Raw genomic sequence first — 107,524 nt, forward strand, 5'->3', positions numbered from 1 at the left:
TTTAGGAGGTACCGTTTTGTGGTGACTTGAACTTTCATTCCTCCCACACCATGGACAACAAGGGTTATGGCTTCACTTCTAAGGTTCAAACGATCAGCTGCATCATGAGTTATATAGTTTGTATCCGATGCCAGGTCGATCAAAGTCCCAACTTTTTGTCCTGCATTGGCCGTGACCTCTAAGAGCATCATGATGACTGGCCACTCCACTATTCCATTCTCTGCTAGAAGACTGGGTTGGTTGGACACAAGAGAGGTTCTGGCTATAGTGTTGCAAAAGGCATTGCAACACTTCTCTGCAAGTTCAGGTGAGAGACTTTTAATGAACTCTTCTTGGGCTTGGGTATAACGCTCTCTTGTGTCACCTCCCACTTTGCTGTTATTGGACCTCTGGACGACATTCCCTTTGCATGTACCAGCTCTCGGGCAGAGGTAATAGTGGTGTTCTGTAACACGCTGTTCTATGCAGTCTGGCCTCCTGCACAGAAACTCTGATTTACAATAGTCACCTTCCTTGTGAATCTCCAGGCATCTTTTGCAGGCTCCCAGCTTCCTGACAGCATCTCTTTTCTCTGACAGCTTAAGTGTGCGAAACTTTTGGCAGAAATATAGCCTTTTCTTATGCTTGCAGTCTCCGCAGACCACACATCCTTGAGCCTGGTCGCTTAGTTGGGTGGAGGTTCTGGTTCGAGCTTGCCGAGGTTCAGATTTCGGTTTTGGTTCCTCCTCTCTCAGTTGGTCCAGCTTCTCATAGATGGCTTCTTGACCTTGAAGAAACTTGTGGAGGTAGTCAAATCGCTTGTCTTCTTCAGCTTCATCACCTTTGCCAGCTACATGAAGAAGCCATTCCTTCTTCAGGCCATCAGGAAGTTTACTCTCTATTGTCTTTGTTACAAGAGGGTTCTTTATAGCACCGGTCTTGCCAAGCTCGTTCAGATCGACCAGGGCTTTTTCTACAGATTGGATGAGCTCAATAATCCTCCTGGGCTGGTTACCTTTAACTGCTTGGAGTCTTTGGAGCTCTTCTACTATCTCAAGGGCTATAGTTGTCTTATTTCCAAAGCGGTTCTCCAAGACCCGGAAAACCTCCTCAGCAGTTGTGTAAGTTGTAAGGTGAAGGTCTCGTATGGTCTTCTCATCCACACTGTCGAGAAGTTGGAACTTTTTAACCTCTCTGGATCCAGTAGGTTCTCCCTGCATCTGGAGCGCTTCCCAGTCTTTTTTCCACCGGTGAAACTCTCGGCGGATGCCAGAAAACTTTGGGAGTTCAGCAGGCTTTAATTTAATTGCTGGTGTGGCCACAGAACTGTTTGAAGTAGTACTCAATCTGCTGGTTTCTCCTCTAATGTGTGCCCCTGTAAAGTCTGCTTGTCTTATTGTGAGATTTGGCAGGATAGTTTCAAGGTCTTTGATACGACTCTGGAAATGTTGTTGCTCTGCTGGGGGGGCCCAGCACTTCCAATGTTTATGCACCTCCTTCGCAGCCTTCACAAGTTTCTCTAGTTGTCCGATCATGAAGAGATATGCATCTGGGTTTTTACTTGGGTCCACAGCTCCCACGTTTTCTGCTTGCGACTCTGCTGTTGTAATTGCTTGTGTCAGTTCATATTCCCCGAAATTGGCCTACAATGTCTTTTGTATGAGGTCCTTTAGCTCTTGCAGTTTTTTCTCACACTCTTTGGCTGTTTTGACCAAGTCAGACTTCTGCTGCTCGCTCAACTCCTCTGCATCAGAGTTTTCTTCAATACATTGCCCCTCTACATCATCGTTGGCTTCCAGGACTCTGCCAGCTTCTGCAGTGAGCTTCCTAAAATTGTCTCTGAGCTCCTCTTCTGACATCATTGTATGCATTCGTAGCACATTATTGGCCAGACGGGAAAACTGACGCGTCGCTGATGTCCTTGCGGTCTTTAGCTGCTCCACCAGTAATGAATCAGCCATTTCAATCACAGCAGCAGGCGGGAACAGTCTTTACTTGTCTCTCTGGACACGTGTGGTCACTTTTCTGGTCCTTTTCCAGTCTTGAGCCACGGTTTTTCACTGACAAGTTTTGATCTCTTTCTTGTGCAATTCCCCACTTGAAAAGGACAGTCCCTCCACATGAAGATTTTAACTGGATTTCACTCAATAAACAGCCATGGAATCAGTTGTTTGTCTTTTATTTACCATTCTTTGGTTGGCAGTAAACAGGTGAAAAACCTCAAAAAAGAGATGACAAATACTATTTGAGTTGACAGCCCAATGAAATACAAACTTATCCACATTCACCCCAGATAAACACATTTCTGCTACCATAAAACACAAGGTTTCCACTTTTAAGCAAATGTTTCCCAAAATAGAAACCCACCATTTTTAATCAAATGAGCAGAATCTGTATATTTATCTAAATTTGCATTTTAGCCAAATACATTCAAAATATTTTTAGTAGTAAAAAATTACATTTATTTTCTAATCAGTAGTTTTAAACAGACAAATCTTTCATTTTTTAGACAAAGATTTTTTAGACTATACATTTGTTACTGAATTAAGAACTTGGTTTACTAAGATTTCTACAAAGTTTAAATTACTTTTAACCATTTCAAACAAGTTCTTTGTCAACAATGAATTTGGCTCTTCTTACTTTTCCTTTATACCCCACAAACAACATTTGAAGTTATAAATACCACTGCAAAAGTCCTATCAAAGTTAGGAGTTAAGAGTCTGTGTTTTCCAGAGTATCATTAGCAGTGCACTGCTTAAGTCAGTCTAGCCAAGCATGGCTAATATGGCGCTTACCGGCTGTCTTTCACAGTTTTGTGGAGGGCTTGGACTTGCACAGTCACCTTGATCACAAAGATGAAGTTTCCTTGGTCTTGTGGTGTTATAAATGCTCCTTTCACTGCGGTCTAAAGACAACAGCAGAGCCAGGTGCTGGCACGCCCAGATTGCCTGGAAGATTTGTTCCACCTGGTTCACCACTGATTGAAGGAGGAGGAGTTTCACCACTGAGGAGCTCCCAGGCAGTTTGTCAGCACAGTCACTGTGGGAGGGTCTTTTTGTAGCCATTTCCTAGTGATAGCCTTTTTACTGGCTGCCAGTAGGACCTTCAAGAGGTACTTGTCTCTATTGTGTAAGTGTCCAGGTATTTCACCCAAGTACAAAGAAATTAATGTTTGTTCTATGTCAAATCCCATTATTTTTCCAATGTTAGATCTTATTTCTCCCCAATAAGTTTCGATTGCGGGGCAGGACCTAAAGATATGAGAGTGGTCTGCCCTCAATAGACCGCATTCTCTCCAACAAGGGTGTGGTGAGCCAGTCTGTTTTGATTTCAGTTTAGGTGTTATGAAGAAACGTATAACATTCTTCCAACAGAATTCTCTCTGTGATCTTGAGTTGGTGGAGCTTTGTTGAGTCTCTAATATGTTCAACCATGTTTCATCAGTTATTTCAATGTTACGTTCCTCCTCCCATTTCTTTTTAATGTAGTTTGTAGAATGTTTCTTTGAGGATTGAATACCCAAGTAGAGATTTGAAATCGTTTTTTTGTTACTCCCCAAGTTGTATGCGTTAGTGAATACTTGGATTAATTTTGGAGGTGCTCGAGGGTCAGTCACTTTTATCTCCCTTAAGAAATAGTCTCGGACTTGTAGGTATCTGTAAAAATCTTGTTTATCCAAGCCATGTTTTTTACTTAGGTCCTGGAAGTTATCTAAGTCCCCATTTCCTTATAATTGTACTGAATGATGTGATGCCTTTCTGCGTCCACTGTTTAAATCTGCTGTCCAGGGTTGCAGGGATGAAGCTGGGGTCGTATGCGGGCCAACTCAGCGGTTTGACCTCTCTGTCTAAGTGATTTTGCTCAACTACCTTAAACCATGTCTTCAGAGAGAAATTAATCCACTGATTTTGTCTATTGTATATTTGTTTTACCATGTCCTTATTTCCCAAAACTGACTGTATGGGTATCTCTGTCAAAGTAGTCTCGATGTCTTTCCATTTGGATTCGTATTCTGAATTGCACCAACAAACCAGAGGTCTCAATTGGGCTGACACATAATAATCTTTTAGGTTTGGTAAGGCCATACCCCCACAGTTTTTTGGTAATTGTAATGTTGTATATCTAGTTCTTGGTCTCTTACTGTTCCAGATAAACCTTGATATCAGTTTATCCCATTCCCTAAACTGTTTAGGTGGGATTTCTATGGGCAGTGATTGGAACAAATACAGTAATATTGTTGTTTCAGGAACCTGAGCTTTTTCTCTACTTCTCTATAAATCTGGTCAATTTCCTGTTTTACCTTTTGAATCTCTCGTAATATAAGAGGGTCATTGTATTGACTATGAGATCGTTCTAAGTTTCTTAGGGTTTCCTGTAATTTCAGCAGATTCTGTGCTTTAATCTTTTTCTTGAGAGACGATGTGGCTATGATCTTTCCTCTAATAACCGCCTTAGCTGCATCCCACAATGTAGCAGGAGATACTTCCCCATCATCGTTATTCTCCAGATAGATGTTCAATTCTGTCTTTATTGATTACTTGAATGCTGGATCATTCAGCATGCTTGTATTAAGTCTCCATATAGTATTTCTTGGTTTGCTATCAAGGTGTAGAGTGAGGTAAACTCCATTATGATCTGATAAGTCGCTCTGCCCGATCCTACAATCCTTAAGCCTGTGTCTATCTGCACTGTACATAAAAAAGTAGTCTAACCTGGAGTATTCAGTGTGGCGGGCTGAGTAAAAAGTATATTCCTTGTCGGTCTTGTGGGTGTCACGCCATACATCGAGCAGTCCTAGATCCTGCAGTCTCCTATTGATCTTTTTGGCAACTAGGCTCATTTTCCTATTTTGATTTGTGCTGTCCAATTTTGAGTTTAGAATTGTGTTAAAATCCCCTCCACAGATAAGAGTGCCAGTGGTTTCTGTGACAATTAAATCAAACACCTTCCCGTAGAAGACCATGTCACTCCTTGGCGGTGCGTATACATTAAATAATGTAACTTCCTTGTTATCCAGTTTACATTTAACAAGTATAAATCTACCCTCCTTGTCTTTTATTTCTGACATAAGCTCAAAATTAACTGAATTTGGGATCAAGATTGCAACCCCTTCTACCCATTTTGTAAGAAGGGAAAAAAGTGTTCCTATATCCCATTTTCTTGAGTTTCTCGTGTTCAGGTGTGGATAAGTGAGTTTCCTGCCAGAATAGTATGTCAACTCTCTCCCATTTCATATTTGCTATTACCTTACTTCTCTTGATGGCACTCCCCAGTCCGTTTACATTGAGACTTATGACCTTAAATTCCCGATGATGCATCGATATAAATAAAAAAACTGTGCACCATGACTGCCTGCTTATCATGAACCTAAAAATGAACGAAAAATCAAGAACGATAATAAAGTAAACCAAAGTGGGAAAATACTTTGGTATTTGGACTCCCATGTCAGAGGACTGTCTCTTGCCTCTGGGGTTTGAGGAGATGAGCCTGTCCGCAGGATGGGCCCCTCGCTCAGATATGAAAATGCGTGACGTAGTCACAAACAAGACCTGGTGGAACCGAAAATAATAAGGGCGCCTATTTCGTCGCTTATACACATCGGTTAATTACAAGTTAGTACTATATCGGTCATGCCTATATCGGTCACTGTATATATGTTATTACCGTGACGCTACTTAGTGTGTTCATAAAGAACACATGCTTTTGGCTACTCACCCTTGTTCAGCATTGGGGGAAAATAGGGGAGATATTTTATCTATTGCAATGTCAACCGTAACAACCCAAAGTCTTAACAGCTGCGGTAACTATTAATTCTGTTAAATCCGATTCAGTGTCTTCCATCTTCCCGTTGGAAATGCCTGAGTCTCTCTCGGATGTGAACGTCCTCTCGCCGAGATGGTTTCCCTCTTTCTCCATGACCCTGCTTGTCGACAACGATCCATGGGAGAGCCTGCTCGAGTCTTTCCGCTGGTGATGTCGCCTTTCTCCTGGCGGTATACTCCACTGGGAAGCCCCTTGACTTCAGGTCCTCAGCCTTCTGCATGCTCGTATGTAACCGGGCCATTTTTCAGAAATACCCGCATTTTTGCCGGGTATGGTGTTTGGAAGCGAATACCCTTCTCTTTAAGTGCTTTCTTAATGGGGGTGTATTCTTTCCTTCTTTTCAGTATCTCTCCCGCATAGTCATGATCAAAGAACACTCGTTGGCCTTGGAAGTTAACAGGTTTTTTCCAGGTAGCATGTAAAACTTTCTCTTTGACTGTGAATTTTAGGAACCGTATTACTATGGATCTTGGTGGGGCGCCGCTGGGGGGTTTTGAGGCCAGAGCTCGGTGTGCTCTCTCGATTCCCAGGTCAGTGTCGTCGTCAAGTATGTCCTTGAATAGACCCTCCACGAAGTTGGGCATAGAGTCTTTTTCTGCGCCCTCTACTACGTTATAAAGTCTAATGTTGTTTCGACGTGAGAAACCTTCGAGTTCTGTCACTTTTGCCTGTAGTGCGTGTTGGCTTTTCAGTGACTGTTCAAGTATTTCCTTGACTGCGAAGTTCCATGTGTCCGTTTCCCCAATGCGCTGTTATGGGTCCCCCATTCTTGTAGATATGCTGTGAAGTTCTCATTTGTTTTCTTCCAGTTTCTGGTTAATGTCCTTCTTGAACTAATTTAGTTATTTTCTTATATCTTCTCGAAGTTCCCCTCGTAAGCCTGTGAACGCCTCGCGCAATTCCTCCTTCATCACCTCACGAAATGAGGGTTCTTTTGCTGCTGCTATCTTATTTGCGCTAGCATTAGCCATTTCGGGTTTATCGACGATTATATCTTCTGCTGTCTTGTTACGGGCTGTTGTTGTAGCTCCGCGACCTTTTCCTATTTTCGCCTTTTCCAAGTTATTATAATGCTCAGACTAAATACTTGTATTTGGGGGGGGGAAATACCCATCCGATGTGCAGTACGAAAAACTAGGCAGCCATTTCCTAAGTTGCGTCACCGGAAGCCCCCACAGTATTGTTTCTTATCGATGGCGGTTAAGATATAGTTTAGGACCTTGAGCGTGGCTGAGGTGCACCCATGACCAGCTCTGAAACCAGATTGCATAGTGGAGAAGGTACGGTGGGATTCGAAATGGTCGGTAATCTGTTTGTTGACTTGGCTTTCGAAGACCTTAGAAAGGCAGGGTAGGATAGATATAGGTCTGTAGCAGTTTGTGTCATGAGTGTCCCCCCCTTTGAAGAGGGGGATGACCGCAGCTGCTTTCCAATCTTTGGGAATCTCAGACGACACGAAAGAGAGGTTGAAACAGGCTAGTAATAGGGGTGGCAACAATTTCAGCAGATAATTTTAGAAAGAAAGGGTCCAGATTATCTAGCCCGGCTGATTTGTAGGGGTCCAGATTTTGCAGCTCTTTCAGAACATCAGCTGACTGGATTTGGGAGAAGGAGAAATGGGGAAGGCTTGGGCGAGTAGCTGTGGGGGGTGCAGTGCTGTTGACCGGGGTAGGGGTAGCCAGGTGGAAAGCATGGCCAGCCGTAGAAAAATGCTTATTGAAATTCTCAATTATAGTGGATTTATCGGTGGTGACAGTGTTTCCTATCTTCACGTACCTGTGTGAGAGTGGATTCTCGGCCCTCACTAGCATGAAAACAAAATACAGGCACAGACTGTGTGTGGAAAATGATTTAAGACATACTCTCTCCAATACAACCCATCATTGCAGTTATGTGCATCCTTTCATTCACACCGTTCTCATTAACCTGTGGTGAGTTATTCACAATTTTGGATGAACAAATAAGGTTTTATATGTAAGATGGCTAAATAAAGGACACAATAATGTATTATTATTTGTGCCCTGGTCCTATAAGAGCTCTTTGTCACTTCCCATGAGCCGGGTTGTGACAAACTCACACTCATTCTTATGTTTAATGAATGTATTGTATAGTGTGTGTGTGTCAGGCTTACAATGATGGCAAAAACATTTGAGAGCGCACTGACCCTGGTGCTAGAGGGGGTACGCAGCTGGAGATTGAATGTTTGAAGGGGTGCTGGACTTTAAAACGTTTGGGAGCCATTAAGTAGCATATTAAGGTAGCCTATTAAGTAAAAAACTGGAGCTGAGGAAAACGATAACAGAAACAAAAGCAAGCTGACCTAATTGTATGTTAGGCACATCTCATGAGATAATGTCCATATAACGTTTTTTATTAACTGAATCAATTCAGAGAAAATTAAACATAGGCTTTAGCATGCAATATATTGATTAATATGTAGACTACATACAGTGCACATTTTGCACCTAGTTGACCTAATATATGCATCAGATTTGATTTAAATATCCCGCCCTGCGACGCTTGCCACGCGAGGCAGTAAAGCAAGCACACACACACACACCGAGCTAGCGTTTCCCACTCTGTTCGGTCAGTATTGTCAGTGCGACCAAGAGCTGACAACCAGCAAGTATTCTCGTCAGTAAATTTAAATATATCTTTGATGAACAGAAAACGAATTTAATCGTGCGTCGGAACTATCATTCTGCCATTTACAAAGACCAAATAATAGTTTCAAAACCAGTTTAATTATCGCTATGTAGGTGTCTCGGTTGGAGTACTAGGAACGGCAGCACGTTGATCTGTGATCCAAGATGAGTGGGACCAACGCGGCTTCTGGAGCGGCGCCTTGCCGTTTTGCTCACTACTTTGTGATATGCGGAATAGACACCGAAACTGGGCTGGAACCGGACGAATTAGCCGGTAAGATTACTTTCTTATTTTTTATGAACCTTTTCTCTATGAGGTAACTATGCAAAAACAACGATTTTTTCTAAAAACGATCTATTTGATTTTAAACTAATACACTTGAATCTTAGTGACACTGTCAATGCATATAATTTATTTGGAACATATTTTACAGTCTGAAGGTAATACATTATGTGCTATATTTAAAGACAACAACATAAAGACAATACAGTTGCAGCCTGATATCACCTTGTTTACATTCTTGTAGTGTCTGGTAAACTGGGTTAAAGGTATTGGGGACATTTCTTCACATGTTTGTCAGACCTGTTTTTGTGGACTAAAAGAGAGAGCGAGAAAGCAATGGCTATAATGTCATTATTTCAATGGTAAAACGCCAACACTTCTTATGACGCTGGTGTTTCAGTGAAGGATGCAAAAGTGGAGGCTTTTAGGATGTTTTTGTTTACAAAGGCTGCTACTGAGGAAAGTCATTGTTATTTCAGTAATAAAACAGTTAAAACCCCATGAACCCTTCCTCAGTTAAGAAGAAATTATATTATATCTCTGCATATATTTTAGGTTCAATCAGCGTTGGACTCAGGTCCTCTCTCTGTTTGTGTTTGGCGAGGCTGTGTGTTTGTTCAGTGCAATAGCAAGCTCTAAGTACTCTCTGTTAACCATGCAGGTCCCGTATTGATTTCAGGGTCACCCCTCCAGTTTTGCATCAGTGACTGAACAAAGTGCACAGCCCCCTAAAAACAAAAGCAGAGGCCCTCCATCGATCGCCAGCCTCCACTTGGCTATGTTCAGGGGCCAACTGAGCTGCGTTCAGTCACTCGAACACTGCCAAATAGCAATATTCTGGTGTTGCTGCATGTTTTTAATTAGTTTGCATCCTGTTCATATTGAATTACCTGGCAGATTCAGACTCGTATTCTCCTGTTGAGTTAAAATATTTCCTCTGTGACATAGTCCTTCTATAGAAAGGGAGCTTTCTTTGACATTGAGTGCTTTGCACATGGTTCTGTTGGATAAGTAGAAAATGTTCCTGTATGGTCACGTCATGCTGTTGTTGCATATGATATCACATGTCTCCATGGCTGAGTCTATGTAACTAGAAGTTCAGAATTACTTAACGGTCTGTGTGTGTTCACAGAACAGCTTTACCTCAAGTGAGTGAGCTGTGATTGCTTCTGATTTGAATCCTTTGTCCTTCGGAACAGCTCTTCTAGTACTTTCCAAGCACAAGACTTTAGAATGGGAGGATTCAGGATTCCTTTAGTTGCATGTTTAATCAGACACATTTAGCCTCTCTATGGGGGCCAGGATTTTGGGACAATCAGAGTGCTGAGCGGGGTGATATTTTGGGGCTAATATTTTGATTCTGTGAGGATTCATTTGCACTGGGGTGAGGAGGCATCATGAATGATATGACACAGGCAGTTCAACAGCTATCGGGTTATGACACTGGGATGTTCTTGTCTGTGTTCCTGTCTCGTCTCTAGAAATGTGTGTGTGTGTTGTCTCTGTGACTAAATTCATGTTGCTGTTTCTCTTTATTTGCTTGTGGTTAAGTCTGCACCAGAACCATTTGTTGCCAGTGTGTGTTGATCTCAGGCTGTGGCGCGTCGTTGATCCTCAGATGTGACACTGCTGAGCATCCACCACACTGAGCCCATATGCCTCCCTGTCTGCTGCCCTCACACTGATCACCCAACCCTCTGATCATCTGGCTGTGTGTCTGTGTGAAACTGGGGCACAAGTTAACAGTCGGAGGAGTTGAGCCATCAGCCGTTAGGAAAGGACAGGGTGAGAGAAAGAGATGGCGTGTTGGAGTGATTCTTTAGTAGAGTGGCCAGAGTGGTAATGTCTGTGTTGCTGTTGATTTAGATCATTCAGAGACTGTATCTCTGGTGTGATGATTAACAAAGCTTTGTGGGCCAGAGTTTAAGTTTCGTTAGGGGATTTGATGAATCTGTCTCCAGACATGATTAGATAGTTGAGACGGCACCACCTGTCAAAATCATAACTCTACTGTTCTTAATCCTACATACTACTACTCAGCAAAGTCTCTCAGGAAGTACTATACCTATACTTGGGCATTATGATACAGTATGTCTATGGGTCTCTGATTTGTGTGTGTGGTTTTGGCGTATGGTAGTCTGCCGCAGCATTTTCTCCATTGATCTTTGAGTGCTTTATAGTGGGCTATTCTGGACGTCCGTTAACATAGCATTGTTTATCCACAGACACGGTGGGAAAAGTTCTAGTAGAATCCATTACAGGAGCCATTTGTAGACCATTATCTCCTCCCCCTCTCACTCAGCATCCAATCTCCCCAGGGCTTTGTCATCTGCCCCAGTGAGCAACTGAACATCCAAACTGACATTCATTTACAATTCAGATCAAGCTGCTCGTCGCCCACTGCTCTCCTCCCCCACGACTCTCCTCAGATTGCCATGATGGATATCATTGACATCAACATGTCGCCACTCGCTGTGAGCTTCTTCTTTATTAGCTATCGCTATAGCAGCCCAAGCCTGGCTTGTATCCTGTTTTACAGTGGCTGGTTTGGTCCAGGCTGGTTTCCGTCTGATCCACATTAGGTTCAGGCCTGGCCTTGCTTATTTTGAGCTGTTAATGTGGCTCTGACTCCCATCCTTCCAAACCACTCCCATTCCCTTTGTGTGGCAGTAGGCCTGTTTCCCCAGGCCCATTGTTCTAGGCGCTAGGGCCAGACTTCCTGTGGATTTGACCGGCATTCCCGCCTGCATGTGTGGCTGCTGGGGGGGGGGGGACACTGTCCCAGTGGATGCCATCTCTCTCCCTATTTCTTCATTCAGTGAGCATGGTAGTACCACACTTTTCGTTGGCTTTGACCTCAATGTTTGTCCTCAGCGATGAAACATTTCCAAACTAGAGGAGAGTTGAAGTGTGTGTCACTCCTATTAAAGGGATAGTTCGGGATTTTGGCAATGAAGCCAAAAAGCTACTATCCCCGAGTCAGATGAACTCATGGATACCATTTTTATGTCTCTGTATCCAATATGAAGGAAGTTAATAGGTAGCATTGGCTCGCGAAACTAACTAGCTTTAGCGCAACGACTGGAAGTCTAAGGGAACAGCTAGCATGCTACAAGTTCATCTGACTCTTGGGAGGTAGATAAAAGGCTTCATTGCCAAAATCCTTTTCGTATCACTTTAATTGTGGCACTATAATAGAAGTCTTACTCACTGACTGTATCAGAGTCTTGAAGTGGTTTATATATATCCTGGCTGGTGAATAGAGCGACAGAAATGGTTCCACTAACAGAGGCCCGCCACCAATGTGTTGTTCGTTCCCTGTATTCTAGGACCAGCTGCATTGTGTGTGTGTGTGTGTGTGTGTGTGTGTGTGTGTGTGTGTGTGTGTGTGTGTGTGTGTGTGTGTGTGTGTGTGTGTGTGTGTGTGTGTGTGTGTGTGTGTGTGTGTGTGTGTGTGTGTGTGTGTGTGTGTGTGTGTAGCTGAAAAGTGAGAAAGGGTGTGTGCTATTCTGGGAGTTGAGGTTGGCACACCAGCTGTACAGGGAAAGTTACTAGGTCAGTGTTCTATCCTCGTGAGACTCCCCTCTCCTCACCTCACACCCCTCACTCTAACCCCCCACTGATGGGAAAGGCATGCACGAAGCATCCATAAATATAAAATGAAGGAGTCTTACTGACAAACACACTTAAGATGCAGCCTGTACCAGTGAACAACAGATGTTAAGCTTTCAGTAAGCAATGATGCTATGTACTCCATCAGGTGAGAATTTACCTTTTTAGTCGATCCTGTCTCTTCGGAAAGGGGAGAGTCTCCATCGGCTCCAGTGGTCCCAGACCTCCCCTTTCTCCCCTCTTTTATCCCCGTCCATTCATCCATCATCCCCGTCTCCCTCTTTCATACCGCAGACTCCTCACACCGGTCTTTAATCCTAACCGGCACATTTGATAATGCCTGATTAAGGTTGGGTTAGTGAAATCGTGCGTGTAATTCAACCCCATCCATAAACTGTATTGGCTAATACATGCGCATATTTTCTATGTCTCTAGAACTCTATACGTGTCCCTGGAGTGCAAGAGTGTACACGTGTAGGCTACAAGTGTACTTGTGTTTCTGGTGATATGACCTACACGTTGATAACGGAATGTAGGCCTGTAGGGACTACCTAAACAAGCCCAGTGAAGGAGCCTCACAAAGGGATTTGAAGGGCTTTACTGCTGGCCTTTGGGTACCTGTCCTCCAGGGGCCAGTCAAAGTCAGCACAATGCAGCCCTTGGCTAATGCTAATACAACACTGAAATATGCTAATGATGACACGGGCCAGCGCTGATGCACACCATTGTTGACATATGCTAATGACCATGTAGGAATCTGTTAACCTAAACCATAGGCTAACACTTATGCTAGTTGATATTAATAGGTAAACATTGTGGCTAACACCTTCAGTTCTCTGGTGATGTGACCAAGGAGGTTTCTCTAGACAAAGGAGAGGGGAAGCTAAATGTCCTCCAAAGCAGAGTACTCTTTTAATGGTCACACACTGAATTCTCCTTTCTTCCGACTCTCTCTCTGATTTTTTTTTCTCTCTTCCGCTCTTGCTCTCGTGCTCCCCCTCTCTCTCTCCCTCCCTCTCCCCTTTCTCGCTCTCTCTCTCTTCACTGTGTAGTGATTTCCTCCATCTCTCTATGCCATCGTCTCCTGTGTGTAATAGTGTGATCTGTAGTCAGGCCAGTTAGCTAGGCAGCAGGCAGGGCTATCTATCTGTAGTCAGCCCTGCCTGCTGCCTAGCTAACTGGCCTATCTATCTGTAGTCAGGCCAGTTAGCTAGGCAGTAGGCAGGGCTATCTATCTGTAGTCAGGCCAGTTAGCTAAGCAGTAGGCAGGGCTATCTATCTGTGTGCTGTGTTAAGCCTGTTAGTTTAATCCATTCAGACAGCTCCTCCAGGCTACACTGAGCAGTGCTCCACGCTTTAACAATCTCTCTAATCTAACGCAGGCCTCCACACACAAACGCGCACGCACATGCAACCACAGCCTCTGCACTCTGCTTCCCTGAACGTTTGACCCTTTTAGACATAAGGGTTACTCAACTCCACTACCACAGAGTCACCCTGTCTGCTTGTTTTTAGTCTTCACCAAGGAGGTCAGGTGATTCACCTCTATTACCTAGTGATAATACTAGTAGTAACTTAGTAATAACATTTCTGCCAAAAACCTGTGAAAATGGCCAGACACTGAAGTTGACGCAGACTGGAATTCAATGAAAAAAAACCGATTTGTTTGTTAGGTATAACGTAGGCTACTCTGTCCTTACAGTGTAGTCTAGCAAGAAGCTTGTTAGATCAATGTCAGGGACACTGTCATCACCATTATCCCCATCGATCACTGTCGACCTGTCAAGTGTTTTAAGTTAAAGATCAAGATCAGAGGTTAAGAGTTGGAACCGACCCACCTGATCATGATGGATACCCAGCCTCAGGGAGGAGTGGGCGAGAGGTGGGGCTGCTGTTGCTGGGAGCCTGTTGCCACGGTAGCACCGTCGGTCCCCCAAACCCCCCTCCAAACACACAAATACCCCCGACCTGTCTCAAAACGAGCAGTTGATCACTGAGGGCTGTGCGCCCCATTTCACACACCCCTCCCCCGTGTGACCCTTGACCCGGTCTCCAATATGGTCCCTCTATCCCTAGGCTCGGCAGCAGCAGATGTGGGAGAATGGGGTGTAGTGGGTGAGGGGGAAAGGAAAAGGGATACCTAGTCAATCACAACTGAATGCATTCAACGAAAATGTCTTCCGCATTTAACCCAACTGGGACAGGGAGTTGTTGTTTTGGTAAGGCCAACCAGAGGCTTAACGTTATTTATACTGGTGGCCTGTTGGAGAAATCACATTTCTGTGGTTATAGGCTTCTAGCAGATTCTCTTACAGCTTTTGTCGATTTGATTGTTCTGAAGCTAAATTTACTCTCGTGCTGCTTTTCTGTCACATTTTCTCCCACTGTCTTTTTCTTCTATAATAGAATGACTCGCGGTCCAGAATAGGCACCAGGTAGAAATCGAAATGGTTATAGTGAGGTAATGTGTCCTTGGTTCTTTTTGAAGTGCCAACTTTTGTCTATTACGGACCATGTTTTAGTAGAGTTTTGTAGTGTTCCAAATAGCTCAGCTGTTTGTATGATCTGGCCTTTATTCATCCTGTGGTAAAAAACACCATTTGTTACATCTCTGAAAGTCAAACAACCTGTTTGTGAGGCGCTCAGTATATGGAAATGTCACAATCTGACATTTCACTCTCTCTGTTTCTGTCAGTTATGCTACTGTCTATGTGGAAACAGTACTGGCAGAGAAGCCCATTGACTAGTGTTGGGTTCTGAGAATATGAAATATACTTACTCATGTCACTGAGGGGGAGAGGGTAATGTGTAACGTTTACATTATGGCAGGATATGTTATTGTTAGCCATCAGGGATCTTATGGGAGGAGTCCTCTGGGAGGAGAAGAGACACAGTCTGGTACCAATCACCATGACAGCCTTGAGTTGGGGAGGAGTGAGCACTTTGGGGCAGAGGTCAGGTCAGATGAAGTGAGGAAGAACAGATATCACTAAGGTTCGGTTTAGCAACAGAGATGCTTTGGCTGTTCAGATGTGTAGGCGGAAACTCGGCCTAGGAGAAAGGGTTAAATATCAGTGCTTGTGTGGAAATGTTTTTGTCTAACGCAGCTGTATTGATCCTCTGGGAAGAATAAACTTGGTTAAGCTTTCATAGGTTCTAATTTTCCGAGTAAAAACACTAACACTAGGAACAGAATTATCTGCCAAAATAGAAGTGATAGCTACAGGAATGTGCTGAAAATCACTGTAATACTGTAGCTCTACACTTTTTTTAGGTGACGAGAGCGGAGACTAGTGGAATAACTATACATCATGAAGGTAGCCTCCACAATCCTCATTTGACGTTCAAATGACTGGAGTGTTGTGTGATACTCTTTCTTTGGTGGAAAAAACGTAGATGTAGTTAAAAATCACTATGGCTGCGATTTTCTATGAATATGTCCCTTCTGGAGGGTATTGAAGCTGGACTTGAATAGACGCTGTAGATTGCCACTGTTATATTGTCAATTTCAAGAAGACTTCCTGTGGTTTTCTACAACGAGTCAGTCTGCACACTCTGCTCAACTATGAGAATCCTGATGTATATTACATACAAGTCCATGTCAGTTAAGCCACAATATATGACAATCAGTGGTAGCCTACCCTTGCCTGACTCCTCATTCTTCCTCTGTTCTGTTGTTCGCAACAGACTTTAGTCTGAATCTGACACATTTAAAGTTGTTTGGGTGACGTGGTTTGTGGTGAAAACAAAGTGGTCAACGATTGGATCGTCTATAACCAATCAAAGCCAATTATGTACTTCGAAAGCGCCGCTTCACCCACGTGTGTTCTGGCTCTGGCCCAACCCATTGTTTTCTGGGACCAATCAGACGGCCCGAATGTGTTCGTATTTGAGCGTGGCATAGCGTTTGAACGGAGCAAGGAGTCTGGGTAGCCAGGCAAAGCCTATCCGGTACATGTAGGCTCCTGAGTGGCGCAGCGGTCAAAGGCACTAGAGACGACGTCACTACAGACCCTGGTTCGATCCCGGGCTGTATCACGACCGGCCGTGATCGGGAGTCCCATAGGGCGGCACACAATTGTCCCAGCGTCGTCCGGGTTAGGGGAAAGTTTGGCCGGGGTAGGCCGTCATTGTAAATAAGAATTTGTTCTTAACTGACTTCCCTAGTTAAATAAAATAAAAAATACTGTAACATAATGGTTTTCCATTCCCATAGAATGTATTGTTTGTGTCGTCATCATGGTCAGTTGCCAGGTTTAGTATAAAGTCTTCCATGAACTCTCTGACTTCCTCCTATTGGCTGACTTCTCCATCCCAACAATAGCATGTCCAACAATAGAACCACAACATATATTTAAGGCTCATTATACAACACAATTCATACAAAACATATGCTGCTTGTTCAGGTAGCCTAGTGGTTAGAGTGTTGGGCCAGTAACCGAAAAGTTGCTGGATCGAATCCCCGAGCTGACAAAGTAAAAATCTGTCGTTCTGCCCCTGAACAAGGCAGTTAACCCACTGTTTCCCCCCGGCGCCGACGACGTGGATGTCGATTTAAGGCCCCCGCAACTCTCTGATTCAGAGGGGTTGGGTTAAATGCGGAAGACACAATTCAGGTGAATGCATTCAGTTGTACAACTGACTAGCTATCCCCCATTGCCAAATATGCTGGTTTCAAACAATTAATTTATATTCCTCTATCCATTCCTTTCTCGCCTCCCCCTCAGTCTCTCTGTCAATACAAGGGGCAACAAGTGTTGTTGTTGCTGTGTGTACCCTGGAGAATGGATAGTGGTTATACCCAGTGATGAAATAGCACACAGACCGCAGAACCCTGGCTGTACTATGTCCTGTTTGTTTTGCCTCTGCTCTGGAGTGGGCTGAGCCAGAGAGGGCACTGTCAGTGTCACTGAAAGACATTTCAAAGAGACCAGGCTTCTGTTGAAATGGCTGACTGGGATTGAGAAAAAGGGCACGGGATAAAGAGAGGGAGAGAGGCAATACAGAGAAATAATGAGAGGGAGAAGGATGGAGAGAAAGAATGAGAGGGTTACACACAGGGAGGTGGGGACCCAGGGAGACAGGGAAGAGAGTCATCTCTTGGGATAATCAAATGATGAAGAAGAGGGAGAGAGAGAATTTATGAAGGGCAAGAGAGGGATAGGAATGTAGAAGAAGAATGATGCTTCTGGATGAAAGCGAGGGGAAAGTCCCTGTCAGATGAAGAGCTGTGTGTGGTTTAGTGCACGCTGGTTCATTTCCATCCATCACAGGATGATAATACTACACCGCCCAGCGTCCCTAGCAACACGGGTCACACCGTCAGCAGAACAGCACCCAGCCTCCTCCTCCTACTCATAGTAACGTTGTGCTGTTATATCCGAGGTGCCGGCTGTAAATCTCTTTGCGTAACTAACACCCGATAGCCATCTCCCATGACAGATTACAGCACAGGGCAGTGGTAGGCTACAGGGCTGCAGGCGGTGCCTAGCAACAGGACTATCGCCGCGGCGTCCAGTGTGAGGCCATGCTACTGGACAGTCAGGGATTATTCATGTTGTGTAAATCAGAACATTGAAGAGCTGAAATGTATTAATTACATCATTCCTGTGTGCCAGCCAGACCAGTTGATGAATGAGAAGAGAAGCATGTTTTTATAGAGATTGCTATGAGCACAGACATGCAATATCTGTGAGCTTGGTGTAGCAGATGTGGTTTTTAGAGCCCTTTTCTCATCTGTGAATCTGTCCAACAAGCATTTTTATGTAACGTCAACATGTATGAATCTCTATTTTAATATCGGTTTCAATGTGCTTAGTTAGATTATGGATGTTTGGATACATTTGTGAATATATTTGAAGAGCTCCAATGCAACCGACAGTAATGTTGATTCAACGACTTGATAGAGGCTAAAGCTGAGTCACATTGGCTGTCCAGTCCAGAAGGAAAGCTACAACTTCCAAGGCCCTCGGAACATTCCAGAACATCTAGTTGCCATGACAACCCCGGAATATGTATCTAATTGGTTCACAGTATGGTCAATCTGCTAGGGATTAATTGGAAGGCATTCTCTGTTGTGGCTGCTGGGAAACGATCTTTCAACGTGTGTGCGTGTGTTTGTCTTTCTGGGGATGCTTAGCTGGCCGGTAATGTCGACTTTGTTCTTTGACCGAGCTCCAACTCATCCAGCGACCTGTGCCCTGTGATAAGCCTGCTGGGTAAACAATACGTGACCGCAATCAGATAGGACACATTGATCTCTCTCTGTTTCTCTTTCCCTCTCCTTGTCTTGCACAGGACAGACGCGCGCACGCACACACTGTGGCTGTCGCTACATCCCCAGGCTGTCCCTACATGTCTCATGTTGACAGAGAGACTAGCAGAGGCTGAGGGCTCTTCAGTGGCCTACAGATACACCGCCATGATACAGACATGTAATAAGTAGCTCCGGGGGGCGGTGTCACTGCGGCCATAAAGCCTGAAAGACTGTGGGTAGTCATTGGCTAGGACTGTCTCTTCTCCGTCACACGCTGATGATTCATACAGAGCGGCGTTTATGGAAAAGGATGGGGCAGATAGGGACAATGGGCTGGCAATGCAGGACTAGAGCTAACAGAGAACCCCGTCTGTTCTAGCCATTCTGTTTCTATGTACAACATACATTATACTTCTCCTGTCTGCTCCATTGAAATATCATTCATTTAATGGTCTGCTCATTAAAGCAGACCATTAAATGGGGGAGCGAGAGAATGAGGCAGGTAGAGTGCACAAGAGGGCAAGGGCAAAGCGGGAAATATTGAAGGAGCATCTAGGCTTGTGATGAAAATGAACATTGAGGAATAGCTTTTTGTTTTGATTATGTCTTCGTGTAAGCCCCAGTCTTGTTTTGGTATATCCTGTAGTAAACAGTCCGTCAGTAGCAGTGTCTGGTAGCACAGATTAACCTCAGTCACTGGGGTCTATTTTTACTCACGTTGGTTGTGTCTCAAATGGCACCCTATTCCCTAAATAGTGCACTACTTTTGACCAGGGCCCATATGACTTTGGTCAAAAGTAGTGCACTTTATTGGAAATAGTGTCATTTGCGAAGTAGACGTTCACACTGCTGGAGGACTGTGATTGTATGGCGCCTAAGCTCTTTTCCGTAACAGTCACACTCAGCAGTGTTAGGTTCTAGAGTAAATAACTCACGGACACTAGAGAAGCGTAAGCAAGTAAAATTCTCCCCGAAGGGTCAATACAGCTGTAATTCAGACATAGACATGGCTTCCCTCGTGGTGGTATTCATACCCCACTTTGGGTGGAGTCTTCTCCTTATCGTTAAACATTGCATCATTCTTGCTAAGCAGGGAACTAAGTGACATGATCCTTGAACTGTTTCTCCCCTTATCAGTGCTGTCACATGCTTTTCCTGCACGCAGCCCCTCCCAAGCTTAATTATGGGCCCAAACGTGTCTCATGTGTAGCTAATGTTCCTATACTTCTGAGTATAACAATGATCCAAGTTGAACCCCCAAAGCCAATTCCTCCTTTGGTCGTCTTTCCTTCCAGTTCTCTGCTGCCAATGACTGGAACGAACTGCAAAAATCTCTGAAGCTGGAAACACTTATCTCCCTCACTAGCTTTAAGCACCAGCTGTCAGAGCAGCTCACAGATTACTGCACCTGTACATAGTTCATCTATAATTTAGCCCAAACAACTACCTCTTCCCCATACTGTATTTATTTATTTTGCTCCTTTGCACCCCATTATTTCTACTTTGCACATTCGTCCACTGCAAATCTACCATTCCAGTGTTTTACTTGCTATATTGTATTTACCTCACCACCATGGCCTTTTTTTCCCTTTACCTCCCTTATCTCACCTCATTTGCTCACATTGTATATAGACTTATTTTTCTACTGTATTATTGACTGTATGTTTTGTTTATTCCATGTGTAACTGTGTTGTTGTATGTGTCGAATTGCTATGCTTTATCTTGGCCAGATCGCAGTTGCAAAGTAGAACTTGTTCTCAACTGGCCTACCTGGTTAAATAAAGGTGAAATTAAAAAATAAAAACCCAGACTCCATCAGCAGATAGGGGGGGAAAAAGCTCCAATGGCGTGACAGTATAGATTAGTTTGGTGTGGAGGAGTTGGAGTGGAGTTTATAATGAGAACGCTTCCATTGAGAAGAGGAAAGTAGGAGGGAGGGGTTGGCTGTGGTCAGATATTTTTCTCCTGCTTCTTAGGCCTATTACAAGATGAAACACATTTCTATGTCTATTTACCATGAATTGCGAGACTTTAGAATGATTCGTTTTTTTCCCGATCTGAAAAATATACTGGACAAAACCTGACAGACATTCTCAGTTGATTCATTCTGAGTTCAGCTGCTATAGGCTCTCCAAACCACCTGCTCTCCGTTGAGAGGGAATTGGCTAGAGTCTGTAATACTGTTAAAATGAGAATGGATTGGCGTGCCGAGATTGTGAATGGCAGTAGTAGCTACTTGATATGTGGATGGGCAAGTAATCTCCTTCCAGCTGTTAAACATTTATCAGGGCACACACCAATGTCATTGTGTGTTTTCCTGGATGAAACACAGAGCGTAAATCTCTGTTCTCTGAAAGCCTCATTTCCCCACCAGGAAAATAAGTTATTTTGTTGTACCTCGCTCTGCTCTTGTTTGCTTTATTTGAGTCGGTCTGTTGGCCACACTGACTGAGGTTGTTGCAAAAGGCACTTGGCGTTAGATACCCTGGCTGCGTCTGTGATGATAAAGACAGTAAACGTCAGACTGGCTAAAAGCAATCTGTCCATGTTCTTTGTAGTCAAACTAGTTTATGTGCGTTTTCTGTTTTGTTTCTTTGTGGGCCATGTTTTTGTCTTGTTACATGAAGGTTACATGAAGATGCATGTTACAGTAGATCATAGCAAAGGGCTGTACTGAACTATTCAAAGTGAACATAGATTATTCCCATACATTAAGGTTAGGGGTGGTACTGTCTGTTATCCTTTGATAGTATTCATTCTAGTGCTTGTGTAACATGGATCAAGTCAACCCTCAACACTAACCACTACACCAAATTATATTACACAACTTATTGACCGACGTTGGTTCAATTACTTGAACTCCAGTTAGTTCAGGTTTTTCTGGGCCCAAGGTGCCGTTTTCTCTAGAGAGAAATCAAATAATTTATGAGAGAGTGGGACGCTGAGCTGAAGGGAGTTGTAGTTTTCATTTAAGCAAATATTCAGTCTAGTTCAGCGCAGAAACGTGGTGATTAACTACTATGACCATAATCCATTGCGTCTGTTTTTTTTCTGGCTCTGACAGAGATGGATACACTTGTACGCCTGCTACATTAGGTTAAATACACACAGACCGCACGAGAGAGGAAAGGAAACCACACATCGACGAGAGAGAGGGATAGAGACAGTTCGTGAAAGTATGCCTTGTTGATAAACTATTAAAATGATGGTCGGACAACTCTGCAGCATACTTAGGCAGGCTAGCCCAGCTAAATAGGATGACTGAAGACAGTGCAGTATGGGGAGAACAGAGAACGGTGTCTGGCTGTTTGTAGCTACTGCCTGAGCACGAGATGATCATATGCAAAATAATCAAGTCCCTAAAAAAAACTGAAGTATTTTATTTCATAGGAAATTTTATTTAACTAGGCAAGTCGGTTAACAACAAATTCTTATTTACAATGACAGCCTACCCCGGCCAAACCCGGATGACGTTGGGCCAATTGTGTACCGCCCTATGGGACACCCAATCATGGCCAGGGTCTGTAGTGACACCTCAAGCACTGAGATGCAGTGCCTTAGACTGCTGCGCCACTCGGTAGCAAATGCATTTGAACTGAAATCGACAACCGTGATTATTTTTTAAATAATCGAATCGAAACCGAACTGACCTCAAAAAACAATCAATGGAGGCTAGAAGAAAAAAGTGGAAAGTTGCATTCTGTCAGCTAGGCTGGATTCTGTGCTAGAATTAAGGATAATGGCTACCTGACGGGCTCAGTTTCCCATTGAACTCGCCATCTTTCTTCTCGAATCCGCAGGACATAAAACAATATAGAGGGAAGATGGAGACATGACATGTAGTATTTTAGTGTACACTTTTCATATTCATTCGAAAGATTTCTCACAAAAGCAAGCGTATCTCTGAAATTATTAAAAAAATATATATATTTATTTGAAATGTCAACGGAGCACATACCAATCGTTTTATTTTCATAGCTTTTTACATTTAATTCAGCTCGTCATGCTAATTTAGCTTTTTGTGACCCGCGGAAACAACTTTAAAGACGACGACCATAAAATGTAAAATCCTCAAAAGTTGTTGACGAGTAACCTGCACTGCTATATCAACAGAGCTCGGTGCTTATTATCGGATGTATTAGGTTACGAAATCCAATTTTATTTTGACATAAGATTAATTATATATTAGAGCGACCCCACTGAACATTTCAGAACCCAAATAATCATTTCTTTTTTTCTTTTTTAACAAAGTGAAACTTCATCACCAAAGCGCGTCCGACCAAGTATGGTGTGAAAACATGTAGAGAGTGATAGCAGGAAACTTGTAATGGAGACAGATGGACTGTTGTACGAGATCTGATGGGGCCTTGGTGAACGCAGAGCTCCACGCCATGGTGATTGATGAAAGGTGTCAGTGGCGTTATGATGGGGGAAGTCCAGCTGTATTATCTTACAGCTCTATCTGGTGTGAAGGATGGTGATGGTGGCTTGTTGTGCTGGCTCGTGGAGGATGGTGATGGTGGCTTGTTGTGCTGGCTCGTGGAGGATGGTGATGGTGGCTTGTTGTGCTGGCTCATGGAGGATGGTGATGGTGGCTTGTTGTGCTGGCTCGTGGAGGATGGTGATGGTGGCTTGTTGTGCTGGCTCGTGGAGGATGGTGATGGTGGCTTGTTGTGCTGGCTCGTGGAGGATGGTGATGGTGGCTTGTTGTGCTGGCTCGTGGAGGATGATATGCTGAATTACAACTGGTTCCGGTTCTAATTTCTGAAAGCCTTGAAGTCCATCTCCATCCACCATTGTTTCGTCTCTTTTCTCTTTTTTGTCTCTCAGCTTTCCTTCGTCTTATCCATCTGTAGTCAAGTTGTACGGTGGATGTTGTCTTTATACTCCACTGTTGAGGCCTCCATCTGTGAGAGCAGCTCTATGTAAAGTGGCATGCTATTTCAGCCTGTTGCAGGATGTTGCAATCCGTGCCAACCGATGAACACAGATTGGTCATTTGCATGTTGGCTTACAGAGAGAGACACACACACACACACACACACACACACACACACACACACACACACACACACACACACACACACACACACACACACACACACACACACACACACACACACAGTTGTTCAGGTGTCGTTAGGGCTCAGTGATCTGTTTGGTATGAAGCCATCTGTAGCCGTAAGCATCACCAGATAGTTGTGGACTGTTGACATTAAACAAGGGATTCTTTGTCTGTTTTTATAAACATTTAGACGGTGAATAAATGATTTGCCCTTTCCTACCCTACCCACCACCCACACACTTGTCTATCTCTTTCTTTCTCTCTCTTGCTCTCTGTCCTGTACACTCTCTTGCCTGGCTTCAAGTGAGCACTCAGCTTTGTTGGCCTGAGCTTGTGCACTACAGATCTCACTCTCTCACGCACTTCTACCCTTTGTCACTCTCTGTAATAAAAGTGACCCTTCTCTCTCTTCTTTGTTGTGAAATTACCTTAGCATTGTCTGTTGGTTGTCAATCAACTCACGTGTCCACTCGTTTCAACACACAGGTACCCCTCTCTCCGATGTGGCCATGGGGCTTCTAATGGGGCGACGCAATTAACATGTGTTTATAGGGTTGAAACGGGATGATGTAACCTCACTTCAACCAGGGCCAATAGTCTCTTCAGAGCATTGGGATGCTAAACAGGTTGCCGTGGTAACCAAAGGCTTTTAAGCAAGTCATATTATGCCGTAGGGGTAGATGGGTTGTTCGGTAGAGAGAGACCCCACCCCCTCCACCACTATAGTCCCATTCTCACTCTGCTTAGGCCTAATTATATTTAGATCATTTACGTTGGCTGTCAGTGGTTGGCGTTTTGGAAGCATCGAGGCAGCAACATATTTGACCCTTTATGCACAGCCACACACACAAAACACATATTTTTCAATGCACAAGTATAGTAATTTTAAGAAATGGTTTCCTTTCTTCAGAGCCCTCACTGAGAGACTATGCACAGCTCTTAGAGACAAATGGATCAAAGATGGCCGCCGCTGGCCTTCAATGTGCCTGTTTGTGTGATCTCTGCCCTTGTAGGGCTGAGGGGCTCTTACGAGGCTATAGAGGGCTCTTACATGGCCGTGCTGCGTGGATGTGTGTACAGCACTGTGGGGAGGAACTAGTCTACAGAAGGCTCCGTAACACCACCGTAATTAGTCTGAGGGCCAACCAAGCCAAAGCCTTATCTGTGGATATCAAAGGAGACGGAGAGAGATTCAGATGTTTAGTTCCTCTCTCTCTTTTATGCTCTCCCGCGCTCTCTCTCGGTCTTCCTCCCCTTATCTCCATCTCTAACTGATGACAGTTCCCTCTCCTCAAGTGCCGAGGGCCAATTTGTTCCTTGTCCTTTCATCTCCCTCAGGAATTGAAATGTGCTGCCAGTGGCATTTTTACCACCGTTATTTTTTTTTATTTTGTTCATGATCACTTTATTTAAATAATCTACCATGTGATTACTGGTGTAGAAATATCGCTAACCTTGACATCTGAATCGAAACCTCCTTTACGCCATTATACTGTGTTTACATTTTTTTTTTTGCCAGAAAGACTGTTTATTTTGTAAGAATGGCATTGCTAGGCTTTTCTTTCAAAAGATAAAGATAAACCTAAGGGACGGGAAATGTTCATATGGGATGTGGCTAGTTATTTTGGGGTTGTGAAAACGTCAGACAGGCAGAGTTTTCCCCTGGAGGTTTGAGAGCTGGCACTTCTCCCTAGTGTACACTACACTGAACTCTACAGCTGTTTTCTCTCTTCTTTATCTCTTTCTTTCACTCACTCTCCTTTATTCTCCCTACATCTATCCCTGTCTTTGATGTTTTCATACACTCACTCCCTCACTCTGGTCTCCTTTGCTCTGTGCTCATCCTCTAAGGCTCACACACTCCCTCACTCTGGTCTCCTTTGCTCTGTGCTCATCCTCTAAGGCTCACTCACTCCTTTTTTCTTTCTTCACATTCCATCTACCATTTCTCTCACTTGCTCTCTGTATTTTTCAGTCTAACAATCCCACCCTCCCTCTTCAGTGTTCTCTGCTGGCAGGCTCTCCTCTCTTTGTCTTTCACCAGGAGGCTGGGTCAGTCAGGCTGTATACTACTGCAGCTGGCTTTACCCCTGTGGAAATACACATTTGGACGAGCCTACATTAACTTTTTATATAACCCTGCGTGATCCTACTGAACCCAGATGACTCTTCTAGAGGAACACCTGGCCACCTGAATACACCTCTGTACCACACAGCTTGGTGGACACTGAGTCAGCTCAGACCAGTCACCAGTCATCGTTCTCATCACTTTGTTATTGCAATGCTACCATGAAAACAGCTGTTAGTACTGCCCTCATTCAAGTGCTTAATTATAAGTTGCTCCTGCCCTCAAAACATAATTTTGACAGGTAACTACTAGCCGGCCTACTAGTTCTCCACAGGCAGGTTTGTTCCCCCCTTTCATCAGGTACCACTTCCAGGATGGGCTGACGTTTTCTGTCTCCTGCTTCATGTTCACTCCCCAGTGCACCTCTGACAAACTCCCTTCTGAGCACTGCCTGTGTGTTAAACCCCTCCTGCAGTGTCTTTTATTTATATCCTTTTATCACTCCGGAAACAGCCTGTACCGCCCCTCGCACGGTGTTACAGCCGACAGCACGCACGCACACCTCCTGCACAGCATGCTGGGAAATCCCAGTTGCATATACCTGCCACCTGGGGCAAGAGTCACATGTCTGTCATTATTCAAAATAGTCTCGGACCTTTGTTTTATAAGGGAAGAAACGGTGTCTGAAACTGTAAACTGAAACTGTCTGAAACTGTGCTGTCACCACCATGAGTTACAATGGTGTAGCTGTGGAGTATCAACTTTAAGGTTTCTCTGTTCGGTATCTCCCTTAAAGTAGTGCTGGAATTCACAGGGACCTCACAATACCATATTATCACAATAACTTTGCCAATACGAGATGTATTGCGATTCTCACGTTTCTGTATGTATTGCGATTCGATCTTGTGATTTTAGCTTTAAACATATTGCTCACCATGTCTGCTGCACAGAGCCTTGAGAAAACGAGTTTTGATCTGTCATGGAAATAAGTGCTGAAAATATATTTAATATTATTTTGAAAAGAAGATGGAGAACAAATTAGTTTTGGTGCAGCTACAGCAAACTAGAGCAAAATAGTATTGCGACATTGTCAAAACGATCCGAAATATCGTCAAAAATAATATACCGATTATGTAACTATCAATTATTATATATATATTTTTTTCTCCAATACTTTAAAGCGCCATCTTTCTCTCTCCTAAACAAACGGGGATGATGATGCCGTTGTGTCATGGGGAAAGAATGTTGGACAGGTTCCACTGTGGTGAACCCAGCTTAGCAGGGATAAAAGATCTGTTGCAGAAGCTTTTTCCCCCTCCTAAATCCCACATCACAAACATGTCATTTTTCCCTCTGTTTTGTTCAGATCCATCAGTTATTACAGGGTGTGGAAATGCATCTTATGTTGATTAATGGGTTGTTATGTCCTTTGTTTTGTGATAATTGTTATTCCTATAGTGTGAAGTGTTTTTTTTTTAAAGCTGCACCTGTACTCACTCCCTTCCTCAGCTACACCTCCACATATAGCATAGGGATCAGCAACTCCTTCTAATTGGCCTATCTTAGGATCACGTTACAGTGAGTCATTAAGCTGGGATAACTCAACCTGGCTCAACGAAGGACCCTTGGGAGAGGGGTGCATGCGCCTGAATAAAAATGAGTCATCCATACACCTCCTCTTTTCCCCTTCCTTTCTTTTCTCTCGCCTTCTCCTCACCCTCCTCCCACTAACCCAGGCTCACATTACTCTTTCCCTCTGTTTTACCCCTGTCCTCCCGCTCTCGTCTCTCCTCCTCATGGAGAGAGGGGACAAAGCAGTGGCTGAGGGAATGACAGTGGTGACATCACCGTGCCAGTGTTCTATCCCTTTACTTGAGCCAATAGAGTGCTGAATAAGGCCATCAGAGCCAGGCTAATCTGGGCTGTGACACATGACCATTGTGACAACACACACATACACACAGGCTGCCACTGGCGAACAGAAAGCAGATGCACACTCACACCAACGTATTCATGCACACACTGGTCTTCTGTCTCACACACACACATTCGGCCCTGCACATCAAAGCGCCTCATGTAAAGATAATTCATGATAATTAAGAGATTACAAGGTGGCGACCCTGCCCCCTACCTATTTATCTTGTTGCCAGGAGACAGATGCTGTGCTGCTATATATAATTGGCCCGTCAGCGTCCGGGTTTGGCTGGTGTAGGCAGTCATTGTAAATAATAAGTTGTTCTTAACTGACTTGCCTAGTTACATTTTTATTTGTTATTTTTATTTCACCTTTTATTTAACCAGGTAGGCCAGTTGAGAACAAGTTCTCATTTACAACTGCGACCTGGCCAAGATAAAGCAAAGCAGTGCGACCCAAACAACAGAGTTACACATGGAATAAACAAACATACAGCCAATAATACAATAGAAAAAGTATATATACTGTGTGTGCAAATGAGGTAGGATAAGGGAGGTAAGGCAATAAATTGGCCATAGTGGCGAGATAATTACAATATAGCAAATAAACATTGGAGTGATAGATGTGCAGAAGATGAGTGTGCAAGTAGAGATCCTGGGGTGCAAAGGAGCAAAATAAATAACAGTTTAGTTGAGGTAGTTGGATGGGCTATGTACAGGTGCAGTGATCTGCTCTAAAAGCTGATGTTTAAAGTTAGAGAGGGAGATATGAGTCTCCAGCTTCAGTGATTTTTGCCATTCGTTCCAGTCATTGGCAGCAGAGAACTGGAAGGAAAGGCGGCCAAAGGAGGAGTTGGCTTTGGGGGTGACCAGTGAAATATACATGCTGGAGTGCATGCTATGGGTGGGTGCTGCTATGGTGACCAGTGAGCTGAGATAAGGCGGGGCTTTACCAAGCAAAGACTTATATGACCTGGAGCCAGTGGGTTTGGCGACGAATATGAAGCGAGGGCCAGCCAACGAGAGCATACAGGTCGCAGTGGTGGGTAGTATATGGGGCTTTGGTGACAGAACGGATGGCACTGTGATAGACTGCATCCAATTTGCTGAGTAGAGTGTTGGAGGCTATTTTGTAAATGACATCGCAGAAGTCAAGGATCGGTAGGATAGTCAGTTTTACGAGGGTATGTTTGGCAGCATGAGTGAAGGATGCTTTGTTGCGAAATAGGATGCTGATTCTAGATTTAATTTTGGATTGGAGATGTTTGATGTGAGTCTGGAAGGAGAGTTTTACAGTCTAACCAGACACCTAGGTATTTGTAGTTGTCCACATATTCAGAAGTCAGAACCGTCCAGAGTGGTGATGCTGGACGGGCAGCGATCGGCAAAGGTTAAAAATATATATACATGTTATCTATTTTTTTTTATTTTCTTTCTGCTGTCACTGTGGCACTGCCAGTCTTGGTTGGGTGGGCTTGTAAGTAAGCATTTCCTGGTAAGGTCTACACCGGTTGTATTCGGCGCATGTGACAAATACAATTTGATTTGATTTCAGCACTGTAGCACACTATGGCCAGTCTTGGTTGGGTGGGTTCAGCGCTCTGGGTGGTGTGGTTGGAGGCTATGGGGGAAGAGTTGTGTGTGTATTGTACATGATTGTGTTGGAGAAAGTTTGGCAGCATTCACCTGGCATTGTGTCTCTGTATGTGTGTGACTGTGTGTGTCCTGACTAGGCCCTGTGCCCAGCCTGAGCAGGTGCTGGTCTGGTGCGTACTGGAATGTGTTCAGAAGGCCAATGGGGACAGGGCCAGCACTGCAGGAGGCAGCAAAGCTAACTTTAACACTGAGCTACTGTTCCTAGCTGGGGAAGTAAAGTATTAGCCAAATAATGAAATGTTAATAGCTTTAATATTCCCATTTTATTAGAGTCTTGCAATTATATTAGTCTTAAATCATGACTTAAAGCTTATTTTTTTCCTTTTACAACCTGTACATTTCTCTATAATTATCATATTTTGTCCTCAGAATTCTTTGTTCCTACTTTGTAATTTCACAGGCTTCATTCATTGATGATAGTGGCATAATGTATTCAGGAGACACTCTGATATGGAGAAGCTTTTTGAAGTTAGTCTAGAAGCCCATGGGATTGTCTGCCATGACGGGCCCTACTGCAGAATGCCACATCTATCCATTCATAGTGCTGGCGCCCGTCTCTGTCAGAGCTGGGAGACGATCAGGACAGACGGTGTTGTCAACCATCCACAAAGCTACGATCCCACAGAGCTGATTCAACCCAATGACACACCCATGCATGCATATACAGACATTAGCGCACACACACACACACACACACACACACTATGGCTACAGCCACATCCGACTGACGCCAACTCTGTCATGGCAACAAAGCCTCTCAATCATTCTCTGTGGCTGCCATCTCCAGCTGCATGTATTGTCTACTATAGTCTCCCTCAGTATAGCACGTATGAACACCCTGCAGCCCAGCCTGCTGAATACAACGCATGCATTATACATCGCCGTCTGGAGCTACACTGTGTGTGTGTGTGTGTGTGTGTGTGTGTGTGTGTGTGTGTGTGTGTGTGTGTGTGTGTGTGTGTGTGTGTGTGTGTGTGTGTGTGTGTGTGTGTGTGTGTGTGTGTGTGTGTGTGTGTGTGTGTGTGTGTGTGTGTGTGTGTGTGTGTGTGTGTGTGTGTGTGTGTGTGTGTGTGCGTAGTGATGAGTGTGTGTGTGTGTCTGCGTAGTGATGAGTGTTTGAGACTTTCTGATTGTATAGATGAGCTGATTGCTGCTGTAATTGGCCAGTGTTGTGTGTGCTGATGCTGAAGGGGGAGATGGGGTCTAACACGTGGGTGTGTGTCTTTCTCTGGGGGGATTTTAGCTGTAAAAAGTGGTGCATTAATTGGTCTCTGCTTTCAATCATCACACAGTCAACTGGAGCTACAGAGGACTAGCTTGGGAATGGTGGGTGGGGTTTAGTTTATGGATGGAAATAATTACGGCAAATTCTAATGTCATGGAGGGAGAATGTGAGCGGTTGGGAGAGACGGAGAGAGGGAGAATGGCTTTTGCTGCCTTTGATAGGCCATGAAATGAATGAGCACACTGGATAGAATAACATTACTTCATACCCTGTCAATAGAATTCAGCTCATCACAATTACCGCTAGATAGATGAGAAAATGACACTTTCAGAAATGCCTGAAATAAGGGAGGCTACTTGTCTTGTGTTTTTAAAGGTGTTGTCACTTATGAGATTGTAATCTGTGTGTGCTCCTCTGCGCTGCTCCATCCAAGTCCTTGATCTGTGGTCGGCTCACTTTGTCTGTTCGGTGTTCTGGTCTGGCTCAGACTAGGGCTGTCACGGTAACCGTATTACCGCCGCACCAGCAGTCACGAGTCATGACCACAGTCAAATTCCCTGTGACCGTTGGTCACGGTAATCCCAATCTAAAACTGCACTAATGAATGGCGCTGATGGGTAGCCTACCAAACTGGCTAACGGCCCTCGTTAATGGCCTGGTACCAAGAGCTCTAGTGTCCCTATAATCATCCTCTAAACACTTCATGATTGAATTTGAATAATCTAAATGGTCTGAAGGAGGACAAATGGTGATGGGAGTTTGAGGTCCCGTACCAAAAGGCGAAGAGCAAGCAGCTGTAGGCTATTAGGGTGTAGAGGGCCCGTGCGGGGGGGGGGGGGGGGTGTGAGTAACACACAGGATGGAGGGAGAGACAGCAACTACTGTTAACTCGCACTAGACTAACTTCTTGCTAGTTATTTATCATCCCATCTGGTTATGAATCATGCCGAGAGAAGCTAGCTAACGAGGCTAATTGAGGCGAGCCATAACGACTTCTCACCATCCTACAGTTATCCTACACATAACCACTCCATTCAGATTATAGTGTAAATAGCAGCCTACCTGTTGGCTTCTGGTCGTTGTTGCTTTTCTTTCTCATTTCACTTTTAATTCTGTCATTTTCCATTGATTTAGACATCTCCTAATCTACACAAGCAGGGCAGCAATGCAATTCTCTCTCCACTGGAAGCGCAGCGATCAGAGCGCATGCCTTTATTAGTGATTTATTAGTCACATCATGCAGTACTTGTGTTTTTCTAAGTGATTTCTAAGCCATTCCCAAGTTTATAGGCCTATCACAACTAAATAAATCATTGATTTTATTGTGATGGTGAACGCTATATTAAATGGATTTTATTGTGATGGTGAACGCTATATTAAATGGATTTTATTGTGATGGTGAACGCTATATTAAATGGATTTTATTGTGATGGTGAACGCTATATTAAATGGATTTTATTGTGATGGTGAACGCTATATTAAATGGATTTATTGTGATGGTGAACGCTATATTAAATGGATTTTATTGTGATGGTGAACGCTATATTAAATGGATTTTATTGTGATGGTGAACGCTATATTAAATGGATTTTATTGTGATGGTGAACGCTATATTAAATGGATTTTATTGTGATGGTGAACGCTATATTAAATGGATTTTATTGTGATGGTGAACGCTATATTAAATGGATTTTATTGTGATGGTGAACGCTATATTAAATGGATTTTATTGTGATGGTGAACGCTATATTAAATGGATTTATTGTGATGGTGAACGCTATATTAAATGGATTTATTGTGATGGTGAACGCTATATTAAATGGATTTATTGTGATGGTGAACGCTATATTAAATGGATTTATTGTGATGGTGAACGCTATATTAAATGGATTTATTGTGATGGTGAACGCTATATTAAATGGATTTATTGTGATGGTGAACGCTATATTAAATGGATTTATTGTGATGGTGAACGCTATATTAAATGGATTTATTGTGATGGTGAACGCTATATTAAATGGATTTATTGTGATGGTGAACGCTATATTAAATGGATTTATTGTGATGGTGAACGCTATATTAAATGGATTTATTGTGATGGTGAACGCTATATTAAATGGATTTATTGTGATGGTGAACGCTATATTAAATGGATTTATTGTGATGGTGAACGCTATATTAAATGGATTTATTGTGATGGTGAACGCTATATTAAATGGATTTATTGTGATGGTGAACGCTATATTAAATGGATTTATTGTGATGGTGAACGCTATATTAAATGGATTTATTGTGATGGTGAACGCTATATTAAATGGATTTATTGTGATGGTGAACGCTATATTAAATGGATTTATTGTGATGGTGAACGCTATATTAAATGGATTTATTGTGATGGTGAACGCTATATTAAATGGATTTATTGTGATGGTGAACGCTATATTAAATGGATTTATTGTGATGGTGAACGCTATATTAAATGGATTTTATTGTGATGGTGAACGCTATATTAAATGGATTTTATTGTGATGGTGAACGCTATATTAAATGGATTTTATTGTGATGGTGAACGCTATATTAAATGGATTTATTGTGATGGTGAACGCTATATTAAATGGATTTATTGTGATGGTGAACGCTATATTAAATGGATTTATTGTGATGGTGAACGCTATATTAAATGGATTTATTGTGATGGTGAACGCTATATTAAATGGATTTATTGTGATGGTGAACGCTATATTAAATGGATTTATTGTGATGGTGAACGCTATATTAAATGGATTTATTGTGATGGTGAACGCTATATTAAATGGATTTATTGTGATGGTGAACGCTATATTAAATGGATTTATTGTGATGGTGAACGCTATATTAAATGGATTTATTGTGATGGTGAACGCTATATTAAATGGATTTATTGTGATGGTGAACGCTATATTAAATGGATTTATTGTGATGGTGAACGCTATATTAAATGGATTTATTGTGATGGTGAACGCTATATTAAATGGATTTATTGTGATGGTGAACGCTATATTAAATGGATTTATTGTGATGGTGAACGCTATATTAAATGGATTTATTGTGATGGTGAACGCTATATTAAATGGATTTATTGTGATGGTGAACGCTATATTAAATGGATTTATTGTGATGGTGAACGCTATATTAAATGGATTTATTGTGATGGTGAACGCTATATTAAATGGATTTATTGTGATGGTGAACGCTATATTAAATGGATTTATTGTGATGGTGAACGCTATATTAAATGGATTTATTGTGATGGTGAACGCTATATTAAATGGATTTATTGTGATGGTGAACGCTATATTAAATGGATTTATTGTGATGGTGAACGCTATATTAAATGGATTTATTGTGATGGTGAACGCTATATTAAATGGATTTATTGTGATGGTGAACGCTATATTAAATGGATTTATTGTGATGGTGAACGCTATATTAAATGGATTTATTGTGATGGTGAACGCTATATTAAATGGATTTATTGTGATGGTGAACGCTATATTAAATGGATTTATTGTGATGGTGAACGCTATATTAAATGGATTTTATTGTGATGGTGAACGCTATATTAAATGGATTTTATTGTGATGGTGAACGCTATATTAAATGGATTTTATTGTGATGGTGAACGCTATATTAAATGGATTTATTGTGATGGTGAACGCTATATTAAATGGATTTATTGTGATGGTGAACGCTATATTAAATGGATTTATTGTGATGGTGAACGCTATATTAAATGGATTTATTGTGATGGTGAACGCTATATTAAATGGATTTATTGTGATGGTGAACGCTATATTAAATGGATTTATTGTGATGGTGAACGCTATATTAAATGTATTTATTGTGATGGTGAACGCTATATTAAATGGATTTATTGTGATGGTGAACGCTATATTAAATGGATTTATTGTGATGGTGAACGCTATATTAAATGGATTTATTGTGATGGTGAACGCTATATTAAATGGATTTATTGTGATGGTGAACGCTATATTAAATGGATTTATTGTGATGGTGAACGCTATATTAAATGGATTTATTGTGATGGTGAACGCTATATTAAATGGATTTATTGTGATGGTGAACGCTATATTAAATGGATTTATTGTGATGGTGAACGCTATATTAAATGGATTTATTGTGATGGTGAACGCTATATTAAATGGATTTATTGTGATGGTGAACGCTATATTAAATGGATTTATTGTGATGGTGAACGCTATATTAAATGGATTTATTGTGATGGTGAACGCTATATTAAATGGATTTATTGTGATGGTGAACGCTATATTAAATGGATTTATTGTGATGGTGAACGCTATATTAAATGGATTTATTGTGATGGTGAACGCTATATTAAATGGATTTTATTGTGATGGTGAACGCTATATTAAATGGATTTTATTGTGATGGTGAACGCTATATTAAATGGATTTTATTGTGATGGTGAACGCTATATTAAATGGATTTTATTGTGATGGTGAACGCTATATTAAATGGATTTATTGTGATGGTGAACGCTATATTAAATGGATTTATTGTGATGGTGAACGCTATATTAAATGGATTTATTGTGATGGTGAACGCTATATTAAATGGATTTATTGTGATGGTGAACGCTATATTAAATGGATTTATTGTGATGGTGAACGCTATATTAAATGGATTTTATTGTGATGGTGAACGCTATATTAAATGGATTTTATTGTGATGGTGAACGCTATATTAAATGGATTTTATTGTGATGGTGAACGCTATATTAAATGGATTTATTGTGATGGTGAACGCTATATTAAATGGATTTATTGTGATGGTGAACGCTATATTAAATGGATTTATTGTGATGGTGAACGCTATATTAAATGGATTTATTGTGATGGTGAACGCTATATTAAATGGATTTATTGTGATGGTGAACGCTATATTAAATGGATTTTATTGTGATGGTGAACGCTATATTAAATGGATTTTATTGTGATGGTGAACGCTATATTAAATGGATTTTATTGTGATGGTGAACGCTATATTAAATGGATTTTATTGTGATGGTGAACGCTATATTAAATGGATTTTATTGTGATGGTGAACGCTATATTAAATGGATTTTATTGTGATGGTGAACGCTATATTAAATGGATTTTATTGTGATGGTGAACGCTATATTAAATGGATTTTATTGTGATGGTGAACGCTATATTAAATGATTTTATTGTGATGGTGAACGCTATATTAAATGGATTTATTGTGATGGTGAACGCTATATTAAATGGATTTATTGTGATGGTGAACGCTATATTAAATGGATTTATTGTGATGGTGAACGCTATATTAAATGGATTTATTGTGATGGTGAACGCTATATTAAATGGATTTATTGTGATGGTGAACGCTATATTAAATGGATTTATTGTGATGGTGAACGCTATATTAAATGGATTTATTGTGATGGTGAACGCTATATTAAATGGATTTATTGTGATGGTGAACGCTATATTAAATGGATTTATTGTGATGGTGAACGCTATATTAAATGGATGTATTGTGATGGTGAACGCTATATTAAATGGATGTATTGTGATGGTGAACGCTATATTAAATGGATGTATTGTGATGGTGAACGCTATATTAAATGGATGTATTGTGATGGTGAACGCTATATTAAATGGATGTATTGTGATGGGGAACGCTATATTAAATGGATGTATTGTGATGGTGAACGCTATATTAAATGGATGTATTGTGATGGTGAACGCTATATTAAATGGATGTATTGTGATGGTGAACGCTATATTAAATGGATGTATTGTGATGGTGAACGCTATATTAAATGGATGTATTGTGATGGTGAACGCTATATTAAATGGATGTATTGTGATGGTGAACGCTATATTAAATGGATGTATTGTGATGGTGAACGCTATATTAAATGGATGTATTGTGATGGTGAACGCTATATTAAATGGATGTATTGTGATGGTGAACGCTATATTAAATGGATGTATTGTGATGGTGAACGCTATATTAAATGGATGTATTGTGATGGTGAACGCTATATTAAATGGATTTATTGTGATGGTGAACGCTATATTAAATGGATTTATTGTGATGGTGAACGCTATATTAAATGGATTTATTGTGATGGTGAACGCTATATTAAATGGATTTATTGTGATGGTGAACGCTATATTAAATGGATTTATTGTGATGGTGAACGCTATATTAAATGGATTTATTGTGATGGTGAACGCTATATTAAATGGATTTATTGTGATGGTGAACGCTATATTAAATGGATTTATTGTGATGGTGAACGCTATATTAAATGGATTTATTGTGATGGTGAACGCTATATTAAATGGATTTATTGTGATGGTGAACGCTATATTAAATGGATTTATTGTGATGGTGAACGCTATATTAAATGGATTTATTGTGATGGTGAACGCTATATTAAATGGATTTATTGTGATGGTGAACGCTATATTAAATGGATTTATTGTGATGGTGAACGCTATATTAAATGGATTTATTGTGATGGTGAACGCTATATTAAATGGATTTATTGTGATGGTGAACGCTATATTAAATGGATTTATTGTGATGGTGAACGCTATATTAAATGGATTTATTGTGATGGTGAACGCTATATTAAATGGATTTTATTGTGATGGTGAACGCTATATTAAATGGATTTTATTGTGATGGTGAACGCTATATTAAATGGATTTTATTGTGATGGTGAACGCTATATTAAATGGATTTTATTGTGATGGTGAACGCTATATTAAATGGATTTTATTGTGATGGTGAACGCTATATTAAATGGATTTTATTGTGATGGTGAACGCTATATTAAATGGATTTATTGTGATGGTGAACGCTATATTAAATGGATTTATTGTGATGGTGAACGCTATATTAAATGGATTTATTGTGATGGTGAACGCTATATTAAATGGATTTATTGTGATGGTGAACGCTATATTAAATGGATTTATTGTGATGGTGAACGCTATATTAAATGGATTTATTGTGATGGTGAACGCTATATTAAATGGATTTATTGTGATGGTGAACGCTATATTAAATGGATTTATTTGACTTTTTAAAATGACGATGTTCCAAAGGCACAACAGACATGTTTATGTTAAGAAACGGTCAATTACTGTGAGCCCTAGGTCAGGCTGCTTGGACCACTGTCTGTCATTTCCCCAAATAACAAATATCGTACACACACAGAGTAGGAGACTTGGTTTTAACAACCAGCGCCAGGGCGTTGGTTTTGGCTTGAGTTGACTGGTCAGAACTGTCTGGATGTAGGATTTCAATGTATTGTCCCAGGTCTCTCTTTTGTACTCCTGAATTATACATCTACAGTGAGGGAAAAAAGTATTTGATCCCCTGCTGATTTTGTACGTTTGCCCACTGACAAAGAAATGATCAGTCTATAATTTTAATGGTAGGTTTATTTGAACAGTGAGAGACAGAATAACAACAAAAATATCCAGAAAAACGCATGTCAAAAATGTTATAAATTGATTTGCATTTTAATGAGGGAAATAAGTATTTGACCCCCTCTCAATGAGAAAGATTTCTGGCTCCCAGGTGTCTTTCATACAGGTAACGAGCTGAGATTAGGAGCACACTCTTAAAGGGAGTGCTCCTAATCTCAGTTTCTTACCTGTATAAAAGACACCTGTCCACAGAAGCAATCAATCAATCAGATTCCAAACTCTCCACCATGTCCAAGACCAAAGAGCTCTCCAAGGATGTCAGGGACAAGATTGTAGATCTACACAAGGCTGGAATGGGCTACAAGGCCATTGCCAAGCAGCTTGGTGAGAAGGTGACAACAGTTGGTGCGATTATTCGCAAATGGAAGAAACACAAAACAACTGTCAAACTCCCTTGGCCTAGGGCTCCATGCAAGAACTCACCTCGTGGAGTTGCAATGATCATGAGAATGGTGAGGAATCTGCCCAGAACTAAACAGGAGGATCTTGTCAATGATCTCAAGGCAGCTGGGACCATAGTCACCAAGAAAACAATTGGTAACACACTACGCCGTGAAGGACTGAAATCCTGCAGCGCCCGCAAGGTCCCCCTGCTCAAGAAAGCTCATATACATACCCGTCTGAAGTTTGCCAATGAACATCTGAATGATTCAGAGCACAACTGGGTGAACGTGTTGTGGTCAGACGAGACCAAAGTGGAGTTCTTTGGCATCAACTCAACTTGCCGTGTTTGGAGGAGGAGGAATGCTGCCTATGACCCCAAGAAACCATCCCCACCGTCAAACATGGAGGTGGAAACATTATGCTTTGGGGGTGTTTTTCTGCTAAGGGGACAGGACAACTTCACCGCATCAAAGGGACGATGGACGGGGCCATGTACCGTCAAATCTTGGGTGAAAACCTCCTTCCCTCAGCCAGGGCATTGAAAATGGGTCGTGGATGGGTATTCCAGCATGACAATGACCCAAAACACACGGCCAAGGCAACAAAGGAGTGGCTCAAGAAAAAGCACATTAAGGTCCTGGAGTGGCCTAGCCAGTCTCCAGACCTTAATCCCATAGAAAATCTGTGGAGGGAGCTGAAGGTTCGAGTTGCCAAACGTCAGCCTCGAAATCTTAATGACTTGAAGAAGATCTGCAAAGAGGAGTGGGACAAAATCCCTCCTGAGATGTGTGCAAACCTGGTGGCCAACTACAAGAAACATCTGACCTCTGTGATTGCCAACAAGGGTTTTGCCACCAAGTACTAAGTCATGTTTTGCAGAGGGGTCAAATACTTATTTCCCTCATTAAAATGCAAATCAATTTATAACATTTTTGACATGCGTTTTTCTGGATTTTTTTGTTGATATTCTGTCTCTCACTGTTCAAATAAACATACCATTAAAATTACAGACTGATCATTTCATTGTCAGTGGGCAAACGAACAAAATCAGCAGGGGATCAAATACTTTTTTCCCTCACTGTATGCATCTCTGTTACACATTCCATTATAGTAGATTATCATGATTGTATTTTAAAATACCTGCGCATCTCCCATTGTTGTGTGCTATACAGAGACAAAGCACAGGCTGTCCCTAGGAATGTTGCGGAACATCCACTGTCCTTATCTCCCCCCTTTGACCTCCCACCTCTGAACTTCAGTGGACCTGTCACACTGACAGCAGGGGGAACACCATGATGAATCTCGTGTTTTTTCCCCTTCTTATCGCTCAAAGGTCATACTGTCTCTTATTATCCTCCCCCTTTCCTACTGTTGTGTGTAAAGATGAGAAATTGCTATCTTTTTCATTGCTCATCCTTTCTTAAAGGCCATTTCTCTATCTCCACTAGCTCAGGATGCACTTCATTAAACAGTAGCAATCTTCCTCCTCAGCTGGTTACTCTTTGAGGTAGCAGGTTCCAACAGACACACACACACACACACACACACACCTTTACGGTTATTGTTTTACGGGCCTTGTGCTGTGATATAATGGTCTCCCAGGCAAAATCGCCTAGTTTTATGGACCATAGTGAGATCTGATGAACACTGCCCAACCCTGGATCCGAGAGGTTGATGAACTGCCTGACATTAAAGAGATGGACAGCTATAGACTGCCAACCACTACAGTATAATAGCCAGTACGATCACTTTCAGTGACTCCATGTAACATAAAGGTATAGTGGAAAACAAGGTGGCACAACAGGAAAAACACTGGTGAACAGGTGTGATTCAATCAGCACTGTCCTTTGTGTCTGAGAGAGTGGAAGGACAAAGGGGAGCGTGAGAGAAAGAACAAGAAGCAGAGGGAGGGGATGAAGGGGGAGATATGAGAGAGAAGTCTCGCTATTGCTCGACTGAGGTGGAGTATATCATGATAAGCTGTAGACCACACTACCTACCGAGAGAGTTCTCATCTGTATTCTTCGTAGCGGTTTACATGCCACCTCAGTCTGAGATTGGCACTAAGATCGCATTGAATGAGCTGTATTCCGCCATAAGCAAACAAGAAAACGCTCACCCAGAAGTGGCGCTCCTAGTAGCTGGGGACTTTAATCCAGGGATTTTTTAAATCAGTTTTACCAAATTTCTATCAGCATGTTAAATGTGCAACCAGAGGGAAAAGAACTCTGGACCACCTTTACTCCACACACAGAGATGCATACAAAGCTCGCCCTCCATTTGGCAACAATTCCACAATTCTATCCTCCTGATTCCTGCTTACAACCGAAAATTAAAGCAGGAAGCACCAGTGACAAGATGAATAAAAAAGTGGTCAGATGAAGCAGATGCTAAGCTACAGGACTGTTTTGCTAGCTCAGACTGGAATATGTTCCGGGATTCTTCCGATGGCATTGAGGAGTTTACCACATCAGCCACTGACTTTATCAATAAGTGCATCGATGACGTCTTCCCCACAGTGACCGTACGTACATATCCCAACCAGAAGCCATGGATTACAGGCAGCATCCGCACTGAGCTAAAGGGTAGAGCTGCCGCTTTCAAGGAGCGGGACTCTGACCCGGAAGTTTATAAGAAATCCCGCTATGCCCTCCGACGAACCATCAAACAGGCAAAGCGTCAATACAGGACTAAGATCAAGTCGTACTACACTGGCTCTGACGCTCATCGGATGTGGCAGGGCTTGCAAACCATTATAGACTACAAAGGGAAGCACAGCCGAGAGCTGCCCAGTGACACGAGCATACCAGGCAGTTGAGTTGAACTATTTTTATGCTCGCTTCGAGGCAAATAACACTGAAACATGCATGAGAGCACCAGCTGTATCAGATGACTGTGTGATCACGCTCTCCGCAGCCGATGTGAGTAAGACCTTTAAACAGGTCAACATTCACAAGGCCGCAGGGACAGACGGATTACCAGGACGTGTACTGCGAGCATGCGCTGACCAACTAGCAAGTGTCTTCACTGACATTTTCAACCTCTCCCTGTCTGAGTCTGTAATACCAACATGTTTTAAGCAGACTATCATAGTGCCTGTACCCAAGAACACTAAGTTAACCTGCCTAAATGACTACCAACCCGTAGCACTCACGTCTGTAGCCATGAAATGCTTTGTAAGGCTGGTCATGGCTCACATCAACACCATCATCCCAGAAACCCTAGACCCACTCCAATTTGCATACCGCCCAAACAGATGCACAGATTATGCAATCTCTATTGCACTCCACACTGCCCTTTCCCACCTGGACAAAAGGAACACCTATGTGAGAATGCTATTCATTGACTACAGCTCAGTGATCAACACCATAGTGCCCTCAAAGCTCATCAATAATCTAAGTAACCTGGGACTAAACACCTCCCTCTGCAACTGGATCCTGATCCTCAACACGGGCCCCTCAGGGGTGCATGCTCAGTCCCCTCCTATACTCCTTGTTCGCTCATGACTGCACTGCCAGGCACAACTCCAACACCATCATTAAATTTGCTGATGACACAACAGTGGTAGGCCTGATCCCCGACAACATCGAGCCAGCCTATAGGGAGGAGGTCAGAGACCTGACCGTGTGGTGCCAGGACAACAACCTCTCCCTCAAAGTGATCAAGACAAAGGAGATGATTGTGGACTACAGGAAAAAGAGGAACGAGCATGCCCCCATTTCTCATCGACGGGGCTGCAGTGGAGCAGGTTGAGAGCTTCAAGTTCCTTGGTGTCCACATCACCAACAAACTAACATGCTCCATGCACACCAAGACAGTCGTGAAGCGGGCACAACGAAACCTATTCCCCCTCAAGAGACTGAAAAGATTTGTCATGGGTCCTCAGATCCTCAAAAGGTTCTACAGCTGCACCATCAAGAGCATCCTGACTGGTTGCATCACTGCCTGGTATGGCAACTGTTTGGCCTCCGACCGCAAGGCACTACAGAGGAAAGTGCGAACGGCCCAATATATCACTGGGGCCAAGCTTCCTGCCATCCAAGACCTCTATACCAGGCGGTGTCAGGGGATGACCCTAAAAATTGTCAGACTCCAGCCACCCTAGTCATAGACTGTTCTTTCTGCTACCACATGGCAAGCGGTACCGGAGCGCCACGTCTAGGTCCAAGACGCATCTAAACAGCTTCTACCCCCAAGCCATAAGACCCCTGAACATTTTGTCAAATGGCTACCCAGACTACTTGCATTGCCGCCCCCCCCCCCCCCCCCACCCCACCCCACCCGCGTCCACAACACTCTCTGTCATCTATGCATAGTCACTTTATTTAACTCTACCTACATGTACATACTACCTCAACTAACCGGTGCCCCCGCACATTGACTCTGTACCAACACCCCCATGTATATAGTTATTTTTACTGCTGTTCTTTCATTAGTTGTTACTTTTATCTCTTATTCTTATTTTTTTGAGAAGGCACTTGTTTTCGGCGCATGTGACTAATACAATTAGATTTGATGAGAGGGGGGATATGAGAGAGAGGGCTCAGTTTATTGGTAGCATACACAGTTTTGCTATCGCGGGTGCAGCGAAATGCTTATGTCTCTAGTCCAACAGTGTAGCAATATCTAGCGATACAGGAACTATACACACAAAATGTTAAAAAATTCATAGAAATTTCTGTTTTGGAATGAGCAGCCAGTTTGGTGGTGTGCTGAGATGGTGTTCCTCAGAGGTAATATAGTCTTGGTGTTCTACCGTCTATCTAGGCTGCTGTTCTTCACTTTAAATGGGATTGCTCTGGTGGTGCTAACTGCTTTCCCTATTCTAGGGGTTCACAAGGCAACCAGACACTGTCTGGACTATGGGAGAGGGGGGGGGATCTCCCTGCTCCCCTGCCTCTCCCCTGCCTCTGACTTTGAAGAGGAAAATTAAAAGAGGGAATTAAACTTTGAAAACATGTAGTTGATGTGAAGTCCGTATTAATCTGCATGCTGTGTCTAATCCTGTTAGCTGTGGTCACGGTTCCACTTCTCACGTGAAGCAACAGGACACACACAAACACACAATGTATCTGCCAGCGTATTTGTGCAGATGTGTGTGCTAGGGCTGTCCCGACTAAAATAAATCTTGGTCGACTGAAAGTCGTCTGTTCTTTTGACCAATCGATTGGTTGACATTTTTTAAACGTGTATTTTTCCATATATGTAGACAACCTATGTGTTTTTAATAAAATCAACTGTATGCATTGAGCTTCTGTGATGAAATAAGACAAATACCTTGAGGGCGCCAGAGATCTAGATAGCCAGAAGAAAAAAACCTTAACCTGACCCAACTATTCTCTTGCTCCTGCCATTACTCTCCTGAAGTTGCCGGAAATAGGCTACACGAGGAGTCGGCAACATTTCTCATGTGGAACGCCAATTTATCTTACCATCTCTACCGATCTGCATGCCAGTTATGGTTTTTATATGCAAATTTTCATGAAACTGTTTCATTTTAATTTATAATAACGTCTTCGTACCTCAATCATTGTCATGTGGTTAGTCAAAATTCTATCCAAATCTAAATGAAAATGATACAAACCTAAATAAATAGTAACTTCTATTGCCATTGCCAACTATGTAAAAATAGTCTACCTAAAGCCAACAAATAAAAACATTGCAGCCTGCAGGTAGAAAATATCCTCATAAAAATAAATATCCTATAAATCGAATTCGCTACATGTGGCCTGCCTGCAACGAACTTCAAACATTGCATCAACTATTAACTCGGGCCCAGCCTGTACGCTATTTGATCAAGGGATAAGAAGCAGTGCTTGATTTGGGCAGGAGCTCACCTGAGCTGAGTACCGGCACCTCTAATTTTCTACTGCTTGAGCTCCTGTTCCTCCTATAGAATATTAGTTACAAGTATTGTCCAGCTCCTGCACCTATATATTATCAGTACCAGCAATCAAAATGAGCACCGGAACCGATTTCATTCCAAGTCAAGCACTGATGAGAAGTCATAAGGTAGGCCTAATTTAGGACGTTTCCATTGGATCAGAGCATGACATGTTTCCCTTCCACACTGAGTGGTTATCAAAAGAGGGAGAGTTGGAAAGATTTTTCAAATACATTGAAGAACTATTGTCATTCTCAATGGATGTAAAAGCAGACTTTGTTTGCTTGCTATTTTGATGTGAAGAAAACATTACTTTGAGAAGTTCCACAGCTCATTAGTGGTGGTGCGTTAAAATCAAAAAAAACGATCAGATCCTCAAATGGGCACATTTCTATGCGTACATTTGCGCGCAGGCCAGGTAGCCTATAGGCCTACTTCTATGCGTTCGCATCCTTACTCAACATTGACAGGAGCGCTTTGACAAGGCCATTCCAAGACATTTAAATGTTTACCTTCAAACCACTTGTGTTGCTTTAGCAGTATGCTTAGGGTCATTGTCCTGCTGGAAGGTAAACCTCCGTCCCAGTCTCAAATCTCTGCAAGACTGAAACAGGTTTCCCTCAAGAATTTCCCTGTATTTAGCGCCATCCATCATTCCTTCAATTCTGACCAGTTTCCCCAGTCCCTGCCGATGAAAAACATTCCCACAGCATGATGCTGCCACCACCATGCTTCACTGTGGGGATGGCGTTCTCGGGGTGATGAGAGGTTTTGGGTTTGCGCCACACGTAGCATTTTCCTTGATGACCAAAAAGCTCAATTTTAGTCTCATCTGGCCAGAGTACCTTCTTCCATATGTTTCGGGAGTCTCCCTCATGCCTTTTGGCGAACACCAAACATGTTTGCTTATTTTTTCTTTAAGCAATGGCTTTTTTCTGGGCACTCTTCTGTGAAGCCCAGCTCTGTGGAGTGTACGACTTAAAGTGGTCCTATGGACAGATACTCCAATCTCCACTGTGGAGCTTTGCAGCTCCTTCAGGGTTATCTTTGATCTCTTTGTTGCCTCTCTGATTAATGCCCTCCTTGCCTGGTCCATGAGTTTTGGTGGGCGGCCCTCTCTTGGCAGGTATGTTGTGGTGCCAAATTCTTTCCATTTCTTAATAATGGAATTAATGGTGCTCCGTGGGATGTTCAAAGTTTCTGATAAAAAAAATTATAACCCAACCCTGATCTGTACGTATCCACAACTTTGTCCCTGACCTGTTTGGAGAGCTCCTTGGTCTTCATGGTGCCGCTTGCTTGGTGGTGCCCCTTGCTTAGTGGTGTTGCAGACTCTGGGGCCTTTCAGAACAGGTGTATTGGTGCACCTGAGATCATGTGACACTTAGATTGCACACAGGTGGACTTTATTTAACTAATTATGTGACTTCTAAAGGTAATTGGTTGCACCCAATCTTATTTAGGGGCTTCATAGCAAAGGGGGTGAATACTTCTGCAAGGCACTGTACACACAGATCCACACTCACAGAAACGTACACACAGAGATCCACCCTCGCATGCATACACACTTGCAGAAACGTGCACACACACAAAATTGATCTGTTGTCCCAAATACAAAGCTAGTCGTGAGTGATTGTAATTTGAAATTGCATGAGGATCAATGTGCAGCAGTATTAAGCTGATTAGCCATCGGGCTGGAATGGGTTGCAGGGTCCTAATGGAATTCTACTGGGAGACCAGGCTCAATGAAAACCAAGGCTAAATCAATACACACTGGTCTGAAATGATACCACTCATTATTGGTGCCATAAACACTAATACAATATACCGGACCAACTCATTCCAATGGTAGGACTGAATGATCTGACTACAATATCCTGTAAAGCACCAATACAACATCAGCTTTAAGCACAAAAGGAACAATACAGTATATATCATCAGCCATTGTAATTGTGTATTGAGTGGTGGTGGCCTGGACGTAATGATGCTGAATAATAGGGTTTAATACTACATTCATTCTCTCTGCAGAGGAGTGTTTCCACCAGTTGGAGGCAAAGTCACTTGGAGAGTATGGACCACGCTTTGGCTAACTCCTCACACAATCATGGACGATGCATCGCTATAAAGCAACATAGCACACACTAGGGCTGATCCCGATTAGTTGACTGGTCGATTGTTTTGTCGTTAGGCTGTTGGTCGACCGAGATTGTTTGTCGAGCAGTAACAAACAAATAAATAAATAAATATATATGCGCCCATCTCAGTGAACTAATCCATTGCGGAGGCCTAGAAAAAGACAACTTATGTTTGATCCAAACATGCAGCGCCTCCAGAGGCCAAATGGAGCTCATCGCCATCCGCCTCCCAAATGGTGTAACAATACGGAGCGCTATGCATAGCTCCGCATTGACACGATTTGTTGACGGTTGGAGGGGGTGGTACATCCTGTATGAACACAAACACACTTCCTTCACAACAGGTCTGCACTGCTCTGCGAAGCGCAAGAAGTATGAATGCCCTGACTTCTGCTGAGGCCATATCACTGTAAATGCTGCATGGCCAATGCAGATGTCTGGAATGACCATGCGCCCAGATGCACAATGCACTTCTCTCTCCAGAATGCACTCTCCTGCCAATTTGTGCATATTCATTGTTTCATAACTTCATTGTGTGAATTGTTTGCGTTTGATTGTTGGCGTATATCACTTCCCCATTACATATCACCAGTAATATGTGTATTAAATTACATACCATTTCTAATCTACAATGTTTGTTAGTTTGATTATGATCATTTATTTTAATGCATTCAATATTATTATTGCAGTCTTCCCGTTCTCAATGTCGGAGTGGACACATTATTTGCAGAGTGCAAATTTGCTACACTTTGTTTATTTCATTCCATTTACGAGTTGACAATTTAGTCATTGTCTTTGTGTTTGCAGCGCTCCTGTCAATGTTGAGTAAGGATGTGAACGCATAGAAGTAGGCCTATAGGCTACCTGGCCTGCACGCAAATGTACGCATAGAAATGTGCCCATTTGAGGATCTGATCGTTTTTTCTGATTTTAACGCACCACCACTAATGAGCTGTGGAACTTCTCAAAGTAATGTTTTCTTCACATCAAAATAGCAAGCAAACAAAGTCTGCTTTTACATCCATTGAGAATGACAATAGTTCCTCAATGTATTTGAAAAATCTTTCCAACTCTCCCTCTTTTGATAACCACTCAGTGTGGAAGGGAAACATGTCATGCTCTGATCCAATGGAAACGTCCTAAATTAGGCCTACCTTATGACTTCCCATCGAACTTGAAGGAGCTGGAGCAGTTTTGCCTTGAAGAATGCGCAAAAATCCCAGTGGCTAGATGTGCCAAGCTTATAGAGACATACCCCAAAAGACTTGCAGCTGTAATTGCTGCAAAAGGTGGCTCTACAAAGTATTGACTTTGGGGGGGGGTGAGTAGTTATGCACGCTCAAGTTCAGTTTGTCATTTCTTGTTTGTTTCACAAGAAAAATTATTTTACATCTTGAAAGTGGTAGGCATGTTGTGTAAATCTTATAATACAAACCCCCCAAAAATACATTTTAATTCCAGGTTGTAAGGCAACAAAATAGGAAAAATGGCAAGGGGGTGAATACTTTCGCAAGCCATTGTATGTGTGTTTACGTTTCTGTGAGTGTGGATCTCTGTGTGTGTTCGCTACCGTTCAAAAGTTTGGGATCACTTAGAAATGTCCTTGTTTTTGAAAGAAAAGCACTTTTTTTCATCCATTTTTAAAATAACATCAATTGATCAGAAATACAGTGTAGACATTGTTAATGTTGTAAATGACTATTGTAGCTGGAAACGGCAGATATTTTTTGAAATATCTACATAGGCGTACAGAGGCCTGTTATCAACAACCATCACTCCTGTATTCCAATGGCATGTTGTGTTAGCTAGTCCATTACTGTGAGTGTGGATCTCTGTGTGTGTACATTACTGTGAGTGTGGATCTGTGTGTGTGTGTGTACATTACTGTGTGTGTGTACATTACTGTGTGTGTGTACATTACTGTGAGTGTGGAGCTCTGTGTATGCGTGTACATTTCTGTGAGTGTGGATCTGTGTGTGTGTATGTTTCTGTGAGTGTGCATGCATGAGCCCTGTATCAGGTAATACCAGACAGTGTGGTGCTGGCAAGATGAATTGCCGTGAGAACAGGGAGATAAGAGAGCTGCCTTGTAGCTCCACTGGTCTACACACTGCATCTGTAATGGAGAGACTGTCCTGGACAGAGAGAGCGAGAGAGAGATGCAGTGATATAGATTGCGAGATAAGGCAGGGGTTGGCATTGGGCCTCACGTGTTGCACAGGACGTTGTGCAGACAGCTGTGTGTGTGTGTGGGTGGGTGTGTGTGTGTTTCTCACAGTGTGTTTGTGTGCCCATTATGACTCTTATCTTCTCTTATCCCAGTTCATCAGGGTCATTCAATATAAACCATCTTCCAGTTCAGTTACAACAGACATATCAAAACAACAGATTTGAAGCTGTTTACAAAGCAGATTCATGCCAGTTTATTCCGTAAATAGAGACTGGGATAAAGAATGTGTCCGCAGCAGAGAAGGACAAGGACATAGAGGGGGAGAGGGAAGGGAGAGCTTGCAGCCTACAAATAGGATGAGTGCTATGGCATTATATAACATAGATATAGAGGTGTTGGGTTGGTGTGTGCCTGCCTGTATGCGTACATGCTGTAGTGTGGGTGTGTGTGTGTGATCTCCATGTGAGTGTTGCAGAGTCAGGGTTGGAGTAATGGTAATGACTTGACAGAGCCCTGTGCTGCTGTATGGTTCAGAAAGTGCTAACCTCATTGTCTATCCCCCCACCCCCCCCACCCAGCCAGTGGACGCATTATGCTGCTGTATTGCTGTGCTATAATAAAAGTCTGGCAGAGAGCGAGAAGCTGTGTCATACTCACCATAATGACCCTTCAGTCTCCTCTGCTTGTGTGTTTGTAGAGCTCGGTTTTCAGGGAAGATCCCTTAAGTGAGAGACCACACAACACACACACACACACACTGGTGGCTCTGCTCTGATCGTTCACCTGGTTAGACATGAGAGACAGTCAGAGCTCTGTGGCTTAGTCAGTCAGTCGTCTGGGAGCGGTTTAGTGACTTAGCTAGGGCCTTTAATCGACAAACCAATGACTCGGCTCGGAACAGGAGAGGCTGGGCTGTGCAGTGTGCATGCATGATTTAGGCATGTTTGTGTGAGCGAGTGTTTGATAGTGTGAGATTCAAGATGACGTTTCTGGTGTGGGAGTGAATGCACACTGAGTATACCAAACAGGAACACCTTCCTAATATTGAGTTGGTCCCCCCCTTTGCCCTCAGAACAGCCTCAATTCGTCGGGGCATGGACTCTACAAGGTTCCCGAAAGTGTTCCACAGGGATGCTGGCCCTGCTGACTCCAATCTTTCCCACAGTTGTGTCCAAGTTGACTGGATGTCCTTAAGGTGGTGGACCATGAAAAAACGTGAAATCCAGCAGCGTTGCCGTTCTTGACACAAAACCGATACGCCTGGCACCTACTACCATACCCTGTTCAAAGGCACTTAAATATTTTGTCTGGCCCATTCACCCTCTGAATGGCACACATACACAATCCATGTCACAATTGTATTGAGGCTTAAAAATCCTTCATTAACCTGTCTCCTCCCCTTCATCTACAGTGATGGAAGTGGATTTAACAAGTGACATCAATAAGGGATCATAGGTTTCACCTGGTCAGTCTGTCATGGATTGTTCTTGATGTTTTGTACACTCGGTGTATCACTGGAATTTATTCAGGGAATATACAGGAAACAGAATTTATCGTGGTGTTTGGTTGAAGCTGTGAGTGCTGCTACACAGCAGGCATTGGGCTGATGGATACTAAAGGTGTTTGCTGGTCTGGGGTTTGTGCAGGCTGCTTCTGCTTTGATGATGCCAGGGAATGTCATCCTAAAGACACGGTCCAGTCTGCTGCTCACTAACTAGCCATAAGCCACTGCACCCTCTGCGCCATCTTATGTCACAGTCGCTGAAACATGCTAATGCATTTTCTCTCTGTCCCCAATACTCACCGGCCTCTCCAGCGTATCTCTTCTCCTTCACTACCACTGATACATATAAGATCTGGATAGATTGATCATGTATTGCTTATACCTATCAAATGTTGTCTGATCAGTGGTCGTGAAGGAAAGGAAGCTGTTTGAGACTATTGGGACTTGCCAGGTTTTTTTGCCACAATGCCATGTTCTGTTTTGATGTGTCCGACTACGTTTCATGTTCATGCTTGTCTCATTCATCATGCTTTAATCATTGATTCATTTAGCTTTTGTGTGCTTTTTTTGCGTTTGGTTTGACATGGGCTGTTTTTTGTTTGTTTCCTCTGTCCCTTTTTTGTATGTGCCTCCACCATAGCTTTGTACCAATGGCTAGAGGCTGACCGCCAAGGCAAGGACCCCGATACAGCAGCCACAGGTAAACTCCACCAACTGTATCCCGTCTAGAGGTGTACAACTCTCTCTCCCTTCAGATACTAACTTGTATGGTGTCTCCTCTCTTCCTTCATCTCTCCCTCCTCCTCCTTTTTAAGACCCTTCCTTACTGACACGTAGACCTCCACCCCACCACTCTATTTAATTGGGTCCATCATATCTTCCTTGCCTCCATTGTCCACTCTCTTTCTCCCTTTCACCCCCCCTTCTCTCGTATCTATCTTTCAATATCTCTCTCTCTTCCGGTCGACCCTTCCCCAGTCGTTGTATGTGGGTCAGGTTCTCAGAGCTTGTTGTTCCAAATCAGTCACTCTCCTCTGAAGCGGGCTGTTTTTAACTTCATCCTCCTCATCCTCCTTCTCTTTCTCTAATGAAAGCATTTTACCAGGCTATTTCTCTCTTCTTCACTCACTGTTTTTGATAGTGGAGGTTTGGCTTTCTTCTCTCTCTCGCTCTCTCGCTCGCGCTCTCTCTTTCTCCCCACCTCTCTCTCTGTCTCTCTCTCTTGCTCTCTCGCGCTCTCTCTTTCTTTTTCTTTCTTATTTCACATATGTGTCCTGGTTTAACTTTGAGAGACAGAGTGCGTAAGAGGGAGGGAGAGGATGAGTAAGAGAGAGTCATTACAGAGGAAAAGGCTTATGCTTGCTCTGTCCTGTCCACTCCTGTTTGTCTCAGCTAAGGGCCTTAAGAGAGTTTAGGCATCCTTCACTTGCCAGCTCAGATCACTGCACCTCCACACAGGCACTGAAACCAAGAGCTAACCCACTGGCACTGCAACCCACAAGGCACCTAGGCAAGAGATGGCAGGATTGTGTGTCTGTGTTTCGAGACAGAGCAATAGAGATACAGAGACAATATAAGAGGGCAGAGTGCTTAACAGCAGCTGAACGTCTTGGCATTGTGTTTACATGCCACAGACTGTCTGTTCAGCACTGGAAATCTGCAGTCTAGTGTTGGAAATTGGAAACACACACACACACACACACACACACACACACACACACACACACACACACACACACACACACACACACACACACACACACACACACACACACACACACACACACACACACACACATCCCTCTAGAGGACAGAGGTTATCCAGCTGTGACCTTTTCTCTAGTCTCTACATGACAGAGTGGTAGAGTTTACCAACGCTGCCAAAATGTCAACTTCCATTTTCATTATTCATCTCTTCACACACACACACACACACACACACACACACACACACACACACTAATGCCTAAAGCGTTAACCAAATCCCTAGCTCACGTCAGCCATGAATATCCATCAAAGCAGTGCAGGTTAAGGCTTGTCTAACATCTCTACTCTTCCATCTCCTTACATTAACCTCGCTGTGTGTCCCCATCTCGCCCCATTGCTCCCCCACACTCTCCACTTTTCCAGCTTTCTCCCCTGCTGCTGGCTCCCTGCCACTGGTTCTTTCTGCTCCCCCCTTGCTTGTGTTTGACCTCTCGGACTCCTGCTGCTGGTTTGTGCCCTGCAATCATCCTCACAACATCTCACCCTTGGACTGTGCGTGCGTGCAACCTCACCCTAACGCTCTTTTGATCTAAAGAGGTTTGATTTCCTACCATTTCCAGCCCTCGCACTCCGGTGACGAACTGTGTGTGTCTGTAATTTCGTTGTTTACTAGTATAGGAGGAGATTGCCATGGTAACTGTCCGTGAGATTGTCCCACTACTACAGCAAACTAAATCAACAACATGTACATCTTGTGTTGGAAACACTGTAACCTTCCAACCGTTCTTACTAATGGTGATAGACTATTCATCTTACTATCTCTGCAAAACACACTACATTGATCTGAGATAGTTGCATTCGCCATGAAACAATCATTGTGTCACGTTACAAACGATCACTCTGCTCCTCCCTCCGTTCTCCTCATCCTTCCACGACCCTCTGACCTCGCTCGCATCATCAAAAGGCGCGGAAACGGTCATCATGATCGACACGACCCCGGCCCATCTAACGGTTCTTTTCACTTATCTGAAATCAATGGGGGTTGGTCTTCCTGTTGTTGCTGTAGTATTGGAGACCTGGTTACCCACAGCTAAATAACTAGTGTGCCTGGATTAGCACTCAGATTTAATGGCCCACTCTGAGACTTCTTAGTATACAGAGTTAAATTCTCCATTGGAAGCAACAGTCAATAGTTGGACAATCATGATCATGGTTAGTTTTGGTATTTAACTCTGACAAAGAGACAATGTCTGTTGTAACTAGGTCATGTGATTCCATGCTAGGAAGATACAGAGAAGGCACACAGTAGTAGGGTTGCATATTCAGAGGTGGAAACTCTCCGTGGGAATTAACGGGAATATAGGTGAATTAATATTAATACCATTTAAATGTAGATGTTTTTTGCATTGGATATATTTACTATATCATATGGAGACAGAAACATAAACCTTTTTACCTTGTCATAAGTAGACATAATTGCAAATGATTAAATCCTTCCAGTAGAAAAAAAACAAAACAATTTAGTTACAAATTCAACTTTAATTAAATGAGTTGACTCTTCACATGGGATGATTTCACTGAACAAAAGAAAGGGAATATTGAATGATTCCCAATGATCCATCGCATCTCCCAAAAACGTTTTCAACATACATCGGTAAAATTATAGTCTAGAAGCTAAAGCTTTGGTTGTCTTCCTCTCAGGCTTCCATGTCTTCTACCTGGACCTCCTCAATGTCCACCTCTTGAACATCAGACTCTGAGGCCTAATCTTTTTTTAATGTATTTAATATCTGAAAAATACAATATACAGGCAGTGAAGCCACTAAGCGACTACACCACACCAGTCATCCAACAGACTCCCATTCAGAGCGACAAACCGAAGCATCCAGGGTCAAACGCCCTGCTCAAGGGCACTTCGACAGATCTCCCACCAGGCCCCAAAAAACAGGAACCCGAACCCTCCAAGACCCCCTCCCCCAAGAAAGAAAAAAAAAATATTCTATTAATTCCATTCCCTACCCCCAAATGCACCAACAACCAAGAAAATGAACTAAAGAGGAAAAAGACTAAAAGAAAACAGCAAACAAGGCCTCATCTTCACTGTCCCTTTCCAGCCTTGTTGAGGATGGCTCGTTGTCAGGCTCAAAAAGCCCAAAATTTGCCCGGATGGCCACCAATTTTTCAACCATTGTATTGGTCAGCCTGTTGTGTGCTTTGGTGTGTGTGTGTGTGTTCCCAAACAAGGCCCATTTCCGCTCTGATGCAGCTGATGTTGGTGTGATTTGGAGGATGATTGAGGCAACAGGGGAAAGCGCCTCAGATCCACAAAGTCCCTTCCACCAGGTGGCTGATGAGATATGTTGGCACGACTGCCATATTGCATCTCCATCCCAAAGCCCTTGCTTGGAAGTGTACTTCGCCAGACTGCCAAGAACCTTGCCCTCATCCAGGCCAAGGTGTTGAGACATGGTAGGGATGACACCATAAGCCTTGTTGATCTCTGCACCAGGCAGGATGCTCTTGCCAGCATACTTGGGGTCCAACATGTACGCTGCGGCGTGTATGGGCTTCAGGCAGAAGTCTTCACGCTCTTTGATGTATTTCAGAACTGCAGTTTCCTCTGCTTGGAGCAGCAGTGAAGTGGGCAGGGCAGTACAGATTTCTTCTCTTACAGCTGCAAGCGGAGTCTGAACATCAGACAGGGTGGTATTGTCTCCCTCAATTCGTACAATGGCTACTGTTATTGGTTTCAGGCTGCTTACCACTCTCTCCCAAAATACATAATCCAGGAGGATCCTCTTGATTGGGGTGTCCATATCGGCAGATTGTGATATGGCCTTTTCTTGGAGAAACTCCTTCCCCTCCAGGATACTGTCAAACATGATGACAACACCACCCCAACGGGTGTTGCTGGGCAGCTTCAATGTGGTGCTCTTATTCTTCTCACTTTGCTTGGTGAGGTAGATCGCTGCTATAATTTGATGACCCTTCACATACCTAACCATTTCCTTGGCTCTCTTGTAGAGTGTATCCATTGTTTTCAGTCCCATGATGTCCTTCAGGAGCAGATTCAATGCATGAGCAGCACAGCCAATGGGTGTGATGAGGGCAGGATTCCACTTTAGACCAAGCAGCCTTCATGTTCACAGCATTGTCTGTCATCAGTGCAAATACCTTCTGTGGTCCAAGGTTATTGATGACTGCATTCAGCTCATCTGCAATGTAGAGACCAGTGTGTCTGTTGTCCTTTGTGTCTGTCCTATTGTATAATAAGTGGTTGAGGGGTGGAGATGATGTAGTTAATTAATTATTCCTTGCCCACGAACATTCAACCACCTTTCAGAGATGATTCCAATACAGTCTGCTTTCTCTATGATTTGCTTGACCTTACTTGAACTCTGCAAATGAGTAGATAAAGCATGTCTGGTTGGAGGGGTGTATGCTGGGCGAAGAAGGTTGCTTGTTGTGAGCTCTGAGGGAACTTTATGCACTTGGCCAGATGATTCTGCATCTTTGTTGCATTCTGCACATATGATTTTGCACAGTATTTGCAAATGTACACAGCTTTTCCTTCTACATTAGCTGCAGTGAAATGTCTCCACACATCAGATAGTGCCCTTGGCATGATGAGTAAAAAAAACGAATACAATTCCATGTACAGATAAATAGTTAAGCACTTAGATTAAATAACTGCTTTGTAAGATACAGTTATAGTCGGAAGTTTACATGCACTTAGGTTGGAGTCATTAAAACTTGTTTTTCAACCACTCCACAAATTTCTTGTTAACAAACTATCGTTTTGGAAAGTTGGTTAGGACATGTACTTTGCATGACACAAGTCATTTTTCCAACAATTGTTTACAGACAGATTATTTAACTTATAATTCACTGTATCACAATTCCAGTGGGTCAGAAGTTTACATACACTAAGTTGACTGTGCCTTTAAACAGCTTGGAAAATTCCAGAAAATTATGTCATGGCTTAAGAAGCTTCTGATCGGCTAATTTACATAATTTGAGTCAATTGGAGGTGTACCTGTGGATGCATTTCAAGGCCAACCTTCAAACTCCGTCCCTCTTTGCTCGACATCATGGGAAAATCAAAATAAATCAGCCAAGACCTCAGCAAAAAAATCTGGTTCATCTTTGGGAGCAATTTCCAAACGCCTGAAGGTACCACGTTCATCTGTACAAACAATAGTACGCACGTATAAACACCATGGGACCACGCAGCCATCATACCGCTCAGGAAGGAGACAAGTTTTGTCTCCTAGAGATGAATGTACTTTGGTGCGAAAAATGCAAATCAATCCCAGAACAACAGCAAAGGACCATGTGAAGATGCTGGAGGAAACCGGTACAAAAGTATCTATATACACAGTAAAACGAGTCCTATATCGACATAACTTGAAAGAACACTGCTCCAAAACTGCCATTAATAAAAGCCAGACTACGGTTTGCAACTGCACATGGGGACGAAGATCGTACTTTTAGAGAAATGTCCTCTGGTCTGATGAAACAAAAATGGAACTGTTTGGCCATAATGACTATCGTTATGCTTGGAGGAAAAAGGGGGAGGCTTGCAAGCCGAAGAACACCATCCCAACCGTGAAGCATGCATCATGTTTTGGGGGTCGCTTTGCTGCAGGAGGGACTGGTGCACTTCACAAAATAGATGGCATCATGAGGCAGGAAAATGATGTGGATATATTGAAGCAACATCTCAAGACATCAGTCAGGAAGTTAAAGCTTGGTCGCAAATGGGTCTTCGAAATGGACAATGACCCCAAGCATACTTCCAAAGTTGTGGCAAAATGGCTTAAGGACAACAAAGTCAAGGTATTGGAGTGGCCATCACAAAGCCCTGACCTCAATCCTATAGATGTGTGGGCAGAACTGAAAAAGCATGTGCGAGCAAGGAGGCCTACAAACCTGACTCAGTTACACCAGCTCTGTCAGGAGGAATGGGCCAAAATCTCCCAACTTATTGTGGGAAGCTTGTGTAAGGCTACCCGAAACGTTTGACCCAAGTTAAAGAATTTAAAGGCAATGCTTCCAAATACTAATTGAGTGTATGTAAACTTCTGACCCATTGGGAATGTGATGAAAGAAATAAAATCTGAAATGAATAATTCTCTCTACTATTATTCTGACATTTCACATTCTTAAAATAAAGTGGTGATCCTAACTGACCTAAGACAGCGAATTTTTACTCTGATTAAATGTCATGAATTGTGAAAAACTGAGTTTAACTGTATTTGGCTAAGGTGTATGTAAACTTCCGACTTCAACTGTACATGTTTTAAAATGAAACGTATTGAAACATTTAGCAGGCTCAAGCTAAAACCCGCATGGTAGCAAAAACTAGCAAGCAGAAATTGTTAACCTGTCTGGCTCCGGGGTTCCGCTAGCGGAACTCCTCCCACATTCCACTGAAAAGGCAGAGCGCGAAATTCAATTTTTTTGTTGTTGAAATATTTAACTTTCACACATTAACAATTCCAATACAGCAAATGAAAGATACACATCTTGTGAATCCAGCCAACATGTCTGATTTTTAAAATGTTTTACAGCGAAAACACCACGTATATTTATGTTAGCTCACCACCAAATACAAAAAAGGACAGACATTTTTCACAGCACAGGTAGCATGCACAAAACCAACATAACTAACCAAGATCCAACCAAACTAACCAAGAAACAACTTCATCAGATGACAGTCCTATAACATGTTACACAATAAATCTATGTTTTGTTCGAAAAATGTGCATATTTGAGGTATAAATCAGTTTTACATTGCAGCTACCATCACAGCTACCGTCAAAATAGCACCGAAGCAGCCAGAGTAATTATAGAGACCAACGTGAAATACCTAAATACACGACATGAAACATTTCTGAAAAATCGATGGTGTACAGCAAATTAAAGACAAACATCTTGTGAATCCAGCCAATATTTCCGATTTTTTAAAAGTGTTTTACAGCGAAAACACAATATAGCATTATATTAGCTAACTACAATAGCCTACCACACTATCGCATTCATTCATCAAGGCACGTTAGCGATAGCAATAGGCATGTTAGCGATAGCGAATAAACCAGCAAAATATATTAATTTTCACTAGTTCTTAATGCAATCGCCGTGTTAGAATTCTAAAAATAACTTCATTACGACATCCAGCTTAGTTATAGCAAGAGAGTGCCCAAAATCTGGGCGCAAACTACTAGTTCACATGTTCGACAGATATATGAAATAGCATCATAAAATGGGTCCTACTTTTGATGATCTTCCATCAGAATGTTGTACAAGGGGTCCTTTGTCCAGAACAATCGTTGTTTGGTTTTAGAACGTCCTCTTCTCCAGTCAATTAGCACGGAAAGCTAGCAAAGTGGCGTGAAGCTCTCCTTCCTGAACAAAGGCACACAACGCAACACGCCTAACGTCCCGAAAAAATTTCAATAATCTAATAAAACTATATTGAAAAAACATACTTCACGATGATATTGTCACATTTATCAAATAAAATCAAAGCCGGAGATATTAGTCGTCTATAACGACAGCTTTACAGAAGGCAATACCAGGTCCCTTCTCGCGCGTTCCAGGAAACAGGAAATGGGTGTCACGTCATGCCAAGAGCTTTTATTCCACCTCAGATCAAGATAAACACTCAATTTCTTCTCTCACTCCCTATTGACATCTAGTGGAAGGTGTATGACGTGCATGTATACTAATATATATCAAGCCCATTTATAGGCAGGCCCTAGAACAGAGCATCGATTTCAGATTTTCCACTTCCTGTCAGGAAGTTTGCTGCAAAATGAGTTCTGTTTTACTCACAGATATAATTCAAACGGTTTTAGAAACTAGAGTGTTTTCTATCCAATAGTAATAATAATATGCATATTGTACGAGCAAGAATTGAGTACGAGGCCGTTTAAATTGGGCACGATTTTCCCCCAAAGTGAAAATAGCGCCCTCTGTCCTCAACAGGTTAACAAGTTTGAAATGATTTAAACACACTTTGCTGTAGGCTACTATTTACTAGTTAACAAAAAACCATGTATGTCATATAAAATATATTCACCCCACCCAGTATTGTAAAGAAAACTTACCAGAAAGCATGTAGTCCTTGACTCAGACAGTGTAGTAGTGTGGGCTCAATAGCATCTCATTAGTGTGCAAGATATTGAGAATCAGCTGTACATGTGATTGAAAGTGTGCACTGCACATGTGATGGAAGAATGCACTGTGCATGCTTTTTTGATGAATTTAAGCAAAATCCCTGGGCTTAACTTCTCATGGAAAATGTCAGGAATTTACTGTAAAGTTTCTGACCCTTTGCAACCCTACACGGTAGTGAAGGAAATGGATAAGACTCAGATTGCACACATCTTATTACTGCTTAGCTAAGCTAAGCTAATGACACGGTCCCAGCTGCTCCTTGCTCAGGGGACCTGTTGTAGTCTGCAGTTGTCTGACACATGAGTCAACATGGTCCTGCTTATACTCCATTAGACACGCTGCTGCTGCACCATTAGATACAAACTGTTACTTGTGTAGCTTTTAGTAGCCTAGCATCAAGGCTGGGGCTTCATGATGATGTAGATGTGTTGTTCATTACACCTTGCTGTTTTCCACATGAGGTTAGCAAAGTGAGTGGAACCAGAACAAGGAAGGCTGCCGGCAAGGGGAAATATTTATTGTTTTGTGTGGGTGGGAGAGTGGAGAGCTTCATAGCGCAGGTGCTGACAGATAGGAATTTCACCTATGAGAGATCCCAGATTTTTTTTCTATATTTTTTTATTTATTTCACCATTATTTAACCAGGTAGGCCAGTTGAGAACAGTTCTCATTTACAACTGCGACCTGGCCAAGATAAAGCAAAGCAGTGCAACACAAAAACAACAACACAGAGTTACACATGGAATAAACAAATATACAGTCAATAATACAATAGAAAAAGTCTATATACAGTGTGTGCAAATGAGGTAGGGTAAGGGAGGTAAGGCAATAAATAGGCCATAGTGGCGAGATAATTACAATATAGCAATTAAACACTGGAGTGATAGATGTGCAGAAGATGAATGTGCAAATAGAGATACTGGGGTGCAAAGGAGCAAAATAAATCAAATTAATAACAGTATGGGGATGAGGTAGTTGGATGGGCTATGTACAGGTGCAGTGATCTGTGAGCTACTCTGACAGCTGGTTCTTAAAGTTAGTGAGGGAGTTATGAGTCTCCAGATTCAGTGATTTTTGCAGTTCGTTCCAGTCTTTGGCAGCAGAGAACTGGAAGGAAAGGCGGCCAAAGGAGGATTTGGCCTTGGGGGTGACCAGTGAAATATACCTGCTGGAGCGTGTGCTATGGGTGGGTGCTGCTATGGTGACCAGTGAGCTAAGGCAAGGCGGGGCTTTACCTAGCAAAGACTTATAAATGACCTGGAGCCAGTTGGTTTGGCGACGAATATGAAGCGAGGGCCAGCCAACAAGAGCATACAGGTCGCAGTGGTGGGTAGTATATGGGGCTTTGGTGACAAAACGGATGGCGCTGTGATAGACTGCATCCAATTTGCTGAGTAGAGTGTTGGAGGCTATTTTGTAAATAACATCGCCGAAGTCAAGGATCAGTAGGATAGTCAGTTTTACGAGGGTATGTTTGGCAGCATGAGTGAAGGATGCTTTGTTGCGAAATAGGATGCTGATTCTAGATTTAGTTTTGGATTGGAGATGCTTAATGTGAGTCTGGAAGGAGAGTTTACAGTCTAACCAGACACCTAGGTATTTGTAGTTGTCCACATATTCTAAGTCAGAACCGTCCAGAGTAGTGATGCTGGACGGGCGGGCAGAATGCTGAGCAACATACAGCTGTGCTCATTCTTGTTTTCTTCCTTGTATTCCCTTATGACAATCTTTGATCCCCCTCTTATGCACACTCACACACACACTTTGACATGCACCAATATCTTTAGTTAGTCAACTTGGTTGTCCAGGTAAACCTTTCAACTGGCCCAGAGACTTGACCTCTTTCTTTCTCTCCCTCTCTAGGGGAGAACTTTGAGCAGAGCCCCCTGAAGAGGACGTTCAAGTCTAAAGTCCTGGCCCACTACCCTGAGAACGTGGAGTGGAACCCCTTCGACCAGGATGCTGTCAACATGGTGGGTGAACCATCGCTGAGTTCTGAGCCAAACTGAGTGGTGGATGGATGGAGGGACCATATTGCAGTGTTGAGGGGTGATCAGTTACATATAATCTGATTACAAAAAAAATTGTAATTAGATTACAGACACTTCTGAAAAACTAGATGATTACTTATTGGATGACTTTGTAAGGATGTTTGTGGAAAAAATACATTATGACACCTTTCTGTTTTCTCAGTGACATTCAATTCAGCATTGAAAATCAGGACACGTTTAAATTTGTTCCACATGAGCAAGTCTGACCACAAGTCAGAGACCAATATGATGACACTCCAAATGCGTTTGATGGATCATTTTTGTCTTCATCTAATGCCTATTAAGGGGAAAGTAATCCAAAAGTAAGTGAACGTAATCCGATTACATTACTGAGTTTGGGGAAACCAAAAGTGACTTATTACAATTTTGGACAGGCAACTAGTAAGGGATTACATTTAGAAAGTAACCTACTTAACCCTGAATGAGGGGAATAGGAGGACGATAAACAGGCTCTATTCAATCTAATAGTAGGCAGCAGGGAACCAAACTGGGTTGGGGGAAGGAATGGATGGAGGGAACAGAAGGACGATAAACAATACCCCAACTAGGCATTGAAAGGCCTTTTTAGATCATATACAGTGGAAAGGAAGGGCATGCTAGGATTATTCCAACCAATGCTTTAGGAAACCACACACACACACACCATTGGAGCAGAGAGGCCCAGGATTAAGACACAATGCAGTGCCTTCTCTCTAGGGTACCCTGGGTAATGGGGCGAAGGCGCCCAAATCCCCTCTGTCTCTATGGATTTACCCAGAGGGTTTTGTAGGCTGCGCTACACGGACTGTGGCTGCTTTTCTGCAGTCTGGGTTTAGATTCAGTTGTTTCGTGTTGACGGGACAAGGGGAGGGTAAGCATGCCAGGGTGGAAAGGTACGTTAGGGGAGGGAATATCTGACAAGACAAAGCTTTATGTTGTCAAATATCTGCATTCATGAAAAAAAGGGAAAAGTTAAGATGGTGATGATGAAATTGTATTTGTGCTTTATAGCATTTTATGAACTAGATGGTTTGCGCCATGGTATATCAGACTGTATACCACGGGCATGACAAAACATGTATTTTTTACTGCTCTAATTACGTTGGTAATCAGTTTATAATAGCAATAAGTCTCCTCAGGGGTTTGTGATAGATGGCCAATATAACCCATACACTGCAGGAAATGACAAACCAGAAGACTACATTAAACATGTTTTGAATCACCAAGACCTGTCATGGAAGACACTGCTATAGGTCCCGCTGACCTGTCACTCAATGATCTGGGTCCACTGAAGTATATGTGGTTGAGGGATCATATGTTTGTTGTGTCTGTGTATTTGTGTGTGTGTGTTTGCCTAACCCAGCATATTGAGCCCCAGTAGAGGTAGCTAACATTGATACCTGTCCCTATAGAGGAGGCCCTGGAAACGTTTGGTGTCGGCTCTCGTGATGCAAGGTCACTATTTTTCCGTTGGCGTTGGCCATTACATCACACACTGGCGTCAGAACCGCTGAATTATTCACATCGTGTTCTCAGTTTACGTCGGCATGGAAGCGATGGCCCATTGTGCGGTGTGTTCCAGGTCTGAAATGGAACACCAATGCAGTGCAGCTATGAAGGCTCCAATGGCAGAACCATTATGAATCTCAGCCCTCTCCCTGCTTGCCTCAACCCAACCCCATTCATTTCTATGTATAGTATCTCCATCCCACTCACCATCCATATCCCCTTTCCCACTCTCCATTAACCTTCTCTCTCATCTCTACTCTCCCTACTCATAGGGTGACCTTAGTGTAATCACACTTCCTGCCCCTGTGGGCCTGGCAACAAAGCCGTTCTGATGATTGCTTTTCATATCCCAATCCTTTTCTCATAAATCCCTCCCTCGATTATTATTTCTTTCTTTCCCACTCACTCTCTCTCACTCTCACTCTCTCACACACACACACACACACACACACACACACACACACACACACACACACACACACACACACACACACACAGACTGCTGTTGGCACTGATTTGATTTTCTTGTTAATTGGGCCCTGAGTCAGAAGGTGTGTGTGTGAGAGAGCTAGTGCCCGAGGATATGCATGAGTGAGGGAGTATGAATGTGTATGTGCTTCAGTTTGTTCAGCTTATTGCTCCATCAGTGCGTCACTCACTCGGAACCCCCACAATTCCCGTGTCCGTGTCGGAATAAGGGGAAAGTTTAACAGATGGGAACATTACCTGGGATTATCCAAGAACACTGTGAAATGTTCTGCTAGGAATTCTGAAATGTCTATCTGAAGTCATTTTGAGCCTAACAGAGCTGAGGCCCAGGTTGATGGCCCCAGACACAGTTACAGTTGACAGGAGGGTGGGATGGCTTTTTGGCTTGGAGCCTTTACTTTAAACAGTCGACAGTTTCTGCTCAATTTTGTCAGAACAGGAAGAGTTGAGGGAGACTTCAATGGAAGTGTTTCAATGGGATTAGATGAAGCCGCTGTGCTACGGAGTCACTTGTATATGAATGTAATATGTCAGACAGTGTTGAGTTGTTGCTACTGTATAATGTGTTTCAGAGCAGTGTTGAGTTGTGGATACTGTATAATGTGTTTCAGAGCAGTGTTGAGTTCTGGATACTGTATAATGTGTTTCAGAGCAGTGTTGAGTTCTGGATACTGTATAATGTGTTTCAGAGCAGTGTTGAGTTGTTGCTACTGTATAATGTGTTTCAGAGCAGTGTTGAGTTGTTGATACTGTATAATGTGTTTCAGAGCAGTGTTGAGTTGTTGATACTGTATAATGTGTTTCAGAGCAGTGTGGAGTTGTTGATACTGTATAATGTGTTTCAGAGCAGTGTGGAGTTGTTGCTACTGTATAATGTGTTTCAGAGCAGTGTGGAGTTGTTGATACTGTATGATGTGTTTCAGAGCAGTGTGGAGTTGTTGCTACTGTATAATGTGTTTCAGAGCAGTGTGGAGTTGTTACTGTATAATGTGTTTCAGAGCAGTGTGGAGTTGTTGATACTGTATAATGTGTTTCAGAGCAGTGTGGAGTTGTTGATACTGTATAATGTGTTTCAGAGCAGTGTTGAGTTGTTACTGTATAATGTGTTTCAGAGCAGTGTTGAGTTGTTGATACTGTATAATGTGTTTCAGAGCAGTGTTGAGTTGTTGATACTGTATAATGTGTTTCAGAGCAGTGTGGAGTTGTTGATACTGTATAATGTGTTTCAGAGCAGTGTGGAGTTGTTGCTACTGTATAATGTGTTTCAGAGCAGTGTGGAGTTGTTACTGTATAATGTGTTTCAGAGCAGTGTTGAGTTGTTGATACTGTATGATGTGTTTCAGAGCAGTGTGGAGTTGTTGCTACTGTATAATGTGTTTCAGAGCAGTGTGGAGTTGTTGATACTGTATAATGTGTTTCAGAGCAGTGTGGAGTTGTGGATACTGTATAATGTGTTTCAGAGCAGTGTTGGTTTAGGCAAATATTCTCCAACTTGCATGCAGAGTTGTACTGATTTTGATTGCCTGTTGATGTTTCCCCAGTTTCAACCGGCAGCAGGTCGAAAATGTGCAGGTTAAGACAACAAATCTGGGACCAGCTCCGTTGCTCATTAGCACAGATGGCCCCATTTGTTGCAAAGGGATATTAGAATCCTGTTGTCTTATCCTTATCTTCAACGTAGGTTTGAACTCTCTCCCTCTTTTCCAGGGAGGAATATTTTTTCCTTGATCCGTATGGTTTCATGATATTTCTTGGGATAGAAGGATTTGATTTGGAAGCGTATGGACTCTCATTTCTGGGGAGAAATTGCAGCGTTTCGGATGTGTTTAATTTGCCTCTCGATTTCCACACAGAACAGACAGATTGAGGCAGTGTGGGAGTTATCTTGTCAGTAGTGATCAGTTGAAACCAGGATTCACTCACCACTTTTATAATCCATTCTGAACAGAACATTGGCCAACTACAGGCCTGTTTATCTGTGTTAGCGACAGGGGTTAATTTGTGTGTGTGTGTGTGTGTGTGTGTGTGTGTGTGTGTGTGTGTGTGTGTGTGTGTGATGATTAATTTTGTATTCAGCTCAGCTCTGCAAATCAACATAATGGAGATAATCAACCATATTTTATTTCATGCTGGCTGCTGTGTTGCTGACTGGGCTGCTATCAAAGCAGATTATGCTGATTTGATTAGGGATGCGACACGCACACACACACACACACACACACACACACACACACACACACACACACATTCAAACTGTAGATGTACACACACACCCAACACAGTCTGGTACACACACATTCTGGTACATGCAGTCTCAGTCGTTTCTGATGTAAGGCCTCATTGATTCTGTCAACTATCTCAATTATTAATACCACATTTATAATCATCATTATTATTGTCCCTCTCCCTCTCTCTCTCCGTAGCTCTGTATGCCCAAAGGCCTGTCGTTCAGGACACAGGCAGACAGCCGCGAGCCCCAGTTCCACTCCTTCCTGATCACACGGGAGGATGGCTCTCGCACCTACGGCTTCGTCCACACCTTCTACGAGGAGGTGACGTCGCCTCAGATCTGCTCGGCCATGCAGACCCTCTACCAGATGTACCAGGCTGAGAACCCTTCCTCCGCCTCCCCCTCTTCCTCCTCTTCCTCCAGTATGGACTCTCTGGCTAGCAGCCTCGACGAAGCAGATTCTCCGTCTTCATCCTCGTGCCGGTCGGCGGCGTGCGGCGGCTACGACGCGTCGCGGGACACGCTCTTCGTCTCCAAGGCGTTGTGTCTGATCACGCCCATGCCCTTCATGCACGCCTGCCGCCGTTTCCTGTCCCAGGTGCACCGGGCCGTCACAGCCGCCTCGCCCCCGCCCCTCCCTCTGGAAAGCTACGTGCACAACATCCTGTACGAGGTGCCCCTGCCCCCTCCGGGGCGCTCGCTGAAGTTCCACGGGGTGTACGAGCCCATCGTGTGTCAGCGTCCTGGGCCTGGGGAGCTGCCTCTGGCTGACTTCCCTCTGGGCCAGACCTTCACTCTGCTGGGGGTAGAGAACCTGGTGCATCTCTTCAACTGTACCCTGCTGGAGATGCAGATTCTGCTCTACTCACAGGGTAAGGGATGCTTATTATACATGCACACACACACTCCTCTCTGCCTCAACATTCCTTGGCAGCAGGTTGTTGAGTGGGGGTTGCTTCTCCAGCCAGGTGGTATGGTGATGACAGATACCAGGTTGGGGGATGGTTCGGATAAGTCATTCCTCCCTATTCCTCAACACATCCACTCAGCTGGAGCCAATGGAACATGACTGACTGTGTCATTACTGGGGTGTAATCTGTGGTCCAGGCCTGTCCTTGACTCCCTGGCCCAAATGAGTTTAGGATTAGACTACTGTAATCTGGGTGTGGTAGAGAGCTATTCCTCTCCCTGGGACTGGAGCTATGCGGGTTGACTGACTGGACAGCAGCAGGGTAGGGGCTGGGATTAGGAAGCATGGTCAGTCAAAGGACAAACAGCCAGACAGTAGTCTGTAGACGTCAGGCCAAGACTGACTGTATCTGCCATAGACTTCACTGTAGATTACAGTAGACTAAACTACAGGATGCCATTATCTGATTGGCTTAAGACTGTTGCAGAGAAAGAGACATCGAGAGAGCTTCTTGTCTGTTGAATGTTTGATTGGGTGGTTCTGGTCCATTGACGTCCTTTGGAGTGGAAAGTAGTCTTGCCTAATGAATTAATGGGTTGTGACTTCCCATTAAGTGGCTCTTGTTTTGTTTTAGAGTTGGTTGGAGTTTAATGTCTCTAATGTAATTATCTGTAATGCATGGGAGTTCATTAGTTGAGTTGATGGCAGTCAAACAAAGGGACTGTCACTAGCACCATGCCATTTCTGTCTGCTTGAGAGAAAACGACAGAGACAGGCCTCTCCCTCCTCCAACCACTCATCCTCATCCACCCCTTCGCTCCCATCCATCCCCACTCATCTATCCTTTGAGAAATGATCTCCCATGTTTAATTTATCAAACCAACTGTCAGAGGGAATCGCTCCTGAAACAAAATAATTAAAAACCTCTTTATCCGAATGAAAAACATTCCAGTAACGTTTTAATGTTCCTCATTTTTCACGGCGAAGCGTTGGCGGCATCCCATTTAGCTCCTACCCTGCGTCACGGCTGCTAAAAGGCATTCTAATTCCTCTTTAATAAAAACAATGTGCTTGATTTGCCTGGAGGCAATTTGATGGAAGGGTTGATGCATGGAAACTGCATCTGTAAAATGTTCTGTGGATGGGTCCCAATGCATGCTATTCCCTATATTGTGGACTACCTTTGACCAGGGCACATTGGGCTCTGGTCAAAACTAGTGCACAATATTGTGAATAGGATGCAGCATGTGTGTTAATGTGACAAGTTTGGCCTTATGTCCTCATTGTCTTATATGATCCATCAACAACCAATGAAATCACAACAGACGGAAACTGCCCAGTGCCCACCATGATCCTCGCTCACTCATTGGCCGAGACACGGGAAGGAAGTGACAAGCAGGCGTTTAGTCCAATCCTGCAGCTCTGTGGAGGGCGTGGGTCTGAGATGTAATTAATAAGATGATTAATCAGTAATTTAGATTTGATATTTTAGTTATTCCAGGAGCACAGTTATAGTGCAACATTTTGAGTTCTCTTCTTGGCGGTGTAGAGAGACTTTGCCATTTTTAAAGCAAATGTCCTACAAGTCTACACATTTCTCCATGTAGCTAAGCATTTTGACATGCAGTTGAGAGAAAGGTTGCTGTTTTAAAACTAAAATCATTGTTTGGGGATCTTTCAATTCTCCCTGACTTTTATTTTGGATGATTGTTAGTTCTCAAAGATGATATAATAAAAAAATATATAGTTCCAATATCTTCTAAACATACATTATATCTGGTTTAAGTTGACACTGAAAGCACTTTTCCATCCCGAACTTTAGGCGACCAGAAAAAACGCTTAGGCTTCCTGCCCAAGGATTTCAATAGCAGAAAAATCCCTGCATTCATTCAGAGAGACTTAGTCAGTCAGAGCGTGCAATAAGGTGGTTGATCAAAGCATACTGTTCATATGAAAATGAGGGGACTTTACACCATGTCTCCTTCTCCCCTCTCTCTGTGCTGGGAGTGCACCTGGTTTCTGTTGTGTACCATTGTTGGCTTGTCTCGTCCCTTCTGAGACTGTGTCTGATAGGGACCAGTCCCAATGACTGACAGTTTCACTATGACTTGCCTCGTGTCATATGTTCAGCCTTGAAACACAGAAGCCGATCTTTGTCTCTTCCGTTCGCATTTTCCACTTGGCCCCAGCAGCATTGTGGTCAACTGTATCTGTTTTGGACGTTTGCAGATGACGACAATTCAATGCATTCCCCTACTTATCAAGCAATAACATACAATATTTTACACAACAACCTCCATTGGAAAGCAGTATTGGAGGGTGTTGTGAAAGTTTTTAATGGCCCTGTGAAATAGAGTTGAACACTCTCGCATAACCACCCCCCCCCCCCCCATGTAGTTCAGCTGAGGTCAACATCGGACGGAGAGAATAATATTATTCCCCCATGAGCCTTTGCAGGGTGCTTTTGATGTTTTTCGTGTTGGGGAAAACTGGAGTCTCACATCTGTGACGGGTTGAATATTAAATTAGGAAGAGCTGGTGTCAAATCAGCAAGAATTATGTATTAATGAAGTCTGTCGAGACGCAGTGTATTCATATTCATGTCGGGGCTAAACTTATCTTCACATAATACGATCATAACAGTGGATGAGAGAGGAAAGAAAGTTGGGATAGAGTTGCGTGAGACATGAGTAAAGTACTGTGACTCATCCTTTAATGAGAATCACTCTATCTTTCTCTGCATCACAGAGCAGGCTGTGTCAAGTTAAAACCCTCAACATGCAGAGGCTTGTGAGAGTATATTTGGTTATTAACTACGTTATCCTGATTTTTGTTCTCTTATGTTCCTTGTTGTGGTTCTATTGCTCTGTTCATTTCAGAGAGAGACTGGTTTCCCACAGGGAATGCCAAAAGGGCATGTTGGCAGCACTTTGAAGTAGTTACCGGTAAAATTATTGCAAGCGTTTCTTTGATAGACTAGCTGAAGGGCAAATTGGTGCATTTATGCAATATAAATACATGGGTATTAGTTTGCTGTGTAGTTTCCTTTATTTTATGCATTGCTTAAGTAAAGTCATGTAAAAGTCCCAAGTTTTCTGCAGCTCTTCTAGGTTTCCCCTCATACATAATTGAGTATTGCAGTGTAAGGGTTTAGCTTGTATACGGTCAGTGTGTTATTGTACGAGTGTGTGGGTGTGCAGTGCACCACAGAGGAGCTAGAAAGTTTACTCAGCAACTCTCACACTCCCCTTTTTAGTTCTGTCTTTCTCTCGGTTTCTCCCACTCTTTCTCACTCCGTCTCGCTCTTTCGCTACCACACTTTCTCTTTGTGTCGGCCTTCACCTCATTTCTCTGTCTCCCTTTTCTTATCTGGGATCCAATCATAGAATGCGTTACTGTGATCCTCAAATCACACTTTCACCGTGTCTCTACATGACTCTCATTCCATTTTCTGCGTGTCCTGTGGCGCAAGTCTTTTGTGAGGGTGTTATTACTCCTATCTATCATGTGTCTTTAGTTTTCTCCATAAATATCCTATAAGTAGGAGCCCCTACAGATACCCCTCCACATACACCTTTTCACACCGTACCCCCTCCTCCTCTCCATCATTACTAATCATCTCCATGGGAGGCAGGAAGGCAGGTGGGTTATCATTACAATTTCAACTGCAAGCACCCCTGTTCTGTTCCTAATGTTTGTAGCTAGGCCTCAAAATAGCTAGGCCTCAAAATGGAGAATTCGAGGCGCAGACAGTGGCTAATGGACACACACACACAGACAGGTGCTCCTGCAGTGCGCACACACACACACTGATTAATGGCCAGGTCTGGTGTGCTCTCTGTACAGTGTTAGTGTGTTATTAGTATGATTAGTTGCTCATGAGACCGAGAGGAGGAGATGCTAAAGTGGAGCTGTTTTCAGCTCTCTGAAAGAGCATCTGGATCCTTACAGCTACTCTGTCTAATACACAGCAACCGACCATTGGAAGATGTCGCCAGTCTGGATCCATGCTCTGTATTGGAATATATTGTGCGTGCAGTGTATAGTCCAGTGTAATGTCCAATGCACTTAGCTGTCTTTCCCTGACCTGAGACCTTGTATGGGGGGGGGGGGGGGGGGATTGGGAATAGAGGGTCAATTAGAGTGTCTGTCCGTCCATCTGTGTGTGAGACGCATGCGTTGGTCTGTGTATTTATAGCAAGATGGTCACTTGCAGACAGACTTTGAGGCAAGGTAGATGCACGCACACAGTCTCTCACACACACACACACACGCAATATACAAATGCTAGGTCCCCTAGTTCTCTTGTAGAATGTAAATTGGCTAGGTCTTTGTGTAATGCTTTGTCGACCTTGAAAAGTGTAATGCATTTTGAGTGAAAGTACACCTGAGCAGCGGAGAGAGTGAAAGCGAGTGAGGGATGGAGAAAAGGCTAGAGGGAGAGTGGTTGCGTGGATAAATTGGTATAGCGTGCCGTTGATTTATTATGGAGGTCAGTCAGGCTTACGGTCTGATCATTTTATTCATATCTGATGATGGAACTCCTGAACTCAGTACCAAAGCCAGGGTGAGACCACTGGTCCTAATCTTTAATCAGGAACAGGAGACATTGCGGGCCAACACACACACGCGCACGCGCACACACACGCACACGCGCACACACACAGAATGGTGATTTAAATTGAATCCATCAGAACAGAGTTTCTTTCATCCCGTATTGCCCCCAGATTCAATTTTGATCTGTTGATTTAAAGTTACTCTCTGCTGCTTCTTCTCTCCTCCCTCTCTAACATCTCCCTTATATTTCCCCTCCACCTTTCCAATCACTCACTCCATCCCTCCTTTTCCTCCACCTCTCCCCCTCCCAAATTCTCTCCCTTCCCTCACCCTACCTCTCTCCAGACTACCAGCGGTTGATGACAGTTGCGGAGGGCATCACCACCCTGCTCTTCCCGTTCCAGTGGCAGCATGTCTACGTGCCCATCCTACCCGCCTCACTGCTGCACTTCCTGGATGCCCCCGTGCCCTACCTCATGGGCCTGCAGTCCAAGGAGGGCACCGACCGCTCCAAACTAGAGCTGCCACAGGAGGTATGGACTAATGTGTCTGTGTGTGAGACTGGATCTGTTTTTTATTTGTAAGTGTGTGTCTCATGCAATAGGCAGTTACAGTAAGGGCTCATTGTTGCTGAATGCACACTGTCCAATGCCATCCAACCCTGACTCTCCACAATGTGCCTCCCACGCACACAGACAGACTACCTGGCTCCTATTCAGACTGAGCGGGAAGTGGAAATGCAGCTTTCAGACTCTTATTGTAGAGGAACGTCTATTGAAAGTTTATTTTAGTCTATTGGAGATACTTCTATTGGTTTTATCACTCGCAGCCCAATGTGTTTGCATAGACCCCTATTGTTCCTGTGTAGAAGGAACTCGAACTGATGTTTCTCTGGAAAGGCTTCGAGCGACCTCCTTAGACAGTGGAAGTGATGGAACCCTCGGTGCACAGCATGTGTGTGTGGGGACAAGATAAGACTCCTAATGGTCTGGAACATCCCAAAGAGATTCCCAGCTTCAGGGCTCTCCCTCCTTCCCTCCCTCCCACTCCCACCGCTCATTAATCTGGCCCATTCCGTATGGATGCTAATTATCAGAGTCAGTGCAGCATCAGGCGGCGTTCCCTGGTGCTGCTCCTGCCTCCTCCTCACAATCCAATGTTCTGCCCTTTTGTGTTCCTCCGGATCCTCACCTAAAGATCACACGGTGCCAAATGTTTTAATTTAGAAATATCTCTATTTCTGAATGATTCTTTGAAGTGAGGAGGATGACCTAGAAATGGAGGGCTGAAAGCAAACGGAAAGAAGGGAAGGATCATAGAGAGAGGATGTGAATGAATGAAAGACTTGCCTTTTTGAACCCTGGCTCTGTAAAAAGAATTAATCTAATTTCCATTTCAAATGGCAGAACAATAATTCGTCTCCTAATCATATTAGTCATGTTTGCATAGCAAATAGAAAACAAGTACATGCACATGCACACACTCATGAATACCAACAGTTTAATATCGGTTTGTCCCTCTTGATTCTCCATCCTTTCTTTTTAATGCAAAAGAGGAACCAATGGCTTTTAACCCGAAACTAGGCCAAACATTGTGTGCCTGTACAATCACCCAGCGGGGTGCGTGCTCCATTTTCCGCATCGCGTAAATCAGGCGGATGGCCTGCAGTCTTCTCCACTACCTAAATAAACCTCCGTTAAGCCAATCCACGTCAGGTCAGATCTGTGCACAGACGGCTGATGCAGCCCTCACAGAGCCGTGCACATGAGTCAAACCTGGACCCAGAAATACATGGAGAAGAAAATGTTGAGTTTTGAAATTCACATCTGGAGCCTAGCAAATGCTGTTATTAAACTATAGTCAATTGGTGGTAAACCCAGCGTTTCAGATGCCAGAGAGTAAATGCTAATGTCATGTATTCAGGTGTACAGTAACTCCTAGTCATCCTCTCACAGGGACAGTAGAGCCTGGAAGTATACGCTATAACACAGCATGTGTATACCGTTCAAAGGTTTGGGGTCACTTAGATATGTCCTTGTTTTTGAAAGAAAAGCACATTTTTTGTCCATTTTAAAATAACATCAAATTGATCAGAAATACATTGTAGACATTGTTAATGTTGTAAATGAGTATTGAAGCTGGAAACGGCAGATTTTTTATGGAATATCTACATAGGCGTACAGAGGCTTGTTATCAGCAACCATCACTCCTGTGTTCCAATGGCACGTTGTGTTAGCTAATCCAAGTTTATCATTTTAAAAGGCTAATTGATCATTAGAAAACCCTTTTGCAATTATGTTAGCACACAGCTGAAAACTGTTGTTCTGATTAAAGAAGCAATAAAACTGGCCTTCTTTAGACTAGTTGAGTATCTGGAACATCAGCATTTGTGCGTTCGATTACAGGCTCAAAATGGGCAGAAACAAAGACCTTTCTTCTGAAACTCGTCAGTCTATTATTGTTCTGAGAATGAAGGCTTCCATGTGAGAAATTGCCAAGAAACTGAAGATCTCGTACAACGCTGTGTACTACTCCCTTCACAGAACAGCACAAACTGGCTCTAACCAGAATATAAAGAGGAGTGGGAGGCCCTGGTCCTCTTGCTCAGTTGTGCACAAGTACATTAGTGTCTAATTTGAGAAACCGACGCCTCACAAGTCCTCAACTGGCAGTTTCATTAAATAGTACACGCAAAACACCAGTCTCACCGTCAACAGTGAAGAGCCGACTCCGGGATGCTGGCCTTCTCGGCAGAGTTCCTCTGTCCAGTGTCTTGTGGTCTTTTGCCCATCTTAATCTTTTCTTTTTATTGGCCAGTCTGAGATATGGCTTTTTCTATGCAACTCTACCTAGAAGGCCAGCATCCCGGAGTAGCCTCTTTACTGTTGACGTTGAGACTGGTGTTTTGGGTTTAATACTGACAATCTCTTTATAGTGTCAATCACTTACCCAATACTCAATCTGTCCATGTCCTGTCCCCAACACACCCCTCTCTGAGTATCTATTCATTGAGCAATAGCTATGTTATAATTGTTGTATAAACTTCCATGTTATTCCAAACCTCTCTCTCCTAACAGGCTAACCTGTGCTTTGTGGACATTGACAACCACTGTATCGAGCTGCCTGAAGACTTCCCCCAGTTCCCTAACAAACCAGAGTTAATCCAGGAGCTCAGCGAAGTCCTCCTCCGCTACGGCATATCCCCAGTGGGGGGCGCTCCTCCAACCTCTGTCCCCACCTCCACCACCACCCCTGGGTCCGTCTCTACCCGTCACCCTGGTCTGAAGAGCCAACAAGCCCTGAGGGAGCTAGAGGACGATGGGAGGAATGGGAACCTAGGAGGGGAGCAGTTAGCTGTGTTGGAGCTTCTCCAAGGGAACGCTACTCTGGAAAGACTCCAGGCTCTGGCTAAGAGAACAGGGGTCCGTGTGGAAGCCCTGAGGGGGGTAGGGGGTGAGGGAGAGGCCCAGGGGGGGAGAACGGCAGTCGAGGAGGAGGAGCTGAGGAACGCTAAGCTGAATGTACAGCTGAGGGAGGTGTTCGCTAGCAGGTTTACCATGATGTTCGCGGACTATGAGGCCTTCGTCATCCATAGCGCTCCGGACCTGGAGTCCTGGCTCACCAACCGAGAGCAGATGCACAACTTTGATAAGGTGAGATGGGTTGACACACACACACACACACACACACACACACACACACACACACACACACACACACACACACACTGTTTACCTTGATGTAACGGGCTGTTTATTGAGGCCTGTGTTGTGTGCTAGTGGAAGTCCCCTGGAGAATTACCATGTTTGTGAGATGCTGGATTAAATTCTTTCCTGAAACCCGTCCACTGTGAAAATATTCCATTTGATAAATAAGTAAGACGAACACAGCTGGAGCTGTTAAGACGTGGTATTGGCAATAACAATGTTTGCATTTATGAAATCACTGGGGAAATGCATTCATATCAGCAAACAGACAGAAAACAGAGTTGGTTGCTGTGTCTTTATGCTACGTGCTGTGCACCCAGAGATGGGCAGTATTTCTGTTACATGTATTTGAAATATGTATTTCAGTTACTTCTTAGTATTTAGTCATTTGTATTACACTGGGCAGAACTGCACTCCAATGTACATTGCCTTCGGAAAGTATTCAGACCCCTTGACTTTTTCCATTTTGTTATGGTACAGCCTTATTCTAAAATTGATTAAATAAATAAAAATTCTCAGCAATCTACACACAATACCCCATAATGATAATGTGAAAACAGGTGGATAAAAAATTTAAAAAACTGAAATAGCCTAAGTATTCAGACCCTTTGCTATGACACTCAAAATTGAGCCCAGGTGCATCCTGTTTCCATTGTTCATCTTTGAGATATTTCTACAACTTGATTGGAGTCCACATTCAGTTGATTGGACATGATTTGGAAAGGCACACAGCTGTCTATATAAGGTCCCACAGTTGACAGTGCATGTCAGAGTTAAAACTAAGCCATGAGGTCGAAGGAATCCTCCGAGACAGGATTGTGTCGAGGCACAGATCTGGAGAAGGGTACCAAAACAACTCTGCAGCATTGAAAGTCCCCAGGCCTCATCATTCTTAAATGGAAGACGTTTGGATCCACCAAGACTCTCTTCCTAGCGATGGCTGCCCGGCCAAACTGGGCAATCGGAGGAGAAGGGCCTTGGGCATGGAGGTGACCAAGAACCCAATGGTCACTCTGACAGAGCTCCAGAGTTCCTCTGAAGATGGTAGAACCTTTCAGAAGGACAACCATCTTTGCAGCACTCCACCAATCAGGCCAGACAGAAGCCATTCCTCAGTAAAAGGCACATGACAGCCCGCTTCGAGTTTTCCAAAATGCACCTAAAGACACTGACCATGATAAACAAGATTGGCCTGTATGGGGTATTGTGTGTCGATTGTTGAGGGGGAAAACGATTTAATCCGTTTTAGAATAAGGCTGAACTACACAATGTGGAAAAAGTCAAAGGGTCTGAATACTTTCTAAAGGCACTGTATTTTGTAACAAGATACTTAATACGTACTTAATGGTACTATGTTGTGATAAGAGCATCTTCTAAATTAACTAAATATACATACAAATATACAAAAATGAACAATTTCACAGCATGCCTTTTTAAGGAACTCTTCCCCGAAACAAGGCCAATAATAATACCCAGTGTGCATTGCAGTTCATTTAGATTCATTTTTACATTTACATGTTGGTCATTTAGAAGACACTCTTATCCAGGGAGACTTACAGTAAGTGCATTCAACTAAGGTAGATGAACAACATAACACAGTCATAGCAAGTAAATGTATTTCTAAATACAAAATACATGTATTTTTAATTAAATACATTTCAAAAGACAAGTATTTTGTAGTTTATTTTGATACATTGGTCTTTATGGTATTTTGTAATTTTATTTTGTAATTTCTGTCCATCCCTGTGTGCACCTAATATCATTTTGTAATTACATTTGTATCTTTCCCTACCTACTTGTATTTGTCTTCATGTCTTTCCCTGCGAGTGCATGCATGTTCATGTATCTGTGTCTGTACTAACATATCTCCCCTCTCTCCAGGCATCCTTCCTGTCTGACCAGCCGGAGCCCTACCTGCCCTTCCTGTCCCACTTCATCGAGACCCAGATGTTCGCCACCTTCATCGACAACAAGATCATGTCCCAATGGGAGGAGAAGGAGCCGCTGCTCCGCGTGTTCGACGGACGCATCGATAAAGCTCGTCTATACAATGTTAGAGCCCCAAGTCTGCGGTCCTCCAACTACCAGAGGTGCACCATCCTCAAGGAGTCAGGTGAGTCAGAAGAGAGTGGTGAGTGGGGAAGGGGGCGGGTGTGTGTGTGTGTGTGGGAGCGCGAGAGAGAAAGACCGAGAGGGACAGGTGGAATTGAAGGACAAATCTATAGTCGTTTTAAAATGAGTTTTTGGTAGTTAACAGAGAAATATGGATAGAGGAGAGGGACTAATTGAAAGATTGGTCTTGAATGAGAATGTGCTTTCCTCTGTGCTGTCTGTCTGATCAGCATGCTGTAGATGACTGCTGTCTGCCTGGCTGGCATACCAACGATGCTTTAAGAGGTCACACAGGACTCACTTTAAATCCATCTCTTTCCACATCCATCCTATTACTTTCCGTCTCATCATCCTCTTCCCCCTCTTGACCTCTATTTCATGTGTTCATTGGAAACAGCAGACTTCTCTCCACTCAGCACGTGCTCCCCTTGGCCTTTTCTGCCCATTTGTCTTTGTCTCAAAGAAAGCCTCACCCCACAAAGCTCATTCTTCTACGCTCTATTTCGCTTTCTTTCCTTCTCTCTCTCTTTCTCACGCACACACACACACGCATATATACACACACTTCCCCCCAAACACCCCTGCCTCCCCTACCCCACTGAGTCAGTCCTGAGTCTGGCTTCCTCGCTTCATTTTGCCTACGCAGCAGCAATCCGAGACTTAACGAGGGCAAGCCAAATGAGTTCTAATTAAGCTTAAAAAAAGACCTGACCAGACACTCTCACAGACAATGAATAGGGGGCGTGCGCGCTACAGGTATACGGGGAGTCAATTCACAGGGTCTGACATTGGCAGATTTTAATGCTGTAAAAGCCTAATTGTTCAGGGGGAGCTCTTTCAGAGGTGGTGGCGCGTGCAGTTCCCCAATTACACACACACACACAAAAGAAACTCTTTTATTCTGCTTAATTTCCCTCGGTCGCTCCGGTGCTCCTCTCTCTCCTGTCTGACAAACAAAGAGGACTGAGATTGGAAGATAAATTCAGAGGGTTTTGACAGACAAAAAAAGCTCATATCTGCCATGTAAAAAAATGACCTTGCCAACACCGCGAGCAGGGGTTAATTGACAGATGCCTGTTGGTTTGGGTTGAGTCGTACTGCGTCTGTTCTCTCTACCTTGTGTTCGTTAAAGAAAGAAAGGTTAGCGAATGAGGTAGGTTTGGAGAGCAAACAGAAAGACCGAAAGAGAGACCGAGAAAGACAGAGCAAGCAGTGAGATGAATTGAACAAACACAATGCTTTGATGTCCTGCTAAGCTTTGTGTAGAGGAGCACAATAGTGGCAGCTTATTTGTGTGTGTGTGTGTGTGCGTAGGTGTGTGTGTGTGTGTGTGTGTGTGTGCGTGTGTATGTCTCTTCATTCAAAGTGAACTCAAAGGTTTAGTTCTAGCATTGTAATAAATGTATTCTCAAGTAGTGGTTATACCAAAAGAAGGCCTTACTCAAATCCCCCTCTCTTGATTTGATCTCCCTCTCCAGCCCAGGCCATCGAACAGCGGCTGCTGAAGATCGACCACACAGCCATCCACCCCCACCTGTTGGATATGAAGATTGGACAGGGCAAATATGAACAAGGCTTCTTCCCCAAGCTGCAGTCTGATGTGCTCTCAGTCGGACCCACCAATAACAAGTGCGTATATGATGCCATTACCGAAGATCCAACCAATGACAGGCATTGTTTCTGGGATTAAATTTTTTTTTTTTAACATAGAACGGCTATATGAACGTAATACAGTTGGTCGGAAGTTTACATACACCTTAGCCAAATACATTTAAACTCTGTTTTTCACAATTCCTGACATTTAATCAAAGTAAAAATTCCCTGTCTTAGGTCAGTTAGGATCACCACTTTATTTTAAGAATGTGAAATGTCAGAATAATAGTAGAGAATTATTTATTTAGCTTTTATTTCTTTCATCACGTTCCCAGTGGGTCAGAAGTTTACATACACTCAATTAGTATTTGGTAGCATTGCCTTTTAAATTGTTTAACTTGGGACAAACATTTCTGGTAGCCTTCCACAAGCTTCCCACAATAAGTTCCACCTCCTGACAGAGCTGGTGTAACTGAGTCTGGTTTGTAGGCCTCCTTGCTCCTACACGCTTTTTCAGTTCTGCCCACAAATTTTCTATAGGATTGAGGTCAAGGCTTTGTGGTGGATGGCCACTCCAATACCTTGACTTTGTTGTCCTTAATCCATTTTGCCACAACTTCGGAAGTATGCTTGGGGTCATTGTCCATTTGGAAGACCCATTTGCGACCAAGCTTTAACTTCCTGACTGATGTCTTGAGATGTTGCTTCAATATATCCACATAATTTTCCTCCTTCATGATGCCATATATTTTGTGAAGTGCACCAGTCCCTCCTGCAGCAAAGCACCCCTACAACATGATGCTGCCACCCCCGTGCTTCACGGTTGGGATGGTGTTCTTCGGCTTGCAAGCCTCCCCCTTTTTCCTACAAACATAACGATGGTCATTATGGCCAAACAGTTCTATTTTTGTTTCATCAGACCAGAGGACATTTCTCCAAAAGTATGATCTTCGTCCCCATGTGCAGTTGCAAACCGTAGTCTGGCTTTTTTTAATGGCGGTTTTGGAGCAGTGGCTTCTTCCTTGCTGAGTGGTCTTTCAAGTTATGTCGATATAGGACTCGTTTTACTGTGGATATAGTACCCGTTTCCTCCAGCATCTTCACAAGGTCCTTTGCTGTTGTTCTGGGATTGATTTGCTGAGCGGTATGATGGCTGCGTGGTCCCATGGTGTTTATACTTGCGTACTATTGTTTGTACAGATGAACGTGGTACCTTACAATTTTTTTGTTGAGGTCTTGGCTGATTTCTTTTGATTTTCCCATGATGTCAAGCAAAGAGGCACTGAGTTTGAAGGTAGGCCTTGAAATGCATCCACAGGTACACCTCCAATTGACTCAAATGATAGCAATTAGCCTATCAGAAGCTTCTAAAGCCATGACATAATTTTATGGAATTTTCCAAGCTGTTTAAATGCACAGTCAACTTAGTGTATGTAAACTTCTGACCCACTGGAATTGTGATACAGTGAACTATAAGTGAAATAATCTTTCTGTAAACAATTGTTGGAAAAATGACTTGTGTCATGCACAAAGTAGATGTCCTAACCGACTTGCCAAAACTATAGTTTGTTAACAAGAAATTTGTGGAGTGGTTGAAAAACGAGTTTTAATGACTCCAACCTAAGTGTATGTAAACTTCTGACTTCAACTGTTTATACGCTACAGTTGTGCTACGGTGATGTAGTCCAAGTTAACAAATGTTTATCCTTAATCTTCCATCTGTAGTATGTAGGTGAGTAGAGTCTATATAAATGTTTGTGCAGTTAACAGTGTTGTGTCTGTCAGCAGGTGGTCCAATCGTACCGCTACGGCTCAGCGCAGGAAAGACCGTCACAGACAACAAACAGAACACTTGACTCTAGATAACGACCTCAAAGAGGTACGGACACGACACAGTCATCCCTACCTGTTCATCCTCTCTCCTCCTCCTCCTGTGGTTCCATAGCATGCCTTTATGTTCCTTCTTATTTGATTTATTTTGAGAGCTTGTTCTCCGCTTGGTTCCGTTTTCAAAGCCTGTCCATCCTTGTCTTAACTGATTTCATGTTTGTTTCTGTAGCTTGTTTTCTCTTTTACTACTTTTTCTTAGTTTCTTTCTATTATTTGAACGTCCTGTGCATTCATGTGCATGGTCCTTTTTTTTCCTTTCTCGTTCCTGTCTTTTCTGTGGGTCCTGTGTGTTGGGGTTGGGCCGTACCACCTCTCAGCAGGTAGAGGGGTGTCTAGTCCTGCAGAACTCCATGGCGTTTTGGGAGTGGGACAAGGCGTCTCCCCCGCCTCTCAAACCACCAAAAAAGTCTGCCTCTGAGTGCTGCCTGGTACGTGGAGGAGTGATGGATCCCTCCACTGACCCTCCCACTAACCCCTTAAAAACTACCCCAACCCCCAAGACGACCCCCACTCCACTTCTCCACTCCAGTCCTGCTTCACACATACACACAACCCCTGCTTGCTCACACACAGTGGCTCTGTTTGATAGATCACTCATGTACCTGTTACATTAGTTACAGTCAACAGCACTGAAGAGAGTGAGTCATGGCTCTGCAGAGGATCTTGTTTTCCCTCATCTCTCTCCTCCTCCTACCCTTTTACAGTTCTGTATCTACTGTATGATCTCTGTGGGGAGGAGAGAGATGAGAAAGGAATTACTGAATCGTAACGGATACAAAATCCGGAATCATTTCAGATTCAAGCCAATTTAAGTCAACTAGACTGAACCCACCAGAGTGTGTCACTGAAATGGGCTTAGCGCCTCAAAACACTGTGGAGAAGTTAACAGAACATTTTATTTTCACTTTGTCTTGTTTTCTCTACAAGCACATAACCCCTCACCACAACCCAATGTTTGTTAAAAGATATTCAAGACTGTACAAAACCCTCACTCCTACCCTTATACAACCTCTTAAAGTTTGACCCAACTGAGAAATGTCCCTCCATCCACCTGTAATGGTTAATATTAGGTGTAGAGTTTTATAGACAGAACTGACTGTTGCTCTGTGTCTGTCTCCATCAGAAGTACATGCAAGAGGCTCGGATCCTGGGGAAGAACCTCCGTCAGCCCAAGCTGTCTGACCTCTCACCTGCCGTCATCGCTCAGACCAACTGGAAGTTTGTAGAGGGACTACTCAAGGAGTGTCGCATGAAGGTGAGTCTGTACAGGGGAAATATATTGTGGTTGCAGTTGCTGTGTGTCTCCAATGTACAGTACCAGTCAAAAGTTTTGACGCATCGACACATCCAAGGTTTTTTCTTTATTTTGACTATTTTCTACATTGTAGAATAATAGTGGAGACATCAAAACTATGAAATAACTCATATGGAATCATGTAGTAACCAAAATAGATTTTAGATTTTCAAAGTAGCCACCCTTTGCCTTGACAGCTTTGCACACTCTTGGCATTCTGGTTAGTGATGAGTTGGACCGCAGAGTGAAGGAAAAGCAGCCAACAAGTGCTCAGCCTATGTGGGAACTCCTTCAAGACTGTTGGAAAAGCATACCAGGTGAAGCTGGTTGAGAGAATGCCAAGAGTGTGCAAACCTGTCATCAAGGCAAAGGTTGGCTACTTTGAAGAATCTCAAATATAAAATATATTTGGATTTAACACTTTTTTGGTTACTACATGATTCCATATGTGTAATTTCATGGTTTTGATGTCTTCACTATTATTCTACAATGTAGAAAATAGTCAAAATAAAGATTCAGTAGGTGTGTCCAAACTTTTGACTGGTTCTGTATATCGGCGCAATTTTGTGTTTTTAATGTATTCATGTTATGAGCGGATTGGTTCCGGTCTACAAACATGTTGTTTGTATCCTATGTGTAGTGGTCATGTTGTGTTGACCATGTTGCTGTGTCTCCTGTCTCCAGACTAAGCGTATGTTGGTGGAGAAGATGGGCAGGGAGGCGGTGGAGCTGGGTCATGGGGAGGCCAACATCACAGGTCTGGAGGAGAACACTCTCATCGCCTCCCTCTGTGACCTGCTGGAGAGGATCTGGAGCCATGGCCTGCAGGTCAAACAGGTCTGTGCAGACACACACACACATGTGCAGACACACGTGCAGACACACACACACACACACGTGCAGACACACACACACACACACGTGCAGACACATGTGCAGACACACACACACACACACGTGCAGACACACACACACACGCACTGAACAGAAACACACATACATGCACACACTCTCTCTCTCTCTCTAATCAGGTTTTATCGTAATGACAACATTGCATTTACAATATAAACCCACTCTCATGCTCAGTGCTCTACTTGGAAGAACCTGCTATAGGTCAGAGGTCAGTCTACCAACACTGGTTAATCAGGTCTTATACTCATAACCATATGACCCTATTTCATTAGGCTTATTAACTGGTAATCCTCTATCTATAGTCTAGTAGTATTAGTGAATGTATTAGCTATTGGCAGAGCAGTGTTTCCTGTATTAGGGAGTGTATTGGCTATTAAGTGTGTGGGTTGACCTCTGACCTTTGGACTGTGACCTCTGTAGGGGAAGTCAGCTCTGTGGTCCCACCTGCTGCACTACCAGGCCAGAGAGGAGAAACTGGAGCAGCAGCAGGCAGAGTCACCAGGTAAGAACACACACACACACACACACATATATATATTATATATACACATACATACATACATACATACATACATACATACATACATACATACATACATACATACATACATACATACACACACACACACACACACACACACACACACACACACACACACACACACACACACACACCTTACATGGTCCATTTAATATACAACATTGACATAAAACACATGTGCCTCCTACCCTCAATTCATTCAGTCACACAATATCCATAGCCAATGATTCCATGAAATACTCCATTTGACATTCAACTCATGTGTTAAAATTAATCTACAGACCTTTCACACTCCAGTGGCATCTGATTTCAATTGGAGCGCTGCCAAAGCTGAGATGTGTGTGCTTCATTCTCCCTCCCACAGTGTCAAGCGGTCCAGAGAGACGAAAGTCTGAGTCGTCAATAGGGATGCCATCGCTGCGAGCGTCCGTCATACAGGATATGAGGTATGAATTCCCCACCACTGAACCTGTACATTACGATGTTACATAGATAGATGGTATTATCTCACAACTTTATCCATGTAAGTCAACAATTTGTTTTGTTATATGCTGTTATTTTTTTATTTTATTTTAGTTCTTACCTCCTCACCTTCTCTCTCACATCCCCACGCCTCCCTCCTTCCCTTTCTCAGGCACATCCAGAGTATGGGGGAGATAAAGACGGATGTGGGCAGAGCGAGGGCCTGGATCCGTCTTTCTCTGGAGAAGAAGCTGCTCTCACAACACCTCAAACGGTTGCTGTCCCGCCAAGCCTTAACCAAGTACGCACGCACACATAAACACACAATATTATTCACATTGACAGTGTCGAAGCCATGGTTAATGTGTATTAAGTGTGTGTTGTGGTGTTTCCAGGAAGCTGTATAAGCGTTACGCCTTCCTGCGCTGTGAGGAGGAGAAGGAGCAGTTCCTGTTTCACCTGCTCTCTCTCAACACTGTCGACTACTTTTGTTTCACCAGTGTCTTCACCACCATCAGTGAGTAGGACTTCAACATAACCACAATTCAACCTCAATATGACCATAATATAGCCACTAATTTACCTCATCCTATACAGAACACAGTCACATCATAAGATGGTTGACTAATTCTACTTCACTGGTGCCATTACCTAAATCAGTCCGCACACTAGCTAAAACAACTTAACTAGAAGTCAACCACTTTAACTTACCACAAGTCACCCACAGTAAACCTTTCCACTCAGCCGCTGGGGAGAGGATGGACGGTAGGCTTTGGAGAGTCCTAATTGGTGTGCTTGCCTTGGCCGATCACTGTTTTCCATGGAGGTTCATGTTAATGTAGATTTATAGGACTTTAACTTGGACCAATGGCAGAGACGGTATTAACCTGAGTAAAGCATGAGGCTATGTACATGTAATCAAAGATTGAGAGCAGGATTACATTATTCACAAAGCAGTTTGCACTGAAGCAGCACCATTTAAAAAATTCTCTCTTTAACACACTCACACATCATCAATAGCCCTGGGTTAGCTTTCTCTGGAAGCCTTGCCTGCCTTTAGGGAAACTGGGATCATTTTTTATAGTCAAATTCATAAATGAATTACTACTCTAAAGCAGTGCAATCCAGTGAAATGTCCCTGATTTAGTTTGCCCTAAATATATTTTACTATAAAAATACGAATACATTTATTCTTTCTGTGTTGGAATGAAATACTTCTTTTTTTTTTTTGTTGTCCCTGCAGTGATCCCGTACCGCGCTGTCATCATCCCAATCAAGAAGCTGAGCAACGCCATGACGACCTCCAACCCGTGGGTGTGTGTGTCGGGTGAGCTGGGCGACTCGGGCGTCAGGCAGATCACCAAGAACGTCCTGGAGATGACCTTCGATGTGAGTTTGAACTATGACCCTACAGCCAGGGCCCCCACGCCTCCTCTCATGTCTCTGTGACGTTCTGCAGCAAGGTTATATCAGCATTGATTGATGGTTTTGCTGAGAACGTCACTAAGTCGTTGTTCGGTGCCCGCTGGGGTGAAGTGGATGGCTGTTCCCTTTTTGTGGCATGATCTCGCATGGTCTCATAAGGCAGAAGACTGTCTAACTCGCTCTCTACCATTCCATACTTACTACTAATCCCCTATCTCCTCATTCACACGTTCATTTATCCATTCATCTTTGTGTGACTATTTGCTCTGATACCTTCCACCCAGAGCCGGGGTTGATGAGTTAAAAGTTGGGTTCATGTAGCTGATTCCACTTGGTAGATATTGGAAGTGTGCTTGAATAGTAGTTAACTCTGTGAGATGCTGCCTGGCACAATGAGCGGATGGACCCAGACTTCTCGTTTTTTCCTCTTTCCTACTTCCTTCCTCACAGGAAGTGCATGTCTCTACCTACTGAGCCTTTTCATAGTCTCTACTGTTCTGAGTGGTGCCGTGTTCACTAGTGTTGGGTGGTAGCTCTTTGTGGCTATGTGAGCAGTTTGGGTGATGGCTAACTATTCAGTATAGCTCCGTGGACCATCTCCCTAGAGGAGCTTTGCTACAATGGTGATGGTTTGGGTACACACCTGGTTTGTAGCCTGGTGAAGGGTAGTCTACTAGAAACCAGCAACCCAAGTCCATCCTCTCCCACTTATGCTGTCCATCATGTCCTAACACGTGTCTTCATCTCCCCCAGTCTGCTTTCAGGCCACACACTCACATCGACGCCATGTTCAAGGTTAGAAACGTCATCTCTCTCTCCCTCCCTCCCTCCCTCCCCCTCTCCACCGGACGCAGTTGGATCATCCCAGACTCAATGTTCACTGTGTACCATAGACTCCAGGGTCGTATTCATTCGGAACCAAACGGAAGAAAACTGACTGAAACAGGGGAGGGACTACCTGAAGTTGTCCAATAACAAACACTCCTTTTTCTGTTATCCGTTGCAAAACATTTTGCTACGGTGTGGCCTAATGAATACGACCCAGCTCTCTCTCTGGGTTGAGAGCGTCATCACCGATGGATTGGTCTGTGTACCGTCTGTTGGTTATAGTGTATTAATGGTGTTCTAGATGTATGAATAGGTATGTGTTTGTCCTTGAATGCCACTTAGTGTAGTTTAACATTACATTAACATTTCCTTGACATGATGCTGATGTTATGCATATCAAATCAAATCAAGTTTATTTTATATAGCCCTTCGTACATCAGCTAATATCTCGAAGTGCTGTACAGAAACCCAGCCTAAAACCCCAAACAGCAAGCAATGCAGGTGTAGAAGCACGGCGGCTAGGAAAAACTCCCTAGAAAGGCCAAAACCTAGGAAGAAACCTAGAGAGGAACCAGGCTATGAGGGGTGGCCAGTCCTCCTCTGGCTGTGCCGGGTGGAGATTATAACAGAACATGGCCAAGATGTTCAAATGTTCATAAATGTTCACAAATAATAATCAGGAGTAAATGTCAGTTGGCTTTTCATAGCCGATCATTAAGAGTATCTCTACCGCTCCTGCGGTCTCTAGAGAGTTGAAAACAGAAGGTCTGGGACAGGTAGCACAGTTTATTTGTCACGTGCGCCGAATACAACAGGTGTAGACCTTACAGTGAAATGCTTACTTACAGGCTCTAACCAATAGTGCAAAAAAGGTATTTGGTGAACAATAGGTAAGTAAAGAAATAAAAACAACAGTAAAAAGACAGTGAAAAACAGTAGCGAGGCTATATACAGTAGTGAGGCTACATACAGACACTGGTTAGTCAGGCTGATTGAGGTAGTATGTACATGTAGATATGGTTAAAGTGACTATGCATATATGATGAACAGAGAGTAGCAGTAGCGTAAAGAGGGATTGGCGGGTGGCGGGACACAATGCAGATAGCCCGGTTAGCCAATGTGCGGGAGCACTGGTTGGTCAGGCCAATTGAGGTAGTATGTACATATGTACATGAATGTATAGTTAGTGACTGTGCATATATGATAAACAGAGAGTAGCAGCAGCGTAAAAGAGGGGTTGGGGGGGGGGGGGGCACAATGCAAATAGTCCGGGTAGCCATTTGATTACCTGTTCAGGAGTCTTATGGTTTGGGGGTAAAAACTGTTGAGAAGCCTTTTTGTCCTAGACTTGGCACTCCGGAACCACTTGCCATGCGGTAGTAGAGAGAACAGTCTATGACTGGGGTGGCTGGGGTCTTTGACAATTTTTAGGGCCTTCCCCTGACACCGCCTGGTGTAGAGGTCCTGGATGGCAGGCAGCTTAGCCCCGTTGATGTACTGGGCTTTACGCACTACCCTCTGTAGTGCCTTGCGGTCGAAGGCCGAGCAATTACCGTACCAGGCAGTGATGCAACCAGTCCAAATGCTCTCGATGTTGCAGCTGTAGAACCTTTTGAGGATCTCAGGACCCAGGACCCTCAGGACCAATGCCAAATCTCACTCAATGCACCAAGCTCACCTTCAACTAAAGGGTTTGGAACGGGGACGCAACTTTCTCCTAAGTGGCATTCAAGGGCATATTGTAGGAATACTCACCTGTCATTGGCTGTATATTGGTCTAATGTAGACTTTTAGTTGATCAATTGGATAGATGAGTAGGACTAGATTTGATAGAGATTACACTGTATAGTTATAGAATTAACAGTCATACTGTTGTCGTTAACAAATTATTTCTGAATTAACATAGAAAAAACATTTAATGACATCTTGATGCTGATTCTTCTCTTTCTCTCGCTCACTCTCGTCTTTCTCTATAGTGTCAAAACCTGGGTAAGCTGACTACAGTCCAGTTGGGTCATGATAACTCTGGGCTGCTGGCTAAATGGTTGGTGGACTGTGTCATGGTCCGCAACGAGATCACAGGACACACCTACAAGTTCCCGTGTGGGCGGTGGCTTGGTAAAGGCGTGGACGACGGCAGTCTGGAGCGTGTTCTGATTGGTGAGCTGGCGTTGCCCAACGCAGATGAGGATTCTGGGAGAGGGTGTCGCACGCCCGACATGCAGCATTCGCCGGGTCAGACCAGGCGGGTCAGCATCACCTCGATGGGAGGACGCGGATACAGTGAGTAACACCCCTTCATGACATGACATGACATAGCATAACCATTACCTGATTTACTGTTGACCATGACTATAGATATTCACTTTTTGTCTCTTCTCTCTCTTCGGTTGCAGAGCCCACCTCAGCTCAAATCCAGGAGGCCATCGGCGAGGCAGTGAACAGCATCTGCAAACACTTCCACAAGCCTGAGAAAGAGGTGTGTGTGTGTTAGAGAAAGTGCGAGACCGACCTGAGAGAAGAAAATAACAAGCACCTGCTCCATGTTCTCCATTTAGTCTGTTCATTTGAGTTGAGACAGTGAAGGATCTGTATAATAGGTTTTTGACTGCTGCAGCACTCTCCTCATCTGGCAGGTTAATAGTCTCTCTGAGGTGCTCTGTCTGGGAAGGATGTCAGGACAGGGAGCAGATGCCGTTTCTCTTTCATTATAAACACGATGAACTCATTCTAGTGCTTAACAATCACCTCAACCCTCTGTCTGCACACTCTCTCTTTAAATACACTCTTCTTCTCTCTGTAGAATTACTCTCTCTGTGCTCCCCTCCGGGCTCTCTCTCTCTCAAGTAAGCATTTCATTGGACGATGTATACCATGTGTATCCCGTATATACAACTAATGAAAGTGAAACAAGTCTAAACCCCTGGAGAGAGCCGTTAACTCAGCATCTACATTAGTTTCACTGGAGAAATAGTATAGCATTAGCCACAGCTAATGTAGGGGCCTTCGGAGGAAGAAGGCCTTTATAGTGCTGTATAAATGCTCTCCACTGTCACATGCTGGTGAACTCTGTGCGGGGGAATATGAGAACAGTGTTTTTTAATCTGTTGAGGAGAATAAAGGGAATGTGATGTTGATTTTAAGTGAACATGTTCACTGTTTCTAATTGGTGCTTCAAAAGGGTAGTGTTGCATCATGTTTGTTGTTTGAGAATCAACAATTGGTACCTTTTTTAGTCTCAAGGGTTAATGAAATGATGCGAAAGCTCTCTATCTGAAACTCTCCCTCCCTCCTTCTCTCCAGAGGGGCAGTCTGACCATCCTACTGTGTGGTGAGGTTGGTCTGGTCGGGGCTCTGGAGCAGTTCTTCCACAACGGCTTCAAGTCCGCCCGCCTCTTCCAGAAGACTGTCTTTGTCTGGGACTTTGTGGGTGAGTGGCCTACCTACACACCGCTGCCTCCATCTAGTGGAATAACCTAGAAATACCACACATTTCTCTCTACGTATGATACATTGAGATGGATTGAAGGGTTATTCTTCTATGCAGGTGCTAAAGTGCACCCGCTATCCATCTTTGTGGTATGATTATAGATCTTTGTGATAGGCTTCCCTCTAGTGGTGAAAACTAGGATATCGCATACTGTACTTCCCCAATGGAAATACAATAGTCCATTGAAAAAGTCCCTTTGATACTCAAAGTAACCCTGCAGGTAGCTGCTTTAGCTGTCGTATGAAACGGCTGCTTCATCCTTTTATTAATATTCATAACACAGCTTTTGGCTGATATGATAAAGGATATGAGCTTATGGTTTCCATGGAGCACTTTACTTGCACAGATCAAAGGTTCAAATATAATGAAGCGTGAACCCCTGTAGACTTAACATACTCTTTTAGCGCTAGATCAATCAAATCTATTTATAAACCTCTTTTTAGCAGTTGTTACAAAGTTCTTCTACAGTAGACCCTACCTCCATGTCCCCTCTCCTCTTCCTGTTCTCCTCCTCTGCCCCCACCTCCCTAACATATCTCTTCCTCTCGCCCTCTACAGAGAAGGCGGTGGCTTACATGGAGTCAGCAGACCAGATGGGGGACATGCAGGAGACTGCGCCCCTGGGCCTGACCTGTGTCTCTCTCTGTCACTATGTCAGTGCCATCAACTCCTCGCCCAGGAACATTGGCAAGGACGGCAAGTTCCAGCTGCTTGTCTGCCTGGGGGCCAGGTGAGGGCACAACTCGCACGCAGTGAGACAGAGATGGGGCTGCAGGTAGCATAGTGGCTAGAGCCAGTAACCGAAAGGTTGCTGGATTGAATCCCTGAGCTGACAAGGGAAAAAATCTGTCGTTCCGCCCCTGAACACTGTTCCCCGGTAGGCCATCGTAAATAAAAATGAGTTCTTAACTGACTTGCCTAGTTAAAGGTTAAATAAAAGAATTGAGCTGTAGTTGTTATTGGCACAAAGCATCCAGAGGGCTGTATTGGGAATCAACATCACACTTCTGAATAGTCTCATTGGTAACATGGAACCAACTGTTTAGCAAACATACTCCTAATGATCTTCTCTCTCTCGCTCCTATCTATCTATCTAGAGATCGTCTGCTGATTCAGTGGCTCCCTCTGTTGGTGGAGTGTCCAGTGATCCAGCGGATGTATGAGGAGTCTGCTCTGCTGCGGGACCGGACCACGGTCAACGATCTCATCGCTGTCCTGCAGACTCTCCACGACTTCCCCATCACCCTGGAGGCCTCGCTCGTCAAGGGCATCGACCTTTAACCCCTACCGCACAGCCTGCTGGGAAACCATCCAGTCCAGGACTACATTACCCACAAACCCTTGCTCTGTTCCCTTTTGCCCTTTCACTGTCGCCGTCTTTGTCGAGGCCTGCTTCAGCTGATTCACTCTGGGAAAAGTCTTATAGGTAGGGAAGTAAAGATTGAGGACTTTCTAAAGAGACCAGAGACAGTTCACTACCAAAGCAATCGATTCCACTGCTTCAGAACAGAAGCTTGGGCTTTTAATCATTGATGAGTGATGATGCAGTATTATTATTACATAGCTTGTGGTTTTGAAAATATCCTTTTTGATATTTAATAAGAAGGGACTGTTTTTAAAGAAAACCCGTGGATGTTTCCCTATGTGCTAGATGTGTGTAGCCCACTGTAGGTAGCTCTTCAATGGACACTTTTAGCCTGTGTGATGGAGATCCTATGTGATAGGCTTCCCTCTAGTGGTGAAAACTAGGATATCGCATACTGTACTTCCCCAATGGAAATACAATAGTCCATTGAAAGAGTCCCTTTGATACTTGCACAGCCTGTCTGCTGGATCCTGCTCCAACTTCAGCTAGCGTTAGCATTAGCAAGCATGCCTGTGGGTCATAGTAGGCCAGGAATAAGGAAACCAAAACAGAAAGTGACTGTTTGCCCCTGCTGCCTCTCCATGGTCTCTGCACTGGGAATATCTGTGGGTGAAACTTCATCAGCTGGATGAAGATGACTACCATGGAAAGAAAAACTGGACTCATCTGCTTTCAGCACTACACTGAGTTGTGTGCAATGCAGCTTTTTGATTGGATGTTGGCTCATTCTAGATACACCTACTGTGTTGGACTGGATCTTTGTTCTGCTTTGTGATTGGCTAGCAGATCTTGGTGGACACAAACACTGCGCTGAATTGGAGAGGTCTTTCCTAGGGGGGCAGGGGCTTTTCTAGGGTTGCATGGACATTCCAAACAAATTACAGGCATTGACCTGACCCTATTTCAAACTGTGTGTGTCTATGTACAGAGTGTACAAAACATTAAGAACACCTTCCTAATATTGTGTTTTGGGGCACCTCCCCCTTTTGCCCTCAGAACAGCCTCATTTTGTCAGGGCATGGACTCTACAAGGAGTCGAAAGCGTTCCACAGGGATGCTGGCCCATGTTGACTCCAATGCTTCCCACAGTTGTCAAGTTGGCTGGATGACCTTTGGGTGGTGGACCATTCTTGATACACATAGGAAACTGTTGAGCGTGAAACACCCGGCAGCGTTGCAGTTCTTGACACAAACCAGAGTGCCTGGCACCTACTACCATACCCCGTAAAAATAAACTTAAATATTTTGTCTCGCCATTCACCCTCTGAGTGGCACACATAAACAATCCATATCTCAATTGTCTCAAGACTTAAAAATCATTCTTTAACCGGCCTCTTTAACTAGTCTCCTGCCCTTCATCTACACTGATTTGAAGTGGATTTAACAAGTGACTTCAATAAGGGATCATAGCTTTCACCTGGTCAGTCTGACATGGAAAGAGCAGGTGTTCATAATGTTTTGTACACTCAGTGAATGTGTTCTAATGTTATTTTTATATTAGAAATCATAATGGTCAATGTATTCAATTTCATCCTCGTTTCTGTCATGCACTGTGTGTGTGTGTGTGTGTGTGTGAGAGATTGTTGACCTCAAATGGACACTTACTCTGTGTGGTATTGAAATGTTCCAGCCCCTTTTTAATGTGATACATGTGAAATACACTGTAATATAAAACAATTACAATAAGAACCTATACATACAACCCCTAATGATGTATTTATCATAAATGCCTCAAACCTTCCTATAAGTGGTTATTTTCTGGTGAGTGTTAACTCCTTCTGGGACTATTTCTAGCTGGTTGTATTTTTCAATATAAAATAGATCTCTTGCCACTTTTTCAATCAACGTTGATGAACATGTTCTTATATTTCTGTAACAACAAGTGTAAATAGGGTGTTTATGCATGTGTACTAAAAAGGGTGATCAGAATAGATGTTGACTCAAGTTATTAGGCTAACTATGACCAGACAATAGATTTGAACCCAACCAAAAGGGAAAACTGACAGATTTAGAATCACACTTTTAACTGTTTTGACCACAGTACTTTTCCAGTATTAACGCATAAAAGGACAGAAAATGTGTTTTTAATGTTCTGATTTTATGTATTTATTCCTATAAACTGTGGTAGTAATCAAGAAACGTTCAGACACTGGTTGCGACAGGGGCAAAGAGCCGCCTGTGAAATTACATGCTGCATGTTGATCCATGCGAATTTCCTTCTATAACATTCACAGTTTGGTCCTGCTACTAGGTTCCTACTGTCTTGTGTATCATGGATTCCAACAATCAAAAAAACCTATCTACCTGTATCTGTAAGAAGCAACAAACATAGGAGGATGATTGACTCCATAGATGTTTAGCGCATAGCTGTGAGCAAAGTGTCCGTCTACAGTAGTGTAGAGAGAATAGGGTCCCTCTTTGCATCTCCTAAAGTGCTACTGCATGCAGTTGTACTCTGCGACTCGACTGTGTACTTTCTCCTAACACACCACTACAGCTAGACTCATTCAGTAGTCCTGTACTGTACGTTTGTCTTTATGTTACATGAACCTGTGACAAACGCTGTCCCCCGCTGGGTGGAATATCTGTCCTAACATTACTAGGTAGGCAATGCTACTACAGAACCTTCCCTTTCCTACAAGTGCATGTGTAAACTGTATGTCCAGTGGGAGGAGATCATGTAATGAATGGAGTCCTATGTCCATGTAAAAGTAAATGATAACTGTTCTGATATTAATGATGCACTTCATTAAAAACTTGCTCAATATGTTTGATTCGTGTGTGTGTGCACAGCCCTCGGGTAAAATACATGTCCATTGTGATACTGAGATCACCTCTATGGGTGGAGATGACATATGATCCTCATGAGAATTCAATGACAAACAATATAACGTTTAACTCATCGAGCAACTTCTGATTCCTGTTTCCCTACCAAAACAATGATTGTTACTTACATGGTGCAACCTGTTATTTTACGAATGTTTTCTAGCTGAATAACTTTTTAATGTTGTGTTTATTGCATTATTACTACTTGTTTAAAATAGACTAAATTGTCTGTTAAAACGACCTAATGTGCTACACGTACCACACGTAGCCTACCTACAGACATGCTGCCTCTGTATTTTCGGAGTAGTCACGCCTCCTTTCTTCGATTCACAGCGCACAGATTTCAACTGGTTCCACCCCCCATTTCCCGCGTAATTCCCCTCCTTGTATGGGCAATAGAATGCAGACGCAGTCAAAACTACAGTTCCGTATGTAAATTGGTTTGATTGAAGAAAATCAGAAAATGGTGGCGTTGCCAAACGCGCATGCGTAAACATCTCGAATACTCCTAGGGAGTCTTCGCGTCCTCGCTTCCTTCTCAAAACCCATTGGATCAGAGAGCCAGAGGTCTCGCCCCTCTGACATTTTCCTCCAATGGGTTTTGAAAACAATTTGAGAGAGGACGCGAGCTAAAACAATTGAGATTCTCCCCCAGACACGCAAGTAAAACGGCAACATCCGAACGGTGTGGACGTTAATGGTGTATTCAGTGTTACATGAGTTTAAATAGCTTACTAACGACGTTTTTTATAACTATTACAACTCATTCATCATTGACTATAAATAAAGGTAAGGACATTACTTTGTTTGAAATAGAATTGGCTGTCTGTCAAGCTTCACATTATGCCTGAAGTTATTCGAGGATGTAGGCTATTTAACATGGTTAAATATCTCTAAAAAGCCATTCAAACGTTTCTTTATTATTCTAAATTGTTTTAAACTTTGAGTTAATTCATGTTTATTTCAGTTTTCTGTCCGCGAATGACACACTGGAAATGGTATTCGTGTTGGGCGCTCATTTCTTCTGCTTGGCATCCAGTGACAATGAATGCTCACATTCTTTGATCAGGACTAGAGTCCAACAAATGTTTTGTTTTTGTGCAACAACACAACAATTCTAACCTACACTATTTTAAATAGTTATGTAATACTCTTTTTTTCAAATAAGGTATTTATGTTATGTAGACTAGGCTGGTTTCGTTTTCAAGACACCATACCGCCGCATCAACAAAACCTTCAATGCAAACAGTGTAGGCTAGAATACTTGACAAGGAGTTAATCATTTCGTTGTGTTATAACCTTTTTTATTTTATCAAGTTTCGATTACAATCTGAGTAAAACATTTTGGGTGTGAGTGACATTTGTGTGGTAGGTGGGTGTGTGGCTCAGCGCCAAACATGCCACTGGTCCCCTTCCAATATTGTTCAACCCTGTAACTTGTTTGCATGCATGGACTGTTCAGGTCTTCTAACTTTAAATAATTAACACTTGTGTTAATAAACTTCCTAAAAGTAGGTAGCAACCAGCTTCTCTGAAACGTGCATGTGTTTACAGTCCGGCGGTGGGTTTGGAACCTTCCCACTGCGCACTGACGCACAATAATTCGGAAAACAAAGACATGGAGAAAGATGCCGTATAGCAGCAGCGGTGTTGAGTGTCACGTGGTAGTAATTGTTTTGGGTGGTTTTACGAACTGGTAGAAGCAGCATTCGTACTCGTAAGGTCAAATTGTGTATGAATATAGATGCTGTTTATGATGCAGGAGAACTAGAGGGGACCATGCTTTCTCGGTGGGTGGTGATCGATGTACATTCGACACATGCAAGTCTTTTTTTATTTTACTTAAATAATGTAATTTTAAAAACCAGTAGACAATGCAGTGGTTGTTTTCATTTGATCCAATTATTGATGAAAAAACGATTCAAAGCAGTTATTTTGAACGTAGTAAATTTGGCAAGCACATCACCAGTTCAGTGTACAGTCGGCACCATGTCGCCCCGCCTGCATCCTTCGAAGCATGTTGGCTATTGGGCCTATATAAACTCAGCAAAAATAGAAACGTCCTCTCAGTCAACCGCGTTTATTTTCAGCAAACTTAACATGTGTAAATATTTGTATGAACATAAGATTCAATAACTGAGACATAAACTGAACAAGTTCCACAAACATGTGACTACGAGAAATGGAATGTGTCCCTGAACAAAGATTGCCTGCAATGACAACAAGCTCAGTGCGATGATGCTGTGACACACCGCCCCAGACCATGATGGACCCCCCACCTCCAAATCGATCCCGCTCCAGAGTACAGGCCTCGGTGTAACGCTCATTCCTTCAACGATAAACACGAATCCGACCATCGCCCCTGGTGAGACAAAACCGTGACTCGTCAGTGAAGAGCACTTTTTGCCAGTCCTGTGTGGTCCAGCGACAGTGGCTTTGTGCCCATAGGTGATGTTGTTGCCGGTGATGTCTGGTGAGGACCTGCCTTACAACAGGCTGGACTGAGGGCTTGTAAGCCTCTCTCAGCCTATTGTGGACAGTCTGAGCACTGATGGAGGGATTGTGCGTTCCTGGCGTAACTTGGGCAGTTGTTGTTGCCATCCTGTACCTGTCCTGCAGGTGTGATGTTCGGATGTACCGATCCTGTGCAGGTGTTGTTACGTGGTCTGCCACTGCGAGGACGATCAGCTGTCCGTCCTGTCTCCCTGAGGCACTGTCTTAGGCGTCTCACAGCATGGACATTGCAATTTATTGCCCTGGCCACATCTGCAGTCCTCATGCCCCCTTGCAGCATGTCTAAGGCACGTTCACGCAGATGAGCAGGGACCCTGGGCATCTTTCTTTTGGTGTTTTTCAGAGTCAGTAGAAAGGCCTCTTTAGTGTCCTAAGTTTTTATAACTGTGACCTTAATTGCCTATCGTCTGTAAGCTGTTAGTGTCTTAACGACCGTTCCACAGGTGCATGTTCATTAATTGTTTATGGTTCATTGAAAAAGCATGGGAAACAGTGTTTAAACCCTTTACAATGAAGATCTGTGGAGTTATTTGGATTTTTACGAATTATCTTTGAAAGACAGGGTCCTGAAAAAGGGATGTTTATTTCTCTTTTTGCGTTTACGTCAGAGCTGGTATTATACAATCGTTTGTGCGCTAAAGATTTACGACTGGTCCTGCTGACCACATGTATGGCTTTTGCAGTGTATCTTCTTTTTTTAAATGTAGGTAGGCTATTACATTCACAGCGGTTAGCTTAACCTTTTAATCTCTTTGGCACGATGAAACAAAAAAAGCTTTAACCACGATGTATCAACTCCCTTTTATCCATTTTCACATCATAATCGGATCTGTGACCACGGACAATCGAGCATCACATGGATGCTACCACATGCCCGCATCCTTGCTATAGGGAGTCGGGACCACATGGCTTTTCGTTGCATCAGCACTGTGGTTGCATAACAGCGTCACGGTACATGGACAGCCTGTCCTGTTCCGGGCTCATTGACGTGATGATAACCTAGTTCTCTCTGTCTGGAACTCTGGGCCATGCAAGCATTAAGGGGGCTCGTCTCCACAGGGATTGTGTGATGCAGGCCTATGACTGTGTTATGTTCATAGTAATGCATGAACAGGCCAATAACCAGGGTTTTAGTGAGGTCCTGAAGCTCATTTACTGCTTTTCTATACAATTAAAACCCTTCAAAATGCTATTTGGAGAACAACAAAAATGACTCTGGCCGTTATCATCTTGGCTGCTGTAGGTTGTTTCACCTGTCAATCTACAAGCACAGCCTATTAGCTATACCATTGTAATGTTCAGGGAGGAAGTATGATAAATGATTCCCACTGTAGCATCAGATGAAATGGAAAATTATTACATTTCTATAGAGCTGTATTGTTAGCATTTTAATATAGGCCTATAGGGAAGACGTATATTGATCTTGTAACTTTTTTGATGATAATCTTACAGATTTTCTCAAAAAACCGCCCCATATGAGGCACTGACTCCTCAAGTGTTTCGGAACCACTGTACTAACCTCTCTGAGTGCTTCCTCTGCGTTCTCCTGCACGCGCGCCTCAGCCTCACCACGATCTCTCAGTAGTCTACTTACTCTCTTTAAAGCAAAGTTATGACTACTTAGTAAAAAAAAAAAAGTATCCTGTTGAGGTAGGCTCCGTTTAACGGTAGCTTACTTCATCCTTCTAGCTGGTTTGGTCATTCTAGCCAGAACTCTTAAACGTTACCGCAAAAGAAGTCTCTGCCGGCAGCTAGCCACCTGACTGACACATCTATAAGAAACGACTTACCAGTTCTGCAGTCATTCTTCGAGGGTTGTTTTGTTTATTTGGGGGATGTGTAGACGGGAGTCGTGGGAAGGTTTTAAAATTGTCTTTTTTCACATTAGACAAAATGACCGAGGTCCGGACTTCTGTGTCCTCGTATGTAGTTACAGCCATGTGCGTGAATTATGAAGACTGTTATTCCATGCTGTTGTGAACTGAACTCTCCTGAAGAGATGGTTCAGGGACCGGAAACTCTTATGAACAGTCAACCTTTGAATGAAAACAGTTAGTCGCCCGACCTGTATACTGTTGAATCAGTGATTAGGCTATCCTCTCCAAGAAATAGACCGATGGGTGTGTCATCATCATTTTTGCCAGATTACATATCCATAGATTGTATATAAACATATGTGAGTGTAAGCTATCATTGCTTCATTCCTGTATATCCCAGATGTTTGGCTTCCACAAGCCCAAGATGTACCGGAGCATAGATGGTTGCTGTATCTGTCGGGCCAAGTCTTCCAGCTCCCGCTTCACCGACAGCAAGCGCTACGAGAGGGACTTTCACAGCTGTTTCGGGTGAGTGGACCACTCCTCTATACACTGGCTCAGACCAAGAGCTCAGACCCTGGGCAGGTCCAGCTCTCAGCTTCTCTCTGGGGGTAGAGAGGTCTGAGGCCTTAAGACTTTCTCTGTCAGATTTGGACAGTAAAGTCATCGCATTCTTTTTAGGATTTTTGTCAATGCTCATTCGAATGACTATGCGACCCCTTGTTACAGCCATGCACTCTGTAATGCAATTAGATATTCATTCCGTTTTGGAGACCGTTTTTGTTTTAACTCCCAATGCAATAACCTAAATAATTGAGTATTTTACCCATGGAGTTTATCAAACTAGGACATTTTTGTATGCAACCAGATTTTTAAAGAGTTTTACATCCTCACCTTGTCACTCTGCCTCTCCGCTATTGGCCGGGCCAGTATGCGTCAGCCCATTGCTATGGTAACCGGTGATGTGAGTCAACAGGAGAAGCGTTCTGGCAGAAAATAGCTCTGACCGACTCCCACTGACTGGAGCAGGGATAATAATAACCACACGCTGAGCTTCAAGGCTGTCATCGTTCATTCTCTCACACACCTCTCTCCATATGAAACTCATCCTCATTCTCTCCCCTATAATGTGTCTCTCCAGGCTGAGTGAGGTGCGTTTTGGGGAGATCTGTAATGCCTGTGTTCTCCTGGTGAAAAGGTGGAAGAAACTCCCAGACGGATCCATAAAGAACTGGAATCATGTAAGGCCTCAGAATCCATCCATACTCCCTGTCCTACTCCCATCCACTCTCAGTATTGCAAATAATAAGTCTTAAGACAACACCATTACAGGGAGTGACTGACACAACTGTAGGCGTATAATAACCACTTTTTCTTAGATGCAGTGCACCCTGTTTGTTTGGGTGTTTCCTATAGGCCATTCTATACATTCATGCAGTTACCTTGGAAACAGACATCCATCCTGCTCTGATGTCACTCAACCCTTCTCTCCTGTGTCACAGGTTGTTGATGCTAAAGGTTCAGGGTCAAGCTGGAAGACGACAGTGAGAACCAAGAAGATGAAGATGAAGAGGGGAGCCAGGCCAAGCCAGATCAGCCGAGTGCAGAAGGAGCTCAAGAGACACAGTAAGCAGCTGATACTCTGTCTCCCGGCTACGCTGCCTTGTGAAGTGCAGACTTTGGTGTTTCAAAAGTAAATGTATCACAACTCTTCTCTCCATTATTTATCCTTCCTAAAGGGCTGTGAAACAAGAGACCTCGATTTATATTTTTGGACTAATTCCAAAATGAATATTAGATGTATATCTGAACCATGTCTGCTATGTTATGAATAAGTTGAGAAGAGTTTCTGATTGTGCTCTGCCTGGCCCCCACAGACTCTGACGCCCACAGCACCACCTCCAGTGCCTCCCCCGCCCATTCTCCAAGCTACAGCAACCAATCAGACGAGGGCTCGGACGTGGAACTCTCACCAGGTGCCACCCACTCGCCAGTCTTCTCTTTCCTGGACCTCACCTACTGGAAAAGGTAATGGCTGGTCTGGTGGAATCAGGGTCATATTTATCAGGCACCAAAAAGACTGAAACTAATGAGGAATTACATGAACTTGTCCAATGAGAAACACTCGTTTTCTGTTGCAAAATGCCTTGCTACGGTCTGCCCAAATGAATACATCCCATGTTATACTCCACCAGTTTGGGTTCAGATGCTGTATTTCCTCATAATTAATGCATCATTAAAGACAATACTGTGCAGCCGTATTCATCAACCTGGCCAAGGCTTTCGACTCTGTCAATCACCGCATTCTTATCGGCAGACTCAACAGCCTAGGTTTCTCAAATGACTGCCTCGCCTGGTTCACCAACTACTTCTCAGACAGAGTTCAGTGTGTCAAATTGGAGGGCCTGTTGTCCGGACCTCTGGCAGTCTCTATGGGGGTGCCACAGGGTTCAATTCTCGGGCCGACTCTGTATACATCAATGATGTCGCTCTTGCTGCGGGTGAGTCTCTGATCCACCTCTACGCAGACGACACCATTATGTATATATCTGGCCCTTCTTTGGACACTGTGTTAACTAACCTCCAGACAAGCGTCAATGCCATACAACTCTCCTTCCGTGGCCTCCAACTGCTCTTAAATGCAAGTAAAACTAAATGCATGCTCTTCAACCGATCGCTGCCCGCACCTGCCTGCCCGTCTAGCATCACTACTCTGGACGGTTCTGACTTAGAATATGTGGACAACTACAAATACTTAGGTGTCTGGTTAGACTCTAAACTCTCCTTCCAGACTCACATTAAGCATCTCCAATCCAAAATTAAATCTAGAATCGGCTTCCTATTTCGCAACAAAGCATCCTTCACTCATGCTGCCAAACATACCCTCGTAAAACTGACTATCCTACTGATCCTTGACTTCGGCGACGTCATTTACAAAATAGCCTCCAACACTATACTCAGCAAATTGGATGCAGTCTATCACAGTGCCATCCGTTTTGTCACCAAAGCCCCATATACTACCCACCACTGCGACCTGTATGCTCTCGTTGGCTGGCCCTCGCTTCATATTCGTCGCCAAACCCACTGGCTCCAGGTCATATGTAAGTCTTTGCTTGGTAAAGCCCCGCCTTATCTCAGCTCACTGGTCACCATAGCAGCACCCACCCGTAGCACGTGCTCCAGCAGGTATATTTCACCCCCAAAGCCAAATTGGCCGCCTTTCCTTCCAGTTCTCTGCTGCCAATGACTGGAACGAACTGCAAAAATTACTGAAGCTGGAGACTCATATCTCCCTCTTTAACTTTAAACATCAGCTTACAGATCACTGCACCTGTGCATAGCCCATCTGTTAATAGCCCACCCAACTACCTCATCTCCATATTGTTTTTTTAGTTTTTTTCTCCTTTGCACCCCAGTATCTCTACTTGCACGTTCATCTTCTGCACATCTGTCACTCCAGTGTTTAATTGCTCAATTGTAATTATTTCGCCACTATGGCCTATTTATTGCCTTACCTCCCTAATCTTACTACATTTGCACACACTGTATATAGATTTTTCTATTGTGTTATTGACTGTATATTTGTTTATCCCATGTAACGCTGTGTTTGTGTCGCACTTCTTTGCTTTATCTTGGCCAGGTCACAGTTGTAAATGAGAACTTGTTCTCACATGGCCTACCTGGTTAAATAAATGCAAAATAAAAATGAACTCCTTAGCCCTATTTAATCCTCCTTCATGGTACATTTGTTTTATTTGATTCCCTCTCTCACTATAGTGCTTTGCTGTCTTGACCGTCCTCTGTGGGTTTTAGGCAGAAAGTGTGCTGTGGCATCATCTACAAGGGACGCTTCGGAGAGGTCCTCTTAGACCCCCACCTCTACAAGCCCTGCTGCCAGAAGAAACGGCAGCACCAGCCAAAAGAGGAAGGAGAGGAGGAAGCACAGGCGAGCAGAGCGAACGTGATGCGCCACGCCCCACCGAACAGCCCCCCGCCCCCCCAGGTTAAAGAAGATTAGGGGAGGGGAAGGAAGAGTGGGGATTTGATGTCATAATGTCACATGACACTCTAAAGAAGTCAGATGGATACCGTTGGGATTTTATGACGTCCTGGAGCGCTCTCAAGACAGTCTACTGGTATTGCTTTCTATTCAAGAGCAGCTGGACGACTTATCAAATGCTGTGTTCTGTACCAGGATGCAGTGAGGTTTGTTCTATTATATCTGTTAACAAATATTGATTCTTTCTCTCTGAGTGCTATGAGATTGTGAATATTCACAATTTGTTTTCAATATGAAATGCTGGATTCACAAAAGCTGTATGAGAAATGGAGACCTCTGGAACTGTACATTTTGTAGTAGGATAGAGCCATATCCTTTAGGATAGAGCCATATCCATTAGGATAGAGAACAGCCTTCCACACTGCCTTCTCCTGTCTTGTACCTCACACATATATGTGCGCGCAAACACACACACATCGGCCCTGGTCCCTTTCTGAAAGGATGCATTCTCTTTTTTTCTCTCTTTTCTTTCCCTTACGCCACATGGTCACTGATCGGACACCTAATATTGTTAGGGTAAAGCTGTAGAAAATGCCATGTGACAAATTATGTCAGAGGTTTGAAAAGTGGGAAGAAATGATGCAATTTTAAAGAGTTTGTCCAGAGCCTTATTCTTCTGTAAAGGGACACGTGTACACAACCAATGTCATATCCACCCTTGATTGTGCGCCAGGTGTACTCTGTTGAGGTATTGATACTATACTCTTTCCAGTGCACGTTTAATATGTAAGGCCAGTGATCTTGTTCAGTGTCTTTGGATGTACGTACAAAGCATATTCAAACGTTTGAGGGAGCCTGTAGTGGGCCCTCTAAGCAGTGATCCTGATGTAAGTGCTCTCGATCGCCAGTCCTCACCTGAACCAATATAAGCTAAAACCCACAAACTGACCTTGGAGCAGCACTTTTTGAGCACTTCCTATCTCAGTCTACGGACCAGTTCCATTTAGTTTCCTAGCCCCTTAGAGCATATCTGAAGGTGATGGTATAGTGGACACTTATTTATTCCTTTCAAATCTCTGAACACAAACGGGGTTCTGGGAAGTGGCTAAGATGCTGAATGGAACTGGGCCTATGATGTCAAAAGACTAGCTGAGTGGGCCAACCAAAAAGATTCCCTGGTTTTCTCCTATTGAGAGATTTGATGCCTTGTAATTGTACTTTAGGTTTGACGCTTTCCAAGAACTGTTCAAGTCCTGCAGGACTCGGTTGTACAAATCCATCTACATCTTTAGCATGATGACCTTAGGGGTGAAATAATAACACTATTTTTGTCTGTCACTTTGCCTCTGTTTGGCGCAAAATACTGTACAGTTCTGAATATATCTTTGAATATAAATGGACAAGACTACAACGTAGTGAATAGGCCACCAACATTTAGTTCTTAGTACATGTCCCAAAACTGTCATGGCTGGTTCTATACAATTGTCAGTACAAGGTAACTTTAATCTAAACCCCTCCCTCATCCCTCATGTAGGCTACTTCTGTCTTCACTTTTATTTCAAGAAATGTGTTTTCTTGTTCTGTACCTCATGCATATTCACTACTGTTCATATAATTTAAATGTTATTCAAAACACGGTAAGATTTATTTGACACTGACATTGTCTTAGAATTTTATTCTACAGTGAAATAGACTCAAGCCTGTATTTACATTGCATCCCGGTGGGGGGGTATTGCAGAGCTCTGTCAATGCATGCGTGCAGCCTAATTGTGGACATTCAGTCAATGTATTTGTTATATTTGTATCTAGATGTGCAAGCTCACATGCCAAATGAATGCAAACTCATTATTCCATAAGCTATCATGTTCAATATACAGTATGTTATTCTCTGCTTATGGTTAATATTAGCACTGAGTGTACAAAACACTTCCTATTTCCATGACACAGACAGACCAGGTGAAAGCTATGATCCCTTATTGATGTCATCTGTTAAATCCACTTCAATCAGTGTAGATGAAGGGGAGGAGACAGGTTAAATAAGGATTTTTAAGACTAGAGACAATTGAAACATGGATTGGGTATGTGTGCCATTCAGGGAGTGAATGGGCAAGGCAAAATATTTAAGTGCCTTTGAACGGGATATGGTAGTAGGTGTGAGATGCACCGGTTTGAGTGTCAAGAACTGCAACGCTCCTGGGTTTTTCACGCTTTTTCACGCTTGATACACCCGTTTCCCGTGTGTATCAAGAATGGTCATCCAGCCAACTTGACACAACTGTGCGAAACATTGGAGTCAACATGGGCCAGCATCCCTGTGGAACGCTTTCGACTCCTTGTAGAGTCCATGCCCTGACGAATTGAGGCTGTTCTGAGGGCAAAAGGAGCAACTCAATATTAGGAAGGCGTTCCTAATGGTTTCTACACTCAGTGTATGACGACAGCTATTTCAACATACAGATTGGTCACCATGGTTTGATCAAAGCTTTACTACGCAACCCTATTAGTAATGTATTCATGTATAAAGGCATCAGACATGGACTCAAGTTTGTTTAATGTTCCTTTAATCTTCAGGATTGATTGAATGTTAGGGGAAGTGGTCATTTCTCTTTGTTAATTTATTTGTATGTGTTTTATCATTCTTTTGGTTATTGTTGACTATTTTTATTACTTTCTCCTGTAACCTACCATAACCTTTGTTCTGTTAAAGTTCAGGGGGCTTGTACTATTGAATTCACATTATGTAAATGTTGCCATATACTGTGATATGGATTGTATCAAAACTATACTATTACTCATAGCTTGGTTTATGTAAACTAACTAGGCGTAATTCTCCTGAGATCTCCTATACAGCTGTAGAATGTGCTTATTTTATGTGGTAGTGCTACTCGCATGTGGTAGATATGCACTGTTATTTATCTGTCTTGGAAAGTCCCAATTCTTTCTCAAAACTAATTTTGTATTTTTATACACCATTTAAACTTGTTCATTAAATGTAGTTTTGCTTTTGAGTATCAGTCTCTCTTTTTTTCCCTCTATCTCTGGAATATGCCTAATTGTTTTGGCCAGATATGTATCTTTACACAAAAGCCATGACTCTTCTTGAAGCTTTGTCCCTTTTAATACAAGGATACAATAGCATGGCTGAAAAGTATAACTAACTATAATGCCATTGAAAGATGACTAGTTCAATGATTGTACTTCGACTATACTGTCTGAACCAGCCATCATGAAGATGGTCTACATTAGACACAAAAGAGTACTGTCATACTGTATTATAAAGGCATGTGTGGACCTTGGTGGTGATTTGGGGAAAAGCTCGTCGGGGAAATTAAAAACTCAATAACGACCACCTGGAAAGAGGCAGGGCCATTCCTAGTATAAAGGGTGCACACCTGCATTCATTAGGCATCTTCCCACCAACCAAACCAGTTCAACAGAGTCCTAAAGATGCTTGTGTAGTAATGAGTGTCGTGTGTAGCCTAAATGTATATATTTTTTGTATTTAACTATGTTTTTATCTAAGAGTTCTAATTGGAGGTGATATTTAAAGCCTGTATCATTACTACAGCCTGAGTGATTAATACTAATTTGTTGCTAATTTTGTAGCAAGCGTGTAGAATCTTTCAGTTCAAGTATATTTCCTTTTTATTGCCCATGCGAAGATGCCCTGTTTTGACATGGTTTCTGTTTTATAGTAAAACCATCTGTCATCATCCTCAAACAAACCATGTTTTTTCTGGTCATAACACTATTTGAATAATGATGTATTGTGTGAAATCCAGTCTTTATAAAGTAGGCTAATCTCTATAGTACACTTTAAAATGTGCAGTTTTGTCACATCACAATGCCACAGATGGATCATGTTGAGGGAGTGTGCAATTGGCATGCTGTCTGCAGGAATGTCCACCAGAGCTGTTGCCAGATAATTTAATGTTCATTTCTCTACCATAAGCTGCCTCCAACGTTGTTTTAGCGAATTTGGCAGTACTTCCAACCGGCCTCACAACTGCAGACCACATGTAATCACGCCAGCCCAGGACCTCCACATCTGGCTTTTTCGTCTGTTGGGGTGGTGCTGAGGAATATTTTTGTCTGTAATAAAGCCCTTTTGTGGGGAAACACTCGTTCTGATTGCCTGGGCCTGGCTCCCCAGTGGGTGGGCCTGGATGCCAAGTGGGTGTGCCTATGTCCTCCAAGGCCCAGCCATGGCTGCACCCCTGCCCAGTCATATGAAATCCATAGATTAGGCCTAATGAATTTATTTAAATTGACTGATTTCCTGATATGAACTGTAACTCAGTAAAATCTTTGAAATTGTTGGGTTTGGTAAATTTGGTAAAATTTCAAAAAATATGTGTTGGGTGACATTTTTATTTTTATGTAATCCATTTTGAATTCAGGCTGAAACGCAACAACATATGGAATAAATCAAGGGGATGAATACTGTCAGAAGGCAATGCATGAACACTTCATAAGACATGAAAACAATGTTCAGAATTACAGGAAAATAGGCTTTAAAACTGATTACTTTATACTCTTCTAAACGTCGACCACAAATAATAGGACAAAACTGACTGAAGCATCCTATTAACTTTTCATAGGAATCAAAATCCTCTTGTAGCCTCACTCTAGATTAGAACTAAAGTTATTTGTTCAATTCCACCATTTCCTTGTAGTCCTTCATTTTCTTTATTACATGCACTCGTGTTATTTACACACTTACGTTTCTTTTGTCTTTATATGCCTCTAGTCAAAAAAATCTAGTTATTTTTTTGATTTTCCTCTGTGACAATGTATTTTTTATTGATTCAATGGCAGTTCTTATTTTGAACCGATTTCTAGGCCTTTTCTGCTTCGGAAGCTGTCCCAACACTGAGTTATAGACTATAAAGTGTCTTTGGCTGTGCTAGTAAGTTCTATGTTTTCCTCTATAAGTCTTTGCTAGGTAAAGCCCCGTCTTATCTCAGCTCACTGGTCACCATAGCAGCACCCACCCGTAGCACGCCCTCCAGCAGGTATATTTCACTGGTCACCCCCAAAGCCAATTCCTCTTTTGGCCGCCTTTCCTTCCAGTTCTCTGCTACCAATGACTGGAACGAATTGCAAAAATCACTGAAGCTGGAGACTCATATCTCCCTCTCTAACTTTAAGCACCAGCTGTCAGAGCAGCTCACAGATCACTGCACCTGTACATAGCCCATCTGTAAATAGCCCATCCAACTACCTTTTTTTGTTGTTGTTGCTCCTTTGCACCCTAGTATCTCTACTTGCACATTCATCTTCTGCACATCTATCACTCCAGTGTTTAATTGCTAAATTGTAATTATTTCGCCACTATGGCCTATTTATTGCCTTATCTCCCTTATCTTACCTCATTTGCACACACTGTATATAGATTTTTCTATTGTGTTATTGACTGTATGTTTGTTTATTCCATGTGCAACTCTGTGTTGTTGTTTGTGTCGCACTGCTTTGCTTTATCTTGGCCAGGTCGCAGTTGTAAATGAGAATTTATTCTCAACTGGCCAACCTGGTTAAATAAAGGTCAAATAAAAAAATATGTTATAATTGTTCTACTTTCATTACTCAATTTTGACATTTAACAAACTAAACATTAAAATTATAAAAACCCAAACCGGTTCGTGGATGAATTACCGGTGTAGCCCACTAGGTATATAGTAAATAAAAAATATACAGTTTATACGATTTACCGCCCAACCCTAAATCAGGATTGGAGGTGGATGCGCTTGCAAAGCAGGTGCTATATGACGTCACGTCGATTTTCTGTGCCCCAGCAGTCCAAATGTGGGAATTCGATTAATGTCCCGGAACCCCCCCGGAACCGAGTTTGTTTGTTTACGTTTTGGAACCAGTCCCAGGCATGAGCCAGGTTCCCCATTTTGGCCGACAGCGAAGTGGGCTCAAAATAAAAGTGATGTAGGTTAAGCAGATGGAGAAGGCTTAATGAGCAGGATTC

General features: G+C 43.1%; 2 protein-coding genes across 11 annotated transcripts; both read left to right on the forward strand.

Moving 5' to 3' along the window:
• Positions 1–8,329: 8,329 nt before the first annotated feature.
• On the forward strand, positions 8,330–93,157 carry LOC139565892 (DENN domain-containing protein 5B-like). 10 transcript variants are annotated; one of them, XM_071386520.1, is made up of 23 exons: positions 8,330–8,721; positions 50,797–50,856; positions 60,909–61,018; positions 65,497–66,175; positions 71,116–71,303; positions 73,848–74,423; positions 76,359–76,590; positions 78,068–78,218; positions 79,968–80,061; positions 80,390–80,500; positions 81,196–81,327; positions 82,051–82,203; positions 82,699–82,780; positions 83,184–83,265; positions 83,454–83,582; positions 83,677–83,798; positions 84,525–84,670; positions 85,460–85,501; positions 87,511–87,817; positions 87,931–88,013; positions 88,838–88,964; positions 89,583–89,754; positions 90,122–93,157. In XM_071386520.1, exons 1-23 carry the CDS (start codon positions 8,613–8,615, stop codon positions 90,303–90,305), a joined length of 4,071 nt encoding a protein of 1,356 aa, XP_071242621.1. In that variant the 5' UTR covers positions 8,330–8,612; the 3' UTR covers positions 90,306–93,157. The 10 variants fall into 10 exon arrangements, with proteins under 10 accessions (XP_071242621.1, XP_071242622.1, XP_071242623.1 ...); XM_071386521.1 differs by having other exon boundaries at positions 79,971–80,061; XM_071386522.1 differs by lacking the exon at positions 85,460–85,501.
• Positions 93,158–93,761: 604 nt separating this feature from the next.
• LOC139565895 (SIN3-HDAC complex-associated factor-like) lies at positions 93,762–104,555 on the forward strand. Its single transcript, XM_071386536.1, has 6 exons — positions 93,762–94,005; positions 97,948–98,075; positions 98,689–98,788; positions 99,050–99,173; positions 99,425–99,575; positions 101,361–104,555. The coding sequence occupies exons 2-6, from the start codon at positions 97,948–97,950 to the stop codon at positions 101,563–101,565; spliced, it is 708 nt and encodes a 235-aa protein (XP_071242637.1). The 5' UTR covers positions 93,762–94,005; the 3' UTR covers positions 101,566–104,555.
• The last annotated feature ends 2,969 nt before the right edge of the window (positions 104,556–107,524 follow it).

The sequence above is a fragment of the Salvelinus alpinus genome, chromosome 37, assembly GCF_045679555.1.
Source record: "Salvelinus alpinus chromosome 37, SLU_Salpinus.1, whole genome shotgun sequence".
NCBI classification, from domain to species: Eukaryota; Metazoa; Chordata; class Actinopteri; order Salmoniformes; family Salmonidae; genus Salvelinus; species Salvelinus alpinus.

Excerpts from the sequence above, each read along its gene's own strand:
- LOC139565892 (XM_071386520.1), top strand. The coding sequence starts at position 8,613 with ATGAGTGGGACCAACGCGGCTTCTGGAGCGGCGCCTTGCCGTTTTGCT. Across the intron at positions 8,722-50,796 it reads GGAACCGGACGAATTAGCCG|CTTTGTACCAATGGCTAGAG; the intron begins GTAAGATTACTT and ends CCTCCACCATAG. Across the intron at positions 50,857-60,908 it reads CCCCGATACAGCAGCCACAG|GGGAGAACTTTGAGCAGAGC; the intron begins GTAAACTCCACC and ends CTCCCTCTCTAG.
- LOC139565895 (XM_071386536.1), top strand. The coding sequence starts at position 97,948 with ATGTTTGGCTTCCACAAGCCCAAGATGTACCGGAGCATAGATGGTTGC. Across the intron at positions 98,789-99,049 it reads CCATAAAGAACTGGAATCAT|GTTGTTGATGCTAAAGGTTC; the intron begins GTAAGGCCTCAG and ends CCTGTGTCACAG. Across the intron at positions 99,576-101,360 it reads GACCTCACCTACTGGAAAAG|GCAGAAAGTGTGCTGTGGCA; the intron begins GTAATGGCTGGT and ends TGTGGGTTTTAG.